Here is a 144,179-nt window from a genome sequence, read left to right on the forward strand (position 1 = left end):
ACCTCCCTGAGTCAGCCCCTGGTTAGCTAGGATTTACGGGCGGTTTCAGTGTTCTGAGAAAAATCACCCATAAAACCGTACTTGGCCGAGACTTTCCTGAGCCCTTGGTTAGCTAGGATTTACATGTGGTTTCAGGAATTGGGCATGAAACCACCCATAAAACCACCCTGCCTCTGAAACCTTATATTTAGGTAATTTAATGGATACCTTTTTGGGGATCCTTCCCTTTACTTGTTTAACCCTATTCTCACTCTTTCCTTAAGTTTAAAATTCCCATCTTGTGACGTGTTACTTAATCGCGGCGATTAACTTGTAACAACGGGGCATAACCTATATTGTGAGTGGGTTTGGTTGCTGTTTGGGTTTGCCATTATTACTTGTACATGTACCATGCTATTAGTATACTTTATTAAGCATGATTTTGCATCTTGCATACTTTTAACTATTTGATTGATATGATGATATTGTGGTTGTTTTACATCTTTTGTTGGGTTACGGTGCTGGTGAGTGCCGGAGCCGGAACCCCGGATATATATATGAAATACCTTTATTGAATGACATATTGAACTGTATGTGTCGTGCCGTGCTGGTACCCGGGTGCTAGATGGAATGGGACGTTGATGCACTCAGAATACCTCTCGGGACGATAGGACTTGCATGTCGTAGACCGGCGGCTAGGACTTTTGTACCCTTATGCTACGACCCTTACCAACAGAGGTTTAGGTGTTGGATAACCAGAGCCCGGATTCTGTAGTGTGAGAGAGAACCAGTCATGGTAGTGATGGTTATCGAGGTCTGCCATTTAGAAGTTTTGGTGGCTTTGTCCGGCGTAGGCCCCCGGGTGACAATTAAGGTTTCATTGTGGCGATAATCAAAGTGACCCACAGTGTCTCCCGAGGTTTCATATTAACATATACCTTTAACTTAGTCTGTGTGATAGGTGGAAAATTTACTAGCATATGCATGCATCATTGGATTATATGTGATCTATGTGTTTGTGCATCCCCATCCCCTCACTGGCTCAGTGAAGCTAACCCCCTAGTGCGCACACTTTTTAGATTATAATGCAGATGGTGGGTATCTCGCGGGACTTGAAGTCCAGCCCTCGAGATACGATGACATTGTTACAGAGGAGCCAGAAGCTGTGTTAGAGGAACATGGCGATGGGTGTTCTTGTGATGATTGCGCCTACGGGCCGTGAGGATATTTGGGACTTGATCCCTTTTTGGTTATTTTGGGGCTTAGGCCCATGTATAAACATTTGCGGTTATACCCTTTTGATAGATATTAGATGGTCATGGGAAATGTATTTAACTACAGTACTTTATCATTTAGCCATTGAACATCTTATAATTATTTGCTTTTATACGCTTCCGCAAAACTACTGATCTTTGGAATGTAATATTTTCTTTTCGTATTCTGATATTATATTGCATTAATATTGGTTATGACTGTGCATTGGGACACTGTGTTAGTGATTCGGGCAGCTTAGTAGGATGACACTTGTCGTCCTAGTCACCCTTTATATTGTATTATATTCCTTGTCTGGAATAGGTGAGTGACAAGCAGGATTATACTCGTCTTCATATTGCTCCCATTATCCATGACATTTTTTGGATAGCAGCATCTTATCGTGTCTGTTCTTTCTCTTATATTTCCAGGACTAACAATGGTATTGCTGATAGCCTGACCAGGAAGGCCCTGTCAATCTCGTGTAAGACAGAATGGCCAAATTCCACTCCTTGGCTCCATGAGCTTTGAGTTCAGGATGCTTTAGGTTGCTCACAAGTTCATTCTCAATAAATCATTTTATTACCCAAAAAAAGTGTCCTCACACTGCAAAAGCAAGAGCAAAACATTAATATTTGCAAACACATTGCTTAAATCTGTTTTCTAACCTAATGAGCTATAATTGAAATGTCCCCCATCTACCACTAGAGAAATTAATAGGTATTATTATTATATTAGGAGACATTTTCTAAAATCACAATCTCTCATTACCCATTTGATTTGTGTCAAAAATTGATGCCACATTAGCAACGAAACAACCCTCTTGTATTCAGGCTCAGTTCAGCTCATATGATGACACAGCCTAACACATGAGAGTGAGAGAAGGAAGATTAAGGGTGTCAAATGGAATGGTTCTCGGTATTCGGGACGGGTCTGTATTGGTACTGGTACCAAAGGTGCCAGTCCTAGTACCGTCCCATTTAGTTAACGGGACCAAATCTAGGTCCCGGTCCCGATTATCAATGGGACGGGATGGTACCAATTCCTAAACAGTTCTAAGGCTGGTAGGAAAAGGGAGAAGAACTTTAATGTTTTCTAATGAGATGGTTTAATTAGTAGTGTTGTAGATCTTTTCACTATTATGAGATCTAAGGCATTCCATACTTTTGAAAGTAATTTACAATACGAAATCATGATGAATTGAATTTCATGGTTTTACTTCTTCAGATCACACATAAGCTTCTCAAAACGACGACTAAGAATTAATAAGGATGAAATAAACAAGTCCATATACAGTTTTAGTGCTATCACAAAACAAATTTATAGAAATAGAAACTGAAGGTCTATCAACGAAACCTCTATAAGGGAAAATGTCACAAATACATCAAACTCCAGCCATAAAACTTCAACGAAAGAACATGAAATATACTCTTTGAAAGGGTATTGATAGATCTGGTCCCATCTAGTACCTAACCGGTATTTCGGTACTAGTCCCATTGGGAATCCCGTAACAGAATCATCCTGTCTCATTTATTATTCAGATCCCAGTACCATCTCGTTTATTAATGGGACGGTCTGATATTGGGTTTTAGCGAGACGGTTTTGAGACGATTCTTAGTTATGGTCCCAAATTGACACCCTTAAAGAAGACTACCATCTAGAACCCACGTGAGATATAATACCTCATTAAACTTTCTCAAGTTTCCAATGTGGGACTATTAGAAAACACACACTTGAACTGAAAACACAAAAGACACAAAAGAAGTAAGTTCAAAGGAAAGAGATGCTTTGAAACTTTAAAACACCAACAACCAACCGGCTCAACCATTGGACCGATAACCCATAAATCAGATTCAGTCAGAACTGGAAAAATCAATCGTCATTTATCAAGAATCAGTAAGTTCGAAACGGCCCAAAGAGCATGAGATCCTATATTGGCCTGGATCTAGGCTCACTTGATATAGATTTGAATTGGGTCAAGGTCGAATTGGAACCGTTTGATTAATGGTTGGTTAGTTGATGAAGTGGTTGAACCTATCAGACCAGACATCATGGATTGACTTGTCAACTAATGCAACTTTCTTTTCCTTTCTTCCAAATACATATCAACTAGTCCAACCTTTCCAGCTCAGATGATCCCAGACAAAGCTAGCTAACATTAGCTCTAGTGGGTCTGGTTCAAGGGTGAACCAATTTGTGATCTTATGCCAATTGAACCGACAAATCAATTGAAAGGCATGAGATTTAGAAGAGGAACTAAAGTACAGTCCTTAGAATGGGGTGAGAGTGTGAGACCATGAAGAAACATATATGGAAGAGCTTTCAGAATAAAGTTTTCTTTTTATTTTTTCTTGGCTTATAATATACTCAACATTGATTCACCAAATCCCAACAAACATATTGATCGAGCATTTTTTTTTTTTTTGTGAAAAAAATAGAGTTCCTACATGCTTGTAATTGGAACTTTTTCTTACACTACTATCACATACAACTGATGTGACTTTTCCGAAGGCTGTGGGTTGGATTAGTCACATGTTAAATTTTAGATTTTATATCAATCAAATAAGCTGTCATATGTTTGATCATGTCGTATGTATGTACATGTATGCCTAGGGTATTCTAACACCTATTGTACACTCTCTCATAGTCTTGGATTTTTAAAGCTTTGTTGTATTAGGTGACAAACTCCGAAAGAATTTGAAACGAGAGTGAAAACTAAGGATGTACTTGTCTACGAAATTTGAACCCCATTTGTTCTGCCAAGTGATAATTGTCAACATTGAAAATGATGTAGGAAAGAATCTACTATGAAATGTAGGAACTAGACTCCTTAATATTGTTCTAAGCCATAAGTCGGCCCAATGATTAAACCAGAGATTTTGCAAAAGAAATTTAAAAAAAAAATGATTGCAGTGGTCCATTACATTGATTATGTTTGACATAATAAACCTACTTGGTCTAGAGTTGCCTAATACCTAATATGTTGGTTAGGTTTTTTTGCTATTATTATAACCTTTTTTTTTTTTTACTCTGAGGGCAAATTTACATTAAAATTATACATAAAAGTGGACTTAATGTTGAGGGCCTTATCAGCCCAGAAGTTAAGGAGGTCAATTAGCTTATCATTACTACAGTAACAGAAGGACACTTCCTTAGAAATGTCTGCCACTTGCAAAAAACAGTTTTATGATTTCCAGAGGCCACGGAGATTGGGATGGAGATGGAAGAAGATCGGGAAAAGTCTTGTGAAGGCACCTTCTTTCATCTTCAACCCTAGCTTCGCAGCATGTTCTAAACCTGTAAGAAGGCCAAATAACTTGTTACTTCATGTAGCACCACTAGAACAAAATAACTCACGAGGTTGTTAAACCTGACTCGACTTGCATCCTCAAAAATGTCTCTCAATGTCTGTGATCTTAATATCCCACCCCCATCCCCTATTATTCTTAGTAATGTATCTATTTAGGTTAATCTTGATATTTCTATCTCTGATGTGCTTAAGTCATTGCCTAAGTTACATTATCCTATCTTGATTTGCACAGGAACCTCTAACTCGGTCCTAGATAGAGTGGCGTGGACTTTCTGTCATTTTTTGGAGCCGATGGTTATAAGTTTGTCAAAGGGTCTTGACCATGCTGTGAAACTAAATATGAAGATTAGGGAAATCTGGTGCTTGAATGAAGGGATGCTTGATCTTCTACATGCTCCAAAAAACCCCTGACCTTGGCATTTGGTTCCACTACTTTTGAAGATTTCAGATACTATCATAGGAATTCCTCCATCATATCATCAGGGCCTAACTTGCTAACTCTCACTAACATTTTGCCTTAACAAATAGGCAACAATTTGTATTAAATGGAGACAATATAGATAGTGCTCTTTCTTAATATATTTGTTTATTATTATCAAAAATAGTTAGGGGTTTCAATGCGCTTGCCCTAAACCCTAGCCCAACCCTAGGGCTCTTAAACTCGGCCCAAGCCCTACCAGAGCCTAACATACCCTCAACTCAGGCCCAGCCCTATTAGGGTTTACCTTAGCTTGGCCTGACCTTGATTGACCCTGAATTTTAATTGTAATTCAGTAATTATATATAATATAATAATATTATATTATATTATACCAGTAGGTTTTTCAGTAATTATATATATATAACCCAGGCCCTGCTAGGGCCAGGAAACTATTAAGCCCAAGCCCGCCCTGCAGGCTGAAAAATCGAGCCCTAGCCCTGTCCGGGCTCAAGGCAAGTTAGGACGGGCTGGAGCTGGCCGGGATTTTTTGACACCCCTAATAGCTGCTTTTTGAAGTGTAGAGGTTATTATTCGATGATGTTTCGTAAATGAATAGCTAAGCAGCCACTTCTATATCAAATTGGTTGGACCATGACTCGACCATGGTTTGACTAATCATACCCACAATATAATTTTTTTTGGTAATATACCACTATGTAATAGAGTACTTGAAAATATCCAACCCAAAAATAAATAAACCAATAAATTATAAAAAAAAATTCTTCTCTGTCACTATTTCTAGTGAAGTATAAAGTTTCACTATTTGCCACATGGCAATATATGGGTTAGTCCATGTGATAGAGGACTAGACAAGCATACTGACACCATATTGGTATAATTTAAGCTTAAAATGAGTAGGGGAAGTAGCTAAAGTTATAAAAGATGTCATTTTGTATTTTATATTCATCTTCATTTGATGTTATTTTGGTAAATTTACTAAAACTCTGAATTGGAGTTTGAACAATTTTTTTCCTTGCTTACTTTGGACTTAATTTGGCCATTGAGATGCATGTGAGATCTTCTATCACACGGACTAGCCCATGTATTGCCAAATGGCATATAATGAAACGTTATACTTCACTAGGCATAGTGACACCTAGAAGGACCCTTAAAAAAGCCATATTTTCTTAAGACTATAACTGAAAATAGTTACGGGTAAAGGTTGGTCATGCTAGCGTTGTGCCCAGCTCTATGTCTACATCTCTCCTCCCCCTTGGAAAGTTCCCCTACCCTCTCATCCTAGCCCCTTCCATTGGTTGAGCCGCTAGCTCCAAGAAAGCTAGTGGCGTGCCCAACCTCCGCTCAATAGTATTTATATCTAATTTATATATATATGGGCAAGAGATCGTTGTATGGTCGTGTAGCACCTTTACCAACGTCGGGGCCAATGAGAGTGCCCGCAAGGGCATCAACATAGATGTGATTTTTTATTTCATGGGAGGCAGGGCGGCACTTTTGCGCACTATGTGTGTAAGCGCAGGAGCCATGCAACCAAGTATTATACTTTTTCCCTTTGTATATTTTGTATTCTATACCAAAATTTAGGTTATTAGAACCTCTACTTGTCAAAATCAATTTATACGTACTATGTTTACATATAATGCACTTTTCATTTACTAAATTATGGACCAGGAAATATTGTTAAACAAGGGTTCATTCTAGAATTCCTGCTAGTATGATTTGTGACACTTTATCAAATAGTCTCATAATTTGGTTTGACATTTGATCCCTCAACAGTCTGTTTAGTTAAGTAATTAAAACTAAGATTACACTTATAGAAATCAACCTCAATATTTCTTTAGAAGTTTAGGGTTGTGCTAACTATCAAGGAATTATCTATCCATAAGGGTGGTCCCATAGTAGAATAGACTTCATTATCTAGAATTAACACTTTCAAACAAATAAGCTCGAACTTGTATTAATAAGTTTTTATGGATAAAAATATTGGTTAGATATTTTATAGCTGGTGTTCCTTAAACCCTTTAGTAATGAACTTCGAGGAAATTCCATAGACTATAAATTTTTAATTAGGTGATTTATGCCTTAAAAACACTTCTATCAATGCAAATACGTATGCATAAACACATCGTTAGACATTCGTACCAAATCAATTCAAATAATTAAACTGATGAATATTTAATTTATTACACTAATTAAATATAAAATTATTCTTAATTAAACTAAATAAATTAATTACATAATTATACCCGATCACCTAAATTCCTTCAACCTCTTTTTTAAGTGGGGATCTCATTTATACTAGAAAATTATCAAAGAAGGAAGGATTAAACAAGAAAAAGTGTACATTAATTTTCATCAAGTGGAGATTGAACTTCAAAGCCGCAAATTAGGTATATTAAAATTATCATTTTGGATTTCTACCAAAAAATAAAATAAAATAATTATTTTGGATGGAATTTTGGTTGTTCTTACTCATTTTTCCCAAGTATCACAAAGCTCTATGAAATTATAAGGAAAAAAACCTATGGATTTGTGTATTTATTTTTCAGATTCTTCTCATACCTAGAAAAGGCTTTTTTATTTTAAAAATTCAGCAGAACATAGAATCATAGAGCTTAATTTCTTTAATAAATTATAATATTCACACACGAATCATGCATTTGAAACTTCCAAGATTTTGAGAATTTTTGTTAAAAACACCTGAAATTTCTGTTTTTATATTTTAGTTTCATTGTGCATTATGATCTATATTGTTTATTCCAACTAGCATTTTTAAGGTGTACAAAGATCTTGTTAAAAGTACATGGAAAGTAGCATGTATTTAATTTTTTTACTTTTTGGACTTCAAATATACATGAAAATTAGGGGGTTTTTTTTTTGTGATTTTAGAATACGCCATGCTTTAGAGATCAAATATAGATGTTTAATACTTATTTATAACTTATTATGCCTAACAATAGTTTGTGTGTACCCTAAAGGTATCCATACATATCTTGAATTTTTTCTTCAACATATCCGTACTTATCCCGATGCATATCCAATATGCTCACAATTTGAAATCAGCTTTCTGATATGCTACTCGATACCAATACTTTAAGCCTATAAATTCATTAGGCATTGACTCATGGTCTAGGAAAGAAGTTTGAGGGTAAGATTCAATCGAAGGTCTATGATATCAACCTACACAAACAATATGATTTACACAATCTAGGCCTCTCTCTATCCAACATCATGGCCAAACTTTTTTTTTTTTTTCAATTTTTTTTAGAGTTCTTATCATTTTTTACTATAGTAAATATTTTCAATTAATACATCATTATAATTAATAAATAAAGTTATATGAGGATTATTAACTATAAAATCTTTAATTAAAGTGAAAAATGAATATGCTCATGGAAGGTTCATATAAACTAGTGCATGCATAGCGCTTTACATCCACTTTTTTTTACCATCAAAGGTAAAACCATGGTAATATCCTAAAATCGCTACGATATAATTTTCAAAATTATATCAAGTAAAACCCTTGGTCATACAATACGAAAAATATATGTAGATCTATTCATTTCTTGATAGACCTACAAGATGATGCATGATTAGAAGAAGAGAGTAAAAATCAAAGGTGTAGAGTGGACAGCTTAATGACACTTGATACGGGTAAGTTCTGACTACCAATGAGTATTCTCCACTTGGCATGAGTACAACTGTCAAATATCCCACGTAACTCACGAAATCCATTACATTTCATATCATATAAGGATCCTTCCTCTTAAAGGCTCAAGAAGCTCCACTCCTATCGGAATTCCCTTGGAAGACTCTCCAAGATGATCTACCACCATGATAGTCTCCTACTGGGATTCATTTTTCTTACAAGAGAATCCGCCATCAAAGGATCTGGAGCACCGCCACCCAACAAGGACACCAGTGTCAGACTATAAATATATGGGCGAACCCCCAGTTAAAGGATCAAACACTTTTCACTCTTACTTTACCATTACTCTGCAAGTTCTTATCATGGCCTTGGGATTTGACTTAAGCATTGGACAGTCCCTACCCCCACCCCCCAAGTTCCCTTCGGTGCTCTCTTATGCTCTTGTGACTCTTGATCTCACAGGAAAACGGATCCACGTCATCTCAGTCAACTTATGGTAGGGATGTAAGCGGATCGGATTCAGCTCAGATGTGGATCGGATGTGATTGGATCCAGATATTCCCTACCCGAATACAGATACCTCTAAATGGATTTGGATTCGGACCAAATTCATATTTTCGACCAGTAGTTTAGATCTCTGCCTTGTGTAACCCAGACCTTCCTCCCCCTAGCGGATACGATTCACTCTCAATCCATATCTCTTTGATCATGATTTTCTTTTCCTCATATTCGAGAACCTGTTGAATCTTCAAAAAACCCTCAAGATCATTATTTACTTAATTTTTTAGTATTAAATATTCGGATTTTTTTCCGGATGAATTTTTATCGGAGTATTTGGATTTTTTCCAAATAATTCTAAACGAATACGAATATCCCTAAAAAAATATAGATGCGATTCAAATTCGGATTTTCTATTATCCATTTAAATCCCTAATTTTTGGGCCACAAAAACACTTACCTAAATACTGCTCATTGATGGATACAACAAACATCTAAAAGTAAGTCACTATACATAATAGATAATCAAGTTTGATACATTTTTCAAAGCTTGAAAAACTAGAAGACTTTATTATCAAATAGCTCACACTTCATGATGTCACAAAATATATTATGAATTGCAAAGATAAACTCCAAAACCCTCCACGACTTAACAAAGCCAAATAAGATAAGCTTCCACAACCATTAAGCTTAGATCCAAGATAAATACATGTTTCACTTATTGAAAGCAAACTATTGTTTCTGAAGTATTTTTGTTTTCTATAGGAGTGTCCATACAAATAATTGATCCAAAATCAAGTTTACCATTTAATCATCTTATTTCATCATCATTCATGTGTTTCCATCTTTTATTTGTCATCATCAATCTTTTTCATGAGAGGAGAGAGAGAGAGAAGTGGTCATTTGGTGGCTAAGAACAGAACAACGAAGTTTTCAAGGTGGCCACAAATTACAGCTTCAGCTCACTTAGGTTGGGCATTGATGGCTCACTTTCTTTTCCGCATTTTAATAGTGGGCCTGTGAGTGTTTGTGTAAAGCATAGCATTTTTGTTAATATTAATGATATTAATTGATGACACTTTATAAGGTTTATAAAGATTATATTATAACTAATTAAAGTTAATTAGGGATAGAGAATACCACTCGGTCGTGCAACATACGTTGCCTGCTTGTGCACTGACATAGGGGCACACAAAATGACCATTACACTCCCAAAAACCTCATAAATGATCAGGGGTATGGTGGTCATTTTGCATGTTCCTGTATCAAGGTACAGGGATGGCATGTCTGGCGTGACCGAGTGGCGTTCTTTATCTCAATTAATTAATATATATACTGTAGTACAAAAGTAATATTATGGAATGAGAGGGTCAATGAATCGACATCCTCTACTTCCGCCTGCCCCTATTTCCATATGTGCTCTACTCACAACAAGGTGCGCAAATACCGTCTTACCCCCGCTCGGGCAGGGGTAGGGTGGTCTTTGTGCCCTGTTGTGTGTAGGGCGCACACGGATGCAGGGGCAGGCGGAAGTAGAGGATCCGGACTCAAGGGTCAATAGGTTAAAATCAACTAATCTAATGCAAAATGAACGCCGGCAGACAAGATGGAGGGTATCAGTATTTTGGTAGCATCTTTATCAATCGTTATCGTCTATAGTTCCCTGACCGGTGCGGTTCCCTAGTGTCTCTCACAAAAGGGGGGTGGGACCCACCCGGGGCACTGACCGAATACTCTGCCCGGGTGGGGTCCACCCTCTTCTTGTGAGAGGCACTAAGAAACCGCATACGATAAAAATTCCATCTTTATTCTACCAAAAAAAAAAGAGTGTTAAGGAGCCAAGAACTGATTGACCTTTTGTATTTTTGTTATTAAAGTCTCACCTTCTCTCCTTTTCCAAGAACACCCTTCCCCTTTTATGAATGTACACTGTTATGTACTAGGCTTCCCCTGGCTAAATTCTAGTTCATAAGAAAGCCAAGAAAAGTTGGTTACCCATTTTTACCCAAACGTAACCATCTTTCGGGAGACCCATCATAAAGAAAAAAGTTTATAGAACCACAAATAACATGGTATGGATTTAGTTTATCAGATAAGGTATCAATCAGTTTCAAAATCAGTATTGATATCGGTATGTCTCGGTCCTTATTGGCCTATCAGATGTTTTTGGCTTTTCACCCTCAAAGATATCGATACCGACATGTTTTACCATCTTATCCTTTGTCCGTATCTTACCATCAATCTAGTATCGATCAGGTATCAATATCAAAGCCGATTAATACTGATGTGGATCGGCCATATCGGCTGATGTGATACCGATTCCTATAACCCTGTTTTAAGGTGATCCATCACAATCTCCCCTTAATGATGCTGGTTTGGTATGGCACTCCCTTTAATGATGTTGGTTTGGTATGGCCAAATTGGGTTTTGAGTTCGCTGTAAACTTGACTTTGTTGGTCTGCCAAGGGCTTCTTGAAATTTCAATTTACACAAAATGTGTGAAAGTGATATATATGGATTTTCTAGGGGTTTGGATTATTTATGATAAATGTTTTAGGAGAGCAGTCTACTCTGTGGTCTGGAGTCATCCAATGCGAAATAAGCATAATATACCAACGAAGTAAACCAATACCTAAACCCATGATCACCAACTGAACCATATACATGAATGGGTGGCAATTGACAATGGTAATCTGTCCTCTCAATCAAACCATGGAAAAATACAAATCGGATCGGATCGGATAAGGATTGAATGTGATCGGATCCGAATATTTCCTGACCGAATAAAGATAACTCTAAACGGATTCAGATGGATTTGGATACGGATCGAATTTAGATTTTCGGCCATCCGTTACATCTCCGCCTTCTGTAACCTGGATCTTCCTCCCCCTAGCAGATACAATTCACTCCCAATCCATATCTTTTAGATCATGATTCTCTTTTCCTCATATTCTAGAACACGTTGAATCTTAAAAAACCCTGAAGACCATTATTTACTTAATTTTTTATTATTAAGTATTTAGATTTTTTTTCGGACGGATTTTTATCGGAGTATTCAGATTTTTTTCTAGATATCTCCAAACGAATACGGATGTCCCTAAATGGATACGGATGCGGATCGGATTCAGATTTTCAGATATCCATTTACATCCCTACTCATAAGTAGGGCTGCAACAGGGTCGGGTTGGGCCAGGTTTTTTAAAACCCTAGCCCAACCCTGAGTCCCCCTAGTTGGGCCCATGACCGACCCGACCCTGATTGAGGGTCAAAAAAATCCAACCCTGACCCTCCCTCAGGGTCGGGCCGGGCTGGCCCTGATTGGCCTTAATCATGAAGAGGGGGGGGGGAGGAATGAGATGCATGGGCTGGCCAAGCTGGGAAACAGAGATGAATGGGTCGGTCAAGTTGGGAAAGGTAGATGTATGGGCTGGCTAGGTTGAGAAGAAGAAGAAGAAAGAAGAGGAAGCACAAGAAGAAGAGAGAAAAAAAAATAGAAAGGACGAAGAAGACAGGGTTGGGTTGGGCCGGGCTAAGCCCAAGGCCTCACCCCTGACCCGATCAGACCTAACTCAGGACCGGAAATTCCCAACCCTGACCCACCCTCAGGGCTAAGGTATCTCAATTCTCAACCCAAGCCCTGTTCGAGCTCAGGGCGGGCTCGGGCCGTCCGGGCCAAACTTGCATCCCTCATAAGTGCCAGATCTTTATCACCTCCAGTTCCTTGCCCGGCCCAGTTCCCTAGTTCCTCTAACAAGGGGGGACTGGAATGACCATCCTACCCCTGCCCAAACACTCTACCCGGGTGGAGTCCACCACCCCCTATTAGAGGAACTGGGGAACTAGGGACCTAGGCCGGGTAGAATATAACTTTCCCTTAAGTGCCACGTAACACAGGATTGGGAGGGGATACAGCCGTCATAGTTTAAATACATGAGGTCATTTTGGTAAATCAATAAATCACCAATTGACCACCTTCCCGCAAATAACGGTTGTTGTACATGAGAGACCCATTTCACGTTACAGAAGTTTCTGTCTCAAGACAGCTCAGAAAGAAACAGAGCCCACAGAAACCAGAAAACAGAAAGAATAATAAACATCAGCACCTCCAAGGATCTGCAACTCTGCAACTCAACAACAACGAAAATGACTGAGCTCGAGAGCGCTGCTCATGAGATGCCTAAGTTCATCACCTTCCTCTCTTCTCTGCTTAAGAGAGTAGCTCAATCGAACGACGTGAACCGGCGGTTCGAGCCGCAGAAGATCTCTGTCTTCCATGGTCTCACCCGGCCGACCATCTCATTACAGAGCTACCTGGAGAGGATCTTCAAATACGCTAATTGCAGCCCTTCTTGCTTCGTTATCGCTTATGTTTACTTGGATCGGTTTGGACAGAGGCAGCCCTTGGTTCCCATCAATTCATTTAATGTTCATCGATTGCACATCACCAGTGTCATGGTCGCTGCCAAATTCATGGATGACATGTAAGTTTCTCAAAGTATTTACTTCTTTGTTTCAATCATAAATTGAAATTCTTTGATCCTTCTCATGGGTTTTCTTTTTCTGTTAAGTTGCTTTAAAGGAGGTTTTCTGCAATAACTGGATTGAGTTTTGATGGGTTTTTCTTCTCTTTATTACATCTGGGTTTGGTTTCTTCTGCTGGCAAGAATTCGATCTTCTTTAATGGATAGTTTTGGCAGAGATTGTTTCTTTAAATTCAAAAATCTATTTTGAGTTCGCGTGAATTCGAGCTTTCAGAAGAAGAATTTCAGAATTTGATGACCCAAACTTTTGAATCTCTCTGTTTTTCCCTGAAAATCCAGCTTTTGATTAATTTTGTCTAAACACCTCAAACCCAGAATATGAAGGGCATTTATGTAATCCATAAAAATAAAAATTTTAATTAATATTTTTTTATTTTTTCTCTCTCTTTACCTAAAAGTCTAACTCTTAAACAACGAAATGATTATATGGGTATTAATTTTTAATTTTTATTTTTGGTGAAATTTCAGGTATTACAACAATGCTTACTATGCAAAAGTTGGAGGGATCAGCATAACAGAGATGAACTTTCTTGAGGTGGACTTCTTGTTTGGTTTGAGCTTCCATTTAAATGTGACACCCATCACTTTCCACACCTACTGTTCTTACCTCCAAAGAGAGATGATTCTCCTGGAACCTCCTCTACATTTAGGAAGATCTTTAAAACTCCATTGTTGCTTCACTGAAGATGAATCCACCCACCAAACCCAACAACTAGCTGTTTAAAGGTGTTGGATTTGGAATTAGAATTTTCTCCCTTTTTTTTCCTTTGGGGGGAGGGGGGGTGTTATTTCTGTGTTCTAGAGGCATCTGTCTTTCGTTTTTCTTTTCTTGTTTTTGGGTTTTGGACTTCAAGAAGTAGTATAAATAGATAGGAATTTCTTCTTTACAGACTGGATGGTTAAGTTACATAATAACTTTGTTCTTTACATATTTATGTTAGACTCTTCATATGTTTGGGCTCTTAGAAAGCCAATCTTGAAGTGGGGAAATAATAGTAAAGTAGGAAAAGCTATGTTTGGAGACTTGGGAAGATGACAAAATTCATGGCAGGATTAGAGGGTTCTTGTGACTGTGATTTGGTTACCATATACGTTGGTGAAGACAATTTCTTCACAAAGATAGTGGTTTAGATTCTTTTGGTGAGAGGGGACATGGCACATGTGGTCTTGTGGGCAACTAAATTGGAAGGTGACCTTGTTGGTGCAAGCTGGACTGGGTATTGTGAGCATTTATTAAACCAGATCAGTTATCAGTTTGGTCTTGGGTTGAATTTTTGGTGGTTCAACCCAAAGATCAAACAGGCCGGACCATTATGAGAGCTAAATTATATGGTCATGCAAAAGGGTAGGGGTACAAGTTTGGCCTTGTCGGCCCAAATCCACCTTGGCCTGTCTTGAGCCCGAACAGGGCCTAGGCCGAGATATTTGGCCCTGAGGGCGGGTAAGGGTTGAAAATTTTTGGCCCTGAGTAAGGGTCGGGTTGGGCTAGGGTTGAGGCCTCAGGCTAAGCCTGGCCCGGCCTGGCCCGGCCCGGCCCGACTCTGTTTTAAGTTATACTATAACATATATATTGAAACTTTATACGTCACCCATATTTTTTTATATAACATATTATATATAAAGACAATAAGTGATATAATACATTTAATTATAGTGTTATTTTACGTAAAATTGATGATATTCTCCCCGGCCCATTCCAGCCCATGCATTTCCTTCCCTCCCCCCCTCATGATTAGGGTCAGCCCGGCCCGACGCTGTGGGTGGGTCAGGGTTGGATTTTTCTGGCCCTGAGTCAGGATCGGGTTGGGCCTGGGCCCAGCTAAGGGGACTTAGGGTTGGGCTAGGGTTCTATAAAACCTGGCCCAACCCGACCCTATTGTAGCCCTATAAAAGGGTGTCTTTAGGTTCAAATGTCAAAATGACCTCCTCCCTCCCCCAATTTAACGCATTGTTGTCCTCCCACTTATATGGCCGTGCATGAAAACCGCTATTTTTTGTTTGGAAAGCAGTTTTCTGTCCGGGAGTGTGGTCTACGCCAGCACTCCCATATGTCTATCTCTCTCCTCCTTAAAATAAGGGGGTAGAGATGTCTTTTCACATGGGGAGGAAAGAGATAGACTCATGGGAGTGCTGGCGTAGGCCACACTCTCGGACAGAGATCTTTTTCCCTTTTTGATTTTAAGAAAAAGTATCTCTGAGATTTTTATTATTTTTTCTCTCTCCTCAAATAATGAATATTTTAAAATTATTGTGAGGGAGCATAGGGTACCTGGCAACTCAAAGAACCCTTGCCCATCTTTTTAATAAGAATCCAAGTATCAATAAAGATAGTATTATCATTAATTATCATTAAAGTATAATTCATGAAGGAGAGGGTTCCCATGATGCCAGTGTGGGGGAATTTGCCACACCACACCAATGGTGGTGCAAAAAACGGTATCTTCCTCATGGAATCCACATGGTCATGGTAAGAGACAGAAAACAATAAAAAAAATCTCATGTGAGAGAGAAATAGTACATTGGCGTCGTATAATCAACACCATATCCTCTATATTGGGTTGGTAAAAATCTCATTGAAGAGTAATCTAAATCTTTCAATGTTCTCTATATATATATTTCATGATCTAATTCAATTTAAACTCCATACCCAAGTATTTTGATATAGACCTAAACTCGTGAGGGTATAATTGTTAGAAAAACATTGGGTTTTATCAAATCCAAATCCATCACCATACAAAGATCTAGAACACAATTGAATAAAAAGAATAGGGAAATGAGGTGTACCTGGCACCCACGTATGTTGGTGAAGAATAGATAAAAATACGCCGAAGAATAATAACGATCTGTCGAATAATAGTTGCAAATCCTTGAATAATCTTGGATACTCGCGATGGGGATCTTCCATAGTCTCCTAGACTCTCCCACAGAGTTCCCTTTCTTGTGGAGAAAAGAGAAAAGAGAATAATGACTGCAGGGACCCCTCATCATTAGTATTTATAATACTCCCAAAATCCTAACCCATTTCCACAATGGGTCAGGCCGGTCCGGTCCATCTCAATAAAATAATAGCAAGTCACGTCAGCCCTTGTATTTCTTGATCCCCATCAATGATCGACTTGATAATTAATTAAGCCTACACGTCGCATTTGAAAAATACCTAATAATCTCCCACTTGGGCTAGATTAATTATAAGGTCATCATTATCAGATGTGGTCATGGAATCTCAATACAATTATAATGCTACTAAACCTTGATCCAGTTAGCAAATACATCGATATCGAGCAATAGCAGAAAATACATCTCAACATACGGCATACCACTTTCTGTCGGCTATAAACAAAGATTTACTTACTAACACGAACTGCCTTGAGATAATTTTGTACAAGGAATGTCGTACACGTCTGTGATCACATAAATATCGTCATCATTCTTTGTAGATCCTCGAACGTATCATGAGCATTGTACGACTCATAGATTACCTTTGAATATCGTCATATTCGTCGGTAATCGAACGACTTGGCTTATCACCAATCAAACATCCATGATTAGAAATAGACGAACGACTTGGCTCATTGCCAATCGAACATCCTTAGACCAAAATGGCTTTCAACACATCAAACAACATATGCATGCATGCAAGTGCTATTCATCACATCAAGCAGAAGCGTTATAATCAAAACAAAACATATATCCTTTAAGTTCTTCCACTTAACAGGCATATCAATCAAAATAAGAAGAACTCCCAATCCACAAACAGATCAATCATGTAAAGAAGTAATCCCACTGATCAAGAGAATCGAACAAACCGAATCCGCCAAGTTTGAAAGTAAAGATTCAAATCATAAATCCTGCATAAAGTAATCAAAACTATCAAACTATTCGAACTATTTATTTCTTTTGTTTTCAGTCAAGTCAACACTCTCAATGTTCTTCTTTCCTTTCTTGTTCACAAATAGATATCAACTCCATCAAGGATATAATCGTAGTTTGTTAAATGCATCAATATTTCTTTAATATGTTCTTTGTGATTTTTATTCGCTCATTCATTCCTCTTTATTATTCATTATTTTATTTCAGTGTTTGGCTTCATCATTTCATACTATTAATATACTTTCAATCCATGCTACCGAAGTGTGGCTTCCGTCAAATGGCTCAAGGTCGATTATACCCCATAGGTTTACAAATTGGTTTTAACATTTCTTTCATCATTTCAATTGTTATTGATAGATTATTTCGTTCATGGTTCATTATGCACGTTAGTTAACCGTCAGTTACCATAATCATTCATTTATTATTTCATCTACCATAATAAGTTATGATTCGTCAATAACATAGCTTTCAATTAACATATAGAAACACAACATCATAATATCACAGATTTCTATATCGTACAACATAATCAACATGTTCTTTCACCATCACGTATCCATTCATTATTCAAGCATGTATCAACATATTACCATAAAATTAGTGGTTCTATACTTTTATCATCAACAACACACCAGATACATATATGTATGCAATGTAGATGATAAATATCAATCAACAATACTTCTTCACAATATTGCATTCTTACCCTTTCGGGTCAAATGCACACATCTCTATCGCATTGCAAGTACCGCGAGATAGCAACAACTTTCGAAAATCTCCCTCCACCTTTGGGTGATAGAAAACCCCTAGGTTATGCATCTCAATTTCATAATAATTTATCGCACTGCAAATACCGCGAGATGTCGATGACTTTCAAAAATTTTCCTCCACCTTTGGGCGATAAGAAAACCCCTAGGCCATACATCCCAAATTCTTTGAGTATACTATCTTTGGATGGACACACTGTCTTTTCGTGAAAAGATCAGCAGTTTTCAAAAATTCCAGCACCTTTGGGCATCCAAAACCCTTAGACTATTATCCCTTCCAATCTATGTGCATATCACATCGTCAATCTTTGGCAACACCGTCTTTGGGCTGATGCTATCTATTCCGCTACCTTGACAGAATCATAAAAGGATTCAATGGGCCATTTTGGTGGATCACCATTTTACTCTCTCATAATTCCTCAACCTGATATACAGCAATGTAAGTGGAAGTAAACATATTAAACGTCCATAATGTGTTGTGACATGCATATTCATCGTCCAAGTGGCAGTGGTCAACCAAAAATAATCCAAATATGATTAAAGTACCATAATCGTCCAAAACAGGTCCCTGGTCCTTGGAAGTATTAAACGTCCCAAAATCAGATACCAGCGGGTAGGTCTTGAAATTATGAATGAAACAAGACCAACCGGAGCCCAATTCGATACTCCATTCGCCCCATGCGCCACTCGAAGATGACATAATCGTTATTAACGGGTCCCATAAGTTCATCAAAATTATTCAAGCAGGATACCCAAAAATACATTTCTGAAAATCGGACACATCGGTCCACACCGGAGTTCAATCCGATGCTCCATGTCCATTATACCATGCATTCAAGATTATTGAAAAATGCAAAAACCACCAAAATCATAGTCTCTGTTTACTCAAGATATTCCGAATTGCATATCAAAACGAAGAGCACGAAAAAACAGACACACTAGAAAAATCGCACCTCAAAATTCATCCAAATGAACCCACATGGGCCACTTGAAGTTTTCTAATCATTTTCCCTTTTTTTTTTAATTTAAGGGAAGAATCGAACCAATTCAGACGGAACCGAAGTGAACAAACCAAATCGAACCGGATCGTCGACCCCCGGGTAAAAAAAATCGGGCCTCGGGTAGGGTCATCATTGGCTGGGGCAAAGAATCTTTAACCGGGTTTGGGTCACCTTTGACTTAAGTCCAGTCCAACTCTGACGGGGTCAAACGTGACCTGCAAGGAAATCCGCTGACGTCAACCCTACGACGTCATGATGACGTCATTATCGCTAACATTTTTTTTTAACCAGCGTCGGCTAGTGGATCTCACTCGCCGCTTCGATCATCGCGTATTGGCCCATCTGGCCGTCGGCGGTGGCAATCCATATATCGCCTCGACGAGCTCTATTCACCCATATAAAAATTTTAATTTTTCTCCAGTGAAAAAAATCCAACAGTGGCAAAAAACGTACAGTTTCACCGTAAATCCGATCAAAAATCCGTTCTTCGCCGCTGAAAAATCGATTCATGTTCTTAAACAAGCAATCAATCGATTCTAGGTCTGTATAGATGGCTCTGATACCATTTGTTAGAAAAACATTGGGTTTTATCAAACTCGAATCCATCCCCATACAAAGAACTAGAACACGATTGAATAAAAAGAACAGAAAAATAAGGCGTACCTGACACCCACATATGTTGTGAAGAATAGATAAAAATATGCCGAAGAACAATAACGATCCGTTGAATAATAGTTACAAATCCTCGAGTAATCTTGGATAACAATAATTTATTCATGGTTTGTGGTAAGATTGAGCTATGCGATTTTTGTTAAGATGCGTCCACTTGTTATTTGTTCATTGGAGTTTAAGGTATCTGTTGTCTTTCAAGTTATTTAGAATTGGTCAAATGGCAAAACAAAGTTTTCAATCCAAAACTTCTAAAAACGTTCATGATAATGAATGGGAGGGTATATGATTGACTCTTTATATTAAATTTGGAAATGGTTAATCCAGATTATTATTAAATATCCAATGGTCAAAAGTATCACATCTCCAATTCACATTATACAACTAAGTGGGTCATCCATAAATAGTGACTGAGTCGAACTGTGGATAAAACCTTTTTGCCAAACATCTTTAATTTCGAAGATGTTATAGTGATGATATCTTAATCGTTGATACTCTTCTAAACGATGGAGGACCACCCCCCCAACGGAAAATTATCCTCTTAGGTTCCCTGTCCAGTACAATTCCCTAGTGCCTCTAATAAGAGGGGGATGGACCCACCCAAGTAGTGTGTTCCAGTAGGGGATAAGGTGGTCATTTCCACCTCCTATGAGAGGAACCGTACGAATTATACCGGACAGGAACCTGAGAGGATAAAGATCCCCCCTCCCCTCACGATCAAATGACTGATTCTTTTCCTCGTTCAATCTTAGTATGTGACATGAAGCGCAATAGATATTTCGTACAAGTAGGAAATGGCTTTTAAACAGCGGCCTAGAAAACCAATCTAGATCATGGTTTTAAATAGTGGTATCTGTATCGGTCTTGGCCGATATAATATGTATCAACTTTATCAGCCGAACTGTATTACACATTTTTCCTTAAATTTTTGAACAAATTTGCTTTTTATTAAGAATCAGTCCATCGATACAGAATTGGCCAGATATATCGATGGATATAGGGGTGTAAATGAATAGCCGAAATCCGTTTTCATATCCATGTCCGTATCCGTTTAGCACTATCCGAATTCGTCCGAAAGCTAAACGGATGCAGATACGGATAGGCTATAGCTGTCCGAAAAGCTATATTTACATGTAAATGATAAAATATCCGATCCGTATCCATGTCCGTATCCATTTAGCACTATCTGAATCCGTCTGAAAGCTAATCGGATGCGGATGTGGATATAGTACTATCCGAGACGAATCCGATCCGTTTACATCCCTAGATGGTTATGGCAGATCCAATATTTTTATATCATATTGTTATTTTTAAATCATAATGTAGATACTTCTTTCTTGTCTTTCCATCATTGGAATTTGAGAGGAAAGAGAGGGGCAAATACGTCAATGTAAGTTCACCATTTGGGCACGCCACTATTCCAAATTCCGACAACGTCGTTCAGCAACGGACTCAAAGGGTGCGTACATCATTGTACATCGTTGTTATTTGAAAAAGAAAACAAGAAGGCACGTTTTAGAATTCCCGCTCAAGTCTGTTATCTCCCCTCTCCACTCTCAAAGGTCCAAATTCTTGTCTCTGTTTTCCACGTTTTAGAATTCCTGCTCAAATCTATTATCTCCCGTCTCCACTCTCAATGGTCCGAATTCTTGTCTCTGTTTTCTTTAAGAATCGAAGAAGAAAAAACCCTAATTCTCATTGAAACCCTATTTGTTATTTCTTTCTTTGTTCGGTCTCAGTGTCTACCTATTTTCTTGTCTGAAATCGCCCTCTGGTTTTTTCCCTTTCTTCACAGGGCAAGCTACTTTTTTAGAAAATGGGAAAACGGAAGATCAATATTGAGCTGTTAGAAGACAAAAAAAAGAAGAATGTGACCTTCTCCAAGAGACGCAAGGGTCTCTTCCACAAAGCTTCACAACTGGGGAATCTCTGCAACGTACAAACTGTAATTGTGGTCTTTACTCCGGCTGGGAGTCCTTTTATGTTCACTTCACATGGTTCATCTACAGACGTTGTTATACAACGCTACCTAGAAAAGTCTGAACTAGCTGAAATTGTGGAGGAGGATGGTGGGTTTTGGTGGGATACACTTATTGAGAATCTGAATATCTTCCATTAATTAATCAAGGCTTACAAGGGTACATATATATAGATATCAGAGACAGCTGTCACCAACTAAACACTAACAACTGTGCACATGACATCTAACTAACAGGCTACGTCACCGGAGATAAGCTAGACATGCCAGCACATGGTGTGATGTCCACAACACGCCCCTGCAAGTCCAATGGTGGGGAGACAACATTGAGCTTGGCACGTAATGCAGCAAACCGATGACGAGATAATCCCTTGGTAAGTAAATCTACGAGCTGATCGACAGTGGAGACATATCGCACTATAAGGTGCTTGGAAGCAACCATGTCGCTCACGAAATGAAAGTCGATCTCAATATGCTTCGTACGAGCATGAAAGAGAGGATTCCCAGTGAGATATGTAGCTCCGACATTGTCACACCAAATGACCAGAGTGGAAGAAAGAAATACCCCAAGTTCCTTGAGAAGAGAGCGGAGCCATATAAGTTCAGCCATGGCTGCCGCAACCGCATGATATTCTAACTCGGTGGATGATCGTGAGACAGTTTTTTGTTTATGGGAGGACCAAGAGACCAGATGGGCTCCAATAAAAACACAATAACTTGTAGTGGATTTTTTATCCATGGGGCACCTGGCCCAATCTGCATCGGAGTAGGCAACAAGAGAGATGTCTAATTGGGCAGCAAAGAACAATCCATCCAATGGTGTGTGTAGTAGATAACGAAGTATACGTTTAACTGCTGTCCAGTACACATCAGTTGGACGATGCATAAATTGTGCCACCCGATTCATGGCAAAACTAAGATCAAGTCTGGTTATCGTGAAATACTGTAGGGGACTGACAACCCGGCGATATTCTGAACCATCCGATAGTGGATCACCAGACATAAGAGACAAAGCTGTGCTACTCGCAATAGGTGAACAAACAGATTTGGCCAAACCCATTGCAGTAGAAGACAACAAATCAGAGACATATTTCTTTTGACTTAAAAATAATCCGAATGAAGTACGTGTAATCTCCATTCCCAAGAAGTAATGTAAGTTCCCAAGCTCTTTAAGAGCAAATGCTTTGGATAAATGGCGGACAAGAGAAGCCATGGCTTTCTGATCATTGTCGATCAACAGTAGATCATCTACATAGATGAGCAGGTACAAAACAACTGAACCCTTAAATATAAAAAGAGATGTGTCTGTCTTTGATACCTTGAACCCATAAGAGATGAGTGAGCCACTGAGCCGATTGAACCAGGCCTGTGGGGCCTGCTTAAGGTCGTATAAAGATTTATGCAAACGACACACGTGATTTGGGCTCTCCGGATCCTCAAAGCCCGGCGGTTGAATCATAAGCACAATTTCATTCAACGTTCCATGCAAGAATGCATTCTGGACATCGAATTGTTTAAGTGGCCAATTGTAAGTAACCGCTAAGGAGACAACGAATCGTATTGTTGCCATGCATATAACTGGACTAAAGGTCTCATTGAATTCAAGACCCAGGCGTTGATGAAACCCTTTGGCCACAAGGCGCGCCTTGTAGCGCTCGACGGACCCATCCACCTTCCATTGGAGTTTGAAAATCCATTTGCAACCCACAACATTTTGGCCATGTGAATACGGGACCAAATCCCAAGGCCCATTGCGTAACAGTGCGTCAAACTCATCTTGCATTACACGTCGCCAATTGGGAGAACCCATTGCCTTAGTGTAGCAGGTAGGCTCCTGAGAATCAAGTGAACCTCTAGTAGCCACAAGATTGAGACGTTGAGGCTATCTAAGGGAGCCCGTTCATGACCTGGTTACCATAGGATGTGTAGGAGGGGCAACCAGAGCACCAATCTGGGCAGCAGGTAACGGGCCTGAAGTAGGCTGAGACTTGGACTCAGATAATGATGTAGGACATTGGGCCAGTGGTGCCATAGGTGATGGCAGTATAGTGGGTTGGGTAATTGGCAATTGAGTAAGGGCCTGAGAATCGTGTAAATTGGGCCGTGGGCTTGGGCTAGGACATGGATACACCATTGGAGGTGGGTAGGAAAACCAACCATGTAAAGCTGTAGGATCAGTCGTATTCCAGGAATAAGAACTGGAAAAAGGAAAAATGCGCTCGTCAAAGATGACATGATGCGCAATATAAATTCTGTTGGAAGCAACATCCAAACATTTGTAACCCCTGTAGTCAAGTGCATACCCCAGAAAAATGCAAGGCTTGGAGTGTGGCTCCAACTTATGATGCCCATATGGTCGCAACCACGGATAACAGAGGCAGTCAAAGGTTTTAAGCGATTGATACTCCAGGGAAACACCAAAGAGACGTTGTAGAGGACACAAACGACATCCATTCTTAGTATGAGAGGAAGGAACACGATTGAACAAATAAATTGCACTAGAAAAGGCATACGTCGGCATGGAAGCATGCAACAGAAGGGCCAAACCAGATTCTATAACATGGCAGTGCTTACGCTCAGCAACACTATTTTGTTCTTGTGTATGGGGGCACGAGATTTGTCAAGAAATAGCATGGGTGGAGAGGAACGGATCAAGAGCACGAAACTCCCCCCCCTCCATCAGTTTGCAAAGCCTTAATAGTGCAAGAAAAGTAATTCTCTACCAAGGATTTAAATTTTTGAAAGACCGAAAGTACATCGGATTTGTGTTGCATTGGATACAACCATGTATAGCGACTGAAATCATCCACAAAAAGCACATAGTATGAAAAATGATCTACTGAGGTCACTGGGGCAGGGCCCCAAACATCACAGTGAAGTAAAGCCAAAGGAGAATCGCTAATAGAAGAAGACAAAGCAAATGGTAGTTTGTGACTCTTGGAGCACTCATAGGCACCACAAGAAGTGTGTGAAGTAGAAGACACAGGTAAATCAAACTGCCGAAGAACACTACGTATAGTCCTGTAGGATGGGTGTCCCAGGCGGCAATGCCAGTCTGTGATGGGAGCCCGCACAGCGGAGAATGAAGCAGGAGATGGACTAGAAGTGACCTCATATAGACCATTGTTACTCTGGCCGTGAAACAGAGTCCTGTTCGTCTAATTGTCCTTAACCAAGAAGAAAGATGAATGAAATTCAATATGAACATCATTATCAGCACATAAATGACTGGCAGAGATTAAATTTCTTTTTATACCTGGAACATAAAACAGATTACTAAGAATAAAAGAGTGACCAGAGCACAAAATAGTAGTAGAACCAGTAGCTGAAATGGACAGAGGAGTGCCATTACCGATTATGATCTGGTCAGGACCAGAATAAGGTGAACTAATGGCAAGATTAGTAATGTCTGCAGTAAGATGGTTGTTAGATCCACTATCTAAAAGCCAAAGAAATGAGGAAGAGGAATAATTAGTGGAGAAGCAGGTACCAACAAAAGCGTGATTGAAACCCCGTGGGTAGTTGGATGAGGCCGGAGGCGAAGACGGAGCAACATATTGGTGAGAGGTAGACTGACTAACAAATTGATCTGAGTTGCGAGATGCATTCTGTGAATCAGACTGGCGAGATGCATTCTGAGAGCGACAGTCACCCTGGTCAGACTGGCGATAGTAACGACGATTAGCTCGGTACCTACCACGAGAAGTAGGGCGTCGCTGATTGGCCGAAGAACCAGCCCTAGAATTCACAGAGGAGTCAGAAGCGGAACCAAATCTGGTGGACGAAGCAAGTTTCGCCGTAGAAAATTGTGTATCAGAGTCCGATGAAGATTTTAGGAAGTTCTCATGGCTAAGGAGTAAGCTAGAGAGCTCAACAAACGAGACTGGTGTCCACACTAAGGCCCCGCAGCACTGCCAAGACCAATCCTCTTTGTCGACCGGCTGATCAATCGCCGCCGATGTGTCCACAATAGATCAGACAAAGAGAAGATAGTCAGTCACCGAATTGCTTCCATGTTGAAGGCGGTAGAGCTGATCTTTTAGATCCATTACACGAGTGCGAGAAGAAGGGGCATTGGCGAGAAGAGAGGGAGAAACTGGGCTCTCCACAGTAAATAGTTGGTGGAGTTGAGCTTCAATGGAAGCTGAGGTGAAACATTGGTGGAGTTGAGCTTCAATGGAAGCTGAGGTGAAACATTGGTGGAGATCAGCAGCGAAGACTCCGTTGTCGCCGGAGAAGACGGAAAAGCCATCAAGAAACAGAGGCAAAAAGCAAGAACCAGGAACAAAAATCAAGAAAAATCAAGAAGAAGAAAGAGACTAAAAAAGGAAACTCATTGGAGACGAGGCTCAGGATACCATATTGAGAATCTAAATATCTTCCATTAATTAATCAAGGCTTACAAAGGTACATATATGTAGATATTAGAGACAGCTGTCACCAACTAAACACTAACAACTGTGCACATGACATCTAACTAACAGGCTACGTCACCGGAGATGAGCTGGACACGCCAGCACATGGTGTGATGTCCACAACAACACTAGATGTTGACAAATACTGTTCCATGGAGGATTTTCTGTCTCTGAAGAACCGCTTGGAGCGGCTCAAGGAGAATATCTACTGTCGATTAACCAATATGACTGCATCATCTTCATCACATGAAATGAGTAATATTTTTGAAGATCTTCCCAATTTGTGCACACTCTTTTAGATATTGATGCAGGTGGCGGAGGAGCACTGCGAACGATGTCCTTGTAAGGGTGTCAACCGGTACAGTTTTGGTACGGTACAAAAATAGGTACCTAATACCATTATCGTACCGTACCGTTTAGGAATCCTATTTCCAATACCGTTATCATACCGCTACGGTATGGTTTTGATACGATATATAAACGGTATAAAAATGGTATGAAATCGGTTTTCACAAAAATGGTATTAAAAAATGGTCTAAATATGGGATCTTTAAAACAAAGAATGCCATATTTTTGTGGTAAATCAAAGAAGGCCATATTAATATTAGTATTTAGTGTATCACCGTATGGTGTATATTCTTTTATTTTTCATTTTTAAATGTTTATACCTCAAAACGATACGGTTACTGTACAAATTCGATAAAATGGTACGGTTTCGATACACGGTACAAATTCGGTAAAATGGTATGGTTTCGGTACATACCGACGGTATGAACGTAAAAACTGTTACCGTACTGTACCGTGGTCAATACCATTTGACCATACCACACCGTACCATTTTTGCAATGGTGCGGTTTGGTATGGTTTTACGCGGGCGGTTTTAGTTTCGGTATACGATTTCGGTTCCAGATTGACACCCTTATGTCCTTGCAATGATTTTGCCTACAGGGCATACTGATGGATGGGACTTGGTCCCCTTTTATAATTTGATTTTTGGGCCTTGTGCCTTTGTAATAACATTACCTGTTATGCTATATATTTCGTGTAGTTTCTATATGGTCAGCTTAGGATGATGAAAACTATAAACTATATGTATCACTTCGTAGTTTGAGTATGAAATAACTATTATGGTAAACGCTTCCGCTTGTATTTCTGATATTTCAAAATGTAATATTTCTTCCTCCGTGTTCTAATATTACTATGTTGTTAATATTAGTTCTGACTATGTATTGGAACATTATATTTGTGATCCTGGTAGTGGCTTCATCGAGATGGGGGTGTGACACCACCCAGTGCACCTAAAAGGTGCATTGGATGGTGTACATGCGTTTGGGGGTTTAAACAAAAGCACTTTAAGGTGCACCGCCCAATGCAACATTGGGAGGTGCACCGAAATTGAGGTGATAAAAATACCCTAAGGCCAGCCACTCAAAAGTAGGGATGTAAATGGATAACCAAAAATCCGAATTCGATTCGCATCGATATCCGTTTAGGGACATCCGTATTCCTTTAGAGATATCTGAAAAAAAGTCTGAATACTCTGATAAAAATTCGAATACTTAATAATAAAAAATTAAGTAAATAATGACCTTGAGGGTTTTTGAAGATTCAAAAGGTTCTAGAATATGAGGAAAAGAGAATCATGATCTAAGAGATATGGATTGAGAGTAAAATGTATCCGCTAGGGGGAGGAATGTCCGGGTTACACAAGGCAAAGATGTAAACGGATGGTCGAAAATCCAAATTCGATCAGCATCCGAATCTATTTAGTAAGGGTGTCAAAATCAAACCGAAACCGTTTATCGAAACCGAACTGAATCGTTTAAACCAAAACCGACAAACCGTTTAGTTAAATGGTCTAGTTATGGTTTTAGAAATAACACCGTTTATTTAATCGGTTTGGTTCGGTTTAGACCGATTAATCCAACAGTTTCAAAACATATAATCCAATTAAAACTAATTATAACCAAACCGTCTAATTGATTAAAAACCTAACAATTTTTTTTTTTTTTGATAAACAAAAAATCAAAACCCAGTAAGTAGCAACTACTAAGTAGTCACGTTTCTTCATAAATGATTTCCTTTCTCAAAAAAAAAAAACTAATAAAAGTAAGTAATAAGTAATAACTATTAACTAATAACTAGTATTAGTAAATAGAGTAGTAAATGTGTATAGAACCGTCTAACCGAAACCGTGTAAAACCGTATAAAACCATTTAATCGAAACCATTTAAAAACCGTTTAACCGAAACTGTTTACTAAACGGTCCAGGTTTTGATTATGAGACCGTTTAGATAAACGGTCCGGTCTGATTATGATTTCTACCCTCAAATAGTCAAACATGAATTGAACCGAACCGTTTAACTAAAATCGGACCGTTTAACACCCTTACTATTTAGAGGTATCCATCTGTATTCAGGGAATATCTAGATCCGATTACATCCGATCCATATCCGAGCTGAATCTGATTTATTTACAAGCCTACTCAAAAGTTCTTGTTCACAACTTTGTGCTATTCCAAATTCCAACAACGCAGTTCAGCAGCTGACGCTAAGGGTGTTTATGTCATTTACGCCATTGTTATTTAAAAGAAACCAGTAATGCGCGTGTTAGTATTCCCGCTAGTTCTTGATCAAATCTGTTGTCTCCTGTCGCAACGGTCCAAACTCCAAACTCCAAACTCCTTATCTCTGCTATCGTTAACAAGTAAGGAAGAAAAAACCCTAATTCTCATTTTGGTTGAAACCCTATTTCGGATTCGATAATTCTTGCTTCGTTCGCTTTCCTTTTTTATACGAAATTGAAAAAGGAAATGGGAAAACGGAAGATCGATATTGAGCTGTTAGAAAACGAAAAAAAGAAGAATGTGACGTTCTCCAAGAGACGCAAAAGTCTCTTTCACAAAGCTTCAGAAGTCGGGAATCTCTGCAACGTACAAACCGCCATTGTGGTCTTCTCTCCGGCTGGGAATCCTTTTACGTTCACTTCACATGGTTCGTCTGCGGACGTTGTTATACAACGTTACCTAGAGAAGTATGAACCAGTGGAAATTGTGAAGGAGGATGGTGGCTTTTGGTGGGATACAGTAGATGTTGACAAATACCGTTCCATGGAGGATTTTCTGTCTCTGAAGAACCGTTTGGAGCGGCTCAAGGAGAATATCTGCTGTAGATTGACCAATATGACTGCGTCATCTTCATCACATGAAATGGGTAATATTTTTGAAGATCTTCCCAATTTCTGCAACACATTACCGGAGCTGTCTTCTTCCTCATCTTCATACCAAGAAATGGATTATATCTTCGAAGCTCTTCCCGAAGTCGGGGAGAATATCTACAGCCAACATGATCTATCTTCCTCATTTTCAGACCACGATTTAAGTGATTTCTTTGCTGATCTTCCTGATTTCTGTGTTTGATTTGATTCTTTTTGTAATTGATTCTTGTGATATTCTTGCATCCCCTACCCCCAAACAATTCTTGGTAATTTTCTAATTACCTGTTTTTGAGTGCCAAAAAACTTTATCCTTTTAGGTATTACGTAATACTTTTAAGAAAATTAGATGCTTCGGGTATACTTAGATATAGATTTTTTTATTTTTGGGATTAAGGGATTTCCACTGGCCATGCTGTAGGTGGGTCCTTTTTTCCTTTTTATTTGTATCAGGCAGGGTATGCCCTCCTTTCCTCCTTTGTAATTTTTCTTCTTGAGAAAAGTTTGTGACAGATAATGTAAATCATTTTTTGAAATTAGTGAGATGTTTCTTTTGTCATTCTGATCTTTATAATCGGAACCTATTATTTTATCATATTATCATTCTCTCACTAACAAGTGATGGAAAGGAATTGGACCCTTTATATCAGAATTCAATCTCCCAAATTTAAGATCTAGCTAAACTCTACCAATTTAACCATATTTCAGTCTTTTTCTCCCCTTCGAGTATGGTGCTCACTTGCAAGGGACATGTCCTAAGTTTCAGTAGTATATATTATTTCATTGTTTTTATTTGAAAATAATGAATCTTTTATTGTTAAGGGGAGAAACATCATGAGACCTACTTAAAATTTCAAGAGTTATCATTTCAATGAGGCAAAACAGAACATGGCAATAGGAATGCCCTTTCCCTTCATGCTTGACCATACTATACAACATTGTTTACATTTAAACCCGTTGATGATGCTTGAGAAGAAATGGCCGTAACTTGCTGATCAAATTAGTGTTTTTGGGAAGTTTCCTGTGATATTATATACTTTTCCTGTACTTTCCTATACATTTGATTATGCAAATGAAATGGTTTAGTTGTGTAAATATTGTTGGAAAATTATTCCAGCACCCGGAAGTAGATCGACACGCCTTGTATTGGAAGGGTGATCTAGAAATTCTGCCTTTTGGGTGTTTAGGAATGTGGACTGGCCATATGCCAAATTTTAGTCTGAGATTCAATATCCTCTCATATGTAGGCATAACGTCCTACGTATGTCCCTTCAGAAACTTTCCAATATAATAGAGGACCTTGCAGTCCATCTATACACAGAATTAGAGGCATTACTGTTCCACTTTCAGGTGAGGGTGTGCCGAGCCCCTGCTCCAAAATATTGTATACAAATTAAGCTTATCCATTTACATGTTTTATATTCTAATTTTAATCTCATTTTGTTTTCATCTATCTGTAAATGCAATGTAGTTTTCAATATCAGTTTCATGTTATTATTTCACTAACATGTAACTGTTATGAGTCAATACTGGGGATTTAGGGTTTGGTCTTCAGTGGTGGGATCAGAGGAAACCAGGTGGAGCAGCTTCTCAGTTAAAGGGTAACTCTATCATTATGTGATAAGTTTTAGGTTATTTTCCTATTCAATAACTTTTCAAAGTATTAACTTTGATCATAGTCGTAAATTTGTAATGACTAGTCACCTTCATCCAGCTAGTGGGTATATTTTTTACATATACTATTACCAAAAAAAAAAAAACAGAAGCCTTTTTCACATATAGTTTCCAAGTATCACAGATGGTTAATAAATTAGTTATATTTTTCCCATCTAGAATTACAGTGTCCCAAAAGAATTTTCGGGGGAGAGCAGTAGTAGTTTAGTCATTTAGTACTGGGCAGTTGGGCTTTAAGTGATTAGAAAAGAGTTACGGATCTCAATTCTTTTTTTATCAGAGTTTCATCTGCTTAGATAGCTGGGTTGGTTGCAGCAATAGATCAAAGAATCCACGCCTGGCTGCTGATTGCTCTTTTTCAAGTAACATCTATAGAAGCCGTACAAATTTTGTGGATGGTAGGTCTTGTTCTACCAGTTTCATTTCAATAAAGATAATCGATGAAAAGATCTGAGATCGGGAAGACTCATATCAAGTGTAGATGATATGTAGGTGAAAAGTGTTTAATATCTTAAACCACAGCTATTCCAGATTATTTCCATCTTTAACCCCGTGCGGTTACAATATCATCAGCAGTCAACCTCTGAAGGTTATTATGGGGCTTGTCCTAGGAAAGTACTCATTACATTGTTTACATTAAGATTGGTAGGTCACACTAATTTTAGGTATTACCAAAGCATACAATGTTTCCTGTTCAAGAACTCAAAGGAAAGCTAGAAAGGTGAAAGAGTAGCTGTAGAACATCTGATCATTTCTCAATTTTCTATGAGCTCCTATATATCCAAAAAGTAGTAGTCAAGGTGAAGCACAAAAAAAAAAGCGTATTGTGCCATTTTGCATTCTGTTTTCTATCTTTGCTTGAAGACAAACTGGAACGAGCCCCTTTGGTGGTTTGGCAATGCTGTCTGGGTTGAAAACCCCTGGATGCTGCCTAATCTAAGTTATCTACTTTCAGTAGTGACATAATTATTCTATATTTAACATGAACCTCTTATAAGAAAACCTTGTCTGCAAAACTTGGAATCAGGAGCTGCTCTGGTAACTTTGCTGAGAACATTCCACTGGCCTCTACTTACCACATGACATGTGAGAGAAGGGTTGAATCTTTGAATCTGTTTGCAGGACAAACTGAAGTGCTATAAGCCTGATTTTAAATCCTAACCTTGTGTGGACTAGAAAACTATGGATGCTTCACGGAAGTGGGTGATTTTTTCAGATAACCTAACAAATCTCCAAATTAAAGTAAATCAGATCACCCTTACTCTGCTTTATGATCCTGTACCCGAGCCATTTTAGGCTTATAACGCTAGTGTCAAATGGTTTCCTCATCCTAGTGTGAGCTAGTATTATAGGACTAGTAACAATCAGAAAATTGTAACAAATGAATAGCCAACATTGTTGTGTCTATTTTAGACTCATTCTCACTCTCTCAGCAACAATTAACTTCAACAGTGCAAACACTTGTTAAATATAATACACCGAGCTGTTCAACCTTTAGTCTGTCCCAGTCAATAGTTAAGAATCAAGTAAACTTCAATTAAATGCAGGAATCATCTGGTAACTGAAGGAATCCATTGAGACGTAGCCATGCAGCCTCAACGGGAAAGGCTGTATGGAGATAGAACATGACAGTTTGTGGCATCATGCTCTATGAAATCAAACATAGTTATGGTATTGGTGTCTGCAAAAGAACCCAATGCGGGGTTGAAAAGATCCTCCTCTGCTGGAATTCTGATTGGGTGAGAAAAAGTTGAGAGCATTTGCTTGGATTTTTAATTTGTAAGAAGGTTCTTGTGCGTTGATCGATGTATTTGTTTGCAGGGAAGTCACATGCTCTACATAAGAGGGTGAAGCAGCTTTGCGCAAGGGCAATCAGATAGGTGGAACTGAAAAGGAAATCTGAGGTAATTACCTGTTTGGCCCAGTAACCTTATATTATTGATCATTGTTAATACCGCTTGAAGTATGCCCCAAATTTATCTGTAAATTTCTTGCAATGTTCCCGCTATTGTGATGGATCCTCAAAAACATTAAAATTGGGGCTATAAACATCTATGCTATCTATCTTGCCATTTAAGAGTTTTAGGTTAGATCTAATCAACCCTACTACCCTGCAGATACTGTCATGTCTAATTTTCAGTTCTGTTTGATTACATGTTCCTACTATATCTGCTGGAAATTAAGATCATTTTGCTTCTTAAAATTTTGATTTACTTCACCCTGAAATTCCGTTTGAATCTCTGAATTTTGTGGTCAATATATTAGTTCAGTTCATAGTGGGCAAGCCTTGGCCCAACAGTTAAGTTGCGCTATTGCAACCTGTTGGTTGCGGGTTCAAAACTTGAAAAAAGCCTCTCTTGTGAAGCAGGGGCTAAAGTTGTGTACATTTGCCCTTCCCAGACCCTGCAGAAGTGGGGGCCTTGTGCACTGGAATGGTAATATTATTTCAGTTCATGCTTTCCAGTCTTCCTTTTTGCTGTAGGTATATTCCAGCTCTCACAATCCAGATGTCAGATTTTTTACACAACTTTGCAGGTCTGATTTGTAAACAGGACAGAGTGATTGAAATTGGAGCATTTCCAAATTGTTTAATCCTAACTGCTGATACTTTTCAGTTACTGATTCTTTTTCTATTCCTGCGATCACGTTGAATTAATCTCCCACCGGAATTTCCCTGGTTTGAGATTAGTATTCATAAACTTTAAGCTTATTCCCCCCCCCCCCCCCCCAAAAAAAATAAAAATAAAATAAAAAGGATCAAACAATACATAAATTGAGTAAGAAAACAAGGTCTCCAAAGAAGTTCTTGTGGAGGTGGTTAGGAGGATCGAGTTTCTCCTGTGATATGCGTGTCACATCTGTTTTGGTGGAGTTTTCTTTATGAAAATTCTGACTTCTTACTTTCTTAGTCCAAGGTTTCAAGAATAAGGCTTTGAAGGGATAGGCAATGATGGTTGGGTTTGGTTTTGAAGATGCTTAATGGGTTTGATGGATTGATGATGGTTGGTGATGATTTGAGGAATAGCACATTTATTTCTATGTTTGGTTGTTTGGTCATTGATGAAGTAGGTGCACTCTTCATCTCTTCTTTATTTTATGTGCTAACTTTTCTTTCCAATTCAGAACTCCATTTCAAAACATGGGTAATTGTATTACTTCGTTAAATTCCATTTGTACCTTTAAGTCATAACATCCTTATAACAATTTTCAATTTATCCCACCCCTTATTTTCTAAATTAACAAGCCCTAATCCTCCACACAAACCATAATATTGAGCTATGGTCATCCTGCATCAGTGACCTATGTGTTTATGAGTAATTGTGCATGGTCATTGTGAGTGCATAGCTATATTACTGTTTCTGTTGTGGGGTTGGGGTTACATATGTAGTGTGTGTTGGACTGGGGTTTTATATATGGGTTCTGTGCTGCTGCTCTCTCTCTGAATGTGTGTAAACTAATACATCTAGTGTGTGTGTGTGTGAACTAGTACATCTAGTATCTGGGGGCACTGTGTTGTTTCAGTCATATCCATATTTACAACTTTTGAGATGCCCAATGTGATTGATTATTTACTGCAAGGTGAAGTTGTTTCTGAATTGCATTTAACATGTCCAGGAGGATTTGTTGATTGTATATGAACTTCTTAAAGAAAATTTATATGAATTTCACAAATTCAATATTGAATCTGGAGAAGAGGTTTACTTTACAATGCCAAGTTTGTAGGTTTTTATGGTTCTAATTTTTCTTAAAAGTTGAAGTTCTTTGTATGAAGTTTTTAACTTTGCTGTGCTGGCATATGATTGACATGTTTTGGAGTCTGTATGTGTCAATTGACTCAATTACCATTCAGTGTTTGGAGGCTGTTTAAAATTTTGCATGGTCATGGCCTAATTCATTGTGATTTGAAGCCTAGAAATATTTTGGTAAAGAGCTACAGTAGATGTGAGGGGAAGGTCATAGACCTTGGAAGTAGCTGCTTTGAAACAGATCATCTCTGCTCGAAGCAGATTGTGGCTTTGATATTTAGTTTTTGTTATGTAAATTCTCTTTTTAATTGAATCAACATTTGTATTCTTGCTTTAGCATCTTTTGGGGGAGATGGAGATCATAACTCAATAGCCTAAATCCCTGTCTTTTGGCAGAAAGATAATGTTAAAAGTGAATCAGCCAAGATAGTATTTAAAGCAGAATGTTTAGAAAATAATTATAACATGTCAAATCCAATACAACAAGCAGAGTTAGACACATTAAAGGCTTCTACAAGTTTGTTATAAGGAAATTATGCCTGGGTATTGGTGGAAGTGGAGATGGAAGGAGAACGTGTAGAGGAAATTCAGGTTGGACATATGCAACCTGGATCGCTTGAACCTTTTTGGTTCAATCAAGAAGTTATTTATGAAGATTATATGGGATGGTGTGGATTCGGTAAAAAAGTGGGTCACACATTAGACCAATGCAGGGTGAAGAACAAGGAGGTTACAATGGGCGGGAACAAAGACGGCCGGAATCCTGCTGTGAACGGCGGAGGCGAGAAAGGGGGAACCCAAGGAGGGAGAAGGATGATGTGGCAGAGAGTTTCCAAATCTAAGGATTCTTTCACAAATCAGAATTGTGAAGTGGAAGGTGTCTTGGACGAGAATCATGGGATGGCATCTATTTTGGTTGAAGGGAGAGAGTCCACGCAGAGAAATAATTGGAAGGTGCAAAAGGGGCTTATGGGAAGTTCTCTTGGAGATAAATCCTTACCTTTTCAAGTGGAATTAAATCAGGAAATGGGTTCCAACGATAGGATTTTCACTCAAATTGGGGGAGAGAATCGTGTTCATGAGGGCAGTATTGAAATTATGCTTCCAATTCAGGATTTGGAATCTAACCATTTGATGAAAGTTGGAAACCCGGTGAATAAAGGATCGGGTATGGAATCGGACCATTCAGGGTCTGAAGCGTCAGATGATGATGAATCGAATGTGCATAAATCCCACTTTCGAGATGGGACTATCAATTTAAATATGTCTAATTTGGTGGAATCAGTTCAAAGATCAGATTCTCGTGGGTTGGGTTATGACCAATCGGATCAAGAGGAGGTGCAAGGCGGGTGGACTCAAGTGTTGGGTCGAAAAATCGTGATGGACGTAGGAATGCTATTCGAGGTGGTTGTGTGGGTTCCCATGTGGCAACTCCAGTTATTGGTAGAACTCGAAGTCAAAGGAATGCAAATCTTGGTGCTAAGGCGGTGGGCGCGGTGGTGGTCGCGACGGTAGAAAAACAACAGGTTGAAAAGAAGTTAGGAGTGGGGTTGCAAAATATTCCATCTCCCTCTTCGCCAGAGGAGGAGGCTCTTTTGGTCCGTGTTGCTCTTGATCGGCCTGGTTTTTATTCTGAGAGCCCCCGACGATCGAATAGGATAAGGACCCTCTCGGTGCGCCTCACAGATCCCCCATAGCTTTATTTTATTTTTTTGGGTGAGTGAGTGGCTTGTTGCCCTCGCCAATATGTTTTAGGACTAAGTCCTCTTTTTTAGTTTTAGCTTTCTTTGCCTTTGGTCTGTCTTTAGGCTTGTTTGCCTCCTTTTAATTTTCAATAAATTTTTATTAGAAAAAAAAAAAAAAAAGGCCTTCTACAAGTCATGACATTAGCGGGCTTCAAGGCTACTATTACGATACTTAGGGGCTTACTAGACCAGCAGGTGGGCTTGGACGATGCTACTCTAGTAGTGGATGGCCTGACAAGTGGAGATGGAGAGATAGGGATAAGGAAAACCATTGTGGCAATCTAGGCCACATCAGCTTACAGAGTCACCACCATCTGATGTCTAAGAGAAAAGTGCAGAAGCCAGAAACCCGTTGTGTGAGAGTTTCAGTGTGTTGCAAACACTTAACGACAACAACTTGTGAATAAGGATAGACCCAGAGGTGCAGTTGTGTTGTACAGTCAATGGCAGGGGGACACAGTCCTAAGGAGGTAAGTCTGAACCCTTTTCAGTGTAGTATGTTCTTTAATGTGAAAGATAGCTAATAACAATATTTAGACCAAAGAACTCCTTAAAGGGTTTTTGTTGGTCTGATGTCTGTTTACATCTAAGAGATGCTAAACTTGTTTTTGTTAACGCAAACACCAAGAAACACGAATAAAACAAAACACAGCAAAGATGACACAGAGATTTAATGTGGTTCACACACCATGTGCTACATCCACGGCCGAAGCTTAAGATGATTGATCATGTAATGGAAGAAAAGTATAGTGGAGATCTCTCAAGAACACCAAAAGTAATGGCAAGAACCCTCCTCGGAAAAACCTTAACTCAAAAATCCCCAAATTTCACTTCTTTCACTTGCTTATGCAACAAAATGATAAAACTAGGGATGTAAATGCATAGCCGAAATCCGTTTCCGTATCCGTGTCCATATCCGTTTAGCACTATCCGAATCCGTCCGAAAGCTAAACGGATGCGGATACGGATAGGCTATAGCTATCCGAAAAGCTATATTTACATGTAAACTGATAAAATATCCAATCCGTATCCGTTTAGCACTATCTGAATCCGTCCGAAAGCTAATTGGATGCGGATGCGGATACAGCACCATCCGAGCCGAATCCGATCCGTTTACATCCCTAGATAAAACATATAAATACTCCTCCAAGTCGGGTCGATCCATCGGCCCAAGACCTTCGCTACCATCACAGTCCTCACAAAATCTTCCTTTTGGGTCGCCACCAAAAATGTCAGGGCAAATCAAACAGTAGATTTTGAAAAGTACTGTTCGATGGAGGATTTTCTGTCTCTGAAGAACAGTTTGGAGCAGTTCAAGGAGAATATCTGCTGTCGATTGACCAATATGACCGCGTCATCTTCATCAAATGAAATGGGTAATATTTTTGAAGATCTTCCCAATAGCTGCAGCACATTACCGGAGCTGTCTTCTTCCTCACCTCCATACCAAGAAATGGATGATATCTTCGAAGCCTTTCCCGAAGTCGGGAAGAATATCTACAGCCAACATGATCTATCTTCCTCATTTTCAGACCATGATTTAAGTGATTTCTTCGCTGATCTTCTTGATTTCTGTGTTTGATTTGATTCTTTTTGTAACTGATTCTTGTGATATTCTTGCATCCCCTACCCCAAAACAATTCTTGGTAATTTTCTAATTACCTTTTTTTGGGTGTCAAAAAACTTTATCCTTTTAAGAAAATTAATTGCTTGGGGTAGACTTAGATATAGATTTTTTTGTTTTGGGGACTAAGGGATTTCCATTGATGTCCATGCTGAAGGTGGGTCTTTTTTGCCTTTTTATTTGTATCAGGCAGAGTATGCCCTCCTTTCCTCTGTAATTTTTTTTTTCTTTTTTACTTTAATATAAGCTGACCTTTTACCTAAAAAAAAATTTAACACTTAAGAAAAGTTTGTTATTATTTTAGTCTATTCTGAAATCCAATTTTTTTTTTAACCGTTCACATCACGGATAGACACAGATAATGTAAAACAGTTTTTGAAATAAATGAGATGTTTTTTCTTTTGTCATTCGGATATTTATTATCAGAACCTATTATTTTATCATATGTTCATTTGCTTACTAACTAGTGATGGAAAGGACTTGGACCCTTTATATCAGAATTAAATCGCCAAAATTTAAGATCTAGCTAATCTCTGCCAATTTAATCATATTTTAGTTTTCCCCACCTTTGAGTATGATGCTCACTTGCAAGGGACTTGTCCTAAGTTTCAGTAGTAGATATTATTTGAAAATAATGAATCTTTTATTGTTAAGGGGAGAAACATTATGAGACCTACTTAAAATTTTCAAGAGTTCTCATTTCAATGAGGCAAAACAGAACATGGCAATAGGAATGCCGTTTCCCTTCATGTTTGACCATTCGATACAACATCATTTACATATATCTTTTTTAAACCCATTGATGATATGCTTGAGAAGAAATGGCAGTAAATTGCTGACCAAATTAGTGTTTCTGGGATGTTTCCTATGAAATTATATACTTTCCCTGTACGTTCCTATATATTTGATTATGGAAATGAAATGGTTTAGTCGTGTAAATATTGTGGGACAAAATTCCAGCACCTGGAAGTAGATCAACACGCCTTGTATTTTTTGCTGCGTGGAAGGGTGATTTGGAAATTCTGCCTGTTGGATCTTTAGGAATGTGGATTGACCATATGTCAAATTTTAATCCGAGATTCAACATCCTCTCATATGTAGGCATACCCTCCTATGTATGTCCCTTCAGAAACTTTCAGAGTAGAGGTCCTTGCAGTCCATCTATACACAAAATTGGTGGCATGCTATTCCACTTACAGGTGCGGGTGTGCCAAGCCCCTGCTCCAAATTCAAATAAAGCTCAAGGAAACACTAAGAAGCCAATATATCTACAGGCTTCAAATGTTCTCAAGAAGAAAAACAAATGGGTTAACACAGAGAAATTCATAGGGTCCTGTCACTGGGGTCCAAGTTGGTGATGAATTTCATTATAGGGTTGAGCTTGCCATTGTTGGAATTCATAGACCATTGCAGAGTGGTATACAATACATGAAGAAAGATGGAAAACATCTGGCCACTAGTGTTGTAGCCTCCGGTGGTTACTCTGATGACATCGACAATTCTGATGTATTGATTTATTCTGGTCAAGGAGGAAGGCCAATGGGTGGGAAGAAGCCAAAGCAAGCTAAAGATCAAGAGCTTACATGAGGAAACCTTGCACTGAAGAACAGTATTGATGAAGGAACTGTTTTTGTGAGGGTTACCCGTGGATTTAAGGATACAAGTAGCTCTGGTTATGCGAATTCAAAGGGTAAGATAACTAACTATGACATACATCTGTGATGGACTTTATACAGTGGAGGATTATTGGCCAGAATTAAGCTGTTATGGTACTTCTGTCTTTAAATTTAAGTTGAGAAGAATTCCTGGCCAGCCAGAGCTTGCTTGGAAAGAGTTGAAGAAGTCAAGAAAATCCAAAGTTAGAGAGGGTCTCTGTGTAGAAGATATTTCTCAAGGGAAAGAGAAGAAGCTGATCATTGGAGCTGTGAACACCATTGATGATGAGAAACCTCAGCCATTCACTTACATGGATAAAATGATATATCTTGACTGGTACAATCCTATTTCTCCCAAGGGATGTGATTGCACCAATGGTTGTTTGGATTCCTAGATATGTTCCCGTTCGGCCAAGAATGGAAGGGAGATCCCATTCAACCACAATGGGGGCATTGAAGAAGCGAGAAGCCTCTTGTTTATGAGTGTGGTCCTTCTTGCAGGTGCCCTACTTCTTGCTATAATAGAGTCAGCCCACATGGAATCAAATTTCAGCTGGAGATTTTCAAGACTGAATCGAGGGGCTGGGGTGTCAGATCCTTGGCATCTATCCCATCTGAAAGTTTTGTATGTGAGTATATAGGGGAACTGCTTCAAGATCAGGAGGCTGAGAAAAGAATTGGTAAAGATGAGTATCTATTTGATATTGGAAATAACAATAATGATCATACTCTATGGGAGGGACTCTCGAAAGTAATACCAGATCACCTGCAACCAATTTGTCCTTGTGAAGTTGTCGTAGATGTCTCGGGCTACACCATCAATGCAGCAGCTCAGGGTGGGAGTGTTGGAAGATTCATCAACCATAGTTGTTCTCCAAACCTTTATGCACAAAATGTTCTTTACGATCATGATGACTAAGAGAATCCCCCACATAATGTTCTTTGCTGCTGAAAACATTCCTCCCTTGCAGCAGCTAACTTATCACTACATGTTGAATAATGTAAACCAGAATACTGTGGGGGTATTCTGGTCTTTTAGGTCTATTTATTTTATGTTTTAAGTTGTTTTACTTCCTGCCTAGTTATGTCGACTATGGCAGGGGTATTTTTGTCCTTTTTCATTATTTACCTTCATATATATAAAGGGTTTGACTGATCACTATTGATCATTCAAGCATTCTCAGCATTCTGGTTTTGTTAACATGGTATCAGAGCCATCCTCTCTGATCTAGGTTATTTCAAAACCTCCACCCCCCCCCCATTCTTCTTCTTCTCTTTCCACTTCTCTATCAATCTCTTCTCTCTCCTTCTTTTTTTCTCCCTTGGTTCCTTCCATTCTTCAAGGGCAGCACTGCTGAGGTGATCCTATAATGGTTTAAGTGCTGCCCTCCATCACACCTCATCTCTTTATGCCCTAATTGATTCACGATTGTCTTTTCTCTCTCTGCGATTTGACTGCCAGCTTTTTTGAAGATCGACATCGGTGCTATGGAAAGTTGATTCTTCACCTTTAAGCTCCACCGCAGCCTCGGACAACGGCTATTACATCTACAATTTTCGAAAGAAGACTCCAAGATCCAGCCCCTCTTTTCCCTTTATCGATCTCAACGCCAGGGTTTTTCAAAACCCGACACTTTATCGATCTTGGCTTTCGGGCTGTCGATTGGAAAGATTTCTTAGGGGTTTATTCCCTTGGTTTATCCTGCACTCGACCTCTATTTCAGCCCTACTACTGCTGTGTTTTTGAAGATCGATTTTTACAAGATTCAAGGATCGATTTTCTTCCTGGCTGCACTGGGTGACTCGAGATTACTTCACTACTGGAGGAGATCAAAATAGGACTGAATTTCTTCCCTATCTTGCTTGCAATTAAACTTGATGGCACAAACTACTTAATCTGGGCCAGATCATTATCCCTGATCGTGGCTGGTAGGGGACTCACTGGCCATCTCACTGGTACTACCACTCAACCAACTGAAGCAGGGGCTGCTCATAATAAGTTGTCTGCCAATGATGCAATGGTGATGTCTTTTATTACAAACTCCATGACCACCGACATCTCTAGTCAAGATATTCTCCTTGACATCGCTACTCGATATGGACATGTCAAAGGCACTTATGGTCGGTCAGGGGGTGGTGCCCAAGTTTATGAGATCCGGAAAACTCTCCAAAATACTACTCAGAAGGAGATGACTGTTACCAAGTACTATGTTGCCCTGAAGTGTTTATGGCAGCAATTGGATCACTATGCTCGATTTCAGCCTACCACTGCTGCTGACATCACTGCCTACCACACCTATGTTGATCAGTTTCGGGTGTATAACTTTCTGGTTGGACTCAATGATGATTATGATCCTATTCGGGTGCAGGTCCTTGGTCGGGTTCCTTTTCCTACTTTGGAGGAAACTTTTTCCTATGTACACAGTGAAGAGACAAGGAGGGCTGCTATGATGATTACTCCTAAGGATGAAAGATCAGCATTACAGACTGCCACTACTGACACTTCGGCTGATATTGTTGCTACTACTGCCACTACTAAGGAGCCTGTGAAGTGTGAACATTGCCACAAACCCTATCACACTAAGGCTCAGTGTTGGAAACTTCATGGGAAGCCTGCTGATTTTGAGAGTAAACGGGGTCATACCAAGCCTAAAAACAAAGCCAATCACACTGAAAGTGTAGCTCCAGCTCCCACTACTGACATCGGTTTCTCCCAGGAAGAACTTCAAGCTCTCCGGCACCTGTTAAATACATCTGCTGCCTCCACTACATCTGCTGCCAATTCAGGTTCCTTCTTTGCCTGTACAGGTATTTCCTTTGCTGGTCATTGTGCATCAGTAGTTTCCACTCCTTAGATAATTGATTCCGGAGCTACTGATCACATGACAGGTTCCTCCAGTCTTTTTACCACATATGTTCCTGTTTCTGGTAAGGACCAAGTTAAAATTGCTTATGGGTCCCTCTCCTCCATATCTGGGAAAGGATCCATTGGTTGTTCTCCTTCCTTGACATTAACTTCAGTTTTGCATATTCCTAAGTTTACCACTAACCTTCTCTCCATTAGCAGTATCACCAAATCTTTAAACTGTAAAGTGACCTTCTTTCCTACTCATTGTGTTTTTCAGGAACTGGACTCGGGGAAGACGATTGGATCGGGTAAAGTGCATGGCGGATTGTACCTGCTTGATGGAGATCCTGCACCTACTCAGGTTTTACCTTCTAGGCTTTGTTCACCAGGATCCTTTTCCTCTGAATTACACATATGACACTCTAGACTAGGACATCCCCCTTTAGGTACCCTATCTACTTTATTTCCAGCATTAAGTACTACTTGTAATAAAGGAGATTTCTTTTGTGAGCCTTGTGTCTTGGCCAAACAGACATGTTCAAATTATCAAGTTTCTAATAAAAGATCTTCTTCTTTATTTCATGTTGTTCATTCTGATGTGTGGGGTCCTAGTAGAAAAGTGTCTATTTCGGGTCATCGGTGGTATGTTACCTTTATTGATTGCTACTCTAGGTTCACTTGGGTCTACCTTATGCACACCAAAAGTGAAGTTTTCTCGTGCTTTCAGCACTTCCACCAGCTGGTTAGGACTCAATATAATGCCACTGTTCAGATCTTATAGAGTGATAATGGGTGAGAATATTTGGAAGGTCAGTTCCAACAATACTTGGCTGCCCATGGTATCCTCCATCAGACCAGCTGTGTTGATACTCCAGCCCAAAATGGTGTGGCTGAGAGGAAGAACCGCCACCTCTTGGAGGTTGCTCGGGCCCTTTTGTTCGCCCGTCATGTCCCTTCCACTTATTGGGGAGATGCTGTCCTTACTGCAGCCTATTTGATTAATAGGCTGCCCAGTCGGGTCCTTAATTCCAGACCCCTTGCTGAGTTGTTTCTTGGCTCTTCCTCCTTTGTTGTTTCCCCTAAGAATTTTGGCTGCGTTTGCTATGCCCGGGATACAAAGTCCCCTGGCAAACTTGACCCATGTAGCCTTCGATGCATTTTCTTAGGGTACTCTGCTACTCAGAAGGGGTACAAGTGCTATCACCCTCCATCCCGCAGGACTTTTGTCAGCATGGATGTTGTGTTTCATGAGAGTATATCCTACTATGTGTCCCCACCTCTTCAGGGGGAGAGTGTTAGTGAAGATGTGTTGACTATGGACTCTCCTCCTCCTCTCTAGTATGTTTATAATGAGTCTGAACCTATGCAACCTACTTCTCTTCCTCCTCCTCAGCCCACTCCTTGTCCTCCCCCTAAGTCAGGGGGAGAGGTTCCTATGCAAGGGGAGACAACCTCCATTCAGGGGGAGCAAACTACTCCAACCCAGACTCCTGTCCAGAGAACCATTAGTGAATTTCAGAGGCGGATTGATGCAAGTAATACAAAGACCTATGCAAGGAAACATAAGCAGGTTCAATCAACTGTTGCTCCCGTGCCCATCCAATTACCGAACCTGGATCCAGAACCTGCCTCTCTACCTGGTAATGTTCCTTCTCTTGAGTTACCTATTGCCCTTCGCAAAGGTGTCAGGTCTTGTACTCAGCATCCCATATCTCATGTTGTTTCATATGACTCCCTTTCCCCATCATTTCGTGATTTTATTTCTTCCCTTTCTTCTGTCCATGTCCCTAACAATTGGCAGGAAGCTCTATTAGATGGAAAGTGGAAGGCAGCCATGATGGAAGAAATGGAGGCTTTAAAGAAAAAGGACACATGGGAGCTTATGGTCCTTCTACCTAGGAAGAAAACCATTGGATGTAAATGCGTGTTTGTGGTTAAACAGAAGGTGGATGGCACTGTGGATAGGTATAAGGCACGACTAGTGGCCAAGGGCTTTACTCAGACATACGACATTGATTATCAGGAGACCTTTGCACCTGTTGCAAAGTTGAATACAGTTCGTGTGTTGTTATCACGTGCAGTCAACCTTGGTTGGGATCTGCAGCAGCCAGATGTCAAAAATGCCTTCCTAAATGGAGCATTGGAGGAAAAAGTATATATGGACATCCCACCAGGGTTATCTTGTGATAGAAATAAAGGAAAAGTGTGCAAGCTGAAGCGGGCACTGTATGGGCTGAAACAGTCACCCAGGGCGTGGTTTGGTCGATTCTATAAGGCCATGATTTCTGTGGGCTATAAGCAGAGTAATGCTGATCACACTCTCTTTATCAAGAGAGTTGGTGAAAAACCTACTGTTCTTATAGTCTATGTTGATGACATAATGGTTACGGGTAATGATGGTGATGAGATCAGACGGTTGAAGACCTTTCTTGGCCAAGAATTTGAGATTAAGGATCTAGGGAAACTGAGGTATTTTCTTGGGATTGAAGTGGCCGGATCTTCGAAGGGAATATTTCTCTCCCAAAGGAAGTATGTCCTAGACTTGTTGGCTGAAACTGGTTTGCTAGGCTGCCACCCTTCAGATACTCCTATGGATCCCACGGTTTGACTCTGGGAAAAAGAGGGTGAGCCTATTGATAAAAGCCGGTACCAAAGACTTGTAGGGAAGCTGATTTACCTTTCACACACTCGTCCAGACATTGCTGTTGCTGTGAGTACTGTAAGTCAGTTTATGCATGATCCCTACACCTCTCATATGGAGGCTGTGCTTCGCATTCTTCACTATTTGAAGTCAGCCCCCGGAAAAGGCATTCTTTTGTCTTCACATGGTCACCTACGGATAGAAGCATACACCGATGCTGATTGGGCTGGTTGAGCAGATCGAAAATCTATTTCTGGGTATTGCTCCTTTGTAGGTGGAAATCTTATCACCTGGCGTAGCAAGAAGCAAAATGTAGTTGCTCGTTCTAGTGCTGAGGCTGAGTTTCGAGCTATGGCACAAGGGATTTGTGAGTTATTTTAGCTTAAAGGGCTGCTACAAGACCTGGGTATTCCTATTCGACTTCCTATGCTACTATACTGTGATAACAAGGTGGCAATCAGCATAGCACACAACCCGGTACAGCATGACCGTACCAAGCATGTTGAAGTGGATAGGCATTTTATCAAGGAGAAGTTAGAAGATGGGCAGATTTGTATTCCCTTTGTGACTTTGTCTGATCAACTTGCTGACATCTTTACCAAGGGCCTGCCTGGAAAGACTTTTCATCCTAATCTAGTCAAGTTGGGCATGATCGACAACTTTGCTCCAACTTGAGGGGGAGTGTTGAATAATGTAAACCAGAATACCGTGGGGGTATTCTGGTCTTTTGGGTCTATTTATTTTATGTTTTAAGCTGTTTTACTTACTGCCTAGTTATGCCGACTATGGCAGGGGTATTTTTATCCTTTATCATTATTTACCTTCATATATATAAAGGGCTTGACTGATCACTATTGATCATTCAAGTATTCTCAGCATTCTGGTTTTGTTAACACTACAATTATAAGATAGGTCAAGTTTATGATGCTGAAGGAAATGTGAAGGAGAAGAGATGTTACTGTGGCTCTGCTGAGTACAGTGGGAGGCTTTATTGAGCATTTTGCATCCTAGTCTTTCTTCCAGTGTGTAAGTTTTTTAAATGTATCTATTACTTGGTTGTAAATAATGTCATGCATTTAAAATTTTACCCCCTGAATTCTGCTTCTTAGAAATATAATACTCTAGGCTATGTTTTGTTGTCAGGGGAATGCAAATATTTTGAAGTAAAGTGAAATTTATTTTTCAGGGGAAATTTTTTTAAGTGTTTGTTTCAAGGAAATACATTTTACATGGGTTATAAATTTCCCTTGTAAATTGGTATTGTAGTTTTTATTCCTGACCAAAATCGGAAGTAAATTTAAAATCCGAGCTCAACTTTGGGATGTGTTTTTTCTCGAGTGAAATATTTGAAATATCAAAACCTCATGGCTCTGTTTCTTTCTTTTACTTTTTCTTCTTTTTTCATGTTCCTTTACTTAAGGTTTCCTGTTTCTCTGCTCAATAGAGAGGAGAGAGGAGTATATCAAAATCTCTTTCTCTTTAGGAGAAGAATCTCTATGAAGAGTTTCTCCTCAAGTATGTATAGGACATATGCATTAGAAATGCAGTTTCTCTTCTTCCTCCTATTATCCTATTCCATGGAAATGCATATTATTCCATACCATTGGATGCTAGGCTTCTGTCTCCTCTAGTTTTTGTTGGTAAAATAAATGTATATGCACATGACATTCTATTTTTTTTTTTTGGATTGCATTCATCTGGTCAGTTTGACATTTAGCCCGGGAAAATCTTGTGCTTTGGAATACCATAGAAAGAGTCCAAACGTGTACTTGGGTTCAGTAGAAGCTTTTGACAGGGGAGACCCATTATGTACAGGGCATTGAAGTAAGATGTGCTCCATTAATTTGGCATTTCCCATTCAAAGCAGGCACATATTAGGAAGAAACATAATACCCATTATGAGCTGATCCACAAAAAAAGGCAATGAAGTATAACAAAAAGAATTATATCTAGTGACATGTAAGCTTTACTTGTTCATAAGATTTGGGATCTATCCAAGCTGTGAATATGTGACATGTAAGACAAAAGATATTTGGTACACCTAGGAAACCCCTTTTAAGTAGCCGCCTAGAAAACCAATCTAGATCATGGTTTTAGATATCAGTATTTGTATCGGTCTTGGCTGATACGATATCAATAACTATCGATCGTATTGGACTGTATTAGACATTTTTCACTTAATTTTTTGGACAAATTTGTTCTTACTAAGGGCTGATTTGATATGATTTCTATTTCAAATTCATGGGGCGATTTCTATTTCGGAAACTATTTGGTTTGATTTTTGTACCTTATTTCAGTGAAATATAAATCACATGGAATAGCTAAGGAGCTGTTTCAGAATTTATATTTCACTTGATTTCACTTTTGCTCTTTAATGAGCACCTGGTTAATTTGATGGGCAAAGTAGAAGTTTCATGTTAAAAATAAAACTCCAACCTTCTTCTTCTCCTACTGATCTCACCACCACACCCCACCACCACCGCCACCGCCACCACTTCCACACCGCTACCACCACCACACCCACCCCCACTACCCCCGCCACTGCCGCCATCACTACCACTTCCATGCCACTGCCACCACCACCACCACCACCACCCCCTTCCCAGCCTCGTCCCGCCCCACCTCTGCCACCACCACCACCCTTCCCAAAGAAATATGGAGAATCTATTCTCAGAAATTGAACTATAAAATAGACTTTTTTATTCTTGAAATATTTCATATTGATTCAACTAAAACAATTTCAATTTCTTGACCAAAATCTATTGTGTTGACTATTTCAAGAAAATAATGTGAAATTGAAATAGAAATCATACCAAATCGGGCCTAAGAATCATTCTACTGATACAGGATTGGCCCGATACATCAACGGATATGGTAGATCCTAGGGGTGCAAGTTTGGCCTTGACGGCTTGAGTCTGCCTGAGCCCGAACAAGGCTTGAGTTGAGATACTCTAGCCCTGAGGGCGGGTCAGGGGTGGGAACTTTTGGCCCTGAGTCAAGGCCGGGCCAGGCCAGGGTTGAGATCGGCCCGGCCCAACCCAACCTTGTCTTTTTCTTCCTATTCTTTCTTCTTATTCTAGTCTTCTTTCTTCTTCCTCCTCTAGAGCCACCTCGATTCGGGATTTCAGAGCACCAATCGGATAAGAAATTTCTTCTTTCTTTCTTTCTTTCTTATTCCCATACTAGCCAGCCTATGCATCTCCCTCCCCCTCCGCCCATGGTCAGGGCCAATCAAGGTCAGCCCGGCCCGGCCCTGAGGGTGGGACAGGATTGAATTTTTCTGGCCCTAAGTTAGGGCCTGGGCCTAGCTAAGGGGACTCAGGGTTGAGCTGAGGGTTTTAAAAGGCCCAGCCCATCCCGAACCTATTGCAGCCGTAGCAGATCCGATATTTGAAACCATATTGTAGATTTTGTTTTTTCTTCTCTTTCTGTCATTGGAATTTGAGAAGGAATTTGAGAAGAAAGTGAGGGGTATCAATGTTAGTGCACATTCACTGGGGTGAAAGAAGAGGGAGGGAATACCTAGGCTAAGGGTGTCAAAATCAAACCGAAACCGTTTACTGAAACCAAACCTAACCATTTAAACCACACCGTGAAACCATTTAATAAATGGTTCGGTTATGGTTTCAAACTTGAGTCCGTTTAATTAGACGGTTTAAACCAACTGGACAGCTTAATTGAATAAACCGTTTAACACTCTTAGATGTACATAAATATTGTACCAAAATCAAAATGAAATCGTTTACCGAAACCATAAAACCGCTTAATAAATAGTTCGGTTATGGTTTTAAAATTGAGATCATTTAATTAAATGATTTAAACCGATCCTGACCGTTTAACACCCTTACCTAAGGCCGGATCTTTATCCTCTCATGTCCAGTGCACTGCCCTATTATACCCGCGCCCAAAGTGCACCGTAAATTTTTTGCCTAAATTGATTTTCCATTGGTAGATGTTGCAATGCTGCTAATGGTCAACACCTGTGACCTTGGACGGTGGCAGCCAAAGGGGATAATTGGAATAAAGGGTGGAGTTTCGGTCTGATGGGCGATGTCACCGCATGAAGGTGAGTATTTAATCCTTAAATATCATGTGTACATGCTCCCTTTGAAGTCCTCGAAGTTTGGGACAAAGCTGGGGATGTTTGGAGTGAAAAATAACCCATCTTTGCTTGGGCGGTTTATCATATGGTTTTGGGTACTGAGTAAACCCACCCGTAAAACCACCCAGGTAAAAATAGCTGTAAATGAAGTGTTTGTTGTGGGACCTACTTACCTTGGGATATGTGCATGGGTCTAATGTCCCCATACCTTGTGGACCCCATCCACAACCTTTCCTCTTCTTGTGGGACCAACAAGTGGACCCACTTAACCATTTATAGCCGAGTAATGGGTTTCGACCTATTTCTACCCAACCAAACGGACCTTCGGAAGGGTTTAAATTATAAATAGGAGCTTGGATTCCCTTAGCCATTTCATTCCCTCCTCCAACCAAAAACTTTGGAAGAAGGGAGAGAAGAGAAAGAAAGAAGAAAGGAGAGGAGAAGAAGGAAAGAAGGAAGGGGAGTCCTTGCTTTCCTTCCCTTGAAGCTCATCTCGTCTTCCCCTCTTGAAGGCCAAGCCAAGAGAGGAAGTTGTGGAAAGGAAGGAGAAGGGAGAAGGGGTTTGGCTGAAGATTGAATCCACATCCCTTGGTGGCCAAATCGTGGAACTCCTCTCATTGGTAAGGTAAGCCATTAACACCTTTTCCCCCTCTTTGATCAATTTTGGGTTTGGGGACTTGGGGAAATGGGAAGACCTTGACCTAGGGTTCCACTTGGAACTCAAGGACCAATTGGAACGTCTACCTTATGCCTATTTGGAGTTATTACCCTCTATTCATGACCCCCAAAGACTCACCCTTGCACTCTACTTGTAAGACTTAGGGTTTTACCTCACTATACTTTAGATTAGGCTCTTCTTAGATTCTTCTCTTGGATTCTTTGGTTGTATGGACCTAATAAGGTTTTAGGACCCTAAGAAGCCTAGGGGAAAGCCCTTTGATGTCCTATTGTCCTCAAATCTTTGGGAGTTGAAACCCTAGGTGAAAAACCCCTTGAATCTCGGACCTTAAGGTGTAAGGTTTTACATGTGGTTTTAGGACTCTGTGTAAAACTGCCAAGTTTATAAGCTACTGACTTGGGAGGTTTTACCTGCGGTTTTATGTTTTGGGTAAAACCACTCATAAAACCGTCAAGCTTAAAAGCCACTAACTTGAGAGGTTTTACATGTGGTTTTAGGAATTAGATTAAAACCACCCATAAAACCGCCTTGCCTTTGAAGCCCTATACTTGGGTGATTTAAGAGATACCTTTTGGGATCCTATCCATCACTTGTTTAATCTTGTTCTCACTCTTTCCCTAGGCTAAAAACTCTTGTCTTGAGGCGTGTTAATCAACCAGTGACGAACCTATAACATCGGAATGTGATCTATATTGTGAGTGGGTCTTGGATGATTTCCTTGGGTTTGTTTATGATAATTGTATCTAACCTATTATTGCATTATGATTGAGCATATTGCATACTTGCATATTATTCTTGATATATGAGTTGATATGAGAATTGTTGTGAATTGTATTCCTTTCTTGTATCAGGTTACGGTGCCGGGAGTACCGGCATCGGAACCCCAAAAATATGGAATCCTCTATTGCATGCCATGATGATCTGTATGTGCCGTATCATGCTGATGCGCAAGTGTTAGATGGTATGGGATGTTGATGCACCCCGAATACCTCTCGAGACAATAGGATTTGAATGTAGTATAATTGTGACTAGGTTTTTGTTTCCCCTATGCTACGACCCTTACCGAAAATCACGAAGCCTAGTCGAAGGTTCTAAAACACGAGTAGACCTCCGCACAGGAATAGGAGCACGGAGTGGTAGCGGCTGTTGCTCAGTGGTTTTTTCACCAGTCTCACCTCCATCATTATCAGGCGGGCCAGTTATTATCGGCAGAGGAGTAACTTCAACCACATCGAAACTACTGTAATCATAATTGCTCAAGAGAACCCGATCATTCTCCCCCTGAAGTTGATCTCTGCCAGGGAAAAACAAGTAATTTTCATCAAAGGTAACATCACAAGAAATAAACCGATTTGGTGGAGGAATCATAGCATTTATACCCCTTTTTTACAGAGGAATAGTCCAAAAAAAAAATGCATTTTTTTATATAAGTATTCAGCAGTGGTAATATAGTACCGCCTCCATTTGTCGCTTTTTTGCTGCGGTTATTATATACCACCAATGATTGGTCCTAATTAAAAGTGGTATCGCATCTACCGCAACGGAAGAGAATGTGTTATTGTATATTTAATAGCGGTAATATTTTACCACACTATTTGGTAAGGATTTAGCAACGGCATTAAATTACCGCATCTGATTGGTCCTAATTAAAAGCAGTAATGTTTTAACCGCAACTGGAGTGAATTATTTTTATATTTAATGCTGATACTAAATTATCACCACTTTTTATGTGAGTATGTAGAAGCGGTAATATATAACCGTCTCTGTTTGGCACTATTTGGCCGCGGTTATTATGGACCGCCTCTGATTTGTCCTTTTCTCCGAGTCTTTAATCCAAATAGATTAATATATGAAAATCAGTCCATGTTCGTTCTGCTCAAAACATGTGCATAAACAGGGCTATCTCCAAATTTGGGAGATAGACCCTGTTTTTCATGGTGTACAGTTCAAGCAAGGAAAACCCATGTTTATGATCCTTTGACATAGAAAAAAAAAAGGAATAAATAAATAAATAAAGTGATCTTATTATTATGACAATGTTGTCCTTGAAAGAACTTTTCACCATATCTTGCATTCACTTGGAGCACTCCAAGAAGACCCCACTAATCTTCTCTTCTCTGTTGGCAGTGCCATGAAGTTCCTCCAATCTTCAAGAACAAGTCTAAGGTCATGGACCTTCTTCTCAATGCCAACACAGCAGTTTGCATGCATTGTACACACTTTGTTCATATCCTTGCTTAGCTCACAAAATCCCCCACAGTAGCTACTGTCCAAATATCTTATCTGCAAGCTTATTGTGGTAACATTCTTATCATTTTTTTTTCTTCTCTCTTTCTCTGTGTGTATTTGTGCTGGAACATTGAAATGTCATTCTATAACCTCATTTCATACATATAATAAATTCTAGCCAAAAGTTACTCTTCCCTCCGTAGGAGAGGAAGAATCCCTTAAGTGACTTGTACCAGTATTTGTAGAACTCAATTGATTTCAAGTTTGATTTTACATAGATGAATTCCCCATTGGCTTTGTTTTTTCAACATCAGCAGTGAATGCGAAAATGGGTTTCTGAGCTACATCACATCTGCATCCTGCACTCAGTCCATTCCACTATGAACTTAGCAATAAAACAAGATAAGAGGTGGAAACAAATGATCAAATGAACACAATTGCATACCGTGAAGGCGAAATTATAGTCCAATTCAAGAACTCTCCTCATAAAGTCAATCCTTCTCCACAGACTTGCACCAATTAAATGCCTTGTAATCTACAGAAACAAAAAACAGGGGCTATGTCCCAAATTTGGAGCATTCAATCCTGCTCTGTCCCAAACCAAAAAAAAAAAAAAAAAAGTCATGCCCTCATTTTCTTATGAAAAGTATTCTTGTAGTTTGCATGTAAATTAATTGCTTGAATGGTTTTGTTTGCCTTTGTTTCAGTTTTTCTTTTCCTTTTTTTCATCCCTCTATTTTCATTGTCATATTCTTGAACTTAATTTCTGAAGTGCTTCTTTGTTTTAATTAGATATATATATACATATATATATATATTTCAGTTTTCTAGTATTCATGATTCAAATGACCATAAAGTTCATTTGAAGCAAAAGTCTTTAACCTCAATTAGTGATATCTTATTTCAATGAAGCCTATTGCAAAGATCCTTAACTGAGCAATTCATGGTTAGTAAGAATATAAACTGAAAAGTTATACTTTTGGAAGACAAAAGGCACTGTCTATATTGTTTCTGATTTGTGTATCCCATGTCTCTCAATTACCACAACTCATTTGAAAAACTACGCAAACAACCGCTAGCTCGGTTGGTTGGAGGCATTGCAAGTTGAGTGCATGCCCCCCAGGAGGTCAAGGGATCGACTCTCCTGGATTTCATATTGTGCCAAAAAGGCACTCCTCTCCCTTCCCCCCCTTAGTTGTAGATTGTGGGCTTGTCTTAGCCTTCCCACTTAGCTTGTAGTTGACCTGTGGGCCCTTGAGTAGGATAGACCCAAAAAAAAAAAAAATTGAAAAACTACACATATATTCCTTATAATGAATAATGAATTAGGAATATATATATTCCTTGTAATATGTTTCTCCATTATTTTTTAGAAAAAATATGAGGACAATGTGGTGGGCCTTCAAACTCGACATTGTGATCCCATTGATCATCTTCAAAAAAAGAGTTCATATGGCCAGGGAGATCGGGATGGAGTTGGAAGAAGTTCAGGCAAGGAATAATCACCACACCAAACTTCTTTCAGCTTCACTCCTCTCTTTTGAACCAGGACTAGACCATTTAAAATACCAATCAGCTCAGATTCCAAAACTCAGTGTTTCCTAAAGGAAGCAGCACTTTCCAAAAAGATTTTACCACCTATCAAAATACAAATGGCCCATCGATCATCTTAGCTTCTTAAATGATCAGTTGAAGAGATGGAGCTGTCCTTTAAAATTTCAGGTCTAGGGGGTCTTACATGAGAAAGAAGGGAGCCAAATAGAGCCAAGGATAACTTGCCAACGACAGTGCCACACCCATCATCTATTAATGGATGAATACTAACGGCGGCAAATCATCCTTGGCTGCACTCCACTCTCCACCTCTTCATGCAAGGCCTTTAGACCGATGATCACCATTAATAACCACGACAATATATTAATAAAGAACCCCCCCCCCTCCCTCACCCACCCCAAGTCTCTAATGATCTCTCAAGTCCATGATCCATCTTATTTAAGTGTTTCATATCATGATATATGCATCATATATATAGGCAATTAATAAGGTCGGTAGTAAGTCAGTCCTTGGACGATAAATGCATGAAGGGGTGCTCATATTCTCAACATTATACTGATCGAATGAATTGGGTTCCAACACAAATTCCAAATGAGGCAACTGACTTTCATGTCATCCAAAGAGAATGACTTTCTTTGAACTACAAAATCATCCAGAGAGAGAGAGAGAGAGAGAGATGGTAGGGGACACCGATCATGCCTGGGACATGATATGGGTATGGAGATTAGATGCCTATAGGCTTATGGGTTTTAAGGGTCCAAAAAATTTGGACTTTCTTTAATGGAGCACCATGATTGGAATTGGGAAGAGTGAGGTATGGCATTGGGAAGACTGAAGATCTGTGCGCTCTCAATGGGACTCGCGTTAATGCAGGAGATACATGACCAAGCAGCGATCTCTTACCTAAAAAGAAAAAGAGGAAGAAAAAGTCAAGGTTTCACAGCTCACACAAGTATTTTATTTTTAATTGGGAAAAAGAACACTATTGGTTGTGTGGGCCCATCCTCCATGAAATCAAATACAATTCAGATTGTCTATGGCCTAGCTGCCCGTAGCGGCCTGTGCGGTGCAGACTGGGCTGCGCATGCAATGATCGTCTTATCCCGCTCGGACAAGGCATTTGGGCAGGGGTAAGGTGGTCTTTGCACATATGGCTCAGTCTGCGCCGCACAAGCCGCTATGGGCAGCATGCCGTAGAGGATTTGGATATCCAACTCAGGTTGTTGATGTTGTTACAGACACTCTCATTGGCTCTTGCGCTGATGCAAGGACTACATGACCATGCACTTTTAAAATCTGAGAATGAAGCTGCAATGTCTTATGATTGTGCCGCTATCAAACTCCTGAAAAGCTATTCTCATCATAATTTCCCATGGTCACTGATCACTGTTCAGGAACCTAACTTTCAATATCTCCACACCACTGAAGCAATTCAGGGGATATGATCAAAGATGGGTCTTACTAGTCAAAGTTTCTGGATTTCATTCAGTGACCCAAGTTTTGTCAAGAAGCATAGAGATGATGAGATCTCTATTGTCCATAAATGGGTGTGAAATCAAGAGTCAAAGGCTCTAAGAAGTTGTTAATATTGATGTTGAAACATTTCTATGCTCTTAATTTAAGCTTTATTTGTTTACCACAAAAAAAAAAAAAAAACAAAACAAAAAGGTAAAAGGTCTTTAAGCTGGCGGCATGGCTATGCCAGCTCTCTCTTTCTTCTCAGTACCCCTCCAACTCAGAGATCACTCTTCGGAAGTATTAAGTAGTCATGATACGATCCTGGATCTCAGCTCACAAAATCGATTCGGTAGGTAAGGGTGCCCAGGACTATATTAGCTCACACCAGAGTTTATTACTATTCAATGTGGGATATTTCACTCTGGATCACTCGAGTACCAGGTAGCCCTTTCCATAGGTCGCCCCTGCCGGTGCCCCGACCCGGAGACATGGCAGCCCACTATGGTACCACTAATACGATCCTGGATCTCAGCCCACAAAACCGATTCGATAGTTGAAGATGCCCAGAACTATATTAGCCCACACTAGAGTTCATTACTCTCGGGTGGGACAGCAGGATCGTAACACTCATTATATCTAATATTTGTGCCACAAGTGCTTCCGAAGAAATTAGCTTGAAAGAAGCTTGAAACCAATCCACCAAACAAGATTCTCACAAAATTCATGTTACGAATCCTTTTGAGACCCAAACTACCTTCTCCCAATTGGATATTTGGATCATCCGAAACATCCAATCACATTTCCGTCATTTCATCATGATATGGTAACACTACTTCATTGTGTTTTGGTAACTTAAACAAGTAGTTTTTAAAACCTTTTAAATCCCTCCCTTAAATATGGTTTCCGTAAATGTTAGAAGTAAGTAAATACCTGTGTAATGTAATTTACCCTATATTAACTGTTTAACTGACTTGAATAGGGGAGTGGATGACCTGACAACGCAGAAGACGACAGGAGGAATAATGGCATCAGCTCTTCTTCCTTCCTCTCACTCCCTCTGCAAATCCAATCACTTTTTCCCCTCAAATCTTCCAATCTTCAGGTATAACATCTCTCTCGCTCTCGCCTTCTCTCTCTCTTTCCAGTGCTCTCTGTCACGTTTTTCTGTTTTGCATTTGCCTTCAGATACCGAGCCAGAAGTGCACTGAACCAGAAAAACAGGAAATTCCCACTCATTTCTTCTTCTTCCTTGGAACATAATTCGGAAAATGGCGTTGGGAGACGTGATTTAATGCTTTTTGGTCTTTCTTCTCCATTATTTTTTGTATTACCTCCTTCAGGTAAGTTAACCAACTCTGTTGTTATATCAAGCTCTCTTCAATTCTAGGTTTTTATTTAATTATTTATTTATTTATGTATATAGTTGAATGAAAGGGATAGGACAGGACATGGGTTTCTCTTCTCAAGGATAACAGGGTTCAATTTTCATTTCCTCCCCCCCCCCCCCCACACACACACACACATTAACTGGTAGGATTAGCTACTGTGCTTTCTGATATTAACAAGTTGGGTTGTGTATCGAGGAAACTAAGTCGAATTTATCTTCTTTTTTTTTTTCTTTGGGATGGGGGAGTGAAGGATTCATTATAAATGTTTGAATTTGTAGTTTTATTTTACTTATTGTTAATTGTGGCATAGATTTAGTCGCTGTGGCCGAACCAGAAGAAGATGTTAAAATGTCGTCAGTTGTTGATGAGATAAATGCTTATTCTTTTCTGTACCCAGTGGAGTTGCCATCAAAGAAGTTTACGTTCAGATGGTATGTGAATTGGGTGACATTATTACAAGAAAATCTCTCTCTCAATTAGCTTCATTGATTCTTATATAATTAAGCTCATCAAGTGCAACAATCACTTAGCTAAACAAATCTGATCGTTCTTTTTCTTTTGTGTATTTATTGTTTTATTAATTACAAAAGCTATGTTGAAAAGAAGAGAAAAAGTATACATTCAAGGGGGAAAATGATTTTTTTTTTTTTGGAGGTTGAAATTCAGGTAAAGTTTTGTGTCTTTAATCAGAAGCAACTTCGGATATCTTTCTGAGATCAGTATGACAAGTTGATTGCTAGGCAGGATAAGGGTGGAGTAACCCAAAATTGCTTAATGCTCTTTGAATAGTTCATTTTGATGAAAAAATCTTGTAAAACCTTAAATTGTAAATGGACACAAGAAAGCACCTTCCTCTCTTCTCAATCCAGGAGTGCTCTGATGTCACTGTTTAGCTATTTTTCCCTTCTCGAAAAGGAAAAAGCAGATGACTACTGTATCTGTAACATTCATATAAACTTATCTTCTTTGTGCTATTGCATTTACATAGAAATTAATAGTCCTCAATCTTTTGTGGGTTATTGACTTTAAAAACTTGACTTCTTTATTCTTATTGAAGGGTTGAATCCAGAAAACCAGAGCGTTATTCATCAGCTGCCCCGCTATCTCGTAAGTTTAGTTACCTTGGGTTTTCTCCTTCCTCCTGTACAATATATTTTCTTGTGGAATGCTTGAGTCAAAGGCTTTGAAGGATCATGGCGATGCAAAGGTGGATACTTCAGATCAAGAATTCTTTAATTGGATGATCCACAAACATCTGATAGCAAGACCTCTTATGGACTGGATTAGCTTTCACCTGCAGGCTAAGGCAATGTCCTAAGTTGGGTCCATTGAATTGCTTACTTATGTGACATAGTGTGATAGAGTCAGACTCTGGTTGGATCATTTAGTAAGAATCTTGGATGCTAACGTGAATATTCCAGATACTTTTTGAATGTTACTTGAGCTGCTTTTCGTGGCATTACATCTTGTTGGGGAATGATATTCCATGCCCTTCTTCTGAACTTCACAAGTATTGATCACATGAGGAACTATTAGGAAACTATGATAAACAAATTAACTCAGGTGGTGATGTTATGCAGCTGATGCACGGCAACGGATTGTGTCTGAGCGTGTTGACATAATTGATAACCTTATTATTTCTGTCTCGGTAACTTCTACAAAACCCTACTTCAAGAAGCAAGTCATATGATTATTTCTTAATCTTTTATGATTTTGATTTGGTTTTTATTTCAGATAGGTCCTCCCAATTCACTGTTAAAATCGAAGGACAAGAGTTCATGGAATGCAAAAGATGTCGCTGATTCTGTTCTATCTGACAAATCTGCATTGGTATTTCTTCAATTCTTTACTTAATACTGGCTGTAAGTTTGATGAATGATAAACGATTCTAGGTTTTTTTTTTTATATATTTTTTGGTGATCATGGTGGGGGGGGGGGGGGATTTGGTTGGGCATGGAGTAGCACTTTAGTTTGTTTGGATCCCTAAGTTGACTGAAAACCATTCAAAAGGTACTCCATAAAATCCAGATAGATGGATATGACCACTTATCATGCATAGAGATTTGAAGGTGATGTATTTTGGGGAATTGAACATATGTCTATGAGACACAAGTCCTCTCTTAGTTATGGTGAAACCTATGAGATACAAGTTACAATTATACCCTTAGGGCAACACCAACTAAAACCTAATGGACAATTATACCCTTGTACCCATATTACAACACTCTTCCTCAAGTTAGTGCATAGATATCAATCATGCCCAATTTGCTTATAATAGAAACAAAATTCTTACAAAGAAAGAGATCCTACCACATCGAAATCTCCAAAATATACAAGGAGATTTAAAGCATAAACAAGGAAAGAGCCCTTGGTGGGAAATAAATCACCACCAAGGGAGACGAAGAAGGAGAAGCAAGGCGGCAGCGGTGGAAAAGGTGGTGGTGGTTGCTGGTGGTAAAACCGAGAGAGAGAGAGAGAGAGGTGGTAGGTGGTGGCGCTGAAACTGAGAAGGGAGAGAGAAGAGAGAGGGAGGAGTCATATGGGTTCGACACCCAATGTCGATACTCAGCTCTGATACCATGATGGATTTTGGGGAGTTGAGCTTATGTCTATAGGACACAAGTCCTCTCTTATATATAGTGAAAGTTATGAGATACAAGTTACAGTTTTACCCTTAGGGCAACACCAACTAAACCCTAATGGACAATTATACCCTTGTATCCATACTACAACAGAAGGCATTCAGTCCATTGTTGGTGCTTCTCCAGACTATCAATACCTGTTTGAACTAAAGTGCTAAATCACAATGCAGCGTATCACCTCAGCACAACGGATGGCAGAGAGTTCTGTTCTTGATGCACATTCTAGTGAAGTGAGTTTTCGTTCTTTTTTCTCTCCAAATTTCTGATTCATTGCTATCCTGCGAGTAATATTCCATTTTTATGGCCTCGTACACCTTGATTTGCAAATTCACATAATTTTACCTGACTATTTTTTAACAGATTGATGGAGAGCCTTACTGGTACTATGAATACCTTGTTCGCAAATCCCCTACAAAATCTGTAAGTGCTTTCCCAATTAGTCAAGATTCTGTTTGTAAAAATACCAAGGCTGCTGTTTCATAAATTTTATGGAATAATGCAGATTCAAGAACCAAGTATTTACCGGCACTATGTAGCTTCAACTGTTGAGCGAGATGGTAGGCCCTGATTACATATTTCTACCTCAAAATGTTTCAATAACTATTTTTAAGGACAAAACCAACTTATGAAAACGGATGTGAAATGAGAATGATATATATATTTGATATCGAGAAAATGGTATTTGACATACTCAAGGATTTTGAATTATCTATATCTTCATTTCTTCATTATGTTTGTTTCACGTTTAGAATCCCTATTTAGCTTTCTGGACACTTGTTTGCAGGTTATTTGTACTCACTGAATGCTTCTACTCTTGGCAAGCAGTGGAACTCTGTATGTCTCTTTCCCTCTCAATGTGGTCTTGCGTGTGCAAGTGAATGTTGGTTCATGTGATTGCCGAAATTTTGCTCCTGTTATTGGATCCAATTTAACTATAATTTTCTGGAACAGGATTTTGATAAAATAATTTAGTCTTTCAGATGAAATTGCTGATGTTTCTTACCCATGTTTCTGTTTTGCATTGATTTTTTTTTTTTCAACTAGTTGGCCATTTCCCAAGCAGCTGCCAAATCATGAATACTTTCATTAGATATAAAATTTTACTACTTTAATTCATCAAGAGTTTGCACATCATTAATTCCCATACAGTTGGCAAATCATTTCTTTTATTTTATGTTTATTTTATGGAGGATTGCCGATGCCACCAGTGTCGGGTAATCTCTCATGCCACACCAATCAGGGTGTGGGAATTGGTTTTGTCAATAAGGGGCTCACATGATCAGGGGGGAGAGGGATGGGAGGGATCGTGGGAAAGCATCTCCACACTGACACTCTCCCCCCAATGTTTGTTTCACCCAAAATGCCAAAATCGAGTGACTACAAAACCTTGAGTATGTGTGTATGCGTGTGAACATGCACGTGCACACGATGCTTGCTTTTTTTACCATCATTGACAATGTGAGTACTTTTTTTTCTTATTATTCCTTTAGATATAACTTGGTGCTTAAAAATTTATGATCTTTGTTTTAGCCAGCATGCCACAAATTGAATTTATACCTTTTGAGCCTCTCATCTTCTTGAATTGGAAAGAATGCCAGTGTCTTTGATATTCACAGACCTCAGACCTTTGACCCATTGGAGATTAAAAATCACTTAAGTGGAAAGTGGGAACAATAGCTTTGCTTTGTATGTCATTCTCTTTTGTGAATGGTGAAACATTTTCAGCTTAGTAGATTATTGTTTTGGTTCTTTTAAGAATAAATATTATTATGCATGTGAATAATTGAACATCTTTATTTGATACAGATGGGGCCTCTCTTAGAGAAAACAGTGGCATCTTTTCACCTTCTCCCTCCCACAGACAACTATGTCCCTCCATTTAAGGATCCCTGGAGATTTTGGTGATGAAATTTTTGTATTTGTTAAATTTCATTGTCTATAAGATGAGGTTGGAGATTTTTTGTATTTGTGTCATTTCCCTTGTATATGCAATTCTCGTTTGATCCTTGTGAATACACTATGACTGTTATCCTAAATTTTCATGCACTCTGCTGGGACTAAGAACCTGCGGCGCATGCGGATATTGTATCAAAGTGCCTAACGATGTATATGCAAGGGTGAACAGTTAAAGATTAAATGGCAGTCTATCTTTATGTGCTGTTGACAACCAATGTTTTCTCCTTAAGATCCCAAAAACCCTACAAAAGGTCTTTCACTTTGGTCGATCGACATGAATTGAATGGCTTGCGTGGTACATGCAGGTGATTAATGTTCAGATGGTGATATTGCCATTTTGGGTTTGTCAAAAACCCCCAAAATGAGTTCAAAAAAAAAAAAAAATCCTGAATTTGGTCGTTTGATATGAACTTTTTGGTTATTGATGTATCAGATATGAGATTGATATATTATGTTGAATGGAGCATATCCGGAGTATAGACTTGCAGCATGGATCAGCCAGGTTTAGTTTTACTCCAGCGAATGCCTCCTTAATCAGACCAATGATCGACCCATTGGTATACCTTTGTGCACTAAATTGCTGATTATGTTCAGGAGGTTTTGCTAGATAATACATAACCATTAGATAAGTGCAGATCAAGTCCTAGATTAATGAAAAGATTAGCTTTGCGGATGCTCTTTAATAATTCCTATCTGGTCCTAATCTTACCAACTTTTAATTGAAAAAAATTGGAAAAAATAACTTTCAATTAATGTTGACTAGTAATATATATTTACAACATTCAGTACTGCAACTATAATGTTTGGGATTTGTCTACTCCTAAGTGTATTTAGCTGCTTGGATGGCAACCTATGGATCAATCCTGCGATGTAGCAGAATACTCGAACAAGAGGCGTTTTGGATGGAGTCAATTGCAATAGCACATGTAGTCGACTTATGAGTCAGTAAATTAATGTCCATTGCATCGCCATCTCAGAGTCCTTCATCTCTATGGAAATTGAGGCCTGAAATCACAAAAGTGCATGAAGCCATTTACACAAATGTTGCTCAACATACATCATAGATACGAAAAATTCCAACAGATAACCAGGCCAACTGCATTGTTGATTAAAAAAAAAGGAGAAAATGGTAAACGATTCAGATGTTATATAATCCTTGGGTTTTGAGAAACCTTAAATCAATTCCATAGAGTAAACTAGAACACGATTGAATAAGGAAAACGGGAGAAACGATGTGTACCTTGCAGCCACGTATGTTGGAGAAGATCTGGTAGAATTCCCCATGAAGAACACAAACAAAAACCTTGGTTTTGGATCTTCCACAATCTTCTTGTCTCACATGAACCTCTCAAATTCTTAGTGGGAAGAACAGAGAATGAGATCAAGCGACTGCAGGGACCCCAACTTTGTATTTATAATACAAAACAATTCAATTTTCCATTAATATACACATGGGGATGGAACCAGAGTGGAAAAAAACCCAAATTCATCAAACATGCTAGAGAAAATCCCTTAGGCCACTCAACAAAAACAAAAACTAGAAAGTTGCAGGAGTTTCAAAAGATGAAAACACTGAGTTACAGGATCATGAGATCTCACCTTAGAGTTGCAGGAGTTTCAGTCGAGAAGGGTTGCTAGAAATCGCCACTGAGGTGCAGGAGCTTTAGTTTCAGTCGCCGGAGAGTAAAAGAGAAAGACCTTCTTGAATGGTTGTTGGAGTTTCAATCGCCACTCAGGAGTTGGAGCTTCATTGCTACTGAGTTGCAACGGTCTTCTTTCCAACATTCGTTTTTGTAGTTTGAGCCCTAAATTGTTATTTCAAGGTTGGAGATGGAATAAGGGTACAAATGTAATTTTACTTTTGGCTATTTTTGAAACGGTAAAATTTCACAGACACCCCCTGTAAGTATCCAATATGTCACGGATTTACCAAACTTGATCAAAATATCACAGACTGCCCTTATTTTATGAAGATATTTCAACTTAGTCCACTCCGTTAGGCTTTTGGGGTTAAGTTGCTATTAGTTTTTTCATAATGGCTAAATTACCCTTAGAAGGGATAAATGTACCATAATACCCCTTAAGGGTAAAACCCCCTTTTACCCAAAAAACAAAACACATCATCGTTTTACCATCGTTGGGCTGAAGGAAGAAGACGGTAGAACTATGTAGATGTATAGTGAGCTTCGAAGCCATTGCTGGACCCATTTCCATGCTCGAAAAACGAATAAGGAAGAATACCAACACCGGTATGTTTTCCCCCCTTCAATCTTTCCTATTCTTTTAATCTTCCTGAAAAGATTCTAATATCTAGGGTTTTGAATATGAATGAAACCTCAGGCATTCGAGCTTGATCGTCGGTGAAATCCGTAACCTATTCGTTTCACCTTCTTCTTATCCGTGTGCAATATTCGTATGAGATAATTTCTTACCTTCTTTTAACATTCGATTGAGGTAATTTTGATTTGTGTGTTGTGTTTTTAGTTGCTCTGCTCTCTTTCCTGTGGCACAATCTGCAAAGGTCAATCAATAAGGCTATAAATTCCTATTAAGGGCTGCAATTTTGGAATGGTTAACAATGTTTATTGCTTGAAATCTCTGAAGTCATGAATCATGATCTCTACATAAGTAGTATAGCCTATTTGATGCAGTATATACAGAGTCAGGGTCAATGGAATAGAGATAGATTAAGAAATGTGTGGTATTTCCAAGTTTCCTCTGTGATTCCCTGAAAAAGAAGTATGTATTAGTTGAATCTGACTAGCAATTCGAATTTATTTTGTGGGTTTTAACAATTCCACAAGAACCTCATTGCATTGATTGTGCTAAATACCCTGATCACCACAGTTGTTAAATACCTGATAGTTAGTCTCCAAATCTGTAAGAACTTGAGAATTGGACAATAGACTTCTAGTCCCTGTAACCATAAATAAACAATAAATGCTACTGGGACAGCATTCAAGGAGAGAAGGTGAGAGAGCCCTAATAGAATAACTAAAAAATGAAGCACAGAGCCTGCCATGTCTATAAACCTTCAATCTTCACTGTAGATAAATCTTGTACAGTGAAGTCTTTTCAAACCTTTCTATTATGCGATGAAGCCACCCATTTGACAAAAAAAAACCTGGGATTTACAAAAGTGATAATCTTTGCTGTCATTACTCTATCTGTCCAAATTTGGTGGGTCTCTTCTCTATCCCCCAAAATTAATCTATCTGTCCATTTCATCATAAATGGTAAAACCCAGATAGAGTAATGACAGCAAAGTCTAACTCCAACCATGTTTGTTCTGTTTCAAAGTCGAAGACCATCTTATTCTTGAAAAAGACCATACTACTGTTTAACCATCAACAACTCCAACATTGAGCCTTCAGTCAACAAAATTAGTAAAAGACATGAACCTGTAGAACAAAAAGGAAGGGGGGGATCCATCAGCAGTGCAGTTAAGTGAATGAATGTTTTCAAAGGCTATAGATTCATTGTGCAAGATAACACTGAATTATTAAAAAGTTATAGGACAAGAAGAATAAGATTAACCTCAAGTCAAATTGTAGAACTCAACAATAAACAACATCTGGAATTTTGTTGCAGCTGAAATATCATTACAGACTTCACATCACAGTCATAGTTTGAAATATTTGCATTCCATTAAATTTCATACTTGGACTTTGCACTTCTTGTTGGTATCACATAAAGTTTTCATTTTATTTATCTGAAATATAATAAATGTGATTAGAGTTGTTAATATCTTGAAGAGTATGATTCATTTATGTTGTGGTCTTGTCCCTGTTTTGTACCCTACAAATAGCATGATTCTTGACCTATTAGTTAATATATGAGTGAACCTTACCACTGTCCCCCTTCCTTTCTTTTACGTACATCCATATGTCTTCAAGGTTAATGCTACTTTCACTGGTTCTTGCTAATTGTTCTTAACTTACTTATATTTTCCCTATTTTCTTTGTTTCCTTTCTGTGTGCTGTTTCAGGGTATAAGAAATGAGTACAGCACAGTAGACAAGGTTGATATATTATTATGACGGGAGAACAAGTGAAAAGTTAGTAGACCCAGACAAGTATGGGTACTTGGATATGGTGTCAGATATATACAACACAGTTGTCAGGGATGATGCACCGGTTGGGTATGATGTCAATTTCTCTATTAAATGTATATTACCGGACCCCTCAAAAGATATGGACATTGCCTCTGACCTAAGATGTTGACAATGTTTAAATTGTGTAAGGATGTGGATGTGGTCAAATTCTTTGTATATGATATGTAAGTTGGCCCAAGCCCCACAAAAAAAGGTCAATGGTTTTCCAGGTGAAGTGGTTCTAAGAACAAGAGATCTAAGGGGTACAACTAGATCTAGTAGGTATGAAAAATGCCCTATTAGAAGGGGTGGTGGTAATTCTGGTGGTAGGACTCGTGCTAGTGATATTGATGAGAGGATTATATCAGACTCATTTATGCCAGCTACTATCACTGTTGAAGAAGAAACTGATTTTGGGTATGATGATGAGGATATGGATTTTGAATATAGTGGAGAGTTAAAAATTGATAATTTAGGTGATGATATATCAAATGACAATGATGAGGCATTTACTGATGAATGGAATGAAGGTTTGAATGTAGATGAGGAGTTGGATGACAACTTGGATGAGTGGGGCATGGCAGATGATAACATAGGTATTATTGATGTAGGTAAAGATTTTAACTTACATTCAATGTTTGAAAATATCAAACAATTCAGATCTACCTTTCAAGAATTTACAATAAAAGGTGGCTTTAATATTTTGAGATTGAAGAATGAGAGGAAGAGGGTCATAACCATATGTGCATCTGATGGGTGCCCATGGAGGATACATGCATCACTTACTAGTGATGGAGTAACCTTCATGATCAAGTCAATAGGACCACCCCATACATGTGCAACCGTATCTTCTAATTCCAATGCAACATCTGGTTGGATAGCAAAAGTACTTTCAGCCAGGCTTAGGGAAGAGCCTGACATGAGTACTAAGAGTATGATTACATTCATACAAGAACAATTTGGAGTTGTAGTATATAAGCTACAGTGTTACAGAGCAAAACAGATTGCCAAGGGAGAGCACTCAGGTAACCATATAGCTTCATACTCCAAATTGCCAGCATATTGTGAGATGTTGTTAAACAAAAATCCTGGTTCAGTAATTTTGTTGCATCCAGAAGTAAGGCATGACTTCAATGAAGATCCAACTTTTCAGAGATTATTTATTTGTTTAGATGCTTGTAAAAAGGGGTTTGTGAGTGGATGTAGATCTTTTATAGGTTTAGATGGATGTCATCTGAAGGGAAGATATGGTGGAATTATGTTGTCTGCTGTCTCTGTTGATGGGAACAATTGCTTGTTTCCTCTTGCATTTGTTATTGTTGAAGTAGAGAACATTGCAACTTGGGAGTTTTTTCTGCACAGTCTTGCTGAAGCACTTTAGGATTCTGTGGATTACATGAACCTAACATTTATAACAGACAAGCAGAATGTATGTTTTTCAAAGCCTACCTTTCTTTTTTATATTTAATCTTACATTACATACTCTAAATTGTTTTATATCTTTGTTTTTTGTAGGGTCTTATACATACTATCAATAGTATATTTTCAGGTGCTCACCACAGAACGTGCTGTAGGCATCTCTACAATAATTTCAAAGCCTCCTTTCTTGGATTGTTATTGAAGTCATAATTTTGGAAAGCAGCACAAGCAAGCTCTGCATGGGTTTATGAGAGAGCAATTGAAAAGATGAAAGATACTAATGTGGAAGCACATGATTGGTTACTGAGGAATCCCCCTTGTACATGGTCCAGACATGCTGTTGACACTGGGGCAAAATGTGATCATGTTACTAATAACATGACAGAGTCTTTCAACAATTGGATAGGGCCAATGAGAAACAAGACTATTCTAAGCCTAATCGATGATATTAAGGCAAAATTGATGATTAGATTATGACAAAAGTGTATCTTTGCTTGCTCTATTGAAGGGAAGGTAACACCATCTGTGGAGAAGAAGCCGAAATTGATTGTCAGTGATGCAAGGTTTTGTCATGCCTAATTTGCCGGAGAAAATCAGTTTGAAGTCACCGATGGACGTACAAGATTTACAGTCAATTTAAGCACTAAACATTGTGATTGTGGAGTTTGGAGGATTTCAGGAATCCCTTGTAAGCATGCAGCAGCATGCATTCGAGAGCAGAGGAGAGAACCAAAAGATTTCTGTGACTTCTATTACAATGTAGATAAACTCCAGCTTGCATACAAGGAGATAATTTCACCTATGCCAGATCTGAAATAGTTCCCAGTTAATGCATCTATGCTAAATGGTGTTCTCAAACCTCCTAAATTGAAGAGGCAACTAGGTAGACCTCGAAGAAACAGGCAACGGGGACCGGGTGAGCCTGACTGTACAGAGTTTAGGAGGAAAAATCAGTCTGTTAGATGTGGTCATTGCAAAGAAGTGGGCCATAATAGTAGGGGTTGCTAAAAGGGACCAACAGCTAGTCAGGTAATCATTGATCAAGAAATGCTAATTTTTTTTGTGTTTTCATTCAAATAAATCTAGCTATGGATTTGATCACTTACTTGGTAAAATCTTTTTGTAGATAAGCCAAAGGAGTGCCACTGTGAATGCCTCTCAAAGAGTGACCAGGTCTCAAGCCTCTGCTACAATTACAATGACTAATCAAGCCAGGAAAAGAGCAAGAATGGCAGCCAGGAATGAAAGGAAAAAGGCAAAAACTAGGAGAATGGGGAAAGGTTCAGTTGGTGCTACATGATACAGGCCAAGGAGAGGACGAGATGAAATTTCTTTTTGATTTTTTTGTTAAACATGGTGGTTGTAAATAGGTTAAGAAGGTGATATTTTCATAGGTGAAACTTTTTTGGGACCTAACTTTTATTGTGTTGATGGGAATAGGTTCAGAAGATCTACACTTTTAGGGAAAGAACTTAGTGGTTGTAAATAGATTCAGTAGATGCACACTCTTACATTTAGCAAACAATAGGGGAGAACAATCTTGTTTGAACTGGTTTATGAAATAAACAAAATTTCCATCTTTTGATGATTAATGTATGATTTTGCAAGATTTTTGCATGTGTGGTTGTATCACAATGAAAATTGCAGGTCAGTGACAAGCAAGGAGACCTACATGGACTATGATCTAAGTCTTTTTCAGTCTTGTAGAAGATGATAAAGACTATGGTCTAAGTCTTTTTCTTCCAAGCAAGGAGACCTACATGGACTGGCTAAACATGAGAGAAGCCGGATCTATCATCCATGTATCCTTTGGGAGTCTTGCTGAGCTTGGAGAGGAGCTTGGAGAGGAGCAGATGTCATGCATCTATGTATCAGTAGGATGCTTCAAGACTCACTGTGGATGGAACTCGACAATTAATGTATGGTTTTGCAAGATTTTTGCATGTGTGGTTGTATCACAATGATAATTACAGGTCAGTGACAGTTGAAGATAATTAAAGAAGAGAAAGGGCAGATCAAGTTTCACCTGAACAGCAGAGTCATGGAAAATATTCCTCACACATGAAGCCGAAAATGGCTTCTTCTTAAGGACATGAGTCCTTGTAGAAGTTCATCACAAGGCCTGGATCTTCCTCATTCTATGCAAGAGCAGGATTGAGAGATACAGTAGAGAAGGAGAATAGAGCAAAGAAGAAGGAAGCTTTGAAACCCAAAAGGGACAATTGGGTTTAAATGGTTCTGTGTGTGTGATCTGAATCACATAGATAAGGTTATCCTTCTAATAGGCTCCCTGTTTCAGTATCCAAGGAGAACTTACAAAATTATAAAAGTGCTTCTTAGTCTGAGATTCCTTGTCGACACTTTTATTGATTTAAGGCTTATACATATACCAAGAGAGTGGGCCCATGAGATTCCTTTTTTTAACTTTAACTTAACTTTCTCTTCTCTATTTTTTATTACTCTGAAACAGTCTTTCTTTCTCTGATTCTGTAGACCAGACAGTGGACCACTGTACTGTTCAAAGTAGCATGTGAGGCCCTGGTTTGTTAGTATAATCACTCCCCTAGTTATAACTATAACAAAGCATGAACTTTATTCCAATGGATGACCTACAGAAATTAGTTTCATCAAGGATTTGTTATGTGATTCCAAAATACATGCCAAACTGGATCTGAGCAATTTTGAATGCTAGCTAGTTCGGATAATACTAATTAGTTTAATGGGAATTTACTTGGTAGCTGAGAGGCAGAATCGTCCTTGACCTGAATTCAAGTCCAACAATATATAGGACTCATGGTTACAAGTAGAGCCGCATATGCCAAGTTTAATGTTCTTTCAGGTAAACCAAAATGGGTGCTTTCTCTCTCTCTCTCTCTCTCTCTCTGTTACTTTCACATTGCTGTCTCATTGGTTTCTCATGTACAAATTTCATCCTTTTTAATTCTTACAATGGTAGTTAACCATTAACCAAGCACTCGAGCAGGGACTCCCAATCTTCAAATCACTATGATGAAGGTGGTTGGCCCCACCCACTCAAGTACATTAGGCCCCTTATCTTGTATATTTACTCAGATGCATCACCCTTAATTCTTCCCCTAAAGCTGACTCTTGGTTATGGTCTACCTCTTTGAATGAATGTTTCTCTATCAAGAGACCATGTTTGTGCTATTACTTGTTACCATTCCAGTTACTTTTATCTGGGCAAACATAAAACCTATTCTTCTGGCCTGGGTAACATAGGAGCAACATTGGCAAATTCCATCTCATATTGTCAGATCTAAAGCTAATCCATATTACATATAATCCATATTCTCCCTAAAGGCAGACACAAAATCCATATCAATACATAAAGGTGCATTTTGTCCCCAAAGAGTATCATTAAAAAAACTTTGAAAATTATAATTACCGCTTCAAAGGCAATACAACTATCACAGCCACCAAGACTAATAGAATATTAACCCTACATAGTAGTTCTTCATCCGACTTCTCCATCCGCTTCAGTGCATTCTTTGTCTTGCGGATGTCTTCCTTGATACTTTGTAAGTCTGAAATTCTTTCACCTACATTTGTTTGTGGGTTGTCACTGGGCACAGTCATTGCTCTTGGTCCTTGTACGGATTCACACCAAGAGAAAAAATTACAGCCACCTCCTCCAGGATACTCTTGGCAGCATTGGTATAGCCTGCTCGGGTTGTCTGAGGACTGTGAAATTCTTACTACTGCTCTTCTTCCACAAAAACACCTCAAGTTCACATACATCAAGTAATAACACTAGTATTTGACATTGTTTATCTGAAAAAATAAACAAAATAAACATCAATAGAATTGGAAATATCAATACAAATGATATCAATTTATCTGAGTAATGGGGCCTTTAAAGTTGGACAGCAATAGTATTCTTTTCATAGTATTCTTTAAAGTTGGACAACAATAAAGTTTGACAGCAATAAAATTGGACAGTAATGGGGTCTTTAAATTAATTTTTTCTAATAAGAGATCATTGTCATCAAGTAAAGAAGCTTCCTCCCTATTCCATGCAATCCTCTCTATATTGCACTTAAAATTAAGATGATTAAGAATAATGTAAGAGGGAAGAGATACCGATATAGAAGAAGATTGTCCTCACTTCTCATTTCTCATGGATGAGGAAAAAAATACAGATATGCTTTGGACTGTTTGTTCTCTCTCTCTCTCTCTCTCTCCCCCCCCCCCTCACACACCTACCCATAAGCTTATTTCATCATGGGTTTGTCACCAAAGCCAGTAGATGAGAGATTGAAACCAGAAATTCGCCATGTGACCACAATAATAGTAAACTTTTTTCACTCTGTGGTTAAGGTTCTCACAGTTCTCCTCTCATCACATACTCTCACTTCACAAGTTTCTCATGACCTTCACCATAACCCAGAAGGATTCAACTTTACACTTTTTAGGTAAACAAAAATGACCCCTCACTATACAATAGTCAGCCAATAAATATCGATACTGTGAACTAAATTCCTACTACATCCAGATGAGGTATTGTGAAACCCTATGGAATGAATGAAAAATAACATACAGTACAAACACTATTATCCGATCACTTGGAAGTAAGGTGAAAAAGAGAAGGGGAATCTACAGAGCAGGGGAATCTACAGTTATGGCTTCTTGTGTATGTTTAACACTAAACATCAAAATGATTAGATTAGTATGCAATAAAAATGGACATCCAATAGTCCAGAACACAAAAACCTTGATTGAACAGTTTAATGGAACCCTAGGTCAATAGTTCACTTACAATTTCTTGTTTTCCCTTTCTGCAGATGAATGATGATGAGTTACTGCAAGTAATGGTCGCCGAAGAAGAAATCGCAGGACTTTATTCTCAACAGAGTTGGAAGAAATCGCCGACGGTGGTTGTGTTCTTCGCGCTCCAACGGGAAGAATGTAGTCTTGCCCTAGTAATTTTTCCCTAAAAATTACTAAGAGGGTAAAAGCGACATTTTGACTTTGGGTGATACTAAGAGGGTAAAATCGATATTTTAGCTTTGGGGGGTAACCCTGCTTAACGTCAGGGGGAAGATTGCCCTTTTGACCAAGTTTGGTAAGTCCGTGACATATTGGATACTTACAGGGGGTGTTCGTGAAATTTTCCCTTTCGAAAAAGATGTACACAGGCTATTTGGTCTTTTACATTGTAAAACTAACACCTAACTAACATTGTCAGTCTCAGGGGGTCTGTAAGTAAGATTTTAAAAAGAAGGGGGTGTGCAAGTAAATGGGACAAACCTCAGGGGGTGTACAAGTAGTTTACTCTAAAAGAAATAAAATACTTGGAGCCACCCAAAGACTCAACATCTGCTTCCGAAGTGTTAGAATGTATCAAATCAAGAATATTTCTTACTTCTAGCAGTAGAATAGGGAAAGGGGACTCTGTGGAGCTTTTCAAATAGGCAATCCTTACAAAAATCTAAATTAATAGATTTTAGACCATGTAGAAGGCCATGATCAAGAAGTACCTATGGTCCTTGCTTGCTTATGTGTCCCAAACGTTTGTGCCAGAATATATCAAATCAAGAACATTTCTGACTTCTAGCAGTCGAATAGGGAAAGGGAACTCCGTAGAGCTTTCCAAATAAGCAATCCTTACAAAAATCTAAATTAATAGATTTTAGACCACATAGAAGACCACGATTAGGAAGTACATATGGTCCTTGCTTGCTCATGTGTCCCAAGAGTTTATGCCAGATTGTAGTAAGACTCTGTCACAGTATTGTCACCAACTTCGGTGTCTCTAATCAATCTGTATAAGCCACCAATCAATTCTCCTTTCATCACGATGAGTGCTCCTTTGACAATCTTCAATCGACCCCTTTCCAGTATAATTTTGTAGCCATCATCATCGAACTATCCTGGGGACAATAGACTCTTCCGCAAGTCTTGTACATGCCCGTACACCAGAAATTGTATGAGTTATGCCATCAAACATTGTAACTTGAACATCTCTTTGATCTCCACAATTCTACATGAGTTATCATTACCTATGTATACTGTACCACCACCACCACATGATTGATATAAATGGAACCAATCTCTATGTGACATCATACGTAGAGAAGCACCCGAAATCCAAAATCCATTAATGGTTCATGCTCTCAACTGAAACCGCGGACATCACCATGCCATAATCAGATGAATCCTCCATCTCAACGATATTACCTTGAGAATTAGTTGAAGTAGATGTAATATGAGAATCAGATTTATAGTATTGCTGATTCTCCTTGGATTTACAATCCTTACGCAAATGACCCTTTTGTACACATTTTCAACAAGTACCATTGTTGTGCCATGTTGATTTGGATCTTGACAATTGACTCCCACTCGAATTTTTGTCTATGGATCTCCCTCTAGCCATCATTGCATTACCAGAAGAGCCCTCAAGTGTTTTTCTACGAGACTCTTCCATGAGCAACGTAGTTACGACTGACTCCGTATTAAGATCAACTCCAAGACAAAGATTCATGATTAAAGAATCCCACGAATCCGGCATAGAACATAGAAGAAGTGTTACCTTTTCATTGTCATCGATTTTAACTCCGATAGTGGTCAATCTGCTCAACAGGGTATTAAACCCGTTTAAGTGTTCTTGGAAAGAGGCACATTCCTTTATCTTCAGAATATACAACTGTCGACCAAGAAAATTTTTATTGGACATGGTTTTTCCTTTGTAGAGATCCTTTAGCTTGTCCTACAAACCTTCGGTAGTGGTTTGATCAGAGACATTAAAAAGTACTAAGTCATTTAAGGCAAGAAGTAAGTCTGCCATCACCGTCTGATCTTTTGCTGCGAAAACAACATCCTCCATATCTTTCAACTTTTTGTCTTTTTCGTCAAGAGCAATTAGACATCCGTCTTTCACCAACACCGCTTGTATTTTCAGCTTCCACAACGAATAATTTGATCTATTGAATTTTGACACCTCAAACTTTGTAGAAGTTGATGTAACCATACCACAAAGTTAAAACATGTATGCCGACGTCGATCACATGCTAACCAGATTTCACAACCTTGGGCTCTGATATCAACTGTAGCAAAATTCGTCACGCACTAACCGGCACGTACAAAAAATGAAGCGTCTAAATAAGACACGAAAAAGTAAAAGGTGCAAAAACACAGGATTTACGTGGTTCGGCATGGTGACCTATGTCCACGGGGCAATCACACAGCTTACTTTACTAATACAAGAAAAATTACAACTCACACCTCACTGACAACATTGCATTTGGGACCCACTCAAATAAGGAATCTCACCCTCACAATATCACCCTCATAGTATCACCAAAAGAAATAATTAAAGCGAGTAATACATTAAAAATTCCTAAAGTGAAAAACCCAAACACAAGAACATTCTGAACTCCCTAAGAGATATCTCGTTCTTGGTTCTCTTACAATGTCAAGGACCTCTCTCCCTCCCTCTATTTATAAATGAATCAGAGGAGGAGAAAACATGTTTAACTCCTTGTTTTCTCTGTCATGCACTGACTCTTCTTTCCTCATTCAACCAGCATATTAGATGGTGGGTTGTGCTGACCATTGTAGGTGCCCCCCTCCTTTCTCCAATTCCTTGTTTGTTCTTCTTCTTCATCAATTGCATTCAAATTGTAATAAATGCAATCTACAACCACCAAACAAAGTGTCTAGAAGATGGTGAGGTAAGTCTTCATTCATTTATATTTTTTTACTATTCATTTTGACCTCATGTTGCTGACAGCTTCTATCACAGATTGTGCAGTAACACCATTTCACCTGAACATCAATTTTCTCCAGGCAATCGAAACAGACTGTGGAGGTTGTGTTGAAAATATATCCCGACTCTGTTCGATAAGGGTGGAGGGGGAGAGGAGAGTGGGAGGGAGAGAGAGAGAGAGAGAGAGAGGGATGAGGGGAAATTATAAAAAATACCCTTATCTTAATTTGAGTGCAAACTATTAACCAAAAAACCAGTTGAGTCAAATCTATCCAAATTTTTAAACACTTGACATCCTTGTCAATTGCATCCTTGAATCCTTGCTCAATCGTTTTCCCTTATACCTTGGTGGCAGAACCTACAAATCCATGATCATAAACCACAGAATACAACCATTGCCAAGACAAAGACAAGAAGCCCAAACATATTCTGAGTTAGCTGCAAAAAACTTCCATCAATAATGACAAGATGATGAGCAGCAATTGGTATGAGAGGTAAAACATTGGAAATATGACAGGGAGAGACCTAATACAAGGGTTAGGTAGAGGAAGATGTAAATGAATTCATCGAGATATCACCTGAACAACCTGCAAGGGATTTGGTTTCTTTAAGGCAAATAAAGCTGAATTGCACTTGGTCTATAAATAAAACATGATAGTCGAGCCCATGATTAAAAATCTCTTTAAATCATCATTAGTGGTAAAAAGATTCAAAACCAAATCCAAGAAAGAAGAAACCACCAAATATTCAGCAGATCTAAAGAAGTTGAAGCCCAATTATGCTTTGAAAAGGGGCAACTAAAACAAAGATGCTAAAAGGTTTCAATATGGGAAGAGTAATAAGGACATAGAGAACCAGACATGAAAAAACGTTGAAGGTAGTTCATTCAAACATTTCTAAAGAAAAATTTTAAACTTGTGATGTAAGTGGAGTTTTGAAATGAAACGCCAGGGGAAACCCAGAGGGAATAACATTAGGTGGATGATGCAACTTGGATAGGTAAGAAGCAACAGGCTTCGTTGTTAAACCACCACATTTGTATAACGGGTGCAAAAAATGATCCATATGCTTAAAATGTGATTTTTATTTTAACTATATGTTTAACAATGGGAGGAGGGAATAGAGTGTTCAGCAAAAGTAAATTTCAATGATGACCAGAATCCAAAAGTTCTGAAGCATAACAAAAGGAGGGATTGATAAGGATATGCAATGAATTAGAAAATCGGGTAGAGTTGGAATACAAGGATCCATCCATATATTAATAGAATATCTAGTACCAACCCTCCAATAATCCATCTTTAAGAAGTCTAGTAAAATGGTTAAGATATCTCTCCAAGAAATCATGCATTGTCTCGTCTTAGGAAAATAAAGGAAAGTTGTGCTTCTAAAATATTTGGATTCAAAGTTAGACCCAACAAGAAAGCTTGGATTGCATGCGCGAGAGAAGGCTTGAGGAATTGTTGAACTTGAGCCAATCGATTAAGATTTTTACACCTAGATAAAGGGAATCAGAAGATAAAGGATGGAAATCCAAAAGGTGCATAAGATGTTGTGAAAGATGAAGAGAACAATTTTTACTAAAATACACAAAACTTTTGTCAAAGTTGATTTATTGGCCAAATACATTCTCAAACAATTGAAGAATAGATTTAAGGGCCAGAATGTCCTTTTCAATAGTATGGCAGAAAATAAAACAATCATCGACAAAGAAAAGATGTGAAATTTGGGAGACTGAACAAGAAACCTTAACACCACAAAATAAACCTTCCTCCTCAGCAATAGAAAGCATACGGGACAAGCCTTTCATAATAAAGAGAAAAAAGAATAGGAGAAAAGTTGAGCCATTCATCTTGATAGAGGAGGCACAAAATGACATACAGACTAAAATGAAATCACACCAACTATCACAAAAGCCCAACCAAAGATTCCATTACAACTCGAATAAAATCTCATTCGGCTCAATCATAAGCATTGAACATTATCAATATTCAGAGCAATATAACCCAACTTACCTCATTTATGGTTCAAAAAATGGAAGATTTTGTGGGCCATGATAATGTTATCTAAAATTTGGCGTTCCTTGACAAAAGGTCCCTTACAATGAAGAAATAAATTTTTCTACAACGGGTTTTAAATGATTGCCAATAATTTTGAAATGATTTGTCAGAATTATAACATAAGCTGATTGGCCTATAATGATCAACCGATAAAGAGTTAAAATGTTTAGGAATTAAAGCAATGAGTGTATCATTTAAACCAAGAGGGAGGTAACCAGTTTGAAAAAAGGTTAATACCAGAGAAGATATCATCCAACACAAGCGGCCAAAATTGTTGGAAAAAATAGGCTAGAAGATCATTAGGCCCCAAAGCTTTAAAAGGTCCCATCAAGAAAACCAGTTCGAAGTACATCAAGAGAAGGGGTTCTAAGAAGATCATCATTCTCCTCAACCAACAAAACAGGTGAAAAAATAGATCTTAAACAAGATATGTCAATTGGATTGTAGGTGGAAAAATATTTTATAAACGATTTGAAAAAAAAGTAAACAAATGCAGAGGGATTGAAAATCCAATTTCCTGAAGAATCTTTAATACACAACGTTTGTCAAATTTTTTATTAAATACACTTTTGTCAAAATTTATTTGTTGTCCAAATACATCCTCAACAACTGAAGGATAGCCTTAAAGGACCAGAATGTCCTTTTCAATAGTACGGCAGAAAATAAAACAATCATCAACAAAGAAAAGATGTGAAGTTTGGGGGACCTTTATCTGCTCCATTTCCTGGGCAGATCCATTTCCCTAAGTTCCTCTAATAGAGGGGGCAGAAATGACAACCCTACCCCTGCCTAAACACACTGTCCGAGTGGGGTCCATCCCCCCTCTATTAGAGGAACTTGGGGAAATGCCCTCCCTCGTTTGCACGCAAATCAAAGGATTTTGATAAAAGCTTCTTTCCCCCTCAATCCTCAACACATAGAGGCTCATCGTCAACTGGCGGCAACAATTTCATGATTGTCACCGGCAACACTTCTATCTTTGAAAGTTCCGAAAGAAGAATAAACCAACTGTCCGCCATTAGAGACAACCAACCTCACTTCTCGCCAAGCAGCATAGAAGCACAACTCATATTTTCACCCTATAACTTAACAAAGTGTGGACGAACCGCCTTTAATCGACCCCATCTGGAGCCTCCTTCTCTCTGCTTGGCTGTTTTCGCACCTAGTTCTGGCTGGAGTCCAAAGTCTAACCCTTGGAGGTTGACTTGTGACAGTCTCAATGCTCTTATGGCAAGGCAGTCGCACCAAGATCTCATAGAGGCGGCATTTTAATGCGGCTCAGGCTGCATTTTACTACGGCTCCCTATGAAGGCACCAGTTGAGTCCTTGTTTTTAGTTATTTTGAAAAGCGTGAGCAGCGTGGGCATGAAGCTAGCAGCAATGAGCGATTTGCGCTCGTGAGAAATAAGTATGAAGTCTATTTTTATATAAGTAGATGTATGTGTAACTTGATCTTCTGCTATAGAAAGAGTGGGTTCGCCCGTCCAACAAGATGATACGATACCAAACCGAGAAGTCACGCTAGCAATATGCTTAACACCTTTGAGTTGGACAACGTTTTCGGAATGAAGGTTTCTACGGCCAAGTTGCTACTAGCTTACTGTGGTCTACGATCAGGAGGGGAAGCAAGAATTTATTTGATGGATAAAAATACAAATTTGGGGGACAGAACGGGAAACCTTAACACCACAAAATAAACCTTCCTCCTTATTAGTAGAAAGCTTATGGTACAAGCTTTCCATAATAAAGACAAAAAGAAGAGGAGAAAGGCTGAGCCATTCTTCTTGACAGAGTAGGCACAAGATGACATACAAACTCAAATGAGATCACACTTGCAATTACAGAACCCCACAGATTCCATTACAGCTCGAATAAAAGCTCATTCAGCTCGATAATAATTCATAAGTTTTGGACATCAATATTCAGAGCAACATAACCCAACTTTCCTCATTTATGGTTCAAAAAATGGAAGAATTTGTGGGCCAAGCACAACTTGCCAATAATTTTGAAATGATTTTGTAAGAAACATTACATAAGCTGATAGGTCTATAATGATCAACCGAGAAAGAATTAGAATGTTTAAGAATTAAAGTCCCAAGAGGGAGATAGCCCATTTGAATTAAAGGTTGAAACCAGAGAGAAGATATCATCAGGCCCGGTTCTTTAAAAGGTCCCATCAAGAAAACCAGAGTCCGAAGTTAAAATCTGGTGGAATCCGATTGTTAAGTTCTTATATCCTCCCTCACCTCCCCCTCTGCTGAGGATATAAAACTCTTAAATCCTTATTATGTAAATTGCTCTTTCCACCACATTTCCAGAAAGATTAACAGCGTGGCCAACTCCCTGGCCCATATACATTCTTTGAATTTCTGAATTATGTAATTCAGATTCCTTGTGTTGGGCTCGCTATAATAAATTTCTTTCCTACCAAAAGAAAAAAGTTGAAAAAGAGAAGTTTTAAAAGCAGAGATAATCACTCTCCTCAACTTACAAAACAGGTTAAAAAATAGATCCTAAACAAGATGTCAATTGGATTGCAGGTGGAAAAAATATTTTGTAAATGATTTGAAAAGAGTAAAGCAAATGTTGAGAATGGAAATCCAATTTCCTGAAGAATCCAAAATGCAGGAGATATAGTTTTTCCATCAACTTCTTTCTCTCAACACATTAGGCACCTACCTCGCAAAAGTTCGGAACTTGTGAGCCAGTTATTATCCTCCTTACGAACATGAAGGGGAGTGCAAATCTGCAAGCTAAAGTATCAAGATATGCATCGGTAAGCTTTCTATGTTTGTATGTTCGGACACTCGATAGAAAAAGAAAGGGTTTTACATCAAATCATCGAAAGCCCCAGATCATACCCTTTAATATGATCATTCTTACACCATAGCTGCTACCGTCACTTGGCATCAATAACTTCAACCAGTACTCCTTACAAAACAAAAAACCTCAGCAAGCATGGACCAACCAATCCATCAAAAAGCACACTATAAAACAGAAAACTAAGAATAAATCAGAAAAGATACTGATCCAAATGCCAGTTAGTTGTCAAATTTAATTAACATTCAAGAAAGGTTTTTTATAAACGAAAAAAAATGTCTGAAACAATAGGTCACATGACACCTGGGCATTGGCAAGGAGAGATCTAAAATGAAATGGATATTTTCTAGCAAAACCAATGCTATACTATCAAAGTTATCTTTGTGAAACCAGAGCCCGCTGTTTATTTCGCATTCAACAAATGAACAAGGCGAATACATGCATGCTCACATCCGGAACAAAAAAAAGAGGAGGCTTAGCTTAGCGCACTGGCTGTTGGTTATAGTGGTTCTTCTCCTTCTTCTTCGCTGCAGCAAGCCTTGCACTCCTTGCAGCAGCCTCAACAGCAGCAGCCCTTGCTGCAGCATCCATCTCTTTACTTGATTTTTTCTTCTTCATAGATGCCACCTTCTTTAGACGCTCTTTTACATCAATGGCAGATGCATCCTCTTCCGCATTTTCGGTCCCAACAGGAGTTTCATCCAGTCCTCCATTGTTGACCTCTGAACCATTAGGATGGTCCTGTTGTTCTTTTACGTCCTTGGAAGACTTATCCTTCTTTTTCTTCTTCTTCGCACTCTTGCTCTCAGAAGGAACATTCTCCTTCTTCTCCACATCCCCATTGAGTTCCTCAGTCTTCTTCTCTTGTGCAGTACCTGAAAGTGCACAACACACACCTTCACTATTAAAGAAACTCGAGCAAAGTGACCTTATTCCAGGAGGCACATGCACCAGAATTGAATATGAACTGATCAATTGCAATGTTTCTTTAAATGCATCATATGATGAATAAAAGCCCTTTCCACAAATTTGGCAACACAAATAATTCCAAAAGCATAGCCCATCTTTCAAAGAGTTCAGGATGGTGATTTACTAACTAAGCACTTCATGGAAATAAGTTACAGATCAGAAATTACTCTGTGATTCCTCTGGGCCACTGGTCTCTTTATTGTTAAGCCCAAACTCGGCCAAGACAGCCTCAAGTTCAGCAAGCTCCTTTTTCTTCAGTTCCTTCTTTGACAGCTGCCTTTCTGTATCCTTTGGTGCCAAAGAAGCTTGAGGCTTCTTCACCACTGTCTCTGGCTGTGATGGAACATCAGGATCATGTTCATGCTCATGCTCTTCCTCAACATCATCATCACCTTCATCAAGACCATCTTCTTCACTTTCACTTTCCTGGAATAATAAAAGAAAACCACTTCCATTATCTCACACTTACCAAGCCTGACTCAAAGGGCCAATCTGTATGCTTCTTGGTGGCCATAAGTCAATTATGAGTAACATCATTATGCAACTCAACTCAATTCAGCTTTATCCCAACTAAATGGGATCGGCTACATGGATCCTCTTGCGCCAACTCTATTCACAGTCGTACTATGACTAACATCAATATCAAGATCTTAAAAAAAGGCTATATTGTTCGGTGCCATCATATGCTCAACAAAATATAAGGAAAACGAATAGCCACACTATGGAATTTCCAACTTGGTAGCTATTTTCTACCACTTGAACTGATTATTTGGCATTCTGACAACTGTTGCATTGATAGTGAAATCTGGATAGGCAACACATCAAATTTGGTAACCCATCTCGACCATATGGCCCACAATGGGTGGGGCATTTCCTGTTTCTACAAGTGTTCCATGTTCTTCAAACAACAACCCCCACCCAAAACACACAAAAAAATTAAAAAAAAAATTTAATAGCATGTTAATAGTGGAGATGGCAAATAAGTAAGAGATTTAAATCATGACCACGTGATAACATGGACAACAGGTCCACTGAATCTGGGCATTAACCAAACTGCCACATGGCAGATATACCCATTCAGGCCAGAAAGCCTACTATAGTATGGCATGCTTTGATGTGACACCCCAATGTAGTAATGGAATAAGTATAATCTAACATCAGAAGGGACACTAAACAAAAATAAATGAAATATATTCATTTTTGTTTGTTAACTTCAAAATTTTTCAATCATTACCCACCCAAAAAAAATTCTAAATCATGATGGTAGAAACCACTGGGACTCTGGGAGGATGAAGTTCCCATCCTTATTGAATATGGAGATGCAATGTCTCTGGCACATACATTGCCACAAGCATCCGAGTCCCAAAACAATTGTGTGTAAACACCCCCTCCCCCAAAAAAAATCCTTGTTGAGTGAGTTGTAGACTTGGTGATCTAAATAATGAATTCTAATACTACAACTTCTCCAAGAATAAAGTTCATATATTGTTCAGTCAAAAAACTCAAGTAAACAGCTGAAATGCACATACTGCCCAGCCAGAGGAGACATACAATACATATTGCAAACAACAACAAAAACAATTACTGAAAAATGAGTAGTCACACAAAATAGGCATTGAAACCAAGAAAAAATCCCTATATATTGCAAACAGGAACTCTTCTGCTCAAATTACTATAGCATGGAGAGCACATGCTTTTTCTCATGATGTTCGAGCAAGATGAGTAGAACTTTTTAATAAAAAATTTTCAAATTTCAACATTGCCATAACAGTAATACTACAACTATTACTTTCGTTGTATAGCTTGTGGAGATGAATATGCTTTCCTCTGCATGATATGGTCCACAGATAAAGGATGATATGCACTAAACAGACTCAACATCCAGGATGTATGCAGAATGAAGAAATGAAGTACACAGCAAAACATTTTAAGCATAAAAGCACTGATGATGGACCAAGGGGACATCAGACAGTTCAAATGACAAAGTAATCACAACTTTTTCAAGGTAACTAAAAAAAAGCATAATCAGACTTCTCTACATGTCTACGAGCTGTCGTGAAATGAAGTCTGGATTTGGTTGTAACAGTGTTTGAGTAGGCTAAAGTGTCTTCACTTCCAGATTAATTGTTCAGCCTTCTTATTTCTTAAATTTCTGAAGCCATACAAACCAAGTAAAATACAATATAATATAGTAGATAGAAGCAAGAGCTGTTCCATGGGCCAGGCTGAACCCGTTTGAAAACCCAAACCAAGAAGAACCGGGTCCCAACCTTGTTCTTGTTCAGTAACATATTTAGGGTTTATTTTATTTGGGGAATATATGTAATCTTTTATTTTGGGTAGCTATCAGACATGTAGGGAAATATCCAATTTGAGTTTTATTGAGTTTCTAATTTTGTTAGTCTAAGTATTAGGAAGTAATTAGGAGTCTTTATTCTCTAGGTTTTATAAATAGATGTGTAACCAACGATTGAAGCAGATTTGATGAATTGATTTAATTGAATTGTTTATGGTACCGGTATGGTGCAATAGCAATGGTTGTGCGACCACCTCTTCTCCATTCTTTGTGTGATCTCTCCCTCCTCCCTCGCCTGATAATTTCTTCTTCTCCTCCTCCTCCTTCCTTCTTCTTTCTAGTTTCTTTTCTTTTCCTTCTGTCACTGTTCTGCCCTACAGTACCACAGTACCTCCATAGACTGGCTCACTGGTATCGTTGTCTGTTCATTGCTTCTTCTCTGTTTTTGGCGGTAACAGCAGGCCCTCTCTTGACCTTCATTATCTCCCCACCTCCTCTTTTCTCCCTGAGATTTGAATCGAAGGTAACCTTATCCTTGGCGATCAACCCATTAGAGCTTCATGGCAATAGAATATCCCTGTTGTGAGAAATCAAACATGCAAATCAGATTACTTCCTCCCATGTCAGCAGCTGTTGGTATCTCTGGACTTTGGGGCTATTGTGTTCGTCACTCTGTCGAAGTCCTTTGTTCACTTCCATTGATTACTTTGGCAGGCAACATACAACTCCAGAACAAACAAAAAGGGCACTTTTTATTGAAATTCCGAAAAGATCTAAAAAAATGTCAAGTTACCACCCAGATCTGATTTCAGGGGGTTAAAGTCCTCTCTTCACTTGCTGATTGGGTTGAACCTCAGTTGCATCCAAGAAGTCAAACCGAGAAGCACTGGAGGAGTGCTATCCTTCAAAAGCCTACTGGTTTGTCCGCCTCTTGCTTTGGCTGGAGGTTGAAGATCTCCAAACCCAAATCATAAATTTTGTTTTTAAGGCCTTTACAACTTAGTTTCCAAAATTAACCCCATTCTTATTCCTTTAATCCACCTAGTCCATATTTTACATACTCTTTCAAGTTTGTCCCTAGATAATAAATAACAAGTCCCATCATATCCCCTTCTCTCTACTTACCTAGTTGACCCTTGAAAATTCCGGTTATTTACAATTGTGCCACTGCACCTTAGATTTGAGTTATATATTATTCAAGTGGGCCCATGAGCGATCCGAATAGGGTTTTCAGACCCCAGATCCGCATCAAATAGATAAAATCAATTCAATGGTAGAGAAAATTTTGTCAAAGCATAAATGGCAGTCATTAACTACACCCAATATTTAATTTGAGAAGATAGTACATGAATCTGTAAGAATTAACATTAGGGTGATGACATAGCACAGCCTTTTAGATGTTGGTTCATCATTGAAAAGAAAAGAGAGGAAATTATAAAAAATGGGATGGATATCAACACGATATCATTGATAGTCATGCTGATGTTAAGTCATCAAATGTTTTTTATTCGAAATGATTTATCTCTATTGGATATGTCTGTTCCAAAGAGGGGAAATATACAAAAACAAAAAGCTGTTTTAGAAGAAGTAAATGCAGCAACAATTACAAGAAAATAATGAAGCATTATCATGCCATAGGTCAAAGTACCCGGATTCCCTGACAATGAGCTCTCACTTATGTTAGATTTTGCAATTGCTTACTCAAAACACTGCCCATGTATCTAACAATGATCAATATACATATATGAAAGAAAATTGTCTGTTAAGTACAGTTGAACGTAATTCGATTAAAAAAAACGGGAGAAAGAAGGCTACCCGGTCGTGCGCCTAGCATGGCGACCATGCCTAGACACAGAAACCGCCTTGCCCGCCTGGAAATGACAGCCTTGCCCCCACATAAAGGTAGAAATTCCAGGAGCCGAGGTGGTTTCTGTGCCTAGGCATGGTCGACAAGCAAGGACGGGTAGCATTCTATTCCCCTAAAAAAGAATAGCAGATTACTAGAACCGAATAACAGATAGAGCATACAAAGTACTACTCATCACTGTAACACAAATGATTGTTAAATATCCAAAGCAGTGTTAAAATGACACAGTTTCTTCTTCAGTCAATGGAGTACCTTTCAGAACCATACATTCAAACATAATACATGGTTTATGGCTACTTCATTCAGGATAAAAAACACAGGGTGAGAAAATTCAACAATATCTTTCCGTCTTAAAATTAGACCACCGTCCATAGATAAATTATCCTGTGCCCTAAAAAGTAACCATCAGTATGGGCAATGACATGAATAAAAACCTAAAAAGAAACACAGAGCTGGCCCATTTATCAGCATCATAATGCGCAAAGCAATTATTAGAATTTACAAAGGCACCACCAATCCTAAAATAGTATCACTTCGTTACAGGATATACAGAAAACGAGTCAGTTAAATAGACACCGGCAGCAGAAAACCAACCGAACACCAAAATCACTAATAATAAATCCGCATCTTCATCCATGAACTTCCTCCCAGGCAAAAATGAAAACAGATTCCCATATTAAAAACAGAGTTATTAAACGAGCATACCTCTACAGGGGTCATACTCTCCTTATTTTGTTGTGGTTCCTCAGTACCCCAAACAGATTGAGGCGGAGCAGTCGTTGCGTAATAATCATCGTCATCATCATCATCAACGTCAGCCCAGGATTTCACTGTAAGAGGCGTCGGTTGCCAGAAAACCTGCGGCTCCGGTTCCTTTGCCTGGCTTTTGGAAGATCCCTTGCTTTTAGACGATCCATGCTCCTTGTCCGATTTCTTCTTTTTGCGTAGGCTTTCGAGAGCGGCAAAAACATTAGTGCTGTTTATCCCAATGGGGCCATCGTCCTTCCTGCTTCCACCTCCCACCATTCTATCGAGATCTCAGATGAGCCACAGTTGTGAACAAAATCGTCAAACTCCGAAGTCTAAAACGCTGCAGTTTCGACCAAAACAAGGACGACCTGAATTGCAGCCCTCGAAATTTAGGTACTGGAGCGAAAAACAGCTCGTCGACAGATTAAGATTTCTTAGATGATATTAGGATTCCAACAAGAAGAAGATCAACACTACAATATCCAAAGCTGACGATTTCGCAATAGAAAATGTTTACTCAAAAGAAAGATTACTTATTTGCAAGATTAGGATTGCCGAGAAGTTATGGATCTCTAGTTTTGAACAAAACCAAGAGTTTTCGACAGATTAGGGTTTCAAGAGCAGGGTGAGAACAATAGAAAAGAGATACAGATTCGTGAAACTCGCAACCTCTTGACGACACTCGATGATGTCGCAAAGAAATAAGAGTTCCGATGGCGGTTTCAGAGTTTCGAGAAGAATGAATTCAAGAGAGCTGAAACAACACTAGGGTTGGTTTCTCCAAAAACCAAAAAAAGCGAAGTAAAAATATTTCAAAAAAAAAAAAAGGTTTCGACAACAGAGAGATCGATGCAAGATTTGAAGAAACTGATGCAGAAACACCTCTTAGGGTTTCGACTAGGTAGAGTTTCTCAAGAAAATGTTCTATGAGTATCGATTTAGGGTTTCAAAGGATATGAGCTTCTGAAGAGACTTTGTTTTTCGTCACAGAGAGGACTTCAGGGCCTCTAGAAAACGAAACTGACGAACACGAATGGAGATGTTTTATATCAACCCTCAACCTCGAGAGATAAAATCATAAAAAGGAACACGACGAAACCCTCTCTCTCTTCTTCCATAATATGTCCAAGGAAGAATAACGTGTTCCCATGGTGTAACGATTCTTATCCTACACACCGTGAATCTCCGGTGGATAACGCGTCCAGTATTGGGAGATTTCAACGGTGCCAGGTCACATAGAATGACGCTCGGTAAGAGGTGTCAATCAGCCGGTTCGGTCCGGTTTTTCGATCATTGTATAACTTGGGTCAGCTTGAACCGGCCGATGAGGTGTTCAGTTTATAAAATCAAATCAAAACTCTATCGCTTCAGTCAATTTCAGCCATGGTTCGTAATCTTGGATTGGATTGGCCGATATCTGCCGGATTGGATCGGTATCGATCGAAGCCAATCCCGAGTTGCAATTGATCCTTTACTGATCTGATGAAGCGTCTACATGATCAAAAAAATACGATCAGATTGGAACTCTTGGTTTTGATTCGATCTGTTTCGTTTTGATTGGTTCAATCAGTCCGTTCTCATTTCTATCACCCCTAATATTGATGTCAAGACATGCATAGCCTAGGGTTGCAAATGGGGTGATGGAGGGGCTTCGGTGGATTGATGGACTCAAGAATAATGGACATCTTGTTGGAACTTTGAGGGCCATCTAAATGAGAAAAATAATCCATCTATATAATGGGTTCAATCGTGTCTAGGCTTGGGAGATTTCTTGTTCAACAGTGCCAAGTCATAGAGAATGATGCTCAGCAGAGCTGTCAAATCACTGGTTTGGTCTGGTTTCAATCAGGTTTTTCGGTTTTGTATAACTTGGGTCAGGTTGAATCAGCTAATAAGGTGTTCAGTTTATGAAACAAATCAAAACTCTATCAGTTCAGTCAGTTTCAATCCACCATCGTTTATTTTAATGGTCCCTTATTGGTCTATTATGTGGTCTTGGTTTTCTAGATATAACAAATGAAAATTTTGAAAAAGCATATTGAATTTTTGTTAGATTCTTCAAATGTTCTTCACCATAACTAGAACACAATTACAAGGAAATAATAAAGGGGCAGAATTAATCACATAACTGTTCCTCTCGATTGTAGAAGATCTAAGTTTTAAGAATAGATCTCCAAAGATCTACCTTCTTTCTAGTTAACAGTCACACGCTCTAATGCGCCCTAGACTATTTCCGTCTTCCCCAATCAAAGATATCCCTCTGTAACTCCGTAAGCAAAGTTACAAAATTGAATTAAGAGACAGCAGGGACCTAGGGTAGCTTTATATAAACCCTAGATCTAATCCATCCCCACAATGGATGGTCTGGATTAAATCCTTTTTAAGTGAATTAATATGGACCAAATAAATTAAGTCATAATAATTGATCCAAAGCCCAATAATCTCCCACTTGGGCCAAATTATTATAACTATCTCTTTATTGGTATAGGCCATAATAATTCTCCATATTATTCCATCACTTATAACATCTTTGATTTGACTAATAAGTAGCTCACATCAAATATCAGTAGAAAATATGTCTCAATAAACGGCATACCACTATCTGACTATCACGAATACAACTTACTCATTAATACAAATCACATTGGGATATAGGCAATGTAATGAACACAATTTGTGATCACATGCAGTGTTCTTTCTTTGTAGGTTCATTCCTGACCAGAGATCAAACTATCTTGAAAAACCTCATAGATAGTAAGCTTTGATATTAACCATTACTTTGACAAACCGCCCATAACTTTGGTTAATACCAAGCTTTGGCTTACTGTGATAAATTCATGTCAGGGCACAAAGTGTAAAAATAAGTCCATGTTACTAGTGGGTGAAGGCGACGAAGATTGTGATACACATGATCTATTCAGGAATGATGATGAAACTCTTACAAATTATGCATTGTACGAAATAAGTATGCATGCTTTTGCTGGGCAATTAAATCCAAGAACTATTCGCTTGAAAGGAAAATATTAGGAACACCAGATCTAAGTTCTCATTGATAGTGGTAGTACTCACAACTTCATTCAAGAAAGGGTAGCAATGCGATTGGGATTGCACATATACCCTTGTAGACAATTCAAGGTCTATGTGGGCAATGAAGAGTTCTTGTTGTGCATACAACGGTGCAAGTCAGTCGCCTTTTCTATGCAAGGCTATGTTTTTACTCTTTATCTATTTATGCTACCATTGGAGGGGGCGGATATAGTCCTTGGGATTCAGTGGCTTAAACTTTTGGGTCCAGTACTCACTGATTATAAATTGCTCACAATGTATTTTGAATGGGAGGGAGTTAAAGTACATCTGCAAGGTGAGTTTTGTATTAATGGTGACCCCTTACAGAGGAAGCAATTACAAAGTTTATCTTATTATGAAGGAATTGTTAGAATTTTAGTTCTAATAAAATTCTATATGAACATAATTAAATCCCTAAACCAGGCTAATTAAGGTTTTGGTCTAATAAAGTGGGGTCATTAAGTTATATTAGAAGTCTAATGTGGACTGGCTTAGTGTGGGCTAGATAGATTCCTATTGGAACTGTGATGAGTCAGACCCTATAGGGATTACTATATAAGGAGAGCTAGGTCCCCCCTTTATCCATCACAACTTATTATTCTCAATTGCTATTGAGGAGTGTATTCTTGAAAGAGAGGGAGATATTCAGTGTTCGTCGTCCCTGTGCATTCGGTATTCTCATCAGGCCAGTTACTTTGGGAACAGAGGGGAAGTACCTAGATCTTTGTTCTTTATTTTTCGCTGCAATCATCATCACTATAGATGCGAAACAAGGTTGGTGGTTCTATCCCTATTTTCTATTATTTATTTGATTGTATTCTTGAACGTCCTATGGAGATCCTGGCTTTTGGGATTTTGTCCCTATTCGGATCGATTTATTCTAACAGGAATAGCTTCCATATTCCATTTGAAGCTCTCCGTAGAACTAGAGTCCAACAGTGAGACAGTTCCTGTTGAAGTGCAGTCATTATTGCAAGATTTCAAAACAATTTTTGATCCTCCACAAGAACTGCCTCCACAAAGGGAATTTGACCACCATATACATCTTCTTCCTAATTCAAAGCCTGTTAATGTTTGGCCTTATTAGTATCCTTATTATCAGAAAAGTGAGATTGAAAAATTAGTCGCAGAAATGTTGCAACAGGGGATAATTAGGACCAGCACAAGTCCATTCTCTTCCCCAGTCTTATTGGTGAAGACGAAAGATGGAATATGGCGTTTTTGCATTGACTACCGAGCACTCAATTCCATCATAGTGAGAGATAGGTTTCCAATACCAACTATAGAAGAATTCTTAGATGAATTACATGGGGCTTGTGTGTTTTCAAAGCTGGACCTCAGATCAGGTTATCATCAGATCCGGGTTCATGAAGATGACATCTGCAAGACAGCATTTCGAACTCATGAAGGTCACTACGAGTTTGTGGTAATGCCTTTTGGGTTAACAAATGCTCCATCTACATTTCAGTCAATCAAGAATTAGGTTTTTAATCATATCTCAGAAAGTTTGTTATTGTGTTTTTCGATGACATTTTGGTTTATAGCACTTCTATTCCTGATCATATCATTCACTTGAGAACTTTTTTACATTGTTTGCCAAGCTTTCCAAGTGTTTGTTTTGTCAAGAGAACATTGAGTACTTGGGCTATGTGGTTTCAAATTTTGGGGTTCAGCCTGACTCTAACAAGATCCAAGCTATGATCGAGTGGAAAGAACCTCAAAATCTCAAACAGTTGAGGGGGGTATTTGGGACTTACTGGGTACTATAGACGATTTATTCATCATTATGCTTCTATAGCAGCTCCTCTTACCAATCTATTAAAGAAAGATGCCTTTTGCTGGAATGATGACACACAAAGGGCATTCAATGCATTGAAAACAGCAATGACCACTGCCCCAATCCTAGCCTTACCTAATTTTTTCAAGGACTTTGAAGTAGAAACTGATGCCTCTGGAGTCGGCATAGGTGTTGTACTAAGTCAAGAAGGCCATCATTTGGCTTATTTTAGTAAGAAACTATCTACTAGAATGAGAGGTGCCTCAACCTATGTAAGAGAGCTATATGCAATTTCTCAATCTGTGCTTAAGTGGACACATTACCTCTTAAGACGGAAGTTCCTTATCATCACTGACCACAAGAGTTTGAAGTAGCTTATGAATCAAGTAATACAAACCCCTGAGCAACACCATTACTTAAGCAAATTGATGGGGTTTACTTACAATATCATATACAGACCTGGAAGAGAGAACCATGCAGTAGATGCTTTGTCAAGGGCACCTAGGTTGGAAGAGAGCTCACTGCAATGGTCACCTGCAGACGGTCAGCCAACCTATATGTCTTTTCAACTCTACGATTTAAGCTCCTAGATAGACTGACCAGGGAGAACCTTATTGATCCGGAATTGGTATCTCTTCACAAGCAGTGGCATGACGGCAAATTGGGGGGCACTGGTTATGAAGTCAAGGCAGGTCTTTTGAATTTCAGAAATAAGTTAAGACTCAGCTCTACATCTGATCTTCGACAGGATATATTGTTGGAGTTTCATGATAGTCCTTTAGGTAGTCATGCTGGAATATTAAAGACTTATAAAAGGATAATTGCTAATTTCTATTGGCCAACCTTGAAGCAGGACGTCAAGGCTCATGTCACCAAATGTTTAGTCTGTCAACAGACCATATACAGTACTTCAAAAAAAGCAGGGCTTTTACAACCTTTGCCTATTCCTCAACAGGTCTGGGAGGACATAGCAATGGATTTAATCACACGGCTGCCAATTTCTCGAGGTTTATCTATCATAATGGAGGTGGTGGACAGGTTAACTAAGTTTGCACACTTTGGTGCACTACCTGCCCACTTTAATGTTGCTAGAACTATTGATCTTTTCACTTCCCTGGTTGTTAAACTGCATGGAATTCCAAAATCTATTGTTTCTAATCGAGGCCCTATCTTTATCAGCCAGTTTAGGCAACAATTATTCAAGTTGAGTGGCACTACTTTGAACATGACATCTGCTTATCATCCTCAGTCAGATGGTCAAACTGAAGTACTTATTAGATGCCTAGAACAATATTTAAGGAGTTTTGTGCATATAAAACCCACACAATGGATTCAGTTCTTGGTTTGAGTTGAATATTGGTATAATACCTCCCATCACAGTGCTATTGATATGACTCCTTTCCAGGCTTTATATAGCAGGGCCCCGCCTACGGTTCTAGATTATATTTCTGGTTTTTCAAAAGTGGAAGTAGTGGATCATGAGCTTAATAACAGACAATAAGTTTTGCATCAATTGAAGGATAATCTGTTACAAGCTCAGCAATAAATGAAGGCTCAAGCCGATGAACACAGAAAAGATTTACAGTTCACTGAAGGAGATTGATATGGCTCAAGCTCCAACCTTATAGACAACTATCACTTTCCCAGAGACCAAATCAGAAGTTGAGTAGCAGGTTTTATGGATCTTTCTAGATTTTGAATAAGGTTGGTTCTGTGGCTTATAAACTGCAATTAGCACCTGAAAGCAAAATTCATCCGGTGTTCCATGTGACCTTACTCAAAGCATTCAAGGGTGTTCTTCCAAAGGGTGTAATCAATCCTCTTCCTCAATTGAGTTACTTACATCATCCTGTACACATCCCATTGGTAATTTTGGTCACCTGGAAAATTGTTGTTAAGGGGAAATTACAGTCTCAGATTCTGGTACAATGGGAACAGCTGCCACCAGAGGATGCTTCATGGGAAAGTATGGAGGAGTTTCAATCTCAGTTTCCTACTGTGGACCTTGAGGACAAGGTCCTTTTTTGTGAGGATAGAAATGATATGAATTATACAGCTTCGGTGATGTTAGATCAGAAGAAGATCATAAGCAAGTCAAGGAATGACATAGCATCAAGAGAAGAGATTGAAGATGGTGATGTTGTAATAGAGGCTTCAGGAGATCCAACAATTCTATCCACATCAACTATACAAGAGAGGAGGACAACAAGGGTAGGAAAGAATCCAACGTGGACAAGGGACTATTGTATGGCTTAGTAAGAATTAAAGAATTAGTTGGGAATTGGTAAGGGGTTTGACAGCTGGAAAAGCAACTTGATTGTAGAAATAACCACTTCACTTGTATGGTTTAAATTAGTAGACCTTATAAATAGCTACAAAATGTATGGTACAACTCATGGAAAAGCAATAATATCTCTTCCCTTTCTTTTCTCTTTCTTCAACCTTAGGAGTCCCCTAAAACTCGAATTTAGTCCTCCATTCCTACAAGTCAAAATCTTATCATACTGCCCATGACTAATCACCATAAACTTTGGCATAAATACTGCCCATAAACTTTGGCTAAATACTGCCATAAACCAAGACATGTCAAATAAATAATCAACTCATAATCATCGATAATTAATGGAGCAATACATAATGATTATGAAAACAGCTTGACATAACAACTTTCACATAAAATCGTCAAGCAAAAGTGAACAGAAGTACAATAAAACAAATAAACCGCTCCCATTGTGAAAGAGTAATAATCATAAGGTACTCCCATTAAAAGGTGCATGGGTACAAAACTCCCACTAAACAAACACATCAAAAGAGTCTAGAACACCCATACAAGACACATGTCCCCTGAAGACTCCCACAACAAGAGCTATGATGAGTAGATCGGTCACCATCTTTTCCGTTGAGATATGCTTGACTTCGACCTCCTTGCTACTAACCTTCTCCCTGACAAGAAAATACTTGATTTTCTCATTGTTCTTTGGAGAGGAAAACCGCCGAGATGTTATCACACCACAATCTCAAAGGTTGGAAGATCGAATCAACGATCTTCATCTTAGAAATGAAATTCCTAAACCAAACATCTTGCTTCGTTGCTTCAAAGAGCCACAAACTCAGCCTACAAAGTGGACGAAGCAAAGAAAAGCTATTCGACATTATTCCAAGAAAAATAACTCCACCTCCCATCAAAGATGTATCCAAAGGTGAACTGCCTTTCGTTAGTATAACCACTGAAATCAGAGTCAGAATTGTCAACCATCTTAAGCTTATCACTCCAACGAAAACCAATTTTTTAAAGTCCTTATTATTTTGTAAACAACGCATGACCTTCTTGGCAGCAGTCTAGCGTGTCAATCCAGCATCTGCCAAAAACCTCCTAAGCACACTGAAACATGTTGAATCTCTTCAGAACTCTATCAATGTATGCACGCTGGGACAGACCAAGAAATACTCGCCTTCAGAAAAGACTAATCTCGATTCTAAGAACAGAAGCATCCTCACACATGTCCTTTATCTCAAAGTTTCTGAAAGAAAACTCTTGGTCTCCAGAAGTAAAGTCATATCACTACTTATTAGTAGGATGTCATTACTATATAGCACTAGGGGGATGAACCTGCACACCTTCAGATAAATACAATTAACTGTAATATTCTCAATAAAGCCAGAATGATACAACTTCATCATACTTTAAATACCAATGCCAAGAAGCCTGTTTCAACCCTTAGAGAGATCTCTTTAGTCTACACACCATGTGGTCTACACACCCTATGTTCCTTCCCCTCTTCATCAAAACCTTCTGGTTGTCCCGAAAGGATTTTCTCAGCCAGATCTCCATTCAGAAAAGTAATCTTTACATCCATCTGATGCTACTCGAGGTCAAAGTGAGATACAATGGCTATGATTATCCTAAATGAATCCTTCAAAGAAATCGGAGAAGAGTTCCCTTGAAGTCAATGCTTTCTCTCTGAGTGAAACCTTTTGCAACTAGTTTAGCCTTGTTGCGTTATTCCTTCCTCTGAGAGACAATCTAGGTCTTGAAAATCCACGTTGATGCAACAACCTCCCTGAGGAATCTCAACCACTTCCCAAACACCATTTCGCTCCATGGACCACAACTCATCCTTCATAGTTTTCAATCATTTATCAGAGTGTCTATGGTTGGTTGCTTGAAGAAAAGTAACTAGGTCTTCCTCATGTGCAATATTAAACTCGCACTCATTCAGATAACTAACATAATCTGAATGTAAGGTAGACTTATGAGCCCTAGTAGATCTCCTCAAAAACTCAGTATCAGCAGCGAAATTAATAGGAACGGGTGCCTAAGCCTTTGAATCTACAACAGTCTCCCCAACGGGCAAAATGTCTACTGAAGAAATGGTTTCATCCTCAACTATTTTAGTCGGTGCTTCAACAGGCAAAACAACGCCAACAGCTCTAAGAAAAGAAGTCCTAGCCTCTTTAGATGCTCCCACAGAATCTCCAGCACACGGCTCATCCAAGAGTAGATTGTGAGGTACAGACATCTCACCTTCTCACTCAAGGACTTTTCATGTGTGGTCTCATCAATCCTATTCCTTGAGCCCGGATTGTAGAACCTATAGCACTTGGACCTCTCTAGATACCCCACAATGTAGCAACTCACTAACTTGCTCGACATTCTATTAAGAATGTGAGTGGCCTCTATTGAGAATGTAAGTGGTAGTTTTAAGTGCCTCACCCCATAGAAACTCTGGCAAATTGGAGTTATTTATCATTGAACTAACCAAAATCTTCAGGATTCTATTTCATCTTTCAATAACCCTTTCTAATAAGTGATGCTATTCCATGTTCTTGTAAGAACATGGCAAAGGGCCCAAAGTGTTAACTAGCATCACCATTACTTCTTTAATACTATCCACCCTGACTTTCACTTCTGCTTAAAACTTAAAGGCACTCAGGGCACTTGACTTGTCACTGAGTAGGAAGACATACCAACAACGTGACCAGTCAACTATAAAGGTAATAAAAGTGTTGGAATAGGGAAGGGTCCACTAATAAACTATGTGAATAAAAGGTCTAAAACTTCAACACACTAGGAAACACCTTTCTTTTTGGAAGTGGTCATCTTCCCGTTGATGTAGTCAACATGTGTGCCCAATTCCTCAAGGTCTAGGTTATCAAAAATCCTTCCTCCATAAGCCTGTCCAATTCTCTGTCTAGCTTTGTGACCAGGCCGCTTATGTCAAAGCACAGACTACTACTCATTAAACTATAGGTATTACATCCCAACAATCAAAACCACAGAAGAAGATAAATATAGTCTATAAAACTATCAAACACACAACCAAATCCAAAAGTAATAGAACCTTTTAATAAGTGAAGCCATCTTTACAACAAGAACCTTCTCAAAGAGGGAATAAAAGCTACATTCTTCAAGTTAAAAGGAAAATTGAATTCAAAACAATCTAATGGTTCCTATGACTTCTACATCTACTTCTGCTCCATTGCACATGAACACGCTCACCTCACTCTTGCTTGGCATCCTACTGATTAGAAACCTCAGTGCCCTTCTTCCAAGTTCGATGGCGAATAGTCAGGAGATCTGGGAGTGTAGAATGGTGAGTTCAGTTTGTCCACCTCTTCAGACATTTTATCATCACTTGGGAAAGTCCTTGGAGTATAATATGGAGACTCTAGCTTATCCACCTCTTCTGAACAGGTTTTCACGTTTCGACCGTACTCTGGTGGCCAATCCCTTATTGCTGACAGTTTTGGCATTTTAGGCTTCCTGAATGCTTCTGTTTGAGTTGTCAAAACTGCTTTATCGACTCGTGTATTCATGTGTTTCCTCTTCTGACCCGGTGGCCTATTGATTTTCCTAACATCAGTGTTGGAAATAGTCAAGTCTGCAGGTTTTAGTTCCCTAGAGCAGAGGTCTAAGTCCTTGAAATTGTCACCCATAAAAGATTTCTCTACAACCCTCTTCTTGGATGGCATCCTATTTGATAGAAATCTAATTAACTACAAGTATTTATCAAACTATTATAATTAAAAACTGAGGCATTTAACAAATGCCGGAATCCACACTAGCTATAATAATATCAATTAGCTAATAGACAAGAGTAACAATCACATCTACATTCCTAACCTATGGGTCTTAAAATGTTATGGTCCTCTCAAAAATTTGATGACATCACATTTAGATGATCAGCCACTTGCTTTGCAAAACTGTTGGACAACTCTAACCTTCAAAGAAACCACCACCTTTGGGTGACTAGTCACTTCAAGATTAGTGTTTTTCATATTGTGAATTTATTCCATTTAATTTAATGACATCACCGTTGGGTGATCAATCATCCACTTTGGGATAACTCTAACCTTTAAAGAGACCACCACCGTTGGGTGATTAGTCACTTCAAGATTAGTGTTTTTCCTACCTTGTATGCATTTAATTTACTTTGATGACATCACCTTTGGGTGATCAGCCATCTGTTGTGCTGCCCTTACATTAAACTTTGAATCATATGTGCTACAGTCGAATTTGACCTTACCACTTTGGTGGGTTCAGTCTCACTCTACCATAACTAAATACGACCCTATAACTGCAGCTAAATAGGGAATTTACATTCATTATAAAAGAATTTATAATTAGACATGTATACATTCAGTTTTTGTACTCTACACTATATGTCATATCAGCCTAGCTACTGTTTCATGCTCATTAATGCTTAAAATTGACCCAAATAGGCAATTAAAGTAGCTGAAATGAAACAAAAACATCAAAACCGAGGCCTATATGTCACCAAAGTAGGCCAAATACATATCAATCTATAGAGAATTAAGAACTACACAACCCAAAAAAAACTCCACCCAAAAATACCCCTCCATGCACCCCTGGAAAAAACTAGTGATATCACTCCCGATCGGTTCAAAAGCGTGTAAAGCGGACTGGTTGAACCGGTCCTAACTGGGTTGAACTAGATCACATTTTGGGTCAATTTCGAGTTTTTGAGTTGGTCAAATGGATCGGTCAACGGTCCGATCAAACAAGTTGTTGACCAAATCGAGTCAAAATAGGTTTGACTGGTCCGTTCGGGTTAGTTTTATTGAATCGAGCTGGACCGAATTAATTTTGGTTCAATTCTTGGGTTGCCCAAACTAGCATAACTCCTTTAATTGTAACCTTTACATGTTAATGGATAAGGGCAAAAGGCTAAAAATAAAAACCCTTAACTAAACTTCAAAATTACATAACATGCCATTGATTCAAAATAAAAAGGAATCAAAACTAGACTCGTGTTCTAACTCAACCCGTCACTATAGACGCCTCATTTTGTCTTTCCCCCCGAAGGTTTCCCGTAACGATGATGAGCACCCTCTAAGGCCTAGAGCCGGTGTATTTGTGGATGTAGTGTCAGTGTGCACGGTCCAAATCCGTTTACCAACTAACCTTTCCTTACCGGAGCCCAAACTAAAGCCTCTAAGCCCTCCAAGTACCCCTAGAAAGGCTAGCCCTGACCCAGAACCCTTGGAACCAGCCTGGCCCAACACAGACCTGGCCCAAACAGCCCGAATCATGCCTGTCGACGCTGAAACCCTCCTCGACACTTAAAGGCCCCGAGTCGAGATCGAGCCAACCTGCCATCGACATCGAACCATTCCATTTCACTGTCTAACAATGCATCTTTACTGTCTATCCCATTTCGACATTCAGTTAATAACAATCGACACTCAAACACAAACCTTCGATGTCGAGTCCTATTAATCGACAGCCACTCGATGTCAACTGTATCCTACTTTAATGTCGAATCGGGCAGTTTCAATGTCGAATAACTACTAATCCGAGAAGCCCAAACTTGCCATATTTGTTCCGATTGCGATACCTTCCATGTCCCAGCCTATTTTTGGCATTTTATATCTCAATCTTGGTTTGCTTAGACCCTAAGAAACACCCCAAAGGTAATTAAACACGTGCCACCAATCCATTGGTCCTTACCTTGACTTTACACCCACTGTCGATGCAAAGACACCTTCGTTGGATGATCCAGATTAACTCCATCAACCTTACATGAATTTGGGAGTACACACACCCCTCTACATCTATAAATACACCCCCTCTCACGTTGAGGAGGGTTACATCCACTTTACATGAGCCTTACTTAGCCATTGCATAGCCTTCCCTTGGTGACTCTTTGCCCATATTGCATTAAGACACCCCTCCATCCATACTTAGCCTTCATCCAAGAGTTTGAAGCCTTAACCCATCACTCTCTTTACCTGTTGAGAGCGACAATCCTACTTGCAACATCAAGACTTGAAGGCACCAAACTGGAAATCTCGGCTTGACAACGAAGCATTTAAGTACAAGAGACAATATAAGCCACAACAGGCGACGATACTTGCTCAACGTACGAATTCCCTGAGTTACACAAGGGAAACCTCCACACTCTCATTTTGATCTTCTTTTACTAGGTATGCCCTTTAGTCTATAATCTTATTCAATTTTCATTGTTTTCTTATTTTTATCGAGTTTTGCATCTCCAAGAGGAGTGTGATCCCGTCTTCCTAGACGGTGATCATACCCTATTATTTCTTCCCTCCTCCTTCTTCATTTTTATATGTATTGTCTCTCTTTCATGCAAGCATCTCCATGATCCCAATCCCCCATAGTTTAAGACTCCCTCATGTACACTTGCCATTGGCATATTTTCCTGTTTCACTCCTATGTTTCTCTATGCATATGTATTAAATTATCATCCTTGTTTACATGCATTCATCATATCATTTTGCTTAGCCTAGAGTCAATCATGTTAGGTTATTTAAGTTTATGGACCCTTAATTTTACATTCCAGTATACTAACCCTTGCCTTGCAGTCGAACCTCCAGGTATGTGTTCCTTTCACTCCCTTTGTATTTTACTTTCTTACATTTTTACCTGTATTTTACATACTATCAAAGCATGTTATTCATTCCATATTGTGTAGCAATAGAAGACTATCAAGTCTGGGTGGACTAGGGTGCCTAATACCTTCCCCGGACCGTAACTTGACCCGTACCCAAACCAATGGACCATTTGTCTCCGAAAGGGTGTTTTATGTGAGTCATTACATTTACATCATAAGTCTTAAACCCTCCTCTAGGTGGCGACTCCTAAACATTCAATTCACATCTCTCTTCTCCCCAAAGAGGGATGAGGTGGAGGACACGTGGCAATCCCCATCATGCGGTCATTGACCTCACAGTAGCGACTCCACTGGGGACTACTTTTACTTGTGTAAAATAGGTCAGACTTTGATGTGCTTGGCATATATATTGTATTGTTTTAACATGCTTTTTTTTTTTACTGTATGCTTTTGGATGCTAACTTCCATGCACTAACTTTGCATCATATTCGCATACACTATCACACACCATTAGTCATCCAACTACTGCAAAGTTCAACCCCATTATTTATACCTCGTAGTGTAATCCTGGGCCCGGTGTGTAAACACGCAGCTTACTCTTGGTGAAACTATAACTCTTAGCACCGTACAATTTGGTATATCAAAGAGGCTTGCACTGTCGTACCATTTGATCATCTTACTCGTAGCAGTGGTGAGAGGTATATAGGAGCACCTTGCTAAGCTAGGGAACTCTTTTTCAGTCCTATTATCCTCTAAACCAGCATGCATCATGTAGGGATTTAGAGCCCAACGCTTAGGTCACAACACACAAAATGTAATATTGTTTGAGAACCGAACCGACACTTTTTCAACCTTGTTCTTAACTAGCCTGATCACCCTTGATCTCGTCTTGGGCCAGCTTTGCCAATTTGCGACCCTATACATGTGGGCCAATCTAGAACTTGATCAACTTAGGGCCTACACTTACTAACCCTTGTTTAAGATTGGCATGCTTGTTGTGAACTTGTTTGCGCATCATGTTGCAATCATACCTCCCTCAGGGTGACATACTTGGAGTACGAGGATCGCCATGGGCCTGGTCCAGTCCCATTCTTCCCTTTGGTCTAATCATGATCCTATTTCTACTAGGACCCATTACTTTAGGACGGCAAGATACAGGTTCTACAACTAGTTGGACTAGAGTCGGAAGAAGACTAGTCTGCTTTTTAAGCCCCCTTGAACCCGCTTGGGCCCGCTTTGCCAATTTTTGGCCCGATATGTGTGGGCCAATCTAGAACTTAATCAACTTAGGGCCTACACTTACTAACCCTTGTTTGAGATTGACGTGCTTATTGTGAACTTGTTTGCGCATCATGTTGCATATCATACCTCCCTTAGGGTGACATACTAGGAGCACGAGGATTGTCATAGGCCTAGTCTAGTCCCATTCTTCCTTTGGTGTAATCGTGACCCTATTTCTACTAGGAACCATTACTTCGGGATGACAAGATACCGGTTCTACAACTAGTTGGGCCAGAGTCGGAAGAAGACTAGTTCACGTTTCAAGCCCCCTTGAACTCGCTTGGGCCCGCTTCACCAATTTGTGACCCTATACTTGTGGGCCAATCTAGAACTTTATCAACTTAGGGCCTACACTTACTAACCCTTGTTTGAGATTGGCGTGCTTGTTGTGAACTTGTTTGCGAATCATGTTGCATATCATACCTCCCTTTGACATACTAGGAGTACGAGGATCGCCATAGGCCTAGTTCAGTCCCATTCTTTCCTTTGGTCTAATCGTGACCCTATTGCTAGGAACCATTACTTCGGGGCGGTAAGATACCGATTCTACAACTAGTTTGACTAGAGTCGGTAGAAGACTAGTTCACGTTTCAAGTCCCCTTGAACCAGAAATGCCTGATGAAGCTGTCCGTGCTGACATTGAGGAACTCAAGACTTAGATGCAATATTTAGTGGGCTTAGTAACCAAGCTATCAACGAGTGTCCCTGTTCTGACTAGTCCAGACCAAAGTCATACTCGACTTTATGGAGGATCCTCACAAAACCCCAATTTGGCCTTCCAAGATGAGGTCATTACTTCTGGACTACAACCTACTGTTGACTCAGTCAAAACCCGACTCTTGAAGCAAAAGGTCGAGATACTAGAACATGCTATGAAGAATGTGAAAAGGATGGAAGACCAAATGATAAATTTTGAGGGACTTTATTTCTTCCCTGAAGCACGTTTACCCAGGGGTTTCAAGTAGAAATCCAAGAAATTTGATTGAACTGGAGACCCACAAGCCCACTTTAGGGTATACGTCGGCTAAATGAGAATCCAAAACTTTTCTGAACAGCAGATGGACCAAGCATTCCAAATGTCTCTGACTGGGCCCGCCCTAAGGTGGCTCATGTCCATAGACTCTTCTCAAACCCACACTTGGGATGACATGGTGAAAGCCTTTAAGAATCAATACTCGTACAATATTGAGATGACGTTGACCCGTCGAGATCTGGAAACTACTAAACAAGAGGTTAATTAGGGGTTCACCCAATACTTGATGAGGTTTAGGTCCAAGGCTATACTAATGTGGGACCGACCCACAAAGAAGGAACAGGTCAAGATGATCATCAAGAACCTCCAGATGTCTTACAAGACTTATCTATTTGCTCAACCCTTGACCACCTTTGAGGCTTTGTTTGAAGCGGGCCAGCAAGTTGAAGATGCCATGAACCCTCCTGAATTGATTCAAGGGAACCCTAAATAAGGTGTGACTCTGAATAATCAACGAACTGGGGCTGGTAAGAAGAACTTTCCAAATAAGAATACCAAGGTGAATGTGGTGCCACCACTTTTGATTAATAACAATGCCTCAAGGGCAGGGGTGAACCGACAAAGAAGACAGTTTACAGATATAGGCATGCCATTGAGCCTAGTCCTTAAGAAGTTGATCCAAAAGGGACTCTTAACCAAAATCTAGCCGACTAACTTGCCGAACCCATTACCCAAATGGTACAAACCCAACCTTTTCTATGAGTACCATCAACAAAATGGGCATTCGACTGATAAGTGCTACCAACTGAAACATGCAGTCCAAGACCTACTTGATGAGGGGAAATTCGCGGTTCAGTCGAATCAACCCAATGTTCAAAACAACCCCCTCTCGCAGCATTACGGAAATTCTAAGTCCATTAACAATCTTGAAGAGAAATATCGGCCCATTAATCTACAAACTTTGATCACACCGGTGGAAAAGAGGCATAATCCTCCCGTCACAGAATGAACTGAAGAATTGGTCCAGGCCTTGACTGTTCTCTCGTTCTAGCGAAAGCTCTACCTGACGATGTCCTCATGATAAACATAGGGGTTGACAGTGATGAGGATTCCCAAGAATCTAGTGAAGAACATTCCCATCAAGAAGAAGAAATTCCTATCGAGTCAATACCTGAAGGGTGCCTAGACGAAGAAGGCCAAGAAAGCTATTGGGTTGATGTGACTACCAATGAGCAATACTATAGCCCACCTCATAGTCCACCCAACAACCCAAATGAAGATAACTGGTCACATGATCATACCCAAGAAAGGGACAGGCTTGCCATAACCATCCAAAAATTGAGACATGCGATCATACCACTTGGTCATCATCATCAAGAGCAAGATGAGAATCTATACAACATCTTAGAAAGGACTTATCACATCATAAAAGAGGCTAACTCATCTCTTAGAGCCCATGTTGCAAGAAGCCCTCATCCATTGACATCATAGTGGAAGAGCATATTGGTAATATAAGTGAGTTGAAGATATAAGGTCCTTACCGGGGATGGCCCAAGAGCTAAAAAATTTGGCCCAATTCATTAGAGGGCACATGGACAATCACCGATAAGTCATGCAAACATTCCTTAGAGAGCGTCGGGATCAAAATGAAGAATTGATTCAAGAGAGCCTGAACATTATTGCGGCAAAAAAAAAACGAATGGAAGATCTCCGCAATATAAACTGAAGAATGGATGAAAGATATTGGAGACTATAGGATAGGCATACCAACATTTGGAATAGTATTCGAGATCAAATCAAAGCCATCAATGAACTAGTCCAAGGGTCCAATGAATACATCCGTCAACAAGTGCCTGGCAAATTGGATATGAGTTATAGAAGACAAACTAGTTTTCCCTTTCCTTACCATGAAGATGAGAACTTTGACCACCTCAAAGAATTAGACAAGGAAACCCGAACAATCGAAGCCATGGCATGGGCACTATGTGAAAAACTTCGAGCATTCACTGTGACTACCGATGAACCCGAAATCAACATGATCATCATAAGTGATGGGGAATCGGATGAGTCAGATCAAGATGTTGACCACCTTCTAGCCAAGTTTGATTCTAACCTCTGTTTCCCATCTGATGAGGAGTGTAACAATGTAAACATGAGGAGTGGGAAGAATTTCAAGCCAGCCCGACTCAATGTAGACAACCCAACTGAGTTGGCAAGAAACCAGAACCAGAATCAAAACCATGCTACGTTAGAACCAGAAAATGAGGTTCTGAAGCAACTTAAGAAAACTCAAGCCAACATCTCAATCTAGGGTTTGCTAACCGGTTCTTGAACCCATAGAGAAGCAGTCTTAAAAGCATTGGCTAGCGTATACATACCAATTAAGATGGAACCAGCTCAGTTAGCTAATACAGTAGGAGCCCTCTCTGCAGTCAAGGCTGTTATGTTCTCCGATAAGGATCTTCCACCTGAAGGGCCAAATCATTCAAAGGCGCTCTATGTTACTGTTGATTGTAATGGAAGTCACATCCCTTAAGTTTTAGTGGACAACGGCTCAACTCTGAATGTCTGCCCACTACGAACCATCCTGCACATAGGGATCAACCCATCAAAGCTACAACCCTCTACACAAGGAGTGAGAGCCTACGACAATACTAGAAAGAATATCATTGGGATTCTAAACACCGAGATTACCATGGGACTGACCAAGTTCAAAGTCATTGACATCCCCTCATCTTTCAACATGCTCCTAGGAAGTCCATGGCTTCATACAGCCGGGGCGGTGCCATCCTCTCTCCACCAAGCTCAAGTTCATAGTCAACGATAAGGTCATCACTATCTTGGTTGATCCAGAAGTGATAAGCATGCTTACCAACATAGAGACTAGTAAAGAGTCAGATTCTTAGCTAGTCGGTTTTCAGTTTGACACTGTGTGTGCCACATACCTGGCACAACCCCTAAGGGAGAAGCTTCCTCTTACCCATCTGAACAATCACAATGCAACTGTCCCAAACATGCTTAAGAAAATGGGGTATTTTCTGGGTATGGGCCTTGGAAAGTCACATCAAGGAATGTCTGAGCTCGTCTTGCCCTCTCACAACAAAGAGAACTATGGTCTAGGTTATGCCATGACCAATGAGGATCTCTTCAAATGGGTCCAGAAAGAGAAACAGAAGAGGAGCGAAGCTTACATGAAAAAGCTATACAAAGAGGACCCTGAGAAGTACAAGAGGGTAAAGAAGTTAAAGAGCCCAAAACCTGAGGTAAATACCATTACATCTTACCCTAAAACTCTTAATGGATATTTCATCAAAGAAGGGGATACCCTCCCTTATTGTGGATTTAATGAACTATGGTACGATGAAATTTCCCAACAACTAATGCCAGGTTTTGAAATCTTCTTTACAGGTCAAACGGACTAGTTGGAGATCCTTCAAGAAGATCGTATGGGCTCCAACAAAGATTGGCAAGATGAAGCAGCTTCTTTCCAACTTGAAGACCAATTCGAAGGAGTGATCGCTGCGTTAGATGGCCCTGAATATTGGAATCCAAATCCGCAAATAATGAACTACCCAACTGAAGGATCTACCTAATTGCACCCAGTTTTTGGAGTACCACTTCTACGAAGGCGTCAACAGTTCTAGTCCTAGTCCTAGTTTACATTTCAGTTCCTCTAATTCCAGTTCTGGGTCCGAGTCTGAGTCCAGTTCTAGTTCTTCTGAGTCCATATCTGAGTCCGATGTAGACCTTGAGTTTGTTTTCAATGAATTACTTTCTTATGGTTACATTGTGTCTCTTCTTGCTTACATCAATGAGGATGAATTATTTAATGATCCTCCACCTGATCTCCTAAAAATAATACAACAAGATGAAGAAAAAATAGCTTAGCCAATCCTTGAGAGCTTTAAAGTCAATAATTTAGGATCATCAGAATTGCCAAGAGAAATTAAAATCGACTCAACTTTGAACGAACAAGAGGTCCAACCTCTGATTGAACTCTTAAAGGAATACATGGAAGTGTTTGCATGGTCATACGATGATATGTCCGAAATCGATACCAACATTGTCACACACCGTCTACCTTTATACCCTGAGATGAAACCAGTAAAGCAAAAACTCAGATGGATGAGACCGGAATGGATCTTAAAGATCAAGGAGGAAGTCACTAAACAACTTGAAGCAGGATTCTTAGAAGTGATGGAATACCCTAAATGGTTGGCCAATATTGTGTCGGTACCCAAGAAAGACGGACGAGTCTGAATGTGTGTAGACTTTAGGGACTTAAATAAAGCAAGCCCTAAGAATGACTTTCCCCTACCTCACATTGACATAGTAGTAGACAATATGACCAAATACGCCCTTCTATCTTTTATGGACGGGTTCTCAGGGTATAACCAAATCAAGATGGCACTTGAAGACATGCAAAAGACATCCTTCATAACTCAATGAGGGAACGTATTGTTACAAAGTAATGCCGTTTGGACTTAAGAATGCCGGGGCAACTTATCAAAGGGCGGCAACCACCATCCTACATGACCTAATGCACCAAGAGGTCGAGGTCTACGTCGATGATATGATCGTCAAGTCATAAGAACGTGAGGTACACGTTGAAGCCTTAAGAAAATTCTTTGAAAGAATCAAAACATACAAACTAAGGCTAAACCCCTAGAAATGTGTATTTGGAGCCACAGTTGGAAAACTCTTAGGGTTCATTGTCAATCACAAGGGCACTGAAGTTGACCCCACCAAGATTAAGGCGATTATGGATATACCACCACCCAAAACCGAAAAGGAAATTAGAGGATTTCTTGGAAGAATATAACACATTAGTTGATTCATTTCTCGATTAACCATGGTGTGCAAACGAATTTTCAATCTACTCATGAAGAATGAGCTAAATGAATGGAATAAGCAATGCCAGGCCGCATTCAATACAATCAAAGAATACTTGGCCAACCCGCCACTATTGGCACCCCCAGTATCTGGCAAGCCCCTACTATTATACCTGTCCATAATAGACACGACCATGGGAGCAATGCTGGCACAACACCAAGAAGATGGCAAGACAGAACAGCCCATATACTATTTGAGCAAGAAATTTATGGACTATGAGATTAGATATACACCAATAGAGAAAGTCTGCACAGGTCTGATCTGGCAAGGCGATTGAGGCATTACATGATAGTTTAATACTCCCTCATGCACACTCGCCATTGGCATATTTTCCTGTTTCACTCCTATGTTTCTCCATGTATATGTATTAAATTATCATCGTTGTATACATGCATTCATCACATCATTTTGCTTAGCCTAGAGTCAATCATATTTAGGTTATTTAAGTTTATGGACCCTTAATTTTACAGTCCAGTATACTAACCCTTACCTTGCAGTCGAACCTCTGGGTATGTGTTCCTTTCACTCCCTTTGTATTTTACTTTCTTATATTTTTACCTGCATTTTACATATTTTCAAAGCATGTTATTCATTCCATAATGCCTAGCAATAGAAGATCGACAAGTCTGGGTGGACTAGGGTGCCTAATACCTTTCCCAGACCGTAACTTGACCCGTATCCAGACCAACAGACCATTTATCCCCAAAAGGGCATTTTATGAGAGTCATTACATTTACATCATGGGTCCTTGACCCTCCTCTAGGTGGCAACTCCTAAACATTCAATTCACCTCTCTCTTCTCCCCAAAGAGGGATGAGGTGGAGGACACATGGTGATACCCCATCATGCGGTCATTGTTCTCACAGTCACCCCACCCCACCCCACCTTTTTTTTAAGTGACAAATGTCAAGAATACTTGGAATATTCCATATTCTTCTTCAAATCAACTTCCACGAGTGCACGATTATATAACGCCCCTTTTGAAAATTTGTAAGCTGCGGTGACTTACCTGGACGGTGCACCAGGTCACTGCCTATAAAGTAACTGCCCAGTGCACTATTTCCGATCCCGACGACCACCACCGACCAATCAATAGCTAGAAAATATGCTCTTCCTGTCGGTTATCCAATGCTCAAAAAACTCTTCTCTGGCCGGCTGAAACTTTTGTTTAAAACCCCGTCGTAAGTCGTAATTTTCTATATAAACAACATAACTACAGATTTATCACCATCAACATGTAAACAAACTTGAGAATGGAATCTGTAACTTATTTTTTTCATCATACCAGTATCCAACTACTGAAGGCTTTCCCTATTATTCAAGCAAAGCTCTGATGAGGTCCAGACCCTATGAGTACAGTCAAGTAAAACAAATTAATAAAAATCAATGGACTCAATGCCATTTGAAGCCACAGTATTCACCCATGTTACTGGGAAAACAAACTTGAATGAATCTGTTTATTATGGAGAGTTCCATGATAATCGTTAGATTACCAAAAACACTATATCTGCATCAGCCAAGAGACTCAAGTTGTGAATGCAACACCTGAAACATAGTTACTATTATATAAGATTACATTCGTCGTTGATGGAACCACATTGAAGCCAATGGACTCCTCATTCCCATAACTAAGAAATGTCAGAAACCATGGCCCATAAGGGAACTCCAAACAAAACTTCTTCGGCCAACCCATTAATTAATTCAATTCACATTGGCAGATGCATTCCATTCTTGAATAACTCCTTGAAGCAAATATTGGGTTTTATAGGCAGATATGAAGGCTTTTCTGGGCAGTTGGTGAATAAACAAAAAAGTTGTTTTTATTATGAGTGATAAGACTGTGGAGACAAGGGCACGCATGGTAGGGAACATTATAGGTTTTACTAGGAGTTACCTCCCTCTTACCTACCTTGGGGCTCCTCTTTATACGGGTAGATTGAAGATTCGCTTCTTTGATGATTTTTTAGGGAAAGTTAGGAACAAGGTTGCGGGATGGAAAGAAAAACTTCTATCAACTAGAAGCCAGGTCACCCTACTAAATCATGTTCTCTCCTTAATTCCAATTCATGTTAATTGCTACTTTAGATCTACCAAAAGCAGTCATTCGGAAATTCTATGGCATATGTGTGATTTTCTTTGGGAAAGTTCGGAATGGGGTAATCGTCGCCACTGGGTGAGTTGGGAAAAAGTGTGTAGACCATTAAAGGAAGGAGGTTTGGGTGTTAGACGGTTAGAAGATGTTAGTCTCTCCTTTAGACTAAAAGGACTATGGCGCATTGTGTCGGAAAGCTCTCTTTGGAGTAATTTTTTCAAAGCAAAATTCTTTAAGAAAGCCATTTTGTTTTGGCTGAGTAGAGGAGAGTTGGGTCAAAATCTTGGAGAAGCGCCTTGCTCTATAAAGATTTCATTTTAGCTAGATCCAAGTGGCTGATTAACTTTGGTAATGTCCTTTTTTGGCTCGATAATTGGCTTGGGGTGGGTCCCCTTATAGATTTTATGAACAATGCCCTTCAGGTGAACCTTTCTCTATGCGTTAAGGATGTTGTGAATGAGAATGGTCTGTGGGATCAGGATGTTTTAAACAAAGTTGACTCAATAGAGGTGCAGAATAGCATTACAAATGGGAATTTTGTCATTTCCAACAAGAGTGATAGGGTGGTTTGGACTCCTGCTAGTGATGGGTGTTTCACTACTAAGTCTACTTGGAATTAGGTGACGCATTAGGCAAATTCAATTCTCTATGCTAAGTGGATTTAGAACCCATCCCTTCCCATAAAGATAGCTTTCTTCACTTGGTAGCTCCTCAACGGCAAGGTTCCCACTGATGATTCTTTAATGTTCATTGGCATTTCCCTAGCATTCAAATGTTTTTGTTGTGGAAACCCTATGCGGGAGTCGACTTCCCATTACTTGATTGTGAGAGAGACTCCAACTAAGGTATGGGTATATTTCTCTAAATTATTTGATATGCCTTTGATTCAAACCCAGGATGCAAGAAGCAGAATTTTTTTATGGCAGAGTTTACCTAGCCTTAATAGCCTATACGGCTTTATAGCCGGCTTGCTACCTTCTCTTATTATTTGGGAGTTGTGGCGGGAAAGGAATAACAGAAGAAAAGGTGAGAATCCCTACACTGTTGGGACTATTATTGGTAGAATTAAGGAATGGGTAAACAGTCTACCCTATCCTTCAAAGTTTAATCTGTCGGCCTCCTCTAGAGAACGACTTATCCTTAACTGTTTCAGCCTTAAGGACAAGCACCCCAAGTGAAATCCCCGTATTCTTATCTATTGGTGCCCACCTTTTGGTTTGGTCAAACTAAATGTGGATGGTACTTGTAAAGGCAATCCAGGTTTAGGTGGTGGAGGAGGAATTATCAGAAATCAGGATGGTACTTTATAGTCAACTCAGATTCTGCCACGATTGTAAGAATGATTAATTAGAAAAAATGTAACATTTGGAAGGGGTGGTATTTTTTCTAGGAAATCATGGCGATATGTAACTTCACTCGACTGGCCATCTTTTTTGCTTTTTGAAAAAGTAATACAGCAGCTGACTGACTTGGGAATTTTACTTGTGAAACGGCGTCCAACAATGTTTTCAACCTTGTGTTTGACCCCCCAAGGGGTTTGCGGCAAATTCTTTGGGAAGACAAAACAGGTCTCCCGGTTCTCCGAAAATAGCTTAGTCGTGCTTTGATTTTGTTGGTGTAAGGCCTTTGGGCTTTCTGTTTGAGTGTCAAAGTGCTTTTGTACTCTTTTGGGCTGGGGTAAGGCAGCTATGTCCCCCCTTGTACTAGGTTTTTTATTTTCATTTTGTTTAATAAAATTTCAGGGCAGATAATATTTAGGGTAAAAAACAAAAAAAAAGGTAATTGATCCTAGTAGGTGAAGATATGTCTCTGATACCACCGTTAGATTCTTCAAATTTTCTTCACCATAACTAGAATACAATTACAAGGAAATAATAAAGGGATAGAACTAATCATATACTTGCTCCTCTCGATTATAGAACATCCATGCTTTGAGAATAGACCTCCAAAGATCTACCTTCTTTCTGGTTAACAGTCACACGCTCCAACGCGCCCTAGATTACTCCCGTCTTCCCCAACCAAAGATATCCTTTTGTAACTCCATGAGCAAAGTCACAAAATTGAATTGAGAGACGATAGGGACCTAGGGTAGGTTTATATAAACCCTAGACCTAATCCATCCCCACAATGGATGGTCTAGATTAAATCCCTTTTAAGTGCATTAATATGGGCCCAAAACCCAACAATTTTATCATTTTATCTATTTTTTTTTTTTATTACTTTTTGGGGGGTTTTGTTCCATATGATCGATCAATTTTTTATTTTTTTTAATCTTTTATAATCTTTTAACAGTTTCTAAAATCCAAAACCAACACCAAACTAATAAGGAGTTTACTTGATCGGCTTTAATTTGATATGATCCGTTTTGATTGATTCAATCAGTCCATTCTCATTTCTGTCACCCCTAATGTTAATACCAGGATATGCTTAGGATAAGCTTGCAAATAGGATGATGGAGGGGGCTTCGGGGACGGAGAAATAGATTCTCTCCCGAAGGCCATCTAAATGAGAAAAATAACAAATTTTGATCTTTTGATGGAGGAGGCTTCGAGGAGGAATGGATTCTCTCTCAAAGGTCATCTAAATGAGAAAAGTAATGCATTTATATTGGGTTCAATCGAGTATTGTTTTGTTGGACTGATAAGCCCTAAGGAGACTTGAACTCATGAACTCTTTAATTGTGAGGTGATCTTTGCCAATTGAGCTATACCCTTGTGATCTTGCAATTGAGTCATGTACCCACATGACACCACTTTTTTTTTTTGAAAATAACATCCAAATATAGGATTGTAAATGTTAGAACGTTAAAAGTAGTATATGTGGGATTAAGCTATATAAATATGGAATTAAACATTGGATATCCTCTTAAGGGTTGAAGGTAAAAAAAAAATAGAAATTCATTTGTGATTGAGCTCAATGTATGATTTCCATTTTGTACTTAAATTAAACAATCTCTATAAATTAACTCTAGTAATATGTTGTGCTATCGATCCCAAGCCCGGACAAAGGAGGAGAACTGGTATGTCAAGTCAACAATAGGCATTATAAAAACTTTAGCAAACCTTTTAGCATAGATCCTAAAGTTTTACATTGTTAGTCTTATATTAGGCATCCCTTAGAAGTGATGTGTTACACTATGACCTGGATTTAGTGGAAAGTGAGCACAGGTTTGCTAGGGCATCCCCTATAAACGATGTATCACTCCAACACTTGATTGGGTAGGGGTTCTTACATTATAAACAAGAAGTTAGCCTAAAAACGTACGATTAGGTTAGCATCTTGGGATATAATAACTCTAACGTGAACGAGTTTAGAATTTATAGATATAATAAGAAGAAGACGGAAAGGATTTTTTAAAATTATCAAAATGCCCTAGTAAAGTTGTCCTAACAAAGTGCTTCGAAATTGGTCCAAACTTCACGATTAGGATTGTTTTGTTATTTAAAACCCAATATTAGGAGATGGTGTCAAAATGGCATATTAAGAATAAAAAAGATTGTTTTACGATATGTCAAAGCACTATTGAGGCAGAAGATAAAGTGAGCTATTATGCTGTCAGAATTGAAGTTCGAAAGATTGTGGTGAAAGCAAGAGTGAAGACATATGATGAACTTTATGAAAAACGTAGTACAAAAGAAGGGGAAAATGCAATCTATCAGATAGCTAAAATAAGAGAAAGGAAGAGCAAAGATTTGGACCATGTTAGATGCATTAAGAGCAAGGATGGTAGAGTACTAATACGGATGTGGACATTATGGAGAGATGGGGTGAGTATTTTTATAATCTACTAAATGGAGCTACCTTGACTGATGGGGTGGATTCAAAAATGGAGAGGAATAGTCTTGAATCCAACACACGTCATGGACAGCTACAACGAGTTGGCGAGGCCCAAGTTAAAGAGGCCCTATGAAAGATGAAGGTAGGCAAAACACCAGGGCCAGATGAGATCCAATTGAAGTATGGAAGAGTTTAGGAAGACGGGGGGTATCTTGGCTAACCAAGCTGTTTAACAAGATTCTGAGTACAAAGAAAATGCCAGATGATTGGAGGAGAAGCACTGTGGTTTCGATTTATGAGAACAAAGGTGATATCCAGAACTGAAATAACTATAGAGGCATTAAACTAATGGGTCATACCATGAAACTTTGGGAGAAAATCATTGAAGCCCACCTAAAAAGAGAAACTGACATATCAGAGGATCAATTTGATTTTACGCCAGGGAGATCCATGTAGAAACTATTTACTTGCTAAGGAGGCTTGTGGAAATCTTTAGAGCTTACAAAAGGAATCTCTATATGATCTTTATCGACCTAGAAAAGGCCTATGATAGAGTTCCTAGAGAACTCATTTGACATGTCCTAGGGAAGAGAAGGAGCTCAAGTAACTATGTGGATATAATTAAGGATATGTATGAGGGCATGGTGACAAGTGTCAAAACTGCAGAGGCACAAAGTAGTGAATTCCTAATTACAATTGGGTTACACCAAGGATCAGCTTTAAGCCCCTATTTGTTTGCACTCATCATGGATGATTTAACCAGACATATTCAAGATGAGGTCCCTTGGTGTACGCTATTCGCTGATGATATTGTTTTGATAGATGAGACAGTGGAAGGGATTGGGAAGCTGGAGTTATGGATATCAAACTTGGAATCAAGAGGTTTTAAGTTAGGCAGAACAAAGATAGAGTATATGATGTGTAACTTCAATCAAACCAGGAGAAGTGATGACATGGTAAACTGGAGGAGCAAGAGCTACCACAAAACGAATACTTTAGATACTTAGGATCAACCATTAACAAAGAGGGTGATATAGAGGAAGATGTTTTCCACAGAATTAAAGTAGGATGGATGAAGTGGAGAGGAGCATCAGGAGTTTTATATGATGAATGCATGCCTATTAAGCCTAAAGGGAAAGTTTATAAGACAGTAATAAGACTAGCGATGACATATGGAGCGGAATGTTGGGCAGTTAAGAAGAGTAATATAGATAAAATGAGTGTAGCGGAGATGAGGATGTTGAGGAGGATGTGCGATAAGACTAGGAGAGATAGAGTAAGGAATTTTGTATTAGAACCAAATTGGGAGTTGCACCAATCCAGGACAAGCTTCGTGAGAGCCACTTGAGGTGATTTGGTCATGTCCAAAGGAGACCCATGGATGCACCAGTAAGGAAGAGTGACCAGATTCAATTTGAAGGAGCTAAAAGAGGTAGGGGCAGACCTAAAATGATTATTAGAGAAGTGCTAAAAAAGGATATGCATAGGGGAGGGCTCGATCTTAGTAAGACCGCGGATAGAGTTTTTTGGAGGACTAGGACTCGTGTAGCCGACCCCTCGTAGGGGGATGTTCCTGGGATGTTGGTTTAACTATTGCTTAGACCTTTTTGTTTGGTAATTTTATTTATCTATTATTATTATTATTATTTTAACCCATTTTTTACCTTTTTTACTTCCTTCTACTGCTCTTATTTCTATTATTGTCAGGGCCTCTTTGGATCCATGTAGCCGATCCCATTTAGTTGGGATAAGGTTATGGTTGTTGTTGTTGTTGTAAGTGAATCCCACACTTTTAAAATAAATTTTCAAATATGTTTCTGCCTCAATCAATGCCCAATATTCATTCCATTTGATGATACTCAGAACAAACTTTTTAATGATGCCAAATTTGCAAAATTAGACTTACTGATTGAAAAAATATGAATTTTGGAATATTATAGAGGAAAAGATAAAATAAATAATGGGGTCGGAATGATCAACCTATGCATTGATGTCAGCTATGCAGACACCTCATTTTGTCTCCCTGGAGACCACTTTGACGATGATGAGCATCCCTTGAGGCTAAGTGACGTTGTATCTATGGATTTGGGTAATTTCCTATGCTTCTTGACATGTTTACAAAGTGTTTATGAAAAATGACAAAAATATCCCTAGAGGGGAACATATGATGAGAAATAGTTATATGTTCCCAAAACTTGTCGGTATGTCAGAATGGTGGATTATTTTGTCATATACGAATTTGGTATAAAAATGACTTCATTTGCTTTTCATTGAAAGAAGATTCCATTTCAGTTCAAGACCCCAACTGGAAGCAGTTCTTGTTGTCCAATATTATTCTTGATTTTCATACCAAGTCAAAGTATATGGAATATGAGAGATAATCGGATTTGGAGTTGGATAGTTCCATTTTGGACCGGATAATATCCGACTAATTTTTTATCCGATTGTATAATATTATTATTTAATAATTTTTTGTAAAAACATATGAATATTACTATATTACCCTTATTATAAGTACTTTTATAAGGTTATTTTGGTAATATGAATCCTAACTCCTAAGTTCTAAGAGTAAGAGTGTAAGACTTCTACCAAACCCTAACGAAGCATTCGACCATTTTAAACTTTCTCGGCTTCTCCATTTCTGCATTTCACCGCCATCCACCACTCTCTCCATTCTCCAAACCATAGCCATTTTTTAGGGTTTCAGACTTTCAGGGACCAGTGGACCACTCTAGGATCTCTGCCAACATCTACATTCTCCACAACAAATCGATATTGAAGAGATAAAAAAAAAATCCCTCTGGAGAATCTATTCGCAGAAATTGACCATAAGTTCAAAACAACCAACCCCTTCTCCCTCTCGCTTTCTCTCTCTCTACTCTTGAATCTATTAGTTCCTTAGTTATTTAGTTCAAGAAACCATGTTAGAAGAAGAAAGATTGTAGAATGATAAGGAACTTATTATTAATTTTGGGTTTTAGGGGACAGTGGGAGAAAAGGGATCTAAGGTTTTGGTCCTTTGCCCCTGTTATTACTTCAACTTATGGCATTAGTACTCCACTGTCAAACCTGCTCAGTTCTTTCTGTCTTGTTTGTTGTCCTTTCAAAATTTCTCTATTTGTAAACATTTTTTCTATTCAAGGTGTTTTTACTAGCTCAGCCTATAGAGAACTTATATTTTTTTTATGGGACTTGGATAGACCTTCTATGGTTAGTATGGTTTGAATTCTTTGATTTCTCATGAAAAAGTTGGGTTATGGTTTAGCATATATGAAATGATCATCATGGTGGGAGAATCATTGTCTGATCTGAACATTAAATTGTTAAAACGCAGGCAGCAACATCGGTTCATTGTTTTGGTTTTTTAAATTCCAATAGAATAGGATACACAACAAATACCTGAAATTCTGTTCAAATTTTAGTGTAAACAGCAGTGGCTAACTTCGATTGAAGCTGGATAGTGATTTAGGGCAAGCGACAATGGCTGCGTTTGACAGATGTTCAAGGACCTGGAGCCTTTTCGCTGAGATTGATTGAATAAGGGAAAAAAAGAGGAACAAAACTCCAAACTCGATTTTTTCCTTGTTCACAAATTCTCCAGAGATCAGGTTACTTCCTCATTGTAGTCAAACGAAAGAGGAACAAAAATCTCAAACTCGATTTTTTCCTCATATGGACTCTAATTTATCCAAAAGAGTATTAGTAAACTGTTATCGCCATAAATGTATTTTGGCCTTTTACGAATTTATGGTCTACTAACATCATCACTTGACAGGTTCACCCTAACGGAATGGGTATTTTGTCAGTCCCAGGGGGTCTAAATGTAAGGTTTTAGAAGTAGGGGGTGTACAAGTCAACGGGACAAACCTCAGGAGGTGTACAAGTAGTTTACTCTATAAAATTATAGAAATGCCCTTGTAATGTTGTCCATGCTTGTAAATGACAAAATTACCCCTGGATGACTCATAATCACTGTGGGACCTCTGTGTACAATGTCGAATGTTTGCCATCTCATCCAGAGTATTGCATATATTGTACTGACAAGTGTAATTGCCCTGGACTGCTACTCTGTACACTGCCTTTACAAACTGAACTACAGAAAGATGCATTGTGTTGACAACAACCAACACACATGCACTGTGTTGACAACAACGACAACCAACACACAGTCAATGCCATTTGCATTGTGTGTTCAACATTCTTCTTATGCGTCTTGTGTTCTTGTTCTTTGTTTCAACAAGTGGTTGTAGCCTAGTGTTAAGGTGTTACTTGGTAAGTGGGAGGGACAATGTTCAATCTCATTACATATAAGGTTATTTAACATGTTTTATCCCCATACATAATTTATCAGTCTATTGGTGGCCATCTTCTATGATTTCCTTGATTGAAAAGTGGATGAGGAATTTTATCTAGGCTAGGGATATTGCCTCTTCCAAATCTGGTGTAGTCAAGTGGGATGCTGTTTGCAAACCCAAGTAGGAAGGAGGACTTGGAATTCGAAGGCTTCGTTATGTTAACAAATCTCTACTTTATAATCTTATGTGACATATTAAACATGAAGATTCTATTATGAGAAAGTTTTTCAAAGCTAGATTTGTGGCCATATTTATCGTCTTCAATATAGCCAGGCTTATGCAAAGTATGGTCTTTTTTATCATCCCATGAACGTTGGATTGTGGGAAATGGTAACAAATTAGATTCTGGAATGATAGATTGATCAGGAATTTCAAAGAAGCTTCAAGATTGGATGCATTGTTTTTTGATAATGTGAAGTGCAAGGTACTAGATTTTATTGAAGATTCTCATTGACAGCTTCCATTGGCAACGTCAAATTTTCTACTTCATCAAGGGATACCATTTGGTTTATAAATTTACCTCTCTTTGAATTTGAGGATTACTGTTGCTGAACTTTATCTCCTTTTGGGAGGTTTTTGGCAAAATCGGCTTGGGAGGATATCAGAAGAAAAAATCCGAAGGTTGCTTGGTCTTCTGTTATTTGGGATAGTAATAGTATGCCAAGACCCTCTGTATTTGGATGAAGGTTGATGCATGGTAAAATTCCCACTGATGATATAGTTGTTAGTAAAGGGATCACGATAGCTTCTAGGTGTGATCTATGCTTGAAAGCTTTAGAGAGCTTTTCTCATATCTTTATTGACTATGATTTTACCAAATCGATTTGGTATCAATTTGCTAATTGGTTTGGTGTTTCTTGGCAATATCATAATTCCATTTCAGATTTGTTTCAATGGTGGAAGAGGAAAGGTCAGGGCATGTCTTTGAAAGGGGCTTGGATCTTAGGCTTTATGTTGGTTCCATATAACCTGTGCTTAGAGAGAAACTTCAGACGCTTTGAGGGTGGAAATCTGCGAATGTTATTTTGAAAATGATCCTTCGAGATCTTCGAGAAAGTGGTCCTAAATTGAAGGGTACTGTGAAAAATGTGTCTGATTTGATCATATCAAGAAGATTGGGCATTGCTAGTCGGCCTTTATCTATCTAGAAGATTACAGAGGTGCACTGGTGCAAACCTGATCAGGGCTGGGTTAAATCGAACATTGATGGTTGTTCCCTGGATAACCCAGGAAGGATTGGTGTAGGATGAGTTTTCAAAGATCATTCTGGTAAGGTAATTCTCTCGTTCTATGTTTTCTAAGGCTACAAAAACAACTATGAAGCAGCGTTCAGGGGATTTATTTGTGGTCTTCTGAAGGTAAGAATTCTTGGTATCCAAAGTCTCTGGATTGAATGTGATTCAGCTACAGTGGTAACTGATGTTACATCTCGTCACCTTCCATTGTTTGTTTTGCATGACTGGTGGTATTTGCAGTCTTTTCTGTTGAATTACACATGAAAAATAACACATTTTTTTAAGGAAGCAAACCCTATTGCAGATTTCTTAGCAAAAGAGGCAAAAAAGAATGGCATATCAAGCGAGAATACTAGTCTTCCAACCCATATTGTTGATGTGGTTTTATTGGATGCCCAGGGCAGACCAAGATTTGATTCTCTTGATTGTTTCTTTCACTAGTTGAATCTGGGCTCTCCCTGCTAATGGCAATGCCGAAGGTGGGGACCGCTTTCTTTGTGTCTTGAATCCGTCAAGCTATACCCTATCCTTTTTAATATAATATAATTTGATCCTTAGGGGAAAAATTTATTTGTTTGTTTTCTATTGTGTATTAGATATCTCTCCTAGGATTCTCTCTCTTTATTCAGTCCATTCCTTTCTTTCCCTCATACTCTTTATAGAGTATTCTTTACAGTTGGTCGACTGACCTTGCTAATTAGCTAACCAAGTATGTCTGAGGATTGACTCCTTAAGACACGATGGACTGTATTCTTTCTTTTACATTCCTACATTCTTCCTCTCTTTCTCCCTTCCATAATGAGATGGATTTCTCATTGATTTCTTACTCTTCTTCTTCTCCCTCAATGAGATGGATCTCTCATTGATGTTTTATTTGTTGTAGTCCTTTCCTCTTGTCTATCTTTTTGTTTTGTGTGTAGTATTTTACATTTTAGTTTTTAATCTTTCTATTTTTACTTTTATTTTCTTCTGTTGTTTTAGTTATTGAATATTAATGGTTTGTCAATTTTTAATGACTTGAAGTTGTTGTTAATGAAATTAGTATTTTATTGGTTATACTTTTCTTGATTACATTTCCTTTTTGATTTGGAGTCAATGATTCCTTACCTTGTTTGTTATATCCTATGTTTAATGTATTCTCTCTTCTTATCATGCCCTCTCCTTTTTTTTCCGATGAGAAAGGGGGAGAAATATGTTGAAAAAGTATGTGAGAGTTATATATTTTGGATATAATTCTCATGTGCATGCTTTGAATCATATAGGAGGAGAAATAAAATTTTTCCATTCTCTTGTTCATGCATGTATAGTTGATCCATTACATTGCGTGTTGCTTTTCATTCACTGTGATCTTGTACTTCTGCCTAAGAATTAGTATTCCTGATTGGTTATATTTAACATGATATGGATTTTGGGGAGTACATAGCATTTTTTCACACACTAGTTTGGCATCACCAAAAAGGGGAAGATTGTTGAGACATTGCATGTCTATGTCTATTCCTCACTTTTGTATTCAAAGTTGAAAAAGATTATTCTTATTGGTATATCTAATCTCTCTTTTAAGTTCCATAGTGTGTAAGACGTTTTGTGTGCTACGTTTCTTAGTTGATCGAGTATCTTGGTCTTCCAATATTCGACATCTAGTGGTACTTTCGATAGGAGATTAAACAAAAAAAAAAAAAACACCCTTGAGTATGTCCATCCATGGTAACAAGTAACAAATCAATTGGTGATCAAAAGCCTTGTGTAAATCCAGTCAAGTTGGAGATCGTTGAGAACACTTCAATGGGATTAAGAGCTTCAGGAGCGAATTTTAGCCACAAAAAAAAAAAAAAAGAGCTTCAAGAGAGACTTCATCAATGGATGTGTCTCATAGTCTTAGGATTATTTGTATTGTGGTTTCTATATCATTTGTAATCCTAAACATATATGTAGTGTAACTCTCAATAGACCCTAGACCCTTATGAATAGCCTAGTGATTCCTAAAAATGACTTAACAGTTTAAACTTAATTGAGTGACTTTGCCTTTGCTCGTAGGGGTGCATTTTGAACCTATATTGGTATATTTAATGGGAGGTCAATCTCAAAAGATTTAGGCTATTTCTGACCTAAATTGTCCTACCAATTGATGTACACACCAATCAACCAAATCTCAACCGGCTGATGAGACCCAAGAGCAATTGTGCTCTGCACACCTGGACCTTTATCCGCTGCAGTTACAGCACCGCTGCTGTGCGCATCATGTGGCGCAGTAGCGGCCATGTGTGCATAGTGGGGCCTGCTATGCACACATGGCTGTTGCTGCGCGACACGATTCGCACAGCAGCGCTGCAGTTGCAGCAGCGGATAAAAATTCATGCACACCCTGCCCCTGTGACTTTAAGGCGCTTTTAAGTGGTTGTGCATTAGGAATTGTCCTACCAATTGATGTACCGGTCAACCAAATCCCAACCGGCTGATGAGACCCAAAAGCAATTGTGCTCTACACACCCTATGACTTTAAGGCGTTTTTAAGTGGCTCGTGCATTGAGAATTGGACTTTGGCCAAAACATGAAAATTGTAGATCTTGAGTCTAGTTTTAACAGGTAAAAAACCAAGTCAATAGAGTTAGGTATGTCCAATTTACCATGCAGAAGAAAGTTTGTCAGCCTAAGCATCCGGCCTCTCCCAGCCCAAAACTAGAACCGGCTTGTGCAAGCAGTCGACCAGTGATCTACTAGTTCGTCTATCAAACCTTCAAACGATCAAAAAAAATTAGTGCACAATGGTTATGTTCAAGCGATCGACCGGTTGGGCCAACAAGTGTTCGTTAAAGGTACTTTTGGGCATGATTTTTGGGTCCTTCCTTATATAGGAGATGATTTAGGGAATTTTGGAAGGACTTTGGCACATATTTGCACATCATTTTAGTTTTAGATTAATAATTTTATTGAGAATCATAGTTGCAGTATCATATTGCATATTATACCTTCTTAGAGGTTTTCTATTTGTGCTTTAACATCTGTATATGACTATTGAACCCTTCGTATTCTCTTCATCATTGTAAGAGTGTTGGCTTATGAGTGGTGATCCTAAGAAAACTACTAAGTTGGAGCACTAATCTTAAACATTTGTGTCAGTTTTGAGCCCATGAAAAACATTGTAGGGGTGTTGGAGTTTAGTGGAAACCAAATGTATATAATAGATGGGCTGGGTTGTAATATATAGGCCTTGTAATATATAATATCGATATGGGGCGCTGTTTTCTGGGTGGGATGCAGGGGCCACGCCGTGCGCTCCAGCCAATGAGAACGAACGTGGTGACATAAAAGGGGGTGGAATTTTCGTCATACATGGGGGGCATGGTGGTCATTCCGGCCCCTATTGTGTGTGAGCGTGGCCCCTGCATCCCACGTAGAAAACATTCTCCCTATCGATATATAATATATATGGGGTGGCGTTGCAACGTAAAATAGATGGGCCTTGGAATATATAATATATATATAGCCGAGCTCAGCCTGAGGCCTCAACCCTGACCCGAACCGGCCCTGTCAGGGCTCAGGCTGGCCGGATTCCTGGTTGCAACTCTTTCGAATGCTCTACCTTAGTCCTCAATGAGGAATCAGACAAAAATAGAACATAAAGGGTATGATGATAAGTAAGTAAATATCTAACACAGGCAGCCTTTAGTTGAAAAAATAAAAAAGAGAGCAAATGATGAATAGATTGCTTGATTTGAAACAAAAGACTACTTGACTTAATAGATTACCAAAGACAAGAGTGACAACAATTAAGCCAAAATGAAATCCACTCAATTCCAATGGCTTCCAGCCTTTATTTGAAGCTTATGCACGTGTTAAATAGAGTAATTGAAACTCTAATACACCCTCATATAGCTTGCTTTGCTTTCAGGGCAAAATTAATACAAGGACATGAACAACCAATCGAATTGATAATTCTCCTATCTTTTGCTAAACATGATTTCTTCTTCATGTAAAAGTTTCTTATCATCCTTGAAAGTAATTGCAACCATGGTATAAGGTCTTGAAAATTGGATTGGGATTAGTCTCGGCCGATACTGATTCGGATCTCTTGAATTGGTCTGAATCAAACAGAATAAACACTTGCTTTTTAATAAAAATCGGTTTTTATTACATTTTTACCCTTGGGTCGTAGTAATGGATTAATATCTAATAGATGAATATTCTGAATCATCCTTCTCTTTCAATTTCAAATTGATTTTGTTGCGTTTGCAAAATCGGGTATAGATTCGGCTTCAGCCTAACTTGGTCAGACTCAGGTTGTGTTCGGTATGCATTCTTGGAATGAATTCTAGGTCGATTTCGCATTCTCGAATGAAAAAATAGTTGTTTTTATCGTCTGAGAATGCAAAATCGACCTAGAATGCGTTCTAAGAATGCATACCAAACACAACCTCAGCAAGCATAGAACGGGGTTATTTGGAATTGGTCCCAATCGATTTCAAGTCGAATCCGTTGTTAATTCAATTGGTTCTGATCCAACTTTCATTGGTTTCAAAATCTTGATCTAACATTTTTAAGACCTCAATAATGATACATTTATTGTGCCACAAAATTTAGTCCCACTTCAGTTGTGCCTTGACCATGGAATGTCCATATAAGTGTCGGCCAACCTTTACATGATATGACACATTCTGGGTTTGGAAATGGGCCTCAATATCAAAACCAGGTGGATTGGAATGTGGCTAAGCTGGACAATATTATAGTTCTGTACTTTGATACACTTACGATGTGTTTTAAAATCGTGCGACGAACCTTAGCTATAGCGGACAGTATCGTGACATGTGGGGCCCGCCATGGACTGTAACACTTCAACATAGATATATTCTGATGGTCTAAAAACTTTAACCATGATTAGATGTTTTCATATACCAATTATTGGGCCTTACACCTAATAAGTTAAGTTTTGGGGTCCCAAATGGGTAAGAAGTGATTGAAACATTTTGAATTACATGAACTTTAGATCATGAAATACAGGTAGATTTCAATGAAATATTTTCACAAAGATTATAAGCTTGAAACACACTGCAGTAACCTATTGATGGGTTCTATCCTATTAGATCAAGTTGATGATCTTCATTTGATCTTATTAGTTTAACTGGACTGGGGTTATTGGGCCTAGACATAATAAAAATGTTGAATATTAGGATGGGCTCATTCTGGCCCATTAAAGTTGTAACGCATATAATGTGCTATCAATATATGATGGATCAAATTAGGATGAGCTCATTCTGGCCCATCTCCAGGTGAGCCTGGCCCATCAAATTAGACTCAACATTTACATACCCTGCACACGCGCAGGGCCAATGGGAGCGAGCACAGAGGCATCAACAGGATGGTCATTACCATCTTTCATGGGGCCGGGGTAATCACTTTGGCCCCATATGTTTGGAATACACTTCCCAAGAAAACTTTTTATCTTTTTTAATTGAGCGTCAAATGTTTGTTCCTTCCTTCTCCCTTTTCTGGCAGAAGTTTTGGTGGACTGTGATCTAAAAGACTTTGGATACTCCATTTATATATGTCATATAATAGGATGATTTGATGCTATAATTAGACACTTGATCAGTGAATCTCATTATTAACTCCTGTACCTTTCTAATATCATTCCTAAGTTCAACTGAAGGCTCGGTTCCCTGACTGAAGAGATTCTCTCCTCAACATGGGTGAAAGAAAACTCATTCTCTACCACGGTTCGTAATCTCAGGGTTAAACTTGTCCGATATGACTGATCTGTACCGATACCGTATCAATTTTGAAGGTGATTGATAACCGATCCGATACAGGGCACTAAACCATGTGTATTGGCCTTTCTGTACCATTTCATCAATATGGTATCCGCTAGGTATTGATACCGGTCAACTTCAAAACTGTGCAGTATTGGCTGTATCAGGTGATCCGATATCGATACCTTAAACCATGCCAATACTGATCTGGATCGGTCAAAAGTGGTCCAAATTGGGTTTTGTTGGATCGGTTTTGGAATTGGCCACTATCGAAAAGAAAAAAAAAATAATAATAAAAAAAGTAGAAGTGTTACAAATGGCAAAAAAAAATTTCAAAAAGAAGTTACAAAAAAAAACCTTAAAAATTTAACCCTTGCACGCGTATCACATCGTGGAGAGTATTAGTAGACGCTATGCTACCCCACAAATAGATACATAGGTGCTAGCATACCCTACGGAGGATTAGACAAAATTTTCTCATATTTTAAGAGAAAAAGAAGGCTGTCAGACTGTCTAGACGAAGAATATGGTGAAGCAAGCCATCTTGACATCATCTAAGAAGGAAAACAGACCCCAAATTGCCCTATTGTTTGCTAAGGAATTTCTAGAGGGAGATGGGTATGTCAAAATCAATGTGGATGGCGCCTATCACGGAACCCTGGATTTTCTGGTGTTGGAGGAGTTGAAAGAGATCATCAAGGAATTTTTCTTTTTGGGTTCACAAAAAGGGTTTGGACATGCACACTCATGTGTGGCTAAAGCACTAGCTATTCCTCAAGCTTTGATTATTACTCTCGTAAGCAAACTTAAACGGATCTTTATCCTCTCAATTTGCCTGTCCATACTTGACGTCCAGTATATCTAACGGAAGGGGTGAAATGACTATCCTACCTTTGTTAGATGTAGTTGACGTCAAGTACAAACAGGTAAATTGAGGGGATAAAAATTCGACCACAACATATAATCTAACAGTGATCAACAACATTTTGAGACTGAATCAATCGATCCCCTAGCGCATCACCCATATAATCTCAGATTGTACACAACTACCAGACCTACTTAATAAAATAAAATAAAAAAACTGTGGGCGAAATGAGCGCTCCCCCTCCCACCCTTCCTCAAATTGGTCACGCAGCTGCAGTGATGACTAGCTCTTCTTTTAGTGTGGACCACAACATGAGTAGGCAAAAAGCATGGCAATTGGTAACTAAGAAGAATACCCAAGTTGGCTCTAAGAAACATGAACAAACTTTGTCCATGTGCGATGTACAGAGATTATCAAGTTTGAAAAAACCTGTTCATGTTCAAACTTGACGGCACAGCCATTGAAAATGAAATATGTAAATATCATGTCAGTTATCCCCTTCAGAGGTGCTGATCACAAGTCACAGCACCTTCTAAGCTACTAGTGGTAGTGTTTTTAATTTGCCAATTGTTACCGACATCAAGAGAGTGTGGAATTATAATTACCCTCTTCCACACTTCCTTCACTGTTAAGATTGAGCAAAAGCTTGAGAAGAGCAGTTAAGGTTAAAACCAAAATTTCTTAGGCAAGACAGACAGACTGCGAATGTCGCTGAAACTTTGGCATATTAATGGAAGCGTGTGGGGTCGTCATCCACACGTTTCACATGGCAATAAATTAAATTCCTCATTTCCTCCTCCACAAGTGTGATCATCATCAGAATTAAGAATTATATGGATGTGAATGCATGAAGAGAATTTGAGAGATATATGTATGGATCACCTTATCTTCTTCTTCTTTGTAGTTTCCTCGTAACCTAATCAATGGACAATAATTAAAAAAACTCAATATAATCTTTGTTAGGTATGTCAAAAAGCTTTAGAGTTGATGCAATGCATTAAATCAAGTCTTTTCTATACTAGAGTGGACCTATTAGGCACATAACAATCTCTCTCTCTCACACAAGAATAAAAATTGTTGCGTAGATGTTCACACTAAGCCAACAGTAATCAAGCTTAGTCGCTTACATGATCAAATTAAATCCAGCACTTCTTCTTGTCTTGTGGGTTCGTTTGGTAGAGCCGGTAGGTACTCTTCTCTTCACACCTTGACCAAATTTGAAACGTAACGTTGCCAATTGGTCCCCTTGGGCATTGATGCCACGTGTCCATTTGTGTGTGGCCCAGCTGCCAGTTGGAGTACAGTAATACTGTTAATTTGATGAGTTAGATTTCGATTCTCTTTCTGTTCTTCTCTGTACCAAATTCCCAATATCGTTGTCTAGGTGTAATCCCAACCTATGCTTTGAAGGTATTAATTTCTTCCTGATCGATGGATCGATTTGAATATGGAGGACAAAGCTTGAAGAAGAAGCAAACCCGAAGCTCTTCAATCGCTTCTGCAGTAGATTCCTTGATGGATTGATAGCCTGAGTACTGATCATCTCCACCGGAAAACGTACGGAGCCCCTGTTTGAATCAAACAGTACTAGACGACACTGAAGAGATCGAGACCGCGCGGCCAGTCTGAATTGGAGATGATGATCGATTGAGGACTTTAATCAAATAGGTGGTGGTGGTGGTGGTGGTGGTGGTGGTGGTGATGATGATGATGATCAATCATCGGAGACAGAATGGGCACGCCAACAGAGAAGCATACAAACGCAACGTTGGAGAATATAAACTCTGGTTCTTTGTTGTTTCACCATCGTTAGACATCTTTTCCGGAAGCTTGTTTTCCTGCAACTATTACTACTCTTACGCCGAGTCTGAGAAGTTGAACTGCTTGAAGTAGCTGAAGGACTGTAACTGTAAGCAACGTTCATGGCCATTTCGAAATCTTGAAATTTTTTTCTTCTTTTTCTTTTCTCCAAAACCAGAAGAAAGGAATGATTACTAAGTTTTTGGACTAGGAGAGAAAGAAGACTCTAACCATCAATTTCCTGGGAAAGAGTGTGGTTTATATAAGCATCCCTCAAGGAACTGCTAGAACAAGGTGGTCCCACTTTAACAAATGATTTCTCGTTCTTTGAAAGGGCATTCATTTGCTTAATTGACAAAATTACCCTCACTCTTCGGATAAACAGAAGGGAACAGTGTGAATGCTATTTTGGTCAATTCAGTAATTCACATGAACGAACATTTTTATTTCTCAAAGATTCTCTTGTAATTAATTTACTAATAAAGGTTAATTTATAATATAATAAATACTAAATGGAAGAAACCCTTGTGTCCTCAAATGAGTTAAAGCTACCCATTCTCTGTGGTCTGGTTGTATTCGTACATAGTCAAGCAAAGCCACGCGGCTCCCTTATCTCTTTACTCTACTCCCACGTTTTTTTGTTGCCGCCGACCTTCTCGAAACTCAATATTCATTTTCTTCCCACTAACCCCAAATTCTCACGGTAAATATATATTCTAGCTACAATGTCTAATGGGGGTGCAAGTTTGGCCTTGAATCCTGATCTCCCGAACTCGCCCTGACTTGCCCTAAGTTCGAACAAGGCCTGTGTTGAGCCTAAGATACTAGCTGGAGGGTGGGTCTAGATTGAAAATTTCTGACCCTTAATTAAGGTCGGGTCAGACCAAGGTTGAGGTTTCGGGTTAAGTTTGATTTGGTCCATTTCAACCCTGTTTTAAATTATATTAAAAATATATATTGATATAATATATATATTTTAAATTTTAAATAACACACACATTTTGTTAAATAATATATTATATATGAATATAATAAATAATATAATATATTTTATTATAATATTATTCATGTAAAATTGATAATTTTCTCTCTGGTCCAACCTAACCCATCCAAGCATCTATATCTTACCCTCCCCATAATTAGGGCCCATTAGGATCAATCTGGCCTGACCCTTAGGGTGGATCAATGTTGAATTTTTCAGGCGTTGAGTCAGGTTTGATCCGGGTATGGGCTCAGCTATGGAACTCAGGATTGGATTGGGGTTTTAAAAAACCTGACCCAACCCGACCTTGTCGCAAGACTCTAGTGGATGATGGTCCCTAACTAGTGTGAGATTCAAGGGATGAGAAATTAAAAATCTTAATATATCTCGTGAGAAAATGCCACTTCTTAGCCGTCCACGCTCTCTTACAATGGTTATGATTTCACACGTCATCAAGCATATAATGCAAAAGCACCTAATTTTAGCAAAACAAAAAAAAAAGCAAAAGCACCTAATTGAGCCTATCTTATCCATTAAAACGGGTCTCAGTTTCATTTTCAAATTTCTCTACCATGGCAATGAACCGGGTCAATTATACGATCCAATTGGTTTTCATTTGGCTTATGTTCCGGTTTGGGTGGCAGCTGGTTGGGCCAGGGCACCTAAGTCACACTACTCACAATTAAGTGCAATGTTCTCTTCTTTTTTTTTTTTTCATGATGAAAAACAAAAAACATAAGATTAATCAGCAGAGGGTACAAAACTTAGAATACAAGCATTCTTAGTCAAGTTCTTAGTTATTGGCATACAAAGGCAACCCGTAGTAAACATAAATTGTATATTGTGACATCTATCAGATATATACATAAAGTGGTGGAACCAGGTCCAAGGCCATTGGCATTTGGTAGGAGATGGAAGGGCTTGGGTGACTCGTTCCTTATCACGCCAAATTTCTATAATCTCACAACTAAGTGCAATGTTCTTTTTTGTTCATCTTAGGAATTGAATTCCTCTCTAGGGTTATGAATCTATGGTAAACAAAATACACTACTAAGAAGGATTAAAATTACAAATAAGTCCCAAGAAATTATCACTTATTATAAGTTGATGATTGAATTTTATTGTGTACGTATAGGGCTGAAGGGAAGTATATACTTAATATATATATATTTTTTGGAGAGGGTTCTTTGAACAAGTGGTATAGAGGAGTACACGGGAGGGCAACGAAGCCATTTCATGTGAGGAGAAGAGAGATAGACACAGAGGTCCTGACGCTTCGGCTGCTCAGAGAACCTTTTCCCTTTTTTTTCAACTATATTTATCGGAACAACAAACTAAATTTGATATTATGAAGTTGAATCGAAAAACCAGCTGGTTTGATAACGAATTGATACATTAAAACCAAATCGTTTGGGTTGGGTTGGGTTAACCAAAATCCCAAACTTGACTTGTCAACAACCCTAATTTCATCATCAGCTGAATCACAATGCACTCCCCCCCACTTTCCTGTGACGTCCGACATTCAAATATCATAAAGTGGTATTGTGAGGTTGAGCTGACTCAGTACTTCCAGGTATAGATGATGATGATGACTAACCCTCTAATTACATATTTATAATTGCACCAATGGCTCATCCATTTACCAAACCCTGCTTACCAAATATTAATAATGGTCCCCTCTAAGAGAGAACAGCCATTAGAAAAAACAAATCTATATATTATTATTAATCTCTAATTAATGCAGCCCATATCCAAACAATAAATAAATCAAACATATATGGATCCCACTAATTGAGCCTCTAGCTCTACCATGTCATACTCTCCTCATCTTCAAATAGTTAATTTATGAACTTTTAACGTGGGTTTTAGTGCCCGGTATCAGAACGGATATCGGTCAACTCGGAGACCAATATGGTATCAGATTGATATCGGTAAGGATCGATTGTATCGGATAAATTTGTCCTTCATCCTCCTTTAAAAATAGATTTTTAGATCGATTTACCCTTGTCCATACCGTATCACCACAATCGGAATCACCAAAGTGCAAAATCGATACGAATCACCTAATACGGGTGATCGATACCGATACTTAGAAACATGTACGTACTAAGCAATGATTAGATAAATGATCCGTATTACCGTTCCCTATTTTGGCTTAATTAATGCAAAAGTGCGTAAGTACATTCAATATAATTTATTGTCAATTGGCGCACGCTTGTGCGGGATTAAGGAAATGGAAAAGGCTATTTTAAATAAATAACCTAATTAGGCTGCCTTAGCCGCATGACCTTTGACAATGGAAGACAAAAATAGGCCCTAAGTAGACCTTGAAGAAGTAAAAACCTAAACAAACCACTCTTTTCATTTGTAAGTTTTTGACTATTATTATATAATTTCATTTTCTAACTCGAATGTTTTAAAGTCCAGATCAAAAGTTTGTGCGTCAGTTAATTAGGGATCAGATAAGTTTGTTCGAATGTGTAAACTGGTCTGACCATTCGGTATATATGTGTATTTTATGGCATATTTTCAGGCGATGTGGGATTTCCTGTGGTTTTACATTCACTTTTTTATTGTAATTATATTCTCGATAATCAAACTCATCTCTAACTCTAATACTAATAAAGTATCTTTAACTTGACCTTATCGATAACACGATATTGTCCGCTTTGACAGATGAGCCTCACGATTTTAAAATACGTCATACCAAGACTATAGCATATATGCATATTCCATGGCACATCACTAGGCCATGTGAGTTTTTTCAATCAATAGTTCTATTGTATTTGCTGATTGCTTCAACTTTATCTGGTAATCTGGTCGGATTTAAATGATCTTCAATTCCCCAATGATGCAGTTCGGGGTGGAGAGGTCGACACCTGGCAAGCTCAACATCCAACGGTCCAAACTCATTGACCCAATTTTTTTTCTCAAGCTCGACATCATTGGATGTTATACTTGCCAGGTCTCGACCTCTCCACTTTGAACTGCACTGCATTGCCCCATTGGGGAATTGGAGAGGATTTTTTTTCCAATCTAGTCTGGTTGGTTCAATGCACGTAATCTCTAAATTTGAAATGATATCTTACTGGAAAAATAATAAAAAATGAAATGATAAGTATTTGGATCCTCTGCGGTCTAGAGTTGAACGGCCATCGTATCACGCTCAACTCATTAACCATCACGTGTAATTAATGCCAATCCAATGATTACCAATCCAATGATTAGTGGACGGACGCCCCGCCCTAGGCTGCAGAATGTCCAAATCCAGTTGTTAATGAGTCAGTGTCATTGTGTCTTCGGTTAGAGGGCAGTTTCGTCGTGCGGCTTGTCTTGTAATGGTTCGAATATTTTCTAATCTGTTTCTCTTAATTAAAAGCATTATAATCTGTCTCTCTTAATTAAAAGCATTTTATTGTATTAAATTTTATAATACTATAATGAAATCAATAAGCCAAAGAGTTCCAAATCTTTCAGGGTTCACTTTTCACTTCTAGGTTAGTACAAAATGGATTAATTAGGACAACACAATGGAGGAGTTCATTATAATTTTCTTTTAGATAAGGCGACAAGAGTTGTTAATTAAGACAACGGTAGAACTGATTTTAAGGGTATTAGGTTTTGACTTTAGGGAATTTAAGATATGATTAATAGTTTATGATGAAAATATTTGGGTGAGCGGCACTGTTAAAATTATTCAATCTAAAAATTTATATGGATCGATGTACGATTAACTGATTAAGTAGTGGACTTGATAGGTTTAATATCATGGTGAAGTGTCCACTTTAGAAGCTTGGGTTGTGGAAAAACTCAATTAGAATTTGAAATCTTCGAAGATCTCAGAGTTGGCCGATGTGAAATTATCCCCAATAAAAGATTAGATAAATCATATGGATATATATATTTTTTTTTTGGTGAAAGACATCCTAGGTTGATAGCTTTGGTGGTTTAATTTTCTAATAATTTCTTCTTAAATGTTAATTAATGATTTTTAATAATTTAAGGAAAAATAATTTTAATGTATCATTTTTTGTTTTGTTTTCCTCCACCCTTATTGGTTGTTCTTCATTTTGTTATTGTTTCTTCCCCCACCTGATATTTTGTTGTATCTCATTTTGATGGTTGTCTTTATAGTTAGAGGTTTTTCGCTTGATTGTCATCTTGGCATGTGTATTCTTCTATGTTTCTTTTAATATATTTTCTATGAGAAAGAGAATGCTATCTGGTTCATGTGTGATACGTGGCCTCTGTGCCGAGACATGGAGCCACGCAAAATGATCGTTGTGCCCTCAGGGATTTCCGCCTTGGTAGTCATTTCACGTGACCCTATGTCTGGGCATTAGAACAGTGCACCACACGAGACCAGATAACTTTTTTTTTTTTCCATTTTTTTCTTAATTTTTTTTATGAATAAATAATAATAAAACCTAAAGCGAAAAAAAAAAAAAAAAAAAAAGGAGAAAAGGAGAACTACCTAAGAAAAAAAATAATAGCAAAACAAATAGAACTAAGGGAAGGGTAATGGAACCTAACCAAACTAAACAAAACAAAGCACCAAGACAGAAACACACCCAAGCTCAGGATCTTTATCGCCCCCAGTACTGGGGGCGGTCATGTGCCATCGTGCGGCTAGGCACCACCCATGTGTGCATGGTGGGGCCCACTATGCACACATGGGCGGTGCCCCAGCCACATGATGCAAACTTGACCGCGATAATTTTCCCCCGAGCTCATAAACTCAAAAGCCAATCAAAGCCAACCAAGGGAAAGAAAAGAAATTAAGAGAGGGTACGGAAAGGGGAAGGGAGGAGGGGTCGGGTGGGGAGGGAGTGGGGGGTGTAGAGAATAATTATCACCTCCAATTCCTCTAATAGGGGGAGTGGACCCCAAATTGGGCAGGGTTTTCGGGCAGCGGGTAGGGTGGTCATTTTCGCTCCATGTGAGGAATTGGAGGGAGCAGCGAATTGGACGAGACAACGATTCGGGGTGTAGATGAGTATAGTGAAGAGGGATATCCCAGGATAAAGTAATATACCTAAGTACTTTTGTTTACGGATAGGCAATCTTTATGGGATCCCAATAGGAAAGGTGTACTTTACCAAATCTTCACGTCCCTTTTATGATTGTTCTTTGGATTCCCTCCCCCCCCTTTTTTTTTTTCTTTCTTTATAATTTTTTTTATTTTATGATAAAAGGAAATATATTAAAAACTAACTAACCGAAAAATATACAGAGTTTTTAGTTTGAGCATGCCTAGCTAGATTAAAGGCCACAACTATACAAAACTTGTCTCCTTGTTTGTTAAAACATATATCTTGGGATATATTAGATATATAGATTAATTTTTTTATAAGATGCCAAGACCAAGGAGATTTGGTTGGAGATGGAAGAACATCAGTGATCTGTTGATTGGAGCACCACACTTCTTTTATCTTTAACCTCATACTGGCAGCATGGTCGAGGCCTAACCGGATGCTAATTAGCTCTAGTTCCATATAATTAGTAGAAGTTATATGTCCTGCAGCAAAACAGATAAACTTGCCATCTAGCAAAAAGATATAGGACAATCCTGCCAAAGTTAGTCCAGGTGTATGGTATCCTGCACAGATTAAAACAGGAATATTGAGTTTTGGTAATGAAGAAAAGGAATCAAAAGATGGACCTAAGAAATTCTCCTCAGAACTACAATATACATCATGGGACGAAATTAAGGTGGGGGGGGGGGGCATACTTTCAAAATAGCTAACCACTTGCTTAGTTGAATGAGCATTTTTAAGCTCATTCTTCTTCTATTATTTTGAAATTGTAGAGAATTGCTAGGAATGATTCAACGAGTTAATTTAATTGGACAAGAGAATGTAAATCGGTTGTGCAATGCTTGCACCAGTGCGGGGGCCAATAAGAGCGTGTATAAGAACATTTAAGTGAATGAGATTTTTTAGCTCACTCGGGGTTTAGTGACAATTTTGAATGGGTCCTGTGTCTATGCACATGAACCACATGACCGATTAGCGTTCTTTTTCCCTAATTTAATTATTGTTTCGTCTCTTTCCCTTCAGTAGTAACTCTAAATCCTTTATGATTTACCCAAGTCCAAGTCTGATACTACAAAGGATAAGTAGTAGAAGAAGAAGAAACATATATAATAGACTAGTAACCGAGTCTCTGAACTCTAATTAGATGTTGTTGCGTCAAGAAATTGCCTGGTGGTCCCTTCGAGTATCGTAACCTGCAAAAGAACCTGGGTGACAAGGGAGAGCCGGTGTGGTTCTGGCCTAGGGGTCTCTAATGCCTAAGTTAGATCTCTCTGAGCAAATAGATGAATAGTTAGAATTCAAGATGGGTGAATGGGGTAGAGTACCTTCGTATTTATAGTGGAGTGTGGTGGTGTGGAGAGTCCCAGTTGGTGATGAGTAGTCCTCATAGTAGATAGACGTCCTAGGTAGTAGGATTCCTCTCTTGATTGGTTGCTCTCCTACGGGAGATAGAGACCCAGTAGGAAGGATGTTCCTGGTAGATAGACATTCATGCGTCTTTGTATGTTAGATAAGGTCCTTGATACATGAGTCCATCTGGAATTGTGCCTCTGGTAGGTGGTACCCTCAACTGATGAGGTAATGCATATCTTATCGATGACGGTAGTGGCTTGCGTGTAGTACTTGGTCTTGGTTCTTGGACTTCCTTGTTGGTTCTTTGCCTTTCAGGCTAATTAAGTGAGACGCATGGTGGCCGGGCTTGAGATTGTCTTCCCACTTGGGCTGGGACACGTGGCGGCTCACGATTGGCTGGTGTAATTTTGGGTTTATCACTTGGCCCCCACTCTCTTGGGACAGAATCCTCAAGAGAGTAGCCTCTTAGTTGGTGAGGGATCCATGGCGAATAAGTCTTCCTTAGGGGAGCTCCACGATAAGTATTTCTTGACCGTCGGATGGGTCTTGATCTTCATGGTAGATTCCTTACATTTCTCCTAGTGAGTGGGGGAGGTGAAGGGTTCAAGTCCTCCCCACTACATTTTTTCCTTTCTTTTTTGGTCTCTCCCATCTCTTTTTTTTTTGGTCTCTCTCCCATCTTTTTTCCTTTTTTGGTCTCTCTCCCATCTCCTTTTTGGTCTCTCCCATCTTTTTTCCCCCTTTTTTGGTTTCTCCCATCTCTTTTTGGTCTCTCCCACCTTTTTTTTGGTCTCTCCCATCTTTTTTGGTCTCTCTCCCATCTCCTTTTTAGTGTCTCCCATCTTTTTTTTTCCTCCTTTTTTGGTCTAGCCCGTATCCACTTGGTCTTGTCCATCTTTGATCTTGGTCACGTCCTTCTGTATTCACGATCTCGGTCACACGGTTATGCCCACGATCTCACTCGGTCTCGCTTATCCTTGCGTCGCCCATCGCCTCGCTTGTCCGTCGTCACCTGTTTCCTGTTGCCCGCACCCGTGGCTGTCGCCCATCGCCCTGCGCCATTGCCCGTTCGTTCGCGCTCGTGGTAGTCGCCTATCGCCCGCTGCCCGTTACCTCCGTCCGTTTGGCCTCTTTCACTCGCCCTCTCATCCCTGGCCAATCGCTCGCCACCCGCGGCCAGTCGCTCGTCGGCTCGGTCACTTGCCCATCGGCCTCGATCACTTGGTCACTTAGTCTCGGTCGCTCGGTCATTTGCCCTCGGTGACTCGATCACTTGGTCACTTGGCCACTTGGTCGCTTGGCCTCTTGGTCACTTGGTACCTTGGTCACTTGGCCTCTTGGTGCCTTGGTCGCTTGACCTCTTGGTACCTTGGTCACTTGGCCTCTTGGTACCTTGGCCATTTTTTTTTTCTTGTTCACCCATTGCCCTTTGGCCGTGGCCAAATTTTTTTTTTCTTCTTGCTCGCCCATGGCCCTTTGGCCGTGGTCAAATTTTTTTTTTCTTCTTGCTCTCCTGTGGCTTGGTTGCCCATGGCAGTCGTCTATGGCCCTATGGCCGTGGCCCCTTGGCCTTTTTTTTTTTTCCTTGTTCTCCCGCGGTATGTCGTCGGTGGCTTGGTCGCCCATGGCAGTCGCCTGTCAGCTCAGTCACTCTTCGCCCGTTGCCTCAGCCACTCGGTCATTTGGCCTCCTAGTACCTTGGCCTCTTGGTCACTTGGTACCTTGGCAATTGGCCTCTTGGTCACTTGGTACCTTGATCACTTGGCCTCTTGGTACCTTGGTCACTTGGCCTCTTGGTACCTTGGCCTCTTGGTCACTCGGTATCTTGGCCTCTTGGTCACTTGGTACCTTAGTCACTTGGCCTCTTGGTACCTTGGTCACTTGGCCTCTTGGTACCTTGGCCTCGGTCAGTTGGTCACTTGGCCTCGGTCACTCGGTCACTTAGTCACTTGGTCCCTTGGCCTGTGCCCGCTCTTGTTTACTCATCGCCTGATTGCACGTGGCTGGTCGCCCGTGGTAGGTCGCCCGTGGCTGGTTCCTCATGGCTAGTCACCCATGTCCATTGCCTGTCGCCCACGGCCCTTAGCCGTGGCATTTTTTTTTTTTTTTTTTTGTATTGACTCGAATTGGTCTTTTGCCACGACACATCTTTACTCGAACCTTGACCTCGTCCCCTCACGAACTTCAACCTCGGACCTCAGACCTCGAACCTCGACCTCGAACCTCGACCTCGGACCTTGACCGTCTTGGTATGTTTTTCTTACATTGTTGCTATCGTCCACTGTGAATACCTTTGCCATTTGGTCTCTAAGACACTTCCTTGGTTGTGTGTTATGCATGTGGCCGTACACTGCTAGGGTATTTAGCTTGGGAGCCGAGGAGCTTTGTCCCAGTAAATCCCCCTTCTCCACAACTATGCCAAGTGACTCTGATCCTAACACATCTCATGAGGGTTGTGCCTTTGGTGGGCCGACCTCTGGCTCATCCACGTCCTCGTTTGTGTTAGGCATGGACACTCTCCCTCCTTTGCCTCCTCCCATACCTACTTCTTGTGACGGAGAGGATGTCGTTGATAGTCCTGGCCCAGATGGTAGTCCTCCTAGAGATGATGCTGGGGTGGCATCCCCGATCATGGACCCCGATAGTAGGATGGGACGGTTCTCGAGCATCTTGACCGCATCGGACTTGGTGTTTTTTTGCCAATTGTACCACATACCTTCTGAGACTGTCCTTCACGACCCTGAGGTAGTCGATCATGCCTTCTCCCACCGAGTGGATGAGGTCTGCCTTTATGAGGTTTCCTTCTCCTACAACCTTCTTTTTGGATTTCTATGGTTAGATCCTCGCTCCTTTATGTATATGGCTAACAGGCCTTGGTGGTCGTTGAACCTTGGTGGCTTTGCACCTCGGTGGTCATTAGACCTCGGTGGCCTTGCGCCTCGGTGGTCCTTCGACCTTGGTGGCTTTATGCCTCAGAGGTCCTTAGACCTTGGTGGCCTTGTGCCTCGGTGGTCTTTAGACCTTGGTAGCTTTGAGCCTTGGTGGTCATTAGACCTTAGTGGCCTTAAGCCTTGGTGGTCATTAGACCTTGGTGGCTTTAAGCCTTGGTGGTCATTAGACCTTGGTGGCCTCACGCCTCGGTGGTTATTAGACCTTGGTGACTTTAAGCCTTGGTGGTCATTAGACCTTGGTGGCCTTACGCCTCGGTGGTCCTTGGACCTTGGTGGCCATAAGCCTCGGTGGTCATTAGACCTTGGTGGCCTTATGCCTCGGTGGTCCTTAGACCTTGGTGGCCTTACACCTCGATGGTCATTAGACCTTGGTGGCTTTAAGCCTTGGTGGTCATTAGACCTTAGTGGCCTTATGCCTCGGTGGTTATTAGACCTTAATGCTTGAAAGTGTTCGAAAGATGGCCGAGAGGTAGACGGATGTAGCCCAGAATAAACTATTTACTTTAAACTTAAAAAAATTTCAAATTATCCTTAAAAATGGAATACTGCTATTGTAATGCGAACTACCGTGGCTAAAAGCCGACTACTGCTACTCTACTCTACTGATAGTACTTCTTCAGATGCTCTGAGTTCCAAGCTCGATCTATCTTCTTACCCTGGAGTTTTCAAGAGGTAGGTCCCTGGCCGTATCTGCTTGGAAATTATTTAGGGTCCTTCCCAGTTTGTAGATAGCTTTCCTTTCTTCCTGGGCTATGATGCTCGAGCCCTCCTTAGAACTAGGTCTCCCTGGTGGATCCATCTCAAACCATCTCTATCTCCTTGAACTTCTCGAACTCCTTGAACTCTGCTACTAAACCTCGAACTTGTGTCAAGTATGACGCCCTACGTTCATCCTTGGCCTCGTACTCTTTTATTTGGTTTACCACGGGCTGGGAGTCACTTCGTATGACTAGGTGGGTGATCTGATGGCCCTTGCAACTCGTAGTCCGGTAAGTAATGCCTCGTACTCTGCCTCATTGTTAGATACGTGGAAACCTTTAGGGTTGGTGGTCATGAATCCAGTCCTACTCCCTACCGCATTACTCGATCCGTCCATGAACATCACCCACGATCCTTGATCATGCTCCTTACTCGGCCCATCTGCGAACATCTCCATATTGTGCTCGAATGTCTTATTGACCATTTTCTGATAGGTCGCCCCTGCGTTCTTTAGCCCGAACGGCATGACTCGGTAACTTTAGCCCTCCTTGAGGAATCCCCCAGCCTGTACTACCTTGGTGGGGTCGTCCTTGCTAAGGGGATATGGGACGAGGTCCTCCACCAGCCTTCCTCTTCTCTCTGGTCACTGACAAGGTTCTCCATGTACAACGCCATTCCACGGGTATTGCCATTATTCCTTTTGATGAAGGTCGCATAATATTCTCTGGCTTTCTTTTGGTCTCCTCGGACCTCACCCACCCCATTCTCTATTGAGAACTTCATCTTCAGGTGGATGGGTGATACAACTCCTCTGAGGGCCATTAGAGATGGTCGCCCTAGGAGGCCGTTGAAGGATACCACAGACTTGACAACCATAAAGTTCACCATGATTGTGATCTGCAGAGGGTGCTCTCCAAAGGTGACGGACAACTCTATTGTTCCTCTAACGGAGGCGGTAGCGCCCGAGAACCCATGGAGGTAGGAGAGCTCTGGTTTGAGTTGGTCATCGTCGAACCCGAACTGCCTATAAGCTTTTAGTGAGAGCATGTCCACGGACACCCCAGTGTCTACCAACATCCTATGCATGGGTTGATTGGCTACCTCCACCTGTACTACCAGGGCATCCTCATGTGGAAAGCTCAGTCCTTCCAGGTCTGCATCCGAGAAGGAGATTACCGTCTTGATCTTGGCTACCTTGCATGGCTTCTCTGCTACTCCCATGAACCTGGCATGGGCTTTGGCCTTCCTGGTAGACTCCTGCTCAGGTCCTCCCAGTATGGTGAGGATGGGGGCTCCCTTGGTGCCGCTTGGTTCTGGTCCATCTTTCCTCTCTTCCGGGTGGTCTCTCTCTTTCTCTCAACCCCGAACTGTTCCCCTTTCTTCGTGCCATGGCTCATCTTATTCTTGGTCACGGTCCCTGCCTCCTTGGCCCGAACGACCCTCTCATCTTCCTCTCATAAATCTATTTAGGCTCCCCGCCTTTACAAGTTGTTCTATCTCCCTCTTTAGTTGGAAGCAGTCTTCCATGTCATGTCATGTGTCCTTATGGAAGAGGCAGTACTTGTTTGGGTTTTGCTTCTCGGGTCCTGCAAGTATGGGCCGCGGCCAATTGAGCAAGCCACAGTCTTAAATCTGCATGAGGATCTGTGACCTTGTGGTGTTCAAGGGGAGTGTAGTTGGGACTGCTTGCTCGATCATTCATCTCTAGGTGACGTTTAGCCTCGTCTAGTTGGCGATCACCTTTCTCCTGTCGGCGCTCGGTCCTCGATCTCTTGCCCTCTTTATGATCCTCTGACATCGATCTCTTATTGTCCTGCGGTTTGGCATTGATCACCTTCTTTCGAGCCTGCAATTACCTCGGCCATAATGGCGAACTCGTTGCACCGCTCTAGAAGTTCCTTCATTGTCCCAGTCTCATGTCGTGCCAGATCCTTGGTCAAGTCTAGGTCTCTGATGCCCCCAGCTAAGGTTGTATGTTGGGTCTGGTCGTCTAGGTCTCGGACCTCTAAGGACTCCTTTGTGAACTTGATGACGTACTCCCTGAGGGACTCCCCAAGGTTCTGTACCATGTTTAACAAATTGACCATGGTCTTCTTCTGCTTGACGCTACTCTGGAAGCGGGTGACAAATTGCACGCAAAGTTCTACGAACGAATCTATCAATCTAGGTCGTAGCTTGGAAAACCATGAGGTAGCTGCACCCTTGAGGGATGTAGGGAATGCTCGGCAGGAGACCACGTCCAATCCCTCGTAAAGGGTCATTATCCCATTGAAGTAATTGATATGGTCATTAGGATCCATGGTACCACTATAGAGTTTAATGGTGGGTAGCCTGAACCGGGAGGGGAGTGTGGCTGCCATGATCTCCGTCGAGAATGAGAGTTGTTCGGGTACCGAGTGTATCTCACTCTTCGTCTGTTTCTTTAGCCCTTCCAGCTTCTTGTCAAAATCTCAGAGTCTTTTGTTTAGCTCCTCTTCTCGTTGTCCGTCACGCCTAGCAGGACGTTCGCCGTGACCTCGCTCTCGACCTCTCCTTGAAGCTCTCTCCCGCCATGAGTTTTAACGTGATGGTGAATGGCCACGACGTGAGAAACCTTGGCGTGAACGCGAGGGACTTTATTCTTGGTAGGTTCGGCTCTGCCTTGGCATGTGACTTCCTCCTAGTCACCCTTGGAATACTGACCTCCTGACCGAACCTTTTAGACTAGGTACCACCGACCTGTGTGTTGGTGACACCCCACGTCTCGAACGTATTGGTAGGTCTACCGTTCTCCTGGGATGATGTGAAGGATCTCCCTACTGGTGAGTGGGACTTGCACGCCTTGCGAGTCTCTCTAATCTTTCATCCCTAGGAGGTGACCTCCTAGGGTCTGGTTCTTGTCAAGGGATGGGCTCTGTTCTTGGTGGTGGCAACGCCCTACGGTGGTGGGATGTCGCCCGCTGCTTCAGATAGTCTCGGAAGAATCGTTGGTCATTGAGGATCCATTGTTGCAAGTCATTGACCTGACCCATAGTTGCTGGTGCATTAGGGTCAGGTACTGGCTCCACGGCTACTTCATTGTTGAGGTCGACTATCTCAACATGGTCGTTCCCTGGGATCTCCCTCTCCTAAGAGTCATGGTCATTGGCTCTACGACGAGAGCTCTCTGGTGGAGGTGACCCATTCATCTCCCTCACAGCATTGTTTGTGGAGGGAGCGGTCTTCTTACCCCGTGGTGCCATTGAGTAGTTGAGGAATCGAGCTAGTAGATATGTTGGCTAGTGTCGTTCCCACAGATGATGCCAATCTGTAGCGTCAAGAAATTGCCTGGTGGTCCCTTCGAGTGCGCTAATTTGCAAAGGGACTTGGGTGACAAGGGAGAATCAGTGTGATTCCGGCCTAGGACTCTCCGATGCCTAAGTTAGATCTCTCTGAGCAAACAGATGAATAGTTAGAATTCAATATGGGTGAATGGGGTAGAGTACCTTCGTATTTATAGTGGAGTGTGGAGGTGTGGAGAGTCCCAGTTGGGGACGAGTAGTCCTCGTAGTAGATAGACGTTCCTAGGTAGTAGGATTCCTCTTTTGATTGGTTGCTCTCCTACGAGAGATAGAGTCCCAGTAGGGAGGATGTTCCTGGTAGATAGACATTCATATGTCTTTGTATGTTGGATAAGGTCCTTGGTACATGAGTCCATCTGGAACTGTGCCTCTGATAGGTGGTACCCTCAACTGATGAGGTAATGCATATCTTGTCGATGACGGTAGTAGCTTGCGTGTAGTACTTGGTCTTAGTTCTTAGACTTCCTTATTGGTTCTTTGCCTTCTGGGCTAATCAAGTGAGACGTATGGTGGCCGAGCTTGGGGTGGTCTTCCCACTTGGGCCTGGACACGTGGTGGCTCACGATTGGCCGGTGTAATTTTGGGTTTATTAGATGTGACATCCATTGACATATATATGAGGAAAGAAGACTATATGGTTGCATGTGACACGGCTCCTATGCCTAGACACATGGATGCACAAAATGATTGCCACACTCCCATAGAAAGGCGTAAATCTATAAGGGTGTAGTAGTCATTTCATGTGGCCCCATATCTAAGCATACGAGCTGTATGCCGTACACGGCTATTTAGCGTTCTATCGATGACCATATGCATGTACGTTGATGGTTCGTTTGAATATTTTCTGGTTCAACTGTGTTGTCCTGGCCGGCCAGCCGGCCCCAATTGTTCTGGTTTGGGTAATTTCTGAAAGAAAAAACTGTTAGACCCACCCTGACCCCACACATGTGATGATGATCTGATCTGGTCCAATGATTTTAGTACTCATTCAGATTTGAAAATTAAACAAAGTAATTAATCTACATTATTTCAAAACAAACGTCTGATCCAGCTCAATCTTGTGTGTATAGATGGTAAATCGACATACATGATAGTAACGTTAGAAGATAGTGTGCATGCATGTATGAGGATCCTGGACAACAAAAGTAAAAGAACGTCAACGTTTCGGGTGATACCAAAAGCCAAAAGCATGCAATTTGGATCCTCTACTGCCGCTGCTCGTGTTGTGGGCGTGCTTCCTCACACAGGCAGGGGTGCAATGACTGCCCTACCCACTACTCGAACGTCCTAGCCGGGTGGGATAGGGCACTCATTATGCCCCTGCATGTGTGAGGAAGCACGCCAGTAGCACGGGCAGGCGGCAACAGACGAAAAAGCATGGGTGCATGGGGAAGCATTGTTAAAGGGATAGGTAGTTCAGTACGGTTTGGTTTAAATTGTTTTATTAAATGGTCTCAATTTTGAAACCATAATCGAACAATAATTAAACGATTTTCATGGTTTTACTTTAAACGATTTGGTTTGGTTTCGGTAAACGGTTTCTATTTGATTTTGGCACATTCATGTACATCTAAGAGGGTTTGCGATTCAGGCTGACTTCGTTAAGGTTTGGTTGAAAGCGTAGATGTACATCCATGGGTTTCTCTTTTGTTTTATGAGATGGTCCTCTAATTTCATCTCTGGTTGGGAGTCTCCTTTGGCGCCACTTTGGGTCTCTTTGCTGGGGCTTCCGGTTAATCTCTACCAAGGGAACTTCCTGCTCTCTATTGCAGGAGCAATTGGGAGGGTCCTTTAAATTGATGGTGCAACAAAAAACTGCACAACGACGGTGGCAGCATGGGTGTGTGTGGAGGTCGATTTACGTGCCTCACTTCCAACGCAAGTATGGATTGGTTGTGGAGCCTTAGGGTTTTATCAGAAGGTAGTCTATGAGAGACAGCCAGCATATTGTGAAAATTTCTCAAAGATTGGGCATCAGAAAGAGAACTGCAGAAGGAACAGATAAGGGGACTGCCGTTAATGACAGTGGTGCGACCCCAGCGGTAGAGCTGGGAGGGGATGGAGTCAGAGATAGAGATGGTGTGTTCATTCCCAGGGGTGAAGGCACTTCTCGTGGAGGCACAGAAACCAGTGAGCCTTCGTAGGAACAAACGGCGCCACTGGCCGAAGGGGAGGATGGTGGAGGCCTCTCAACAGGCGGTGGATGATAACCTAGCCTTGGCCGAAGGTGGGGGCATTCTCGAGATCTCTGTTGCTGGGGGGTTAGGTTCAAATGGCAGCGTAAAGGAATTGCTATGTGAGGAGGAGATTCCCACTGCAACTATGGGTGGCGCACTCCAGACAATGGAGGAGGGGGAGATTCATTATGATGAAGCCGATGAGGCCACAGAGGGCGAGATCAGGTTGGAAGAGCAGACCTTAGCTATGGTGGATGAGAGGGCTACTGGCAGCTCGTTAGGCCCCGGCAGCGGCTTGAATAGTATGCGTTCGCATTCTGCTTGTGACCGGCCTCAACTTTATTTTCATAATGGAGCTTTGCCCCTGGGATCGAAGGATGATGGCTTCGCATTGAGATTGGCTGGCCCTATGTTGGATCATCAGGCTATGCTGGAAAGCTTAAGGGAGTTCAATACCACACTAGAAGGGAGGATTCATATTAGCGAGGCTAGAAATAGGGAGAAGTGCCTCGATACCTGTAGGACGTCGAGTGAGGGGCCGAGTGCATCCAAAAATTGCCTTCCTCAGTGCGACGCAGGTGTATAATAAAAGGAAAATTAAGAAGGCAAGGCATGGTAGACAGACCAGGGAGGGAGCCCAACGGCGTGTCACGAGATCGAAGCGATCGACAGTTGCCTCCCATAATAATTCCTCATGAGCTGTGTTTTTTGGAATGCTCGGGGTGTCAGAAATAAGCCTATGATCAGGCGGCTGAAATCTTTAGTAACCTTGCAAAAGGTGGACATTGTAGTAGTTGCTGAACCTAAAGCCTAGGTAGCAAAAGCACGCATGGTGCTGCCAAAAATTGGGCTGGGTTCGATGCACTTGTTGGACAGAATTTGGGTCTTCTGGAGGGCTACCTTGAAGGTCAAAGTGGTGGAGGAACATGATTAGTTTATCACTCTTGAATGTGAAGATGACAGCAGAGGGATTTTTCTTGTTTCTTTTGTCCATGGGCAGTGTTTAGCCATGGAGTGAAGGGAGCTATGGGAGAGGCTTGAGTTCTTCTCTCGGGCCGTCACTCTGCCTTGGGCGTTGGGTGGAGACTTTAATGTAGTGGTGCTCCCCTTGGAATAGATAGGAGGTAGACCGACTTGTTCTCTTTCTTTAGAGGAATTTGGGAGTTTTATGAGTCGGGCCGGTCTAGTTGATGCGGGTTATGTTGGTAACATGTTTACCTGGTCTAATAACCAGGTTGGTGCTGGTAGGGTGTTGGCCAGGTTGGATCATTTCCTGGTTAGCACAGCTTGGATAAATGCTTTTCCCAGATGCTCAGTCTCCCACTTTAGCAGGACTTGTTCTGACCATGCGCCCATTGGCCTTTTATTCATGACTGCTGGCCATCATACCTTCTCTACCTTCA

General features: G+C 39.7%; 5 protein-coding genes, 2 long non-coding RNA genes and 1 pseudogene across 7 annotated transcripts; 6 read left to right on the forward strand and 2 right to left on the reverse strand.

Annotated features, from left to right (window-relative positions):
• The first annotated feature begins 13,160 nt into the window (after window positions 1–13,160).
• LOC122671985 (cyclin-U4-1-like) lies at window positions 13,161–14,416 on the forward strand. The gene is made up of 2 exons (XM_043869488.1): window positions 13,161–13,610; window positions 14,139–14,416. The coding sequence occupies exons 1-2, from the start codon at window positions 13,273–13,275 to the stop codon at window positions 14,392–14,394; spliced, it is 594 nt and encodes a 197-aa protein (XP_043725423.1). The 5' UTR covers window positions 13,161–13,272; the 3' UTR covers window positions 14,395–14,416.
• Window positions 14,417–21,793: 7,377 nt separating this feature from the next.
• Window positions 21,794–22,096, forward strand: LOC122672173 (agamous-like MADS-box protein AGL29). Its single transcript, XM_043869672.1, has one exon. It carries the CDS (start codon window positions 21,794–21,796, stop codon window positions 22,094–22,096), a length of 303 nt encoding a protein of 100 aa, XP_043725607.1.
• Window positions 22,097–29,182: 7,086 nt separating this feature from the next.
• On the forward strand, window positions 29,183–29,788 carry LOC122672175 (MADS-box transcription factor 2-like). Its single transcript, XM_043869673.1, has one exon. It carries the CDS (start codon window positions 29,183–29,185, stop codon window positions 29,786–29,788), a length of 606 nt encoding a protein of 201 aa, XP_043725608.1.
• An 8,233-nt stretch (window positions 29,789–38,021) lies between these two features.
• LOC122672176 lies at window positions 38,022–46,511 on the forward strand (annotated as a pseudogene).
• A 3,246-nt stretch (window positions 46,512–49,757) lies between these two features.
• On the forward strand, window positions 49,758–69,242 carry LOC122638346. Its single transcript, XR_006329409.1, has 4 exons — window positions 49,758–49,769; window positions 53,766–53,772; window positions 68,317–68,321; window positions 69,104–69,242. It is a non-coding gene; the product is annotated as an uncharacterized LOC122638346 (long non-coding RNA).
• On the forward strand, window positions 56,497–61,624 carry LOC122638344 (psbP domain-containing protein 5, chloroplastic). Its single transcript, XM_043831259.1, has 11 exons — window positions 56,497–56,640; window positions 56,724–56,878; window positions 57,237–57,357; window positions 57,984–58,033; window positions 58,507–58,574; window positions 58,661–58,756; window positions 59,739–59,798; window positions 59,929–59,988; window positions 60,071–60,125; window positions 60,353–60,402; window positions 61,375–61,624. Exons 1-11 carry the CDS (start codon window positions 56,561–56,563, stop codon window positions 61,471–61,473), a joined length of 894 nt encoding a protein of 297 aa, XP_043687194.1. The 5' UTR covers window positions 56,497–56,560; the 3' UTR covers window positions 61,474–61,624.
• Window positions 60,296–61,510, reverse strand: LOC122638345. The gene is made up of 2 exons (XR_006329408.1): window positions 61,373–61,510; window positions 60,296–60,400 (listed from the first exon to the last, which is right to left on the reverse strand). It is a non-coding gene; the product is annotated as an uncharacterized LOC122638345 (long non-coding RNA).
• A 10,597-nt stretch (window positions 69,243–79,839) lies between the features above and the next one.
• LOC122671897 (DNA ligase 1-like) lies at window positions 79,840–86,302 on the reverse strand. The gene is made up of 3 exons (XM_043869375.1): window positions 85,477–86,302; window positions 80,776–81,034; window positions 79,840–80,514 (listed from the first exon to the last, which is right to left on the reverse strand). Exons 1-3 carry the CDS (start codon window positions 85,795–85,797, stop codon window positions 80,120–80,122), a joined length of 975 nt encoding a protein of 324 aa, XP_043725310.1. The 5' UTR covers window positions 85,798–86,302; the 3' UTR covers window positions 79,840–80,119.
• Between the last annotated feature and the right edge of the window lie 57,877 nt (window positions 86,303–144,179).

The sequence above is a fragment of the Telopea speciosissima genome, chromosome 8, assembly GCF_018873765.1.
Source record: "Telopea speciosissima isolate NSW1024214 ecotype Mountain lineage chromosome 8, Tspe_v1, whole genome shotgun sequence".
NCBI classification, from domain to species: Eukaryota; Viridiplantae; Streptophyta; class Magnoliopsida; order Proteales; family Proteaceae; genus Telopea; species Telopea speciosissima.

What these genes read in the sequence shown, in the direction of transcription:
- LOC122671985 (XM_043869488.1), top strand. Translation starts at nt 13,273, where the DNA reads ATGACTGAGCTCGAGAGCGCTGCTCATGAGATGCCTAAGTTCATCACC. An exon ending in GCCAAATTCATGGATGACAT is followed by an intron (nt 13,611 to 14,138) that starts GTAAGTTTCTCA and finishes GTGAAATTTCAG; the next exon opens with GTATTACAACAATGCTTACT.
- LOC122672173 (XM_043869672.1), top strand. Translation starts at nt 21,794, where the DNA reads ATGGGAAAACGGAAGATCAATATTGAGCTGTTAGAAGACAAAAAAAAG.
- LOC122672175 (XM_043869673.1), top strand. Translation starts at nt 29,183, where the DNA reads ATGGGAAAACGGAAGATCGATATTGAGCTGTTAGAAAACGAAAAAAAG.
- LOC122638344 (XM_043831259.1), top strand. Translation starts at nt 56,561, where the DNA reads ATGGCATCAGCTCTTCTTCCTTCCTCTCACTCCCTCTGCAAATCCAAT. An exon ending in ACCTTATTATTTCTGTCTCG is followed by an intron (nt 58,575 to 58,660) that starts GTAACTTCTACA and finishes TTTTTATTTCAG; the next exon opens with ATAGGTCCTCCCAATTCACT. An exon ending in TTCAACTGTTGAGCGAGATG is followed by an intron (nt 60,126 to 60,352) that starts GTAGGCCCTGAT and finishes ACTTGTTTGCAG; the next exon opens with GTTATTTGTACTCACTGAAT.
- LOC122671897 (XM_043869375.1), bottom strand. Translation starts at nt 85,797, where the DNA reads ATGGTGGGAGGTGGAAGCAGGAAGGACGATGGCCCCATTGGGATAAAC. An exon ending in AGAGTATGACCCCTGTAGAG is followed by an intron (nt 81,035 to 85,476) that starts GTATGCTCGTTT and finishes TTATTATTCCAG; the next exon opens with GAAAGTGAAAGTGAAGAAGA. An exon ending in TGGCCCAGAGGAATCACAGA is followed by an intron (nt 80,515 to 80,775) that starts GTAATTTCTGAT and finishes GTGCACTTTCAG; the next exon opens with GTACTGCACAAGAGAAGAAG.